Source organism: Oncorhynchus mykiss, chromosome 24 (genome assembly GCF_013265735.2).
Source record: "Oncorhynchus mykiss isolate Arlee chromosome 24, USDA_OmykA_1.1, whole genome shotgun sequence".
NCBI lineage: Eukaryota > Metazoa > Chordata > Actinopteri > Salmoniformes > Salmonidae > Oncorhynchus > Oncorhynchus mykiss.
Genome location: NC_048588.1, coordinates 309,298 through 430,232, shown reverse-complemented (window position 1 = coordinate 430,232; position 120,935 = coordinate 309,298). Strand labels below are relative to the sequence as shown.

The 120,935-nt window shown below is 42.0% G+C and overlaps 3 protein-coding genes across 8 annotated transcripts; all 3 read right to left on the bottom strand.

The window, feature by feature from the left end:
• Nucleotides 1-23,883: 23,883 nt before the first annotated feature.
• Nucleotides 23,884-39,192, bottom strand: taf15 (TAF15 RNA polymerase II, TATA box binding protein (TBP)-associated factor). 4 transcript variants are annotated; one of them, XM_021581868.2, is made up of 16 exons: nucleotides 39,052-39,192; nucleotides 38,263-38,293; nucleotides 36,901-36,937; nucleotides 36,732-36,798; nucleotides 36,555-36,639; nucleotides 36,292-36,401; nucleotides 35,828-35,975; nucleotides 32,528-32,562; nucleotides 31,935-31,967; nucleotides 31,614-31,759; nucleotides 28,639-28,768; nucleotides 28,446-28,556; nucleotides 25,031-25,130; nucleotides 24,793-24,872; nucleotides 24,513-24,651; nucleotides 23,884-24,305 (listed from the first exon to the last, which is right to left on the bottom strand). In XM_021581868.2, exons 1-16 carry the CDS (start codon nucleotides 39,059-39,061, stop codon nucleotides 24,266-24,268), a joined length of 1,302 nt encoding a protein of 433 aa, XP_021437543.2. In that variant the 5' UTR covers nucleotides 39,062-39,192; the 3' UTR covers nucleotides 23,884-24,265. The 4 variants fall into 4 exon arrangements, with proteins under 4 accessions (XP_021437543.2, XP_021437542.2, XP_021437547.2 ...); XM_021581867.2 differs by having other exon boundaries at nucleotides 36,555-36,642; nucleotides 39,052-39,191; XM_021581872.2 differs by lacking the exons at nucleotides 32,528-32,562; nucleotides 35,828-35,975.
• Nucleotides 39,193-43,105: 3,913 nt separating this feature from the next.
• porb (P450 (cytochrome) oxidoreductase b) lies at nucleotides 43,106-98,918 on the bottom strand. 3 transcript variants are annotated; one of them, XM_021581863.2, is made up of 16 exons: nucleotides 97,294-98,030; nucleotides 89,450-89,639; nucleotides 60,899-60,947; nucleotides 54,096-54,224; nucleotides 53,116-53,265; nucleotides 50,814-50,938; nucleotides 50,405-50,494; nucleotides 50,193-50,291; nucleotides 49,823-49,939; nucleotides 49,542-49,660; nucleotides 49,005-49,186; nucleotides 48,417-48,566; nucleotides 45,847-46,114; nucleotides 45,507-45,652; nucleotides 44,940-45,025; nucleotides 43,106-44,782 (listed from the first exon to the last, which is right to left on the bottom strand). In XM_021581863.2, exons 1-16 carry the CDS (start codon nucleotides 97,346-97,348, stop codon nucleotides 44,638-44,640), a joined length of 2,100 nt encoding a protein of 699 aa, XP_021437538.1. In that variant the 5' UTR covers nucleotides 97,349-98,030; the 3' UTR covers nucleotides 43,106-44,637. The 3 variants fall into 3 exon arrangements, with proteins under 3 accessions (XP_021437538.1, XP_021437540.1, XP_021437539.1); XM_021581864.2 differs by lacking the exon at nucleotides 97,294-98,030 and adding an exon at nucleotides 98,252-98,918 and having other exon boundaries at nucleotides 43,108-44,782; XM_021581865.2 differs by lacking the exons at nucleotides 89,450-89,639; nucleotides 97,294-98,030 and adding an exon at nucleotides 75,162-76,727.
• Nucleotides 98,919-99,057: 139 nt separating this feature from the next.
• Nucleotides 99,058-115,843, bottom strand: LOC110503517 (ion channel TACAN). The gene is made up of 12 exons (XM_021581866.2): nucleotides 115,563-115,843; nucleotides 115,224-115,342; nucleotides 114,994-115,113; nucleotides 114,782-114,841; nucleotides 114,478-114,573; nucleotides 113,525-113,614; nucleotides 111,293-111,358; nucleotides 106,657-106,718; nucleotides 106,364-106,456; nucleotides 106,189-106,253; nucleotides 99,826-99,894; nucleotides 99,058-99,525 (listed from the first exon to the last, which is right to left on the bottom strand). The coding sequence occupies exons 1-12, from the start codon at nucleotides 115,629-115,631 to the stop codon at nucleotides 99,409-99,411; spliced, it is 1,026 nt and encodes a 341-aa protein (XP_021437541.1). The 5' UTR covers nucleotides 115,632-115,843; the 3' UTR covers nucleotides 99,058-99,408.
• Nucleotides 115,844-120,935: the final 5,092 nt, after the last annotated feature.

Here is a 120,935-nt window from a genome sequence, read left to right as displayed (position 1 = left end):
TAAAAATTGCCCCCCAACTCTGTTTGCCTCCAGTCTACTTGCTGTTGTCAGTTATTGTCAGGTATGTAGGTCATCAGGGCTTTATCAACGTTTCTTAGGCTACTTTGATGTGTCAAGTGGGCGAGATGCACAGTCTTTGTTTAACTTCATGGACAAACGTGTTATTCAAACCTACGATGGCGCAGCTGTAATGGAATGTATCAGCTATTTGTAGTTCTAAGTCTCTTCCTGTTCCCTGATTTAAGAAGTGACCACTCCACTCCACTGCGATTGTCAACTCTCTCCTGACATCTCATGTTCCCACTAATCCACTGTTACATTTAATGATTCTTCTCCAACCACTGTGAATACCCCTATCAATTTTCTCTCATTACTGTATGTATACTCAATCACATTACACATAAATGATTTTACTCCTTGCTTGAACTAACTCATTCTTAGCTCGTTTGTCTTAACTGTGTAGTGTGTTGTGTTATTGTTTTTTGTCTTCCCAGTCAAATCCTGTCTCGCACAGAAGTCAAGTCACTGAAAACCTCAATTCATGCCTTATACCCTCATTCAATCACTGCTGTGATCCCTTCCCAAAACGGTGTATGTAGCCCTCTCATTCTCATTCCCCATAACATTGTACAATAAATGTCTTTACTAAATTCTTTAGGTTAAAACAATTACTCTGGCGATTTTTGAAACACGCTTTGACGTCTCCGTGTGTCTATAACGTGGGTTTCCTCAGTTTTTCAAGTCTCCAGCCTCCACTGATCACAGTGCTAGCTGTGCCACTAGAGATCCTTGTTCGAGTCCAGGCTCAGTCGAAAAAGGAATAAGAAAATACAATAGTTTCCAGAGGGGTGGGGTTGATTCTCCTCCACAAATCAAACAGAGAAAGGCATCTAGAATTAGCATGCCAACAAGACTACATTTTGTTGGATCCAGGTAGGACTGTATCATAGCCACAGAGACATTCCTGCATAAATGCCTGCAGGAGGATGGATGGGACTCCTCATACAACAGCAACATCAACCTGTGGAAACCTATCTTACACATGCCAGGAGGGAGCGAAAACCTCCAGTGCAAACAGCTACTCAATTTGTTCTACATAAAAACATGCACTGTTAGGCTATGCATGCAGAGTAGGGTTGATTATTTTTCCCGGTATTTTACAAATGTTCCATCCCGAGAATAAATCACTTTTTAACCAGGGAACCTGGTGTAATTCAAAAGCATATAATTAGGCCTATGTCTGGATTTGATTAGAGCTTTGATCTAAAATTCAAGCCTGATGCTACCTGAGCCTGATACATTAAATACATTTTATGACCACAACATTAAAGACATTTAATGAGCCCAAGCCCAAAGAAGCCCAAATTATTGTGCCATTATTCAATACATACAGTGCATTCGGAAAGTATTCAGACTCTTTGACTTTTAACACATTTTGTTAAGTTACAGCCTTATTCTAAAATGGATTAAATCATTTTTTTCCCCTCATCAAGCTACACACAAAACCCCATAATGACAAAGCGAAAACTGGTTTTTAGAAATGTTTGCTGATATGACAGTGTTGGTATTGCTGCTGTAAAATAATATATATTGTAATGTCAATCTACGTAACATAATAAAAAAGTCTGCATCAAAATCCTTAAATTTAAGCCAGTTTAATATTTTTGCATATTTGCCTACGGGGAAGGATGGCCAGCCACACAGGAGGGTGATTTTTTACTAAGGAGGAAAAGGAGGCCGTGCTAACCGAGATGCATGTTGGCCATTTCGGAGTGAAGAGCATGATTGCCAAAATCAATCTACGCTTCTTCTGACGGGGAATTGTCAAGGAGGTGGACAGCTGTGCAAGTGAAATAACCTTTTGTTTATCAATCACATTCTATTATATCTGAAATTATTATGATTTCAATGAATGTCATATCAGAGAGCACACAATGTTTAAATTAGTTACTTTTAGCTTTAAAAAGGTCGGTATCCTGTCTAGCCTGACAGAAGTTTGAGGGGGCAGACTGTGGCGCCGGAGTTGAAGCCCATCAAAGTAGTTTCACCATGGCACATGATCAGTAAGTGTCCCAATTCAAATTTAGCAGATTTCAGTCAAATCAAAGTTTATTTGTCCCGCACGCCGAAAACAACAGGTTACGGGTTACAGTTCACCTTACAGTGAAATGCTTACTTACAGGCTCTAACCAATAGTGCAATTAAAATAAAAAAAGGTGTTAGGTAAAGAGATAAAAACGACTGAAAAATAACAGTAGCGATGCTATATACAGGCACCGGTTAGTCGAGCTGATTGAGGTAGTATGTACATGTAGATATGGTTAAAGTGACTATGCATATATGATAAACAGAGAGTAGCAGCAGCGTAAAAGAGGGGCACACAATGCAAATAGTCCGGGCTATATTAATATAGTGTGTGTGTGTGTGTGTGTCATTGTCCTAACAAATATGAAAATCTGCATACTTTTAGCCCTTTCCAGCTTTATGCAAGTCAACAATTCTTAATCTTAGGTCTTCTGAGATCTTTGGTCGAAGAGTGGTTCACATCAGGCTTCTTGTGAATAGCAAACTCAAATTTTGAGTGTTTTTTTTATAGGGCAAGGCAGCTCTAACCAACATCTCTAATCTTGTCTCATTGATTGGACTCCAGGTTAGTCATTAGCCTGGGGGTTAATACTTTTTCCAACCTGCACTGAATGTTTCAATTATGTATTCAATGTAGAGAAGAAAAATACAATAATTTGTGTGTTATTAGTGTAAGCAGACTGTTTGAACCCCCCAGGCTAATGACTAACCTGTCTCTGTCTCCTACCCTGTTTCCTTTAACTCTGCTCCTGTTCACCAGGACCTAGAGGTTCTGCCCAACACCCAGACGTGGATCCACCTGATGTCTGTCCTCCATTACCAACCACCCTCCAACTTTTCATTACATCATCTACAGCTACTGTTGTTCTCATGTTGTCATTATCTGCTAAGAAAGTTTTCTTTCTCGATCATACCAGGCACATAATGTGAGATACACAGATTAACTTAACAAGAGCACTGCAAACACTCAGAACACCTTCTTTGCCCGCTTTGAGGAGAATACAGTGCCACCGACGCGGCCCACTACCAAGAACTGTGTTGCTCCCCCTCTCCTTCTCTGTGGCCGATGTGAGTAAGACATTTTAAATGTGTTTACGGGCATATTCAATCTCTCCCTATCCCAGTCTGCTGTCCCCACATGCTTCAAGATGGCCACCATTGTTCTTGTACCCAAGAAGGCAAAGATAACTGAACTAAATGTACTATCGTCCCATAGCACTCACTTCTGTCATCATCAAGTGCTTTGAGAGACTAGTCAAGGATCATATCACCTCCACCTTACCTGCCTCCCTAGACCCACTTCAATTTGCATACCGCCTCAATAGGTCCAAAGACGATGCAATCACACTGCCCTATCCCATCTGTACAAGTGGATGTACAGCATGTAAGAATGCTGTTCATTGACTACAGCTCATTATTCAACACCATAGTTCCCTCCAAGCTCATCATTAAGTTTGAGGCCCTGGGTCTCAACCCCATCCTTTGCAATTGGGTCCTGGACTTTCTGATGGGCCGCCCCCAGGTGGTGAAGGTAGGAAACAACATCTCCACTTCGCTGATCCTCAACAACGGGGCCCCACAAGGGTACGTGCTCAGCCCCCTCCTGTACTCCCTGTTCACCCATGACTGCGTGGCCATGCACGCCTCCATCTCAATCATCAAGTTTGCAGACAACACAACAGTAGTGGGCTTGATTACCAACAACGACAAGACATCCTACAGGGAGAAGGTGAGGGCACTCTAAGTGTGGTGTCAGCAAAAAAAACTCACTCAACGTCAACAAAACAAAGGAAATTATTGTGGACTTCAGGAAACATCAGAGGGAGCACTCCCCCTATCCACATTGACGGGACAGCAGTGGAGAAGGTTCCTCTGCGTACACATCACGGACAAACTGAAATTATCCACACAGGCAGTGTGGTAAAAAAGGCACAACAGCTCTTCTTCAACCTCAGGAGGCTGACGAAATTTAGCTTTCGCCACCTAAAATCCTCAAACTTTTACAGATGCACAATTGAGAGGATCCTGTCGGGCTGTATCACCACCTGGTAAGGCAACTGCACCGCACACAACCGCAAGGCTCTCCAGAGGGTGGTGCGGTCTGCACAACGCATCACCAGGGGCAAACCATCTGACCTACAGCAACCGATGTCACAGGAAGGCCAACAACAAAAAAAGCGAGGTCAGTACAGGTGCATCAAAGCTGGGACCGAGAAGCTGTTTTTCAGTCTATCTAAAGGCCATCAGACTGTTAAACAGCCATCACTAACAGAGAGGCTGCTGCCTACATACAGACTCGAAATCATTGGCCACTTTAATAAATTAATCAGTCACTTTAATAATGGCACTTTAATAATGTTTACATATCTGACATTACTCATCTCATATGTGTATATACTGTATTTTATGCCATCTATTGCATCTTGCCTATGCCGCTAAGTCATCGGTCATCCATATACAGTTGAAGTCGGAAGTTTACATACACCTTAGCCAAATACATTTAAACTCAGTTTTTCACAATTCCTGACATTTAATCCAAGTAAATAATTCCCTGTCTTATGTCAGTTAGGATCACCACTTTATTTTAAGAATGTGAAATGTCAGAATAGTAGTAGAGAGAATGATTTATTTCAGTTTTATTTTTTTCATCACATTCACAGTGGGTCAGAAGATTACATACACTCAATTAGTATTTGGTAGCATTGCCTTTAAATTGTTTAACTTGGGTCAAACATTTTGGGTAGCCTTCCACAAGCTTCCCACAATAAGTTGGGTGAATCTTGGCCCATTCCTCCTGACAGAGCTGCTGTAACTGAGTCAGGTTTGTAGGCCTCCTTGTTCGCACACGCTTTTTCAGTTCTGCCCACACATTTTCTATAGGATTGAGGTCAGGGCTTTGTGATGGCCACTCCAATAACTTGACTTTGTTGTCCTGAAGCCATTTTGCCAAAACTCTGGAAGTATGCTTGGGGTCATTGTCCATTTGGATGACCCATTTGCGACCAAGCTTTAACTTACTGACGTCTTGATGTTGCTTCAATGTTCCTCGGCTTGCAAGCCTCCCCCTTTTTCATCGATCTTTGTCCCAATGTGCAGTTGCAAACTGTAGTCTTGCTTTTTTAATGGTTGTTTTGGAGCAGTGGCTTCTTCCTTGCTGAGCGGCCTTTCAGGTTATGTCGATATAGGACTTGTTTTACTGTGGCTATATATACTTTTGTACCTGTTTCCTCCAGCATCTTCACAAGGTCCTTTGCTGTTGTTCTGAGATTGATTGGCACTTTTTGCACCATAGTACATTCATCGCTAGTAGACAGAACACGTCTCCTTCCTGAGTGGTAGGATGGCTGCGTCGTCCCATGGTGTTTATACTTGCGTACTATTGTTTGTACAGGTGAACATGGTACCTTCAGGCATTTGGAAATTGCTCCCAAGGATGAACCAGACTTGTGGGGGTCTACAATTTCTTTTCTGAGGTCTTGGCTGATTTATTTTGATTTTCCCATGATGTCAAGCAAAGAGACACTGAGTTTGAAGGTAGGCCTTGAAATACATCCACAGGTACACCTCCAATTGACTCAAATGATGTGAATTAGCCTATCAGAAGCTTCTAAGCCATGACATCATTTTATGGAATTTTCCAAGCTGTTTAAAGGCACAGTCAACTTAGTGTATGTAAACTTCTGACCCACTGGAATTGTGATACAGTGTGAAATAATCTGTCTGTAAACAATTGTTTGAAAAATGACTTGTGTCATGCACAAATTAGATGTCCTAACTGACTTGCCAAAACTATAGTTTGTTAACAAGACATTTGTGGAGTAAATTAGCTGACTTCGTGATCTGTCAAGCAGATTACACGTTATTTGCCTTTTCTGAAACGTAGCAATGTTGAAGTCATAGAACATGAAATCTAATGTTAACAAGGTACCCAAAAGTAGTTCGAATTATTTTTTTCATTATATTAGTTTACAGCTTGTTAAAACAGCGAAATTGTCGCGGAAATCAGGCTTGTTTGCATAGCGACGTTGAAAATTATGTCATTTAGGCCTTAATGATCATCACAGCGTTGATAATATTTGGCATGACAGAGCCTAAAGGAGTGTAAAATTGGGATGGAGCCTGTCAAAGAGCAGCCACAGAGATGTGACTGGGAGGTCTCGCCAGAGCTGTAGTGAATGCAGTGCACACTTGATTAATCTCGATCATGGACACAGATTTCTTGGTAATCTGTAAATTAAGATGAATTAAAAACTAAAACTGGTGAATTTGTAATTGTTTTCAAGAGTGCGATCTAGCAGGCGTATTCTTTAAATCTGTATCCTTGAAATACGCGAGCATGGTTTTACGCGCAGCAAGCAATTATAACACACTGACCTGAGCTAAATTACATAAAGATGAACCACATTCGTGGCAGCCAGAATATAATGAGAGGAAATACAAGTATGTGGTTTTGTTCCTTGGGTTAGTACGAATCCGAATATTACGCAACATATTCTAGGACTATTATGGATTCCTAGTCATTATGACGCAGCTGTCACAAATCGTTGAAGAATCAGGAGGGATTCATTTCGTCAGTTGCTGTCAACTTCGAGCATTACCTGCGTCTGTATTTTACTTAATTGTTTCCTTATCCGTGTCTTCTCGTGATATTGAAAATTCATTAGCTAGGCTACTTGTTTCTTTTCAAGCAATTATTATTGAACAAGTGTCTTTCTTTTATTGGGTGAATAAAGAGATCTGCATCCATAAATTCAGCTTGTCATGGATGGAAGCTCAAGTTGTGGATGGCCATGTGCAGGCGATAGTTCACCACAGCCCCCCTCCCCTCCTGAGGCCCTCCTGGTGAAGATGCAAAAGCTCCGCCAAGAGCTTGGCGAGTTGACTGCATTAATGCAGCCTGTCCTGGACCAAAGCAGCAACGCTATGGAGGCTTCACCACAGTGCCCCCCCCCACACTTGGATCTTTCCTGCGCCAACAAGGGGTTGCCGACCTGATTGCATTAACTGAACCTGTCCTGCTGGATCAAAGCCCAGTGCACACTTCAACACAGATATGGACACGGCCCCTCTCCCCTGAAGCCCTCCTAACACAGATGCAGCTGCTCCGCCAAGAGGTTGTGGAGCTGAGTGCTTCAATCAGCCAAGTTTTGGATGAACCCGAGACAACCTATTTGGACGCACCGACCACCTCTCCCTAAAGCTGCCTGGGCCTCCAAGGGTGAGCCTCAGAGGGCCCTGAGCCGGTCCTCCATCTCCAAGAGTGGGGGCATGTCATGGCCGTACTCCATCTACCCTCACTGTGACCTCATCGGCAAACCAGTTCCTGAGGAGAAGCCTGTGGCAATGGTTGACAAGGCTTCCTCAAATCCCAATAAGATGTCTTTCTGGAGGAGGCTGGTATGTTGTTTTGGGAAGAGGAACAAGACTGGATCCACTAAGAACAACAAGGTCAAGAAGAAGACCAAGGCAAAGGGGGAGAAGACCAAGGTGGAGAAGGTGAGATCACCACTGGTTCATCAGTCATAAGTATTGTTATTATGTGCCAGTGTACCATGACATCTCCTCTAAAGTCTTGTTTCTGTTCTCTGCTTATAGGACACTGCCATGACCAGGGGATATTTCTCCACATATTTCAACCTCATAAAACTACTCACAAAGTAATACGACAAACGGGTGAAGAACTGAACTTGGATTTTTATCGAATTGTTTTTCCTATAGATTCAGCTGTTAAAACCTGGTTGCCTGATCCAAAGACAAACACATCGAATGGGAGAGATCATAACATACTTATCAAGGCTGGGATGGTTAATGTTGTTAATCATGTTTTCAATTAAGTTTTCTAAATGATCTACAGATTCTACGTGACTTTCATATGATGATCGCTTTAGGGTTCTGACATGAGAAAAAAGACTCAACATCAAACCCAATGTGGTGATCTGGTAATACACATGCAAGCTCATTTTTAAAACACTATCATTCAGCACCCTATGTTGATATGGGTTGCTAAGTCTTATCAATCAAAGAGAAGGCTGTTGATAAAATAAGACTTCCCACCACCAGACTCATTTAAAAGCAGTTTAATTAAAACAATGGTAAAACAGTACAAATGTAGGGTCAAAATACAGTAAGTATATTCAGGCAAATGATCTTGGAGGACAAATGATCTTGGAGGACAAATGATCTTGCAGTGGGCAGCAGCCTTGAGTCATTGCCTTGTGCAGCAATATCTAACAGGTGAACTAACAATTCCACAACAAATACCTAATACACACAAACCTTTACTTAGATTTGTGTTTATTAGGTAGTTGTTGTGGAATAGTTTATATATATATATATATATATATATATATATTGTATTGAATATTTAAAAAGTACAACATACTTGCTGTATCATGCTCAAGGGCACGTCGACAGATCTCCCACACGGTCAAAAACGGGGACCGAAACCAGCAATCCATCAGCCACCGGCCCAAGCTCCCAACCGCCAGGCCACCAGCCCTCCAAGACCCCCCCCCCCCCCCCCCCACAGTGCCCCAAGAGCTGCCCCTCAACCATCCGAGATGGTTAGTCAGCTAACCTGGAGTCCAGTCAATGAGACAATATTGGAGATGTTGGTTAGAACTGCCTTGCCCTATAAAAAAAAAACTCACAAAATTTTTGTTTGCTATTCACAAGAAGCATTGCCTGATGTGAACCATGCCTCGAACAAAAGAGTTCTCAGAAGACCTAAGATTAAGAATAGTTGACTTGCATAAAGCTGGAAAGGGTTACAAAAGTATCTCTAAATACCTTGATGTTCATCAGTCCACGTTAAGACAAATTGTCTATAAATGGAGAAAGTTCAGCACTGTTGCTACTCTCCCTTGGAGGGGCCGTCCTGCAAAGACGACTGCCAAGAGCACAGCGCAGAATGCTCAATGAGGTTAAGAAGAATCCTAGTTTCAGCTAAAGACTTACAGAACTCTCTGGAACATGCTAACATCTTTGTTGACGAGTCTACGATATGTAAAACACTAAACAAACAAAAAAACATTGGCATGTCTGAAGTTTGCAAAAGTGCAACTGGATGTTTTACAGCGCTACTGGCAAAATATTCTGTAGGCAGATGAAACTACAGTTGAGTTGTTTGGAAGAACACTGTGTGGAGAAAAAAAGGCACAGCACACCAGCATCAAAACCTCATCCCAACTGTAAAGTATGGTGGAGGGAGCATCATGGTTTGGGCTGCTTTGCTGCCTCAGGGCCTGGACAACTTGCTATCATCAACGGAAAAAATGAAGTTTATCAATACATTTTTCAGGAGAATGTAAGGCTATCTATACGCCAATTGAAGCGCAACAGAAGTTTTGTGATGCAAAAGGACAATGACCCAAAACACAGAAGTAAATCAACAACAGAAAGGCTTCAACAGAAGAAAATACACCTTCTGGAGTGGCCCAGTCAGTCCTGACCTCAACCCGATTGAGATTCTGTGGCATGACCTCAAGAGAGCAGTTCACACCGGACATCCCAAGAATATTGCTGAACTGAAACAGTTTTGTAAAGAGGAATGGTCCAAATTTCCTCCTGACCGTTGTGTGGGTCTGATCCACAACTACAGAAAACGTTTGGTTGAGGTTATTGCTGCCAAAGGAGGGTCAACCAGTTATTAAATCTAAGGGTTCACATACTTTTTCCACCCTGCACTGTGAATGTTTACACTAGAGGTCAACCGATTAATCGGAATGGCCGATTTAATTTGGGCCGATTTTTAAAGTTATAACAATCGGTAATCTGCATTTTTGGACACGATCATGGCCGATTACATTGCACTCCATGAGGAGACGGCGTGGCAGGCTGGCTACCTGTTATGCGAGTGCAGCAAGGAGCCAAGGTAAGGTGCTAGCTAGCATTAAACGTATCTTATTAAAAAAAAAAAAATAATCTTAACATAATCACTAGTTAACTACACATGCTTGATGATATTACTAGTTTATCTAGCTTGTCCTGCGTTGCATATAATCGATGCGGTGGCTGTTAATTTATCATTGAATCACAGCCTACTACGCCAAACGGGTGATTTAACAAGCGCAATCGCGAAAAAAGCACTGTCTTGGCTCCAATGTGTACCTAACCATAAACATCAACGCCTTTCTTAAAATCAATTCACTAGTATATATTTTTAAACCTGCATATTTAGTTAATATTGCCTGCTAACATTAATTTATTTTAACTAGGGAAATTGTGTAACTTCTCTTGCGTTCTGTGCAACAGAGTCAGGGTATATGCAGCAGTTTGGGCTGCCTGGCTCGTTGCGAACATTGTGAAGACCATTTCTTCCTAACAAAGACAGCCAACTTTGCCAAACGGGGGATGATTTAACAAGCGCATTTGCACTTAATCGTATAACATTTGCACATAATCGTTGCACAAATGTGTACCTAACCATAAACATCTGTTACTTTTATTTGGGCTGCAACTTTTGTTAACTCTAATGAACCTTTGCGTCAGAGGTCTTCCTTTCCTGTGGCGGTCCTCATGAGAGCCAATTTTATCATAGAGCTTGATGGTTTTTGTGACTGCCCTTGAAGAAACGTTCAAACTTCTTACATTTCTGTATTGACTGACCTTCATGTCTTAAAGTAATAATGGACTGTCAGTTCTCTTTGCTTATTTGAGCTGTTCTTGCCATAATATGGACTTGGTCTTTTACCAAATAGGTCTATCTTCTGTATACCAACCCTACTTTGTCACAACACAACTGAATGGCTCAAACGCATTAAGAAGGAAAGAAATTCCACCAATTAACTTTTAACATGTGTTAATTGAAATGCATTCCACATGACTACCTCATGAAGCTGGTTGAGAGAATGCCAAGAGTGTACAAAGCTGTCATCAAGGCAAAGGCTGGCTACTTGGAAGAATCTCAAAAAATATATATTTTGATTTGTTTAACACTTTTGGTTACTACATGATTCCATATGTGTTATTTCATATTTTTGATGTCTTCACTATTATTCTACAATGTAGAAAATAATAAAAAGAAAAACCCTGCAATGTGTAGGTGTGTCCAAACCTTTGACTGGTACTGTATGTGTAAAAAATGTGATACCCATTCACACCTCAAACCAGAGAGAAAGCATGTGGTCAGTCAGGGGCATGTAGCCTCTGAAATATCAGTGGGAACCTGCTTTAGATTCCCATAGCTAGTCTTCCTGGATAAGAGCTAGCTAGCTAGATGTGCTTGTTATTCCTGGGAGGCACAGTAGTAGCACCTCCTTTTCTCTGTGAAACAACAATGGAAAAATCTAAACAATTCGATCCAAGTAATTTATCAGTTTTATGTCATCAAAACCATGTACAAACTATGGTTTAAAACACGTACAGTGAGCTCCAAAAGTATTGGGACAGTGACACATTTGTTGTTTTGGATCTGTACTCCAGCACTTTGGATTTTAAATTATACAATGACTCGTTAAAGTGTAGACTGTCAGCTTTAATTTGAGGGTATTTTCATCCATATCGGGCAAACCGTTCAGATATTACAACGCTTTTTGTACATACTCCAATTTAGGAGATCGAAAGTATTGGAACAATTTCACTTGTGTGTATCAAAGTAGTAAAAAAAAAAAAGTAAAAAAAAGTAAAAAAAAGTATTTGGTCCCATATTCATAGCACGCAATGACTACATCAAGCTTGTGACTCTACAAATTTGTTGGATGCATTTGCTGTTTGTTTTGGCTGTGTATCAAATTATTTTGTGCCCAATAGAAATAATGTAGTGTCATTTTGGAGTGACTTTTATTGTAAATAAGAATAATGTTTCTAAACACTTATACATTCATGTGGATGCTTCCACAATTACAGGTAATCCTGAAAGAACTGTGAATAATGAATGAGAAAGTTAGATACAATAACAGTTAGCATTTTTGGGGTGTAAGAGAGGTTAAGAGATGTCTTGGGGGTATGATATTTGTGCGTCTAACCTTTTCACTAATCATTATTCACGATTCATTCAGGATTATCTGTAGTCATCCACATTAATTTAGATGTGTTCATTACATTATATAAAAAGGTAAAAGTTGAAACATCAGGGACGTGTTCATGAGGGCACATTCAAACGATTTGAAAAGAAAAACAAACATTTTTGTTTATTTTTGGAATCCAGGTAGTCCCTCTCCTTTTACGTTTTTCTTCTGTTTGATGCCCAATGAACCTGACCCTAGGCTTACCTGAGGGACACCTGACGCCTGTTGTAGTCGTAACTTTCACATGTTTCGCTTAATAACACTCCTGCTTGTCGTATGAGTCATTTTTCTGAGACGGTGATGACAAAGACAGTGGCTCAGGTCTCAAAACAACCGAGATCTGTTATTTACCCAGCTAGCGAACAGAGGACAGGCCTCATCAGGTACTGACTTGGAAGTGGGAGAGACTGTCCGATGCCATTACATTCCCAGAGTATTAGCCAATCCCCTCAGTGACAGGGAGGAATGCCGAATGTTCAAAGTTCAGGCTAGGGGGAGGAACACAAGAGGGAGGCTGTTAAGTTACTGTAAAGAGAGACCAGATACTGTAACAACCAGTAGACACAAGCAGAGGATCTGTGCAGGGTCAAAACATCTCAAGAGGCCAAGTATAAGACTCAACCGCTACATGAATTGGGAGTTGCACTGGTGTTGGTGTCAAATTGTAGTATGATTTGAACAATCAACCATACCTTCCTAGGAGGGAAAAAAAGGAGACGTTACTGCATTGACTGAAACGTTACCCTTATGGATAACCAAAATCCAGAATATGTGTTCTAATCCAGTAGGGTATGTATGGTACAATGAATGCACAGTGAATATGCTAATAAGACCCCTGTAGCAGAGGGGTTGTTCTGGCCGAATCGTGGGACATCAGACGCTCTTCTATGTCTTAATTACAGCCCTCGGTGCTATTAGTCATGGGCTTTATGATGGGAGACCCACCCAGACCAGTGTGCATGCTTTTTGAGCTCTGGAGCTACCACAGCCACAGACTCTACAAGCAAATCAAAACAAAATATAATTTTATGTCACCAAATACAGCAGGTATTCACCGTGAAATGCTTACTTACTCTGCATTGTTGGGAAAGGGATTATAAGAACATTTGAAAATACAAATAGAAAATAGTAACACAAATAACAAGAACGAGTGCTCAGTCCTGGACTGGGAACTGTCGCCGGAAGCTCTGGACTGTGGAGGCGCACTGGAGGCCTGATGCGTGGTGCCGGCACTGATGGTACCGGGCTGATGACATGCACCTCAGGGCGAGTGCGGGGAAGAGGCACAGGACGGACCTGACTGGGGACACGCACTTGAGGGAGAGTGCGAGGAGCAGGAACAGGACACACCTGACTGGGAAAGCGCACTTGGGTTGTGAAGGTACACTGGAGACCTGGTGTGTATAGCTGGCATCAATTGTTCCGGAACTTTAACACAGGTTTCAGGACGAGTACGGGGAGCTGACTCAGGTGGTACCAAACTGACAACACGTTCCTTTATCCAAATCCGTGCGTCCTCCACCAACTCAACAACTCCATTTCTCTCTCCTCCGAATTCTCCTTCTTCTCCCAGACAGGCTCTGGTTTACTCCTGGGCTCTGCCGACTGCTCCATGTGCCCACCCAAACATTTTCTTGGGGTTTCTGTGGCCTACCTCTCCGACTTAACTCCTCGTATCAACGCTGTTCCTCTCTCGCTGCCTCTCTCTCGCTGCCTCTATCGCCTCCTTCGGACGGCGATACTCCCCGGCGCAGCGTGAATAGAGTACCACATATTTTTTATGAACTGAAACTCACCAAAACAACAAACAACCAAACGAAACGTGAAGCTACTAGTGTGCACACAAGATCCCACACCTGAAAGTGGGGGAAAAAAGGGCTGCCTAAATATGATCCCCAATCAGAGACAACGATAAACAGCTGTCTTTGATGGGGAACCATATCAGGCCAACATAGAAATACAAATTATCACGTTCTTAAACCTCATTACTCAAAGAGTATATCTAATGATTATACAGTGCATTCAGAAAGTACACACATGACAAAGCAAATACAGGTTTTTCGAAATGTTTGCAATTTTATTATACTTTTTTTTAAAATACATTATTTACATAAGTATTCAGACCCTTTCCATTGAGACTCAAAATTGACCTCAGGTGCATCCTGTTTCCATTGATAATCTTTAAGATATTTCTACAACTTGATTGGAGTCCACCTGTGGTAAATTCAATTGACTGGACATGATTTGGAAAGGCACACACCTGTCTGTATAAGGTCCCACAAATGACAGTGCATTTCAGAGCAAAAACCAAGCCATGAGGTCAAAGGAATTGTCCGTAGAGCTCCGAGACAGAATTGTGTCAAGGCACAGATCTGGGAAAGGGTAGCAATCAATGTCTTCAGCATTGAAGGTCCCCAAGAACACAGTGGCCTCCATCATTATTTAATGGAAGAAGTTCGGAACCACCAAGACTCTTCCTAGAGCTGGCCACCCGGCCAAACTGAGCAATCGGGGAGAAGGGCCTTGGTCAGGAAGGTGACCAAGAACCCGATGGTGACTCTGACAGTGCTCCTCTGTGGAGATGGGCGAAAGGACAACCATCTCTGCAGCACCCAATCAGGCCTTTATGGTAGAGTGGTCAAATGGAAGCTACTCCTCAGTAAAAAGGCATATGACAGCCCGCTTGGAGTTTGCCAATAAGCACCTAAAGGACTATTAGACCATGAGTAACAAGATTCTCTGGTCTGATGAAACCAAGATTGAACTCGTTGGCCTGAATGCCAAGCGTCATGTCTGGAGGAAACCTGGCACCATCCCTACGGTGAAGCATGGTGGTTGAAGCATCATGCTGTGGGAATCTTTTTCAGCGGCATGGACATTAGTCAGGTTTGAGGTAAATATGAACGGAGCAAGTTACAGAGAGATCCTTGATGAAAACCTGCTCCAGAGCGCTCAGGACCTCAGACTGGGGCAAAGGTTCACCTATCAACAGGAAAACAACCCTAAGCACACAGCCAAGACAATGCAGGAGTGGCTTCAGGACAAGTCTGAATTTCCTTGAGCTGCGTCGCCAGAGCCCTGACTTGAGCCCGATCGAACATCTCTGGAGAGACCTGTAAATAGCTGTGCAGCGACGCTCCACATCCAACCTGACAGAGTTTGAGAGGATCTGAAGAGAATAATGGGATAAACTCCCCAAATACAGATGTGCCAAGCTTGTAGCATCATACCCTCGAGGATGTAATCGCTGTCTAAAATGCTTCAACAAAGTACTGAGTAAAGAGTCTGAATACTTATGTAAATGTTATGTTTTATTATTTTTTTATACATTTGCAAACAATTCTAAAAACATGTTTTTGCTTTGTCATTATGGGGTATTGTGTGTAGATTGATGAGGAAGAAAGGGGGAAGGGTAATGTAATGTAACAAAATGTGGAAAAGGTCAAGGGGTCGGAATACTTTCTGAATGCACTGTATTTTACACTCACCGGCCAGTTTAGTAGGTATACCCATCTAGTACCGGTTCGGTCCCCCCTTTGTCTCCAAAATAGCCTGATTTCTTCAGTACATTCTACAAGGTGTCGGGAATGTTCCACAGGGATGTTGGTCCATGCTGACACGATGTCATCAAGCAGTTGTTGCAGACTGGACAGCAGTACGTTCATGCTGCGAACAGCCTGTTTCAGCTCATCCCAAAGATGCTCTATTGGGTTGAAGTCTGGGGACTGTGCAGGCCATTGAAGTGAACTGAACTCGCTGTCATGTTTCAGGCAATGTTTTTTCACTCCTCAATTGTCCAGCATTGCCCAATGGAGCCACTTCTTGTTTTTAGATGATAGGAGTGGAACCCGGTGTGGTCGTCTGCTGCAATAGCCCAACCGTAATGAGGATCGCCGAGTTGTTCGTTCCGAGATGCCGTTCTGAACACCACTGTTGTACTGTGCCATCATTTGTCTTTTGTGGCCCACCTGTTAGCTTGCACAATTCTTGCCATTGTCCTTGGTCATTGTCCTGTTGTAATGTAAATCTTCGCCCTTTAGGTAGTTTGCACTCGGAAGCAGGTTCTCATCAAGGATGTGCCTGTATTTGGCTGGCTTCATTGTTCCCTCTATCCTTACCATCTCCCGGTCCCTTTCACTGAAAAGCATCTCCATTGCATGATGCTGCCAGCACCATACTTCATAGTATGCATTGTGTTAGACGGGCGATGAGCTGTGCCTGGTTTACTCCAGCCAAAACACTTTGCATTCAGACCAAATTTTTGTCTCATCAGACCACAGAATCTTTTGTCTTACGCTCTCAGAGTCTTTCACGTGCCATTTTGCAAACACCAGGCATGCTGTCATGTGCCTTTTTCTCAGGAGTCATGAAAAGTGAAGTGCTGTAGAGACTTGTCCTTCTGGCAGGTACTCCCATGTCAGCCGAGGAATCCTGTAGTTCTGTCAACGTGGTCATTGGGGTCTTGGTCACCTCTCTGACCATGGTCCTTCTTGCCCGGTTGCTCAGTTTGGTCGGACGGCCAGCTCTAGACAGTCTAGGTAGTTCCATATTTTGTCAATTTCCCAATGATGGAGACTACTGTGCTCTTGGAAGCTTTCAACACTCTATAAATTGTTTTATCCCCTTTATGCCTCATCACAATTCTATCTCAGCGATCTATGTCCAGTTCGTTGGACTTCATGGTATAGTTTCTGCTCTGACATGCACTGTCAACTGTGGGACCTTATATACAGTTGTGTTTCTTTCTAAATCATGTCCAAACAATTGAATTGGGCACAGGAGGACTCCAATCATGTTGAAGCGACGTGGCACAGATGATCAAATGAAATTGGATGCACCTGAGCTCAATTTGGAGTGTCATAACAAAGGGGTGTGTGAATACTTACAGTACCAGTCAAAAATTTGGACACCTACTCATTCAAGGATTTTTCTTTATTTGTACTATTTTCTACATTGTAGAATAATAGTGAAGATATCAAACTATGAAATAACACTTATGCTACTATACTACTATGTAGTAACCAAATGTGTTAAACAAATCAAAATATATTTTAGATTTTAGATTCTCCAAAGTAACCACCCTTTGCCTAGATGACAGCTTGGCACAAGCTTGGCATTCTCTCAACCAGCTTCACCTGGAATGCTTTTCCAACAGTCTTGAGGGAGTTCCCACATATGCTGAGCACTTGTTGGCTGCTTTTCCTTCACCCTGCGGTCTAATTCATCCCAAACCATCTCAATTGGGTTGAGGTTGGGTGATTGTGGAGGCCAGGATATCTGATGAAACACTCCATCACTCTCCTTCTTGGTCAAATAGCCCTATCAAATCAAATTTCAAAATCAAATCAAATTTATAAAGGCCTTCTTACATCAGCTGATATCTCAAAGTGCTATACAGAAACCCAGCTTAAAACCCCAAACAGCAAGCAATGCAGGTGTAGAAGCACAGTGGCTAGGAAAAACTCCCTAGAAAGTCCAGAACCTAGGAAGAAACCTAGAGAGGACCCAGGCTATAAGGGGTGGCCAGTCCTCTTCTGGCTGTGCCGGTTGGAGATTATAACAGAACAAGGCCAAGACGTTCAAATGTTCATATGACCAGCAGGGTCAAATAATAATAATCACAGTGGATGTCGAGGGTGCAACAGGTCAGCACCTCAGGAGTAAATGTCAGTTGGCTTTTCATAGCCGATCATTCAGAGTATCTCTACCGCTCCTGCTGTCTCTAGAGAGTTGAAAACAGCAGGTCTGGGACAGGTAGCACGTCCGGTGAACAGGTCAGGGTTCCATAGCTGCAGGCAGAACAGTTGAAACTGGACCAGCAGCACGGCCAGGTGGACTGGGGACAGCAAGGAGTCATCATGCCAGGTAGTCCTGAGGCATGGTCCTAGGGCTCAGGTCCTCCAAGAGAGAGAAAGAAAGAAAGAGAGAGAATTAGAGAAAGCATACTTAAATTCACACAGGACACCGGATAAGACAGGAGAAATACTCCAGATATAACAGACTGACCCTAGCCCCCTGACACATAAACTACTGCAGCATAAATACTGGAGGCTGAGACAGGAGGGGTTGGGAGACACAGCCTATCACAGCCTGGAGGTGTGTTGGGTCATTGGGTAGTCATGCTGGTTGAGTATGCCTCGAATTCTATATAAATCACTGACAGTGTCAGCAAAGCACACCCACACCTCCTCATACATGCTTCACAGTGGGAACCACACATGTGGAGATCATGCGTCTCACAAAGACACGGTGGTTGGAACCAAAAATCTCACATTTGGACTCATCAGACCAAAAGATAGATTTCCACCGGTATAATGTTCATTGCTCGTGTTTCTTGGCCGAAGCAAGTCTCTTCGTATTGGTGTCCTTTAGTATTGGTTTCTTTGCAGCAATTCAACCATGAAGCCCTAATTCACGCAGTCTCCTCTGAACAGTTGTTGTTGAGATGTGTCTGTTACTTGAACTATGTGAAGCATTTACAGTATCTGGGCTGCAATTTCTGAGGCTGGTAACTCTAATGAACTTATCCTCTGCAGCAGAGGTAACTCTGGGTCTTTCTTTCCTGTGGCGGTCCTCATGAGATCCACATTCATCATAGCGCTCTATGGTTTTTGTGACTACACTTGAAAAAACTTTCAAAGTTCTTGAAATGTTCCACGTTGACTGACCTTCATGTCTTAAAGTAAGGATGGACTGTCGTTTCTATTTGCTAATATAAGCTGTTCTTGCCATAATATGGAGTTGGTCTTTTAACAAATAGGGCCATCTTATATATACCACACCTGCCACACTGATTGGCTCAAACTCATTAAGGAAAGAAATTCAACAAATTAACTTTTAACAAGGCACACCTGTTAATTGAAACGCATTCCATGTGTACCTTATGAAGCTGCTTGAGAGATTGCCAAGAGTGTACAAATCTGTCATCAAGGGTGGCTACTTTGAAGAATCTGAAATCTAAAATATATTTTGATTTGTTTAACACTTTTTTTGGTTACTTACATGATTCCAAATGTGTGTTATTTTATAGTTTTGATGTCTTCACTAGTATTCTACAATGAAAATAGTAAGAAACAAGAAAATACAAGAAAATAGTAAAAATAAAGACAAACCCTTGAATAGGTGTGTCCAAACGTTTGACTGGTACTGTATGTAAATGAGATATTTCTTTATTTCATTTTTAATAAATGTGCAACATTTTCCATGTTTTATTTGATTCATTACGATCCCCTGTAGCCAACACCAATGGTGACAGCTAGTCTTACTGGGATTCAACACAAAATGAAAAATGCCAAATACTTTACAATTTACATAGATTTAAAAACATTAACATGTAGAGTGTGTGTGCATCTATCAGTTACACATTCAGTACATGTCAGTACATACAACAAGTAGGTCACATGGGGGAGAGGCATTGTGCCCCGAAACCAGGTTTGCTGTTCACTTGCGCAATGCACTCATGGCTCTGTATAATACTGTACATTTCCTTGAATTTGATCTGGACCTGGGGACTGTGAAAAGACCCCTGGTGGCATGTCTGGTGGGGTAAGCATGCGTGTCAGTGCCCTGTGTAATTCCCAACATGTTGTTTCTTATACAAACAAAAAAGGACATAGTCTTTCCTCAACTCTTAGCCAAGAGAGACTGGCATGCATAGTTATAATATTAGCCCTCTGATTACAATGAAGAGCAAGACGCTCTGCTCTGATCTGGGCCAGCGCCAGCTAGGTCTTTCTTTGCAGCACTTGACCATTTGACAGGACAATAATCAAGATAAGATACAACTAGAGCTGAAGGACTTACTTTGTGGAGTCAAAGAAGCAGAGCAACTCTTTATTACAGACAGACCTGTCCCCACCTTTACAACCATTGAATCTAAATGTTTTGACAATTGCAGTTTACCATCTAAGGTAACAGAGTAATTTAGTCTCCTCCACTTGTTCAACAGCCACACCATTCATTACCAGATTCAGCTGAGGTCTAGAACTTAGAGAATGATTTGTACCAAATAAAATGCTTTTAGTTTTAGAGATGTTCAGGACCAGTTTATTTCTGGCCACCCCTTCCAAAACAGACTGCGACTCTGTTAAGAGTTACAGTGACTTCATTAGCTGTGGTTGCTGATGTGTATATGGTTGAATCATCAGCATACATGGACACACATACTTTGTTTATTGCCAGATCATTGGTAAAAAATAGAAAAGAGTAGAGGGCCTAGAAAGCTGCCCTGTGGCACACCGCACTTAACATGTTTGACATTAGAGAAGCTTCCATTACAGAAAACCATCTGAGTTCTGTTAAATAGATACCTCTGAATCCACGATATGGCAGAGGTTGAAAAGCTATAACACATACGTTTTCTCAACAGGTTATGGTCAATGACATCAAAGGCTCCACTGAAATCTAACAGTACAGCTCCCACAATCTTCTTATTAATTTCAAAATTCTAACTTACAATGCTTTTCTTTCATTGTGTTTTTTTTAAGCACGAGTACATTGGCTCACTGTTCGTTATTGGCATTGTCTGCCTATGTTTTTCCACTTTGCCAATGAAGTAATCATTAAAATAATTGGCAACATCAACTGGTTGTGATGAATAAGCCATCTGATTTGATGAAAGAAAAAATTAACTTTCTGCCCAAACTTTCATTTAAAGTACTCAAGTTTTTTTTCATCATTCTTTACATCATTGATCTTGGCTTCATAATACAGTTTCTTCTTCCTTTTGTTGAGTTTAGTCACATAATTTCTCAATTTGCAGAAAGCCAGACTTATTAGCCACTCCTTTTGCCCCATCTCTTCCAACCATACAATTTTTCAATTCCTCATCAATCCATGGAGCCTTAACAGTTCTAACAGTCTATTTCTTAAAAGGTGCATGTTTATCAATAATTGGAATAAGCAATTTCATAAATGTATCAAGTGCAGTGTCTTGATACTCCTTATTAATCACATCAGACAAACAAATATTTTAAACATCATCCACATAAGTCACATCAAAATCTTTTGTATGATCTCTTATACACCATTTTAAGCCCAGCTTGTGGAACTTTGGCTTTCCTGGATATAGCCAATATATTGTGATATATATTGTGATCACAGCATCCAATGGAAACATGTTTGCACACTTTCGTTGTGGGGTATTATGTGTAGATGGCTGAGGAAAAAAATCAATCCATTTTGAATTCAACCTGACTCAGATACCAGGCTAATAGCCTAGAATTGACTCTTATCAGCCAACAGCGATCTTGATAAGTGTATATTCCAATGTAAGTGATTAGATTACGACTTGAGTCTTTGGGCCAACATAAATATTCTGCTCCACTGGGCAAACAGGCTCTCTGAGGAAAAAGACTACTCCATGCCCCCCTGGTCAAATTGAGATCAGAGGGTTAGGCTGTGAAGTACAGTGTGAGAGAGACAGAGTGGCAAAGTCAGCCAGTAGAGAATGTAAGGGGACACATGAAGGGGACATAGTGAAGGAGATGGAGACAATTCAAAAGAATTACAGAGTTATTTGAGTGACAGTAGTACCGTACCGGACTGCTGTTTTGACCTCTGCGGCATTGTGATTGTCCTGGTGCAGGTAGCCATATTTCTCCAGGAAGCCCTGCAATAAATGTCACATCATTTTTCATGAGACTCCCACACTTACTCGGTATTTAAACATTATGAAATCAGACACTAATTTAACTCATCCTTGTAAATGTGTAAACTTTTTCCTTAGGGCCCCTCTTCATGTCTTTAAAAAGCCATCTGGATATTATTATTATTTTTTGCATTTCATGTTATAGTCACTGTCAAGTAGTAGCATGGTAATTTCCCCCTCATCCTTCTGGGTGACTGAGGAGAGAGGTGCTTTTTTAATCAACAGATGACAACTCTGTTCAGAGGTGCTAAACACAGCTGGCGAACGGTAGGCAAACCTGTGTGTCCGACTTCTTACACACAGGGAATGTGGAGAGAAAAGTTCCATTGTCCTTAACATCTTGGAAGAATCAAACCACAATTTTTTATTATACTGGGATCCACTTTTAGCTTGCCTGTCTAATACAATATCAGTTGTCTTCTGAATCAATACTTCGCCTCGTTTAATTGCACAACACAGCAATTTAGCAGTTTATGAAACCAGTTACCACAGATTGTTTCATACACCTATTTTGCCTCAGTACTACGCAATTAAATTACAATGAGCAAAACTATAAAAAAGTGTTGGTCCCATGTTTCATCAGGTGAAATAAAAGACCCCAGAAATGTTCCATACTCACAAAAAGCTTATTTCTCTCAAATGTTGTGTACAAATTTCTTTACATCCCCGTTAGTGAGCATTTCTCCTTTGATAACAAATTATAAATGTGCAGTTTTGTCACACAGCACAATGCACCAGATATTTCAAGTTTAGGGAGAATGAAATTGGCATGTTGACTGCAGGAATGTCCACCAGAGCTGCTGCCAGAGATTGAATGTTAATTTCTCTACCATGTCACCAACATCCTTTCAGAGAATTTAGCGGTATGTCCAACCGTCTTCACAACCGCAGACCATGTGTAACCATACCAGCCCAGGACCCTCACATCCAGCTTCTTCACCTGCAGGAGTCTGAGACTTCACGTAGTCATTGAAGAGTGGAACACTCCTCCACAATCTACTATAAACAACTATATGCAGAGATGTGTTGCACTGCATGAGGCAAATGGTGGTCACACCAGATACAGACTGCTTTTCTGATCCCCACCCATGTCATTTTTTTATGGTATCTGTGACCAACCGATACATATCTGTATTCCCAGGCATGTGAAATCCATAGATTAGGGCCTAATTATTTTACTTCAATTGATTTGATTTCCTTTATGAACAAACTCAGTAAAATCTTTGAAATGGTTGCAATTATATTTTTTGTTCACTGTGTATAGAAACTCAAACAGTATAACAAATGGAGTTGGGTAAAATTTTAGGCTATAATACTGAACAAGAACTGTAATGAAGGTGTTGTGGGAAGTCAGTGTAACCACAGTAGAATAGGATGCTAATTTTCATTTGGGTAGCCTACCGATCCAGCAAAAAAACAACCACTCTAAATTGAGTTGCTGTGCACATATATCTAACTCAATTTAAAGTGAGTCAAATACAAAGACCAGAATTGGTCTGCCTGTATAAATGCAGCCAGTGTTAAAATATCTTACAAAAATAGGATAGTTCTAAAGTTGTAAACCTGAAAAGCTCATAATACAAAAACGTACCTCTGCCTCAGAGGTCTCGACCCGCCAGTCCGTTGACAGCTTTCAAACCGTTGACTTGGATTATAACTGTGCTGGTACTCGTGCCAATATTCCACAAGTTATTCTAGTCCGAAAAGTCAAACTCATTGTATGACACTTGTAATATTCTTAGACTAACCCCACAGACGTCACCATACATTTAAATCCAAATAAGTTATATCCAAGTACTGCTTGTCTAATGTGCAACAGCCAGGGCAATATCAATGTTTGTGATCTGAGTGTAAGCAACACCGACACACAAGCCACTCACGTCCTAGTCATTTTGCTCACATAGGGGAGGGACAGTACCACCCACAGCTCAAGGGCTAGAATGTCAAAACTTCCCTTCTCTTGGCAATTTGTATAGGCTACCTCAATATTGTTCAAATTAATTGACCTAAAGATATTTAGAAAGCTGACCACAAGTTTACTTAGTGCTGGAGTATTATGTTGCTTGTGTTTTGACTACTTAGCAATTACTACCGAAGCACTCAAATGATATAAATACTAACTAGAAATAAAACATACATGAAGACACTAAGATCAGAACAGTTTAATATCATTTGGAAAAAAGAGAAACCCAAATAAAACTGTTCATTTAAATTTGACAAAACAATGATACGAAGTCTACCTCACGATGCCTGGACCTAGTAGAATCAGGGAAATGAAAAAAAAAAAAAAGACATTTGACCCTGCCCCCTTCTACACCTACAACCCTGCTTATCAGCACAAAAGTCCTTTCACAGTAGTTGCACATATTTCCCCGACCTCTCGACAAGACAGATCAGAAGCAATACATGTGATGCATTGGTAATGAAAGGTATGCAAATTAAAGTGTAGATCAATCCCCCCCACTCCCTTCCCACTAACCCAACCCAACCCCTGGGCATTCTGGAATGGTGTCCATGTGAATCCTTAGTATGGCCGGTCTCTTCTGTCTTCTCTATGGTCACCTCTGAGGGAAAAGGGGAAATAGATCCATAGTAAATTATACTGTACCATGAAGCTAGCTTAATATAGAAGTATCTTACCATTGGAAAAAAATCTGACAAAAAAAGTAACCCTAATTCAATATTCTACAATTCTTTCATGTCTCAGGTATGCCCTCTCCTGGTCAAACATCTAACTGCATGGGAGGGAATTTAAGTCGTGATCAATTTACCTTCCTCCCATCTTGTAGCCCCTGTCACCACCATATCCACCTCCGCCATAACCACCGCGGTCACCTCCACGGAATCCCCCACGGCCTCTGTACCCGCCGCCCCTGTCACCACCATACCCTCGGCCTCCACCACCACGATCTGCAAACACAAACCAGCCATTAGAGCAAGTTTTCCAACGGACCAGTAATAGTTTATAGTATGTGGTTAAATTACTTAACTTCCCCAACAGTGTACCCGACACCAGTTCTCTACAACAAGCTCATAGCCAGTCTTACATACCTCCTCCGCTGTCCCCTGGTTTCGGTGTGCCACACTTGTTGCATTCGTACCTACGCGCAAAGTTCATGTTGCCACAAGAACTGGAAAAGGATAGGGGAACAATTGTCAATCACATTCAAAGATGTAGCCATTCCATATGAGAACAGAGTTCAGTGACACATGCAATGTGCGATGGATGACCATCAAATTGTTTTAACTGCATCTGTCATGCTTCAAATAAAATAATGCAAAAAAATACCTGTTAGGACATGGCCAGTCCCCTCCCTTGATGTCAAAGTTGGGTCCACCACCACCACCACCACCTCCAAACCCACGTCCACGACCACGACCGCCAAAACCTAGAGAGCGACAAACACCACTCAACTAAGTGCAAGGGACAAAGGACCTCTGAAGGCCTAGCTACAATAAAGGGGTTCCAAAAACATAAATTCATTGTTTAAAAAGTATAAGATATCAAAAGGTGTATACAAGCAACTCAATCCTGACCTGTCTACACGTTTTAAAGTTTGACCAGCGTTTGTAGCTTAAACAGTGTAAGAGTTGCATGCTAAAGACTAAAGGACCCTGTATTCCAAAGATAATTCATAAAAATCTAAATAACTACACGGATCTTCATTGCAAAAGGGTTTAAAACACTGTTTCCCATGCTTGTTCAATGAACCATAAACAATTAATGAACGTGCACCTGTGAAACAGTCATTAAGACACTAAGAGCTTAGACGGTAGGCAATTAAGGTCAGAGTTATGACAACTTAGGACACTAAAGAGGCCTTTCTACAGACTGAAAAACAAAAGAAAGATGCCCAGGGTCCCTGCTCAACTGCATGAGCGTGCCTTAGGCATGCTGCAAGGAGGCATGATGACTGCAGATGTGGCCAGGGAAATAAATTACAATGTCCGTACTGTGAGACGCCTAAGACAGCGCTACAGGGAGACAGGACGGACAGCTGATCGTCCTCGCAGTGGCAGAACATGTGTAACACATGCACAGGATTGGTACATCCGAATATCACACCTGTGGGACAGGTACAGGATGGCAACTGCCCGAGTTGCACCAGAAATGCAATCCCTCCATCGGTGCTCAGATTGTCGGCAATAGACAGAGAGGCTGGACTGAGGGCTTGTAGGCATGTTGTAAGGCAGGTCCTCACCAGACACCACCAGCAACAGCGTCGGCTACGGGCACAAACCCACCGTCGCTGGACCAGACAGGACTGGCAAAAAGTGCTCTTCACTGACGAGTTGCGGTTTTGTCTCAGATTCCCGTTTATCGTAGAAGGACTGAGCATTACACCGAGGCCTGTACTCTGGAGCTGAATGGATTGAGGTAGAGGGGCCGTCTTGGTCTGGGGCGGTGTGTAACAGCATCATCGGACTGAGCTTGTCATTGCAGGCGATCTCAACACTGTGTTACAGGGAAGACATCCTCCAAATCGATCCCACTCCAGACTACAGGCTCGGTGTAACGCTAATTTCTTCGACGATAAACGCGAATCCGACCATCACCCCTGGTGAGACAAAACCGCAACTCGTCAGTGTACTAGTCCTGCCTGGTCCAGCGACGGTGGGTTTGTGCCCTTAGGCGACGTTGTTGCCAGTGATGTCTGGTGAGGACCTGCCTTACAACAGGCCTACAAGCCCTCAGTCCAGCCTCTCTCACCCCATTGAGGACAGTCTGAGCACTATTGTGCATTCCTGGTGTAACATAGGAGGTTGTTGTTGCCACCCTGTACCTGCCCCACAGGTGTGATGTTCGGATGTACCGATCCTGTGCAGGTGTTGCTACACGTGGTCTGCCACTGCGAGGACGATCAGCTGTCCGTCCGGTCTCCCTGTAGCGCTGTCTTAGGCTTCTCACAGTACAGACATTGCAATTTATTGTCCTGGCCACATCTGCAGTCCTCATGCCTCCTTGCAGCATGCCAAAGGCACGTTCACGCAGATGAACAGGGGCCGTGGTCATTTCTTTTGGTGTTTTTCCAGTCAGTGGAAAGGCATCTTTAGTGTCCTAAATTTTACTAACTGACCTTAATTGCCTACCATTAATGTCTTAACGACCGTTCCACAGGTGCATGTTCATTAAATGTTTACGGTTCATTGAACAAGCATGGGAAACCGTGATTAAACCCTTTATAGTGAATATCTGAAGTTATTTGGATTTTTACGAATTCTCTTTGAAAGGGGTGTTTCTTTTTTTAATGAGTTTACATGCATACATACAGATATACACTGAGTATATCAAACATTAAGAACATATTCCTAATATTGAGTTGTGCGCACCCCCCAGTCGGGGCATGGACTCTACAAGGTGGCGAAAGCGTTCCACAGGGATGCTGGCCCTTGTTGACTCCAACAGCCATGTCAAGAAGGCTGGATATCCTTTGGGAGGTGGACCATCCTTGATTACACGGGAAACTTGAGCACCAACTGGTGCGCCCGGCACCTACCATACCCCGTTCAAAGGCACTTAAATATTTTGTCTTAACCCATCACCCTTGAATGGCACAAATAATGTCTCAAATCCTTATTTAACCAGCCCAGCCCCCCCCCCCCCCCCCCCCCTATTTATTTATTACATTTTCAAAAAATAAAAATAAAAAAATGTAAAAATAAAATTACAAAAAAAAATCGGCAGATTAATCGGTATATGCGTTGAGAAATCATATACCGTCGACCTCTAGACTCCAGGTTAGCCGACTCCTGGTCCAATTAGCTTTTTGAAATGTCATTGGCCTAGGGGTTCACGTACTTTTCCCAACCTACACTGAATGTTTAAATGTATTTTTCATGTCTATATTGAATACAATAATTTGTGCGTTATTAGTTTAAGCACACCGTTTGTCTATCGTTGTGAATAAGATGAAGATCAGATCAAATTTTATGACAAATTTATGCAGAAATCCAGGTAATTCCAAAGGGTGCACATACTTTTTCTTGCCACCGGAGCTGAGCGATAGCGGAGACTGGGCATCTACCACACCTCATAATGGGGTGGTGATAATGTATGCTTTTTGACCCCCCCCTATGATCTGCACTCACCGTCATCCACTAATTATCTTGTCATTTTTGCAAATAAGTGTTTGAGTTAGTTATGTATCAATATCTACATTTAAAATTGAGCTTTTTTCAGGGAGGTTCTCTTCTCCTCCAGGCCGAGTAAACCATGTTGTGCGGCTCACAAAAGTGATTTCTATACAAGGACAGCATTTATCAACTTTACTGTGTAAATCTAAAAAATGATTATGGTGACACTTATTTAAAGCAAAACATTATTTTATTTTTTTAAATACCAAAACTATTGCTGATGGGAAACCTGAACAAATGTCTGAGCACAGCCCTGGTTGTCACTCAACTAATAAAGCGCAATCTATTTCTACAAGCATTTAAAATACTGAAGATATGCAAAAATCTGGAATAGACCCATCACCCCTTGGAGTTTTACTGCCCGTTTCATGTTTACATTTGGGGTCCCTACGGACTGATGCACTCATATCGTAAACCAGAATCCGTTTTTTAAATTGGTGAATTGTTATACCCAATGGATTTAAAGGCCATTTTTTGCACAAAGATAATCTTGTGTTTTTGGCAAACTCACCCACAGGCAGTTGCAGCAACATTTGAATGCTTGTCAACCAAAAGTGAATGAAACATACCTCCTCCTCCTCTTCCTCCTCCTCCTCCTGCTGCACCGCCACCCCTCTGCGTGAACTCGGCTCTTCGGGTGGCAAAAGACACTTTGAGGGGTTTCCCTTGAAATTCTTTGCCTAGAAGAAAATTGACAGATTAGAATGGAACAGAAGAACTGTAGACAGCATACGTGCACAGGAAGAGAGAGTACATCCTTACCGTCAAACCACTCAATGGCCGCTTTGGCAGAAGGTGGATCATCAAATGAGACAGTGGCCTCTCCCTTCAGTCTTCCAGTAGCCTTGTCAGAGTACAGGTTGATCATGGGCAAGCCAGTCTTCTTGTTCAACTACCAAACAGGACACAAAGATTAACACAGTGACACAAATCTGGGAAGCCATTATGACTGGGAATTGCCAGGGACCTCACAATAAATTATCACGATACTTAGGAGCCAATACATTATGTATTGCAATTCTCACAATTCTATATGTACAGTGGGGCAAAAAAAGTATTTAGGTCAGCCACCAATTGTGCAAGCTCTCCCACTTAAAAAGATGAGGCCTGTATTGAGATAAACTTTTGTTATTGACCAAATACTTATTTTCCACCATAATTTGCAAATAAATTCATTAAAAAAATCCTACAATGTGATTTTCTCCCCTCATTTTGTCTGTCATAGTTGAAGTGTACCTATGATGAAAATTACAGGCCTCATCTTTTTAAGTGGGAGAGCTTGCACAATTGGTGGCTGACTAAATACTTTTTTGCCCCACTGTATTGCGATTTGATACTGTGATTTTATTACGAGTAAGGAAATGTATTGTTAAACTGATTGTTACAAAAACAACAACGAATGAGCCGATTACTCCTATTGACGAGATTATTTAATTACTTTATGAAGGGGAAACCATTGGAGCCGTTTCAAATTTGGATCACAATATCCTTAAAATGCTATTATCTTTAGGTAATCTTAGGAAGCCATGGCAGGTGCAATTACAGGTGCAGATATCAGGTCAGTTGGGGGAATGTATGGAAAGGACTATATAAAGCCACTACAAGTAACCGAACAAGGGAGTTTCAATTCAAAGTACTACATAGTTTTTTTATGAGCCCTGAAACTTAATAAAATGAAGAAAGGAATGTCCGCTACGTGTTGGAGGCAGTGGGGACAAATGGGTACTTCATCACATGTTTTGGCAATGTCCAAAAACCCAGCCCTTTTGGTTTGAAATTCCCCATGTTATACAGGACATCACAGGTATTATTCAACCAGACCCGTGTCATCTCCTAGGTATTGTTCCTGTGAACATACTCCAATCCTCTCCACGTAAATTGATAGATTATCTTTTAGTAGCAGAAAGGAAATGTGAAACAAAATGCTAGAAAAATTAACATGCACCCTCAAAAGATGTGGTTAGGTCTATGCGGGGAACTTGCTGACAGAGAATTACATCAATCTTGCAACATTGACAGCATAGGTATGAAGGTGTCTGGTCAGAGTTCCTGACATACTGCACTGATCTTATTCTGTCATTTCTGGGGGTTTTGTTTGTTGTTTTTCTGGGGCTTTAACCAAATTATATTCTTATTCAGACCCTTGAAATATGTGCTCTATACAGCAAAAATGTACCCGTAACATGTGAATGTAATTATGCTCCTTTATAAAGACCACAGAAATGCTGTGTTTGAATGGAACATGTTATTTATGTGCTCTTGAATAAAACATTTATTTTACAGTGCAGAAAACATGTTGGCTCACAATTTTTTATTTATCTGTTATTTTACCAGGTAAGTTGAGAACACATTCTCATTTGCAGCAAAGACCTGGGGAATAGTTACAGGGGAGAGGAGGGGGATGAATGAGCCAATTGCAAACTGGGGATTATTAGGTGACCATGATGGTTTGATGGCCAGATTGGGAATTTAGCCAGGACACTGGGGTTAACACCCCTACTCTTACGATAAGAGCCATGGGATCTTTACTGACCGCAGAGTCAGGACACCCGTTTAACGTCCCACCCGAAAGACAGCACCCTACACAGGGCAATGTCCCCAATCACTGCCCTCAGGCATTGGGATATTTTTTTAGACCTGAGGAAAGAGTGCCTCCTACTGGCCCTCCAACACCACTTCCAGCAGCATCTGGTCTCCCATCCAGGGACTGACCAGGACCAACCCTGCTTAGCTTCAGAAGCAAGCCAACAGTGATATGCAGGGTGGTATGCTGCTGGTATTTTTTTAATGATGAGAACAAGCTATAGGATGAAAAATACCAGTTTTGGCGCAGGTACAGCCGACTATTGCTAAGCTAAGGCTACCTAGCACCAACATAAACCAAAAGTTTGTCGATTTTTTTTTTGCAAATCGATACGAGTCAAAATATCAATATAACACTACAGACCTGTCAACCTTGAATTTGTATGAATACCAGGTCAGCGATGTAGCGCACATACGACACCCACACCGCTCAAATTATAGGCAAAAGCACTGCCTAATAATGATGTTGGCATTAGACTGCTTCAGTAGGAATTGTAAGCTTATGACTTATGGGTACTTGGTAATTGGCTGCTATTCAGTAGCTCACTAGCTCCCCCTCAAGAAACTTGGGGCATTTTTGAAAAACCTATAACTGCCATTTCCTGAAACCTGGTCTTAAACCATGTAGCCAACACTGAAGTCTTGTTCTGCCCTAAATGAAAGTGTTCTCAATTACACATTTTTCTAGATAAATGTAGATGTAACAACTGATTCACTAATATTACAGTAACAACTTTACGTAAAGGACGGTATTAGCAGAACAGCTCTCTGCCATGTCCGTTTACATTGACGCAGCGACGTGCACTACTGAACGTTTCCTTGCTCGTCAATGTGCTCACGTCTACTACCTTTGTTGACTAAAATCTGTCGCTAACTACCTTTGTCGTAATGACACCTTAACTAAGGAGCCAACTTCACACCGTTGAGTCAAAAACCACAATGTGCCAATAGTAGCCCATTTCAGGGGCGTTTTTATGTACCAGCGTACTTGTGTACATGGTACTCAAAATATCTGCAGGTTGGCAGGTCTGATACAGTCCAAAATAATAGTGTGATATTTAACTAAACATTTACACCCCCACCCCCCCACTAGTACCCATGCAAGTGAATAGGGAGAAGCAGTCCCCGTCCAGAAACAATCACTCAATCCATACCTTAATGATCCCAATCTGTTTGAAGTAGTTGCCCACTTCATCACTTGTGACATCTTCTCCCAGTCCCTGGACAAAGATGGTGTTGTTGTCAGAGTTGTCCTGTTCCCCACCGCTGCCGCTACCTTGGCTACCACCACTACCTCCAGCTGGGGACAAACATCGAGGTACTACTCAGCAGATGCATCACTTGAACCAGCCTGTTCTGTGGCATTTGCTTGTGAGAGACTGGAGGTCTGTGTTAGTCTGGCATGATTGCAGGAGGAGTCAAACCCTAGATTGAATTTCAGGGCAACAAGAAGCAAACAAGCATGTGCAACTCACTTGGTTCATCCCTTGAGCCGTAGTCTCGAGGACCTGAAACACAAATGGGAAAGGTGGGGAAAGCCATGAGAATCTGCACTTCGTACACAACACAAATGCATTCAACATCCATACAAACAAGAATTTGTCAACTCTCTACCAATAGTGTATGCATGAGGCTACTTTAAAACATTTTGAATAAGGCAGTTTACAGCTTTCTGCTGCAGTGTTGAGACAGTTGCATCATATATATCTCAACACCTTCCAACATGGGCAGAACTGTTTGAGTTTAGAAGAAATAAAACATCTCTCCCGTTTCTAGCCAGTTTCCTTCTTCGCCACAGCACACATCTCATCTTCTGTCATTTACATTCAACATTGTCCTCATGCAAAAATACCATTATGTATAAACTTCAGGTTTCATGTGCTAAAAGACCTAAAGAGCATATATGAGAAAACCCCATCCCTAAGAACAATAGGTGGAGGCCCTTGAGGTTTGGACAAGAAAATGGTGGCATTCAGTTTGTTTTGCTTTCTTTCTCACTCCCGTTTTTATCTTTGCTAATCAACCTTTTTCCTCCCCAACCGAGACAGTTCTGATGCTCGTCACTTACCACCGTAATTTTTGTAGCCACCACGGTCACCACCTCTGCAGAGGAAAAATTGTAGATATGATGGGTTTCCTTTGTCCCAACAGAGCTCAAAGCTCCCCTACATCCCCATCAGTATGCACTCCTGCCATGGTGTGCGACTATCGTGGAAATGTCTTCCCACTCACATGGGAAAGTGTTATTCTTGGACGTTTTAAAATCAAATGGACAAAACTTAGCAGAACTCCCACTATGTACAAGTAGGTTCTGATGAGTGAAGAGGCTCTAATGGCTAATGTGTAAATTTAGATTGCTACAAGACCAGATTAGTTCCAGCATTCAGTTGGCTAACATTTTTTTATAAAAGTTACTGATAGGTCAAAATGGTTTGAATAGTTGCGGCACTCGACAAGACGAGTGTTCTTCCATTGAGTGCTTATATGAGCTCCATTAGCTGAGGTCCAAGTTTTATTTCATTCACTGAAACCTGTAGTATAAAATGTAGATCCAAAGTTAACACAATACAAATGTCTCCATGTCAAATATACAACACTTAAATGAAACCTGTTGATGTACAGCAGCTTACAATGTTCCTTGGGTTTAACTTGTGAAAATCAGGTCACTTCAAGAACAGATCACTCTGGGGCATTGTTTAAACCGTTCATGAGGCGGTTCTCAAAGCAACATGGGGGGAGGGGGGCAAAAACAATCCTCATTCCTAGAGACCAGCTAGACTATAGTCTTAACTGTGCACAAAAACAGCCAATCAATGGTTTTAATTAGGAAATAGCGCTCATAACAGCCAGCAGGCATCGTAGCAGATAGATCTTAGATTGACGCCACATTTGATATACATGTATTGAAGCATTCCAACCTGCCTCTGATGTCTATTACTTGTCAGAAACCATGTAAAATGAAATCTAGATTGTCAGCAATTTTTAGAATGTGACAGTACTGTGGCAGACCTACTGTACGTGTTACTCAATGCCATTACTAAAATGGTTGTTAAAAGCTACCACTTACAAATAATGTCTCAATTTCAAATGATAGCCACAGAAAATATAAGTCTTCTTGCCAAAATACTGGGTTAGGCTAAAAGGTCCTCTACACTGAAAGCTACTTGGCCATCTATACTTGCTTGTTTTTTCAGAACTGATCCCTGTAGAGATTGCAAGGTGAACCGATTTCTGGCAGGCAAATGTCCTGACTATGCTCAACAGCCTTGTTAATGAAGATGTAAAAAAGCTGGGGTCTACAGGATCCTTGGATGGTGAAGTGACTTAATCCTCAAAAACCCTATGTAGTTCATAAAGGGGGTCAGGTGAACAGTGTCCACTTAACTCTGCACCACAGTTGTCAATAGCAGACACCCCACCATGTCACCTGTCCCACAAGCCTTTTGAGCTTCCCATTTGCTAGCAAGGCCATAATCAGCTAGAATATTGCATGCATATTTATGATTGAGAATGAATACAAGTAATTGCCTCACAGGTCATTGAAACCATAGAAATATAATTCAAATTGTATGAGTGAACCCTCAAGGTGAAACATAGCACATCTAGGGCTGGGCGATGTAGACTTAAGTTTTAACGCAACGTTCCAAATGCCTGTATAGCTAAATTCAAGGTTTACATTTTTTTTTTAGTTTTTGAGCTTTGTGTCTTTTTTTGTCTCGTCTCCGGTCATATAGACACCGGAAAACTTACATTAATTTTACTGTAATAGACAAGAAGTTATCATTTTATGTCTCAACTCCCAAAATGTAGAACAGACCCTATTAAAACGAGAGTATGAAATGAACATGTTGTGGAAAATAAATGCTCAGTTTGTCATGCATGGCATTGCGGTACCGCTAGCATTATTTTAGCCATAGTCATGTGTTGCTGTCTGGTCTGTTTCATAAATGTGCAATGAGCATAAAAATACATGTATAAAGGAATTGGCAACTTGTTCTAATTGAGAAATAAGCATCTTATTCAGGTAGGCCACTTGACATCAATATCTAAACATATTGAACAGACAGGGTGTTCCAACAGTTGGAGATGGACAGGCGGGTCGATTCATAACAGTGCAACTGCTGTGCCTTGTCAGCAAGAAAATAGATCTAAACTTGAAATATAAAATATCAGTTGGCTACTCACTAGCACTTGTGCTTGAGAGATTGAACCCTGTGCTTATTTTTTATAATGCCTGTTACAAGAAGTTGGTCATTATTAGTAGATGTGCGTGGTTATTGTTCAATTTGTAAAAGAAGTTGCATTTTTCATAGACAGTCTTTAAAGCCAGATCTGTGTTCATTGTGCAAAAAGCAGGTTCAACTATTTTAATAAAATAATTAAATGATTAGTGGGTCTTATGGTTATAGTGGGTCCAGGTCATCTATAAGTCTTGGCTAGGTAAAGCCCTGCCTTATCTCAGCTCACTGGTCACCTTAGCAACACCCACCCGTAGCACACGCTCCAGCAGGCATATTTCACTGGTCATCCCTTAAGCCAACACCTCATTTGGCCGCCTTTCCTTCTAGTTCTCTGCTGCCAATGACCAACGAATGGCAAAAATCAGTGAAGCTGGAGACATATCTCCCTCACTAACTTTAAGCATCAGCTGTCAGAGCAGCTTTCCGATCACTGTACACAACCCATCTGTAAATAGGACACCCAACTACCTCATCCCAATATTGTTACTTATTGTTGCTCTTTTGCACCCCAATATCTTTACTTGCACATATATCACTCCAGTGTTAATGCCACTATGGCCGTACCTCCCTAACCTTACTACATTTGCACATCAATTTTTCTACTGTGTTATTGACTGTACGTTTGTTTATTCCATGTTTAACTCTGTTTTAGTCACACTGCTTTGCTTTATCTCGGCCAGGTCGCAGTTGTAAATGAGAACTTGTTCTCAACTGGCCTACCTGGTTAAATAAAGGTGACAAATAAATAAAAATGGTTGTGGAAGGCTTATATTAAGCCTAGGTATAATTTTACAAGCCCCGAAATCATTAGATTGTTTGAAATGCAGTGTATTGCCCTTTAATTGCACAACAAAGCTTATTTAGACAACTTTTCAAAAATCAAGATGAAATATTGTTACTCAACCAGTTGGGAAAAATTATGATTTTTAGGCCATATCGCCCAGCCCTAAGCACATCCCAGGTGAAAATAGCAGGGTGGGGTGGGAGGTGGTATTAATCCATGTGGATGAGGTATGGGGTGATGGATCAGAATGGTGAGGAGGTATCATGCATTGCGTTGGAAGGAACATCTACCTGGCATGGGTGTTGCAGAAGTACCTTGCGGGTGGTCACGCTCTGGAACTTACCCCATACCAGATGGAGGGCCGCCTCTTCCACCCCTGTCGTATCCCCCACGCTCGTACCCACCACGCCCTCGGCCTCTATACCCGTCAGAAGAGCCCCTGTCTGAGCCCCCATCATCTCCACCATACCTCCTGCCCTGACCGCCTTCACCTGGGGCAAAACACAGGCACACAAGCCCTTTGAGTTGTGGTGTTGACTTTCTTTGAACATGTTTTATTTCCTGTTTTATATGGCACTTTGTTTTATATGTACGAGATCCTTCTGCAATGAAAAGTTATTTATTATTTTTATTAGAGGCATTCAGCCATAGTTAAACAGGCCAGTCTTGGCCAAAGATGGCTATGAATCGCTGATCCTCCATCTCAAATAAACAGGAAAAAAGGTATGCAGAGATTTGCAGGCCAACTGGACAATTGATCAATAAAAATCAGTGCCATGGAATATATAAATTAATAGAATAACTAACCTTCACTTCGACCTCTGTAGCCGCCTTGAGCTTGTCCATAAGAGCCGCCACCAGCGGCGCCACCGTAGGAACTCGGCTGACTGTATGATGACTTGTCAGCGCCACCATACCTTGAGAAGTTCTCACAACAATTATTCTCTTGACACCAACAAAGAGTTGAATAATTACCAAAAATGTAACATTTGCAATGATATTAGGCCACTAGAAAGGCAAAGTATGTAACTGCAAGCAATACTCGTTTAATATAGTGCCAGAGTCCTTACCCAGCAGCGGAATCAGAGCCTTGTTGCCCAAAGCCATCATAAGGCTGGCCATAACTTGCCGCCTGTGTTGTTTGGCCATAACTTTCTGCTAGAAAAACAAAAAAACCAAATGTATTACAATCAGCAACTTCTAGAATTCAAATAATTTCCATGACTCTATATAAAAGTTTTACATACCAGACTGTCCATAGCCAGTGTAACTCTGTCCACCATACGAGCCACTTCCATTTCCTTGACCGTAGGCCTGCAATAAGCATTGAACTGTTATATGAACAAAACTGTGATGAAATAACATAGAAAATAGTTTCAAACAATTCTCAGTGAGAAATTGAGGGGCCACACATACCTGCCCACTCTGCTGAGCAGGAGGATACGTTCCATAGCTGTGGGAGGGAGAGGTAAAGTTAGATATCTTAAAGACATTCTCCAGTACTTTTGTATACTTTTTAACCAGTAGTTTTGAAAGTAGCACTCACAAGTCAAAAGTGATGACCGAAAATGTACGTACTACGTCACATATGTGCCCCACGACATTGCTCCCCCCATTCTGCTGTCTCCAATGAGCCGCTGGGCCCGCCCGGCAACCTCATAGGAAACGCTGGGCAGGCCTCTTGCCAGCTGCCACTCAAATGACAAGGGCTGAAGCTCATTGGCTAGAACTAGAATTGCTAAGGGGCTGGCTCACTTGGGGGGGTGTAGGAAAATGGAGCAGCGTAGCTTCAAGAAAACACTGTTTCAAAACTAGGGATTTTGTGGCTAATTGAGGTAAGACAATTATTCTGCTCATAGATCATGCATGTATGAACTACACATTGACGCATCCATCCCAAAGCGGGAAATGTATATATAAAAAAATAATAATTAAAATGCTTTTAGTCACCGGAACATGTCTTGAATGTAACGTAAACACCCCCAACAACTGATTTGGAAGTTTATTTCTAAAGCACAACGTCGGAGATGCCAACTTATGGTTAAATTGATTAAACGTCCTAGCAACAAACTCAGCCATAACTTAACTTTGGGACACATCGTGAGTCTATTTGTTGGACTCCTGGAGTTGTGCATCGTTCTGGTGGCTGGCCATGGAAAATACCCCCCCCCACAATATAGCCAGGTTCACCAAAAAAAACATACCCAGTCAACCATGGCATATGTATAATCTCTAGGAACTCTACTTACCAGATGTCAAGTGAAATGTGTTCCTCGCTATCAAATAAAAGTCAATCCAACTACTGTCCGAACAGCACCATATTCCTGTAGATTTAGACAGCGGGCTGCCATTTGACCACACACTTCACCCAAAACTTCCTACCACTATCTAGACAGCAGGAATATGGTGGGGTTCATCTGGTAAGTAGAGTTCCTAGATATTATACATATGCCTTTGTTGACAGGAAACCGTTTTTTGTGTAGCTATATTTTGGTAGTCCCCCCACCAACACGATTCACAATTCCCGGAGTCCAACCAATACAGACTTCCGATGTGCGCTGAAGCCAGGATAACGGTGGATATGCCTACAATCTATTAGTTAACCCGTCAAAACCATAACAATACATTAGACATTTGAAGTGAATCAAGCATTGTGTGGCCAATTGGATAGTTTATAAATTGTATAATCGCTAGAGAGTGGTAGCTAAATAGATACGTTTCATGGCAACTTGAAAGCAATATTGAGTAGCTAACGTATTCATTGTGATGTCACGTTACCTTGGAGCGCCAGGCTGACCGTAACCCGAATCTGTGAACGAGAAGGATATGGGTGATTGGGTGGCAAAATTGCTACAACTAACGTTAGCTAGCTAGCCAATGAGCTATCTGTTAGTTAGCATTGAACAAGTCACATAATACGAATGTTAGCAAAGATGTTCGTATCAACCCGGACGTAAACCTGTAGTTAACTTATCTTGCTAGATTACTTTAGATTATATCGATAGCAAGTAAACTTAGCTAGCATGGTAAACTGTGACAACGTTGGATGGAAACAACATTACGTTATCATTAAGAACGCAGTGCAAGTCAATATGAAATGTATATAAATACACGGTGAAAATAGCAGGCCTTGGATAGCTAGCTAACGTTGCCTAGCTAGCTAACTACCGTAGCCAATAATATACATGTTTCTCGTTGACTAGCTAACAACGTTAGTACCGTGCTAACTAGCAAGCTAAAAAGGACCACGCTGCGCGACAAAAATGGCGGTCAATTCTCATCTACAAGACAAACGAAACAGTAAGAAATATGGTTGAGCGAGTCAAAATAACGAAGTACGTTTACAGAAAGCGGCATGCGTTATAATAATAAAAAAGGGAGGTAATAAACTCGCCAACAAACGATGGCTAGTGTTTATTCTGATGGTCGTCCCTGAAAGCTTGCTAAACTAACGTTAGCTCGCTGAGACCATCCGTCTCAGCGGTTTCATTTAACATTGTATAACAAATGTGACACAAAAACATGATATTGAACAAGTCACGTACACTTAGTTCACACTAAACTTACCGGAGGCCATTCTCTTTTCTAAAAAAAATCGATGAATCACTTTTCAACAAATTAAAATCCCAGTAACATCAGCGCACAGCCGCACACACTGCGGCAATTATGAACTCTGACCTGCCGCTGGGTTGAACCAACTTCTGTGTAATAAATAACTTGCGCATAATAATTTGAAACCAAGTAACTTTCAAAACATGTGAGTTGAATATAGCTATGTTCGTATTGAATACATGTGTCAAACATCTAGTGACACGGCACATTAACAGTAGTTTGATTGTATTTTTTAAAATACCCCTATTGTTAGATAATGGTATGTTTCATGTTGCTCCGTTTTCTTCTTTCGGTTTGATTTCATCTTTATCAGCCGATCGCATGGAAACGATCGACTTGGAAGGAGCTAGCCCAGAGGTGTATAAAATCAAGCAGGATCAAGGAGTTGGCTAGCTAACTTGGCAAAAGAATTCTGAAATAACTTTGTATTTAAAAAAAAAAAGATGAACTTCAAATGGCCATTGTCTTTTTGACTCAACTACCAAAAAGACATGAGTTTTGCTTGCTTAAACGGGAAGTTCAGCCATTTTTACATGTGGCCTTATTTTTACTCTTTATGTGCTTGTAGTTAGTTGATCCTCCAAACATGTCATTTTTTTGAGAGAACATTTGTCACATTTTGTCCAAAACAACTCCAATTACATCAGAATCTCATTCTTGAGGTTTCTGCACTCAACTATTTATTTATTTTCCCACTGTGCCATACAATTATTATTTTACAACAAAATTATGGATTTATGGGACAGTGGAACATTCTTTAAAAAATGTAGTACAGAGGCATTATCCAGAATGAGATTCTGATGTAATATGAGTTGGTTTGTAGTGTTTTATAACATGCTTAGACACATTTTCATAATGCATTGTAGTGTATGGCAAGGGATGCATCATTTTATCCATCACCCAACTGGTCACTCTGGGCTCCCGAGTGGCGCAGCGGTGTAAGGCACTGCATCTCAGTGCTAGAGGCGTCACTACAGACCCTGGCTCGATTCCAGGCTGTATCACAACCGGCCGTGATTGGGAGTCCCATTGGGCAGCACACAATTGGTCCAGCCGGCATTGTAAATAAGTAATTGTTCTTAACTGAATTGCCTAGTTAAATAAAGGTTAGGGTTGCAAAGGGTCGGAAAACTTTCTGGTACATTTCTAGAATTTTTACTTTAACTTCCAAGGAAAATGTAAGCCCGGGAATTTTGCTTAAATTCATCAAAAAGTTATCTTATAACAGGGAACCTTTTCTGTGGGATACACAAGGCAATTCTAGGTCTTGTGGCATATTTTGGTTAAACTATCCCCAATTCAATGGAATTGCAACCCTCTGCATGCACAGTGCATTCTTCAATCATATGTGCAGTGCACTCTTCCATCACATGTACAGCTGATTCTCAAGAACTTGCACACTAATGAGATGCTATTGAGCCCACACTACTACACTATCTGAGCCAAGGACTACATGCTTTCTGGTAAGTTTTGATTAAAATACTTGATGGGGTGAATAGATTTTATGACATACATTATTTTTTGTTAACTAGTAAATAGTAGCCTACAGCAAAGTGACGTTTAAATAATTTCTAACTTAACTATTTCTGCTAGTTAGTTTTTGCCACCATGTGGGTTTTAGCTTGCTTGAGCCTGCTAACTTAGGAGTGTTAATTCAAATGTTTCCATACATGTTTCATTTTAAAACACATCTTACAAAGGAGTTGTTTAATCTAACTGCTTATCTGTACATGGAATTATCTATATATATTTTAACTAATTGTCTTCCTAATCTTTACAGGAAAATGCCACGGGCACTATCTGACATGTGGAGACATTTCACTGTAGCTAATATAGAAGGAAAAGCTGTGTACATTTGCAAATATGGTGCCAAACCATATGTGGAGAATGCAACAAAGATGCAGAATCATCTGGCCAAGCGCATAAAGTTCCCTCAGCCCTCACAACCTCTAACAAAAGTCCCTCTGCTTCTATTCGAGGTGAAAATTATGAATCAGACATCTTATCGATAGCAACAGCTCATGGTCCTCCTGGAATCAGAAGTTTTCTTGACTCAATTGAGGAACGTAGTCAGAGAAATTACGATGAATGTCTTGCTCGAGCTGTATATGCAACTGGTTCACCTCTGTTGCTCACAGGCAATGTGTATTGGAAGAGATTTCTGAATGTTCTTCGCCGAGCATACACCCCTCCACCCAGCCATGCTTTATCTACTCATTTGCTGGATGCAGAGTTTAAGCAAATCATAGAGAAAGCAGACTGTATCGCAATCATCTCTGATGGGTGGTCGAAAGTGCGTGGGCAAGGAATAATTAACTACAGCACCACCCCTCAACCAGTATTCTATTCTGGTCTCTACATTGCAGATGAGCTGAAGGCAGTCATCAATGACCTTGGACCACAGAAGGTATTTGCACTGGTGACAGACAATGCTGCGAACATGAAGGCTGTTTGGTCTAAAGTGGAGGAGTTCTATCCTCACATCACACCCATTGGCTGTGCTGCTCATGCATTGAATCTGCTCCTCAAGGACATCATGTCACTGAAAACAATGGATACACTCTACAAGAGAGCCATTGAAATGGTTATGTATGTAAAGGGTCAAGTTGTAGATTGCTGTGCTGCTATCTCACCAAGCAAAGTGAGAAGAATAAGAGCAGCACATCCAACACCCGTTAGGGTGGTGTTGTCATCATGTTTGACAGTCTCCTGGAGGGGAAGGAGACCAAGAAATGGCTATATCACAGTATGCCGATATGGACAGCCCCATCAATAGGATCCTCCTGGATGATGTATTTTGGGAGAGTGGTTAGCAGCCTGAAACCTATAGTAGTAGCCATTGCATGGATTGAGGGAGACAATGCCATCCTGTCTGATGTTCAGACTCTGCTTGCAGATGTAAGAGAAGAAATACGTACTGCCCTGCTGCGCCAAGCAGAGGACACTGCAGTTCTGAAATACATCAAGTGTGAAGACCTCTGCCTGAAGCCCATACATGCCGCAGCGCACATGTTGGACCCCAAGTATGCTGGCAAGAGCATCCTGTCTCGTGCAGAGATCAACAAGGCCTATGGTGTCATCACTACTGTGTCTAGCCACCTTGGCCTGGACGAGGGCAGGGTTCTTGGCAGTCTGGCGAAGTACACTTCCAAGCAAGGGATGGCAGTCATGCCATCATATCTCATCAGCCACCTGGTGGAAGGGACTTTGTGGATCTGAGGTTCTTTCCCCTGTTGCCTCCATCATCCTCCAAATTCCACCAACATCAGCCACCTCAGAGCGCAACTGGTCCTTGTTTGCGAACACACACACCAAAGCACGCAACAGGCTGACCAATACAAGGGTTGAAAAATTGGTGGCCATCCGAGCCTGACAACGAGCCATCCTCAACAAGGTTGGAAAGTGACAGTGAAGATGAGGCCTAAGAGTCTGATGTTCAAGAGGTGGACATTGAGGTCAAGGAAGAAGACATGGAAGCCTGAGAGGAAGACAACCAAAGCTTTAGTTTCTAGACTATAATTTTAACAGATTTATGTTGAAAACGTTTTTGGGAGATGCAATGGATCATTGAGGATCATTCAATATTCCCTTTCTTTTGTCGTTCAGTGAAATCATCCCATGTGAAGAGTCAACTCATTTAAAGGTCAACTTGTAAAAAAAAATAATTTTATAATAGGATTTAATCATTTGCAATTATGTCTACTTATAAGGTTAAATATTTATGTTTTTGTCTCCATATGATATGGTAAATATATCCAATGCAAAAAACAATGACATTTAAATGGGGTTAATATTAATTTGCATATATTCCCATATATTCCTGTTAAATCCCACAGAAAGTTTCCTGAATATTCCCCAAAATGTGCAACGCTAATAAAGGTTAAATAAAAAATAAACTACATCATCTTGCATCCATCTAACAATTGAACATAACAATAATCTCATTTTCAAAAAATTTATCAGGTGGAAGAGGATGCATACCTCAGACATGAATAACAAACTCTCAATCTGTTAACAATATTTTATATGTTTTTTATTAATTTTAAAAGGATATGCTTAGATACATTCATTTAGTTGACACTTACTGTATTATAAAATGGAATGTGGACAAAAAAGTTACATGAATGTCTTCATAATATGGTTTTTCTCCAATATTTTTGAAAAATTGCCTTTACAGTAATGCATCCAAAAAACCTTCTACATTTAAGTCAGGCACCAATTTCAATAAGGCACACACTGAATTTACAAATTGATATGCTTTGCTTGGCTTACGGGCCAAAACGGGTTTACTATTTCCACAAGTTGACAACCTTGCCCTTAGTTTTCAGTGAAGTGAAGAAAGGATATGCCAAATTTCATAGATAAGTGTGATATCATCCAGTACTTACACTGATTAGTGTGCAATAGTACATAGAAAATAAAATAAAGTTGACACTCAAAGCCAACAAGCTGTAGAACTCTACATTCTCAGGGTACAGTGCGAGGTTTGCATGATAAAGAAACATGTACATTTGAATGCTTGCTACTAAGTGGTGTACGTGTTCAGTTTTTGTTTCATTGTAAACTGGATAATGCAGAGAATTTAAGTCGAAATATGCACATTATTTACCCATTCCCCTTTGATGCTTACTTGCATCATGTATACAAATACTACAGGGAACCTAAAAATATTTTTTCTTTGATATATTTAAAAGGCAGTCTTGTGGAAAATAAAAGCTAATAATTTCTCCTCAATAGAGGGCTTGACTACTGAATTGCAAAATTATACTTTTATCATGCCTTGCTAAGGGTTACTGTGATTGATTAGAAATGTACAGTAACATCATTGCATAAAAGGCTATATCGCTTATCCAAATGCAAAAGGTACTATAAACAAACACTAAGCTTTTCAGTTACTGATTTCGTAGACAAAAAGTTCTCACTTTTTATTTCTCAAATCTAAAATATTTATCATGTATTCGGAATACACTTGAGTACCCAGATTAGGTCAACTTCCTAAAGAAGAGACTTGCACTGTATGAGTTTTGTATTTAAACCCACCTCCTCACTTTGTACAATTATGTACAGCTACAGTATATCATTATCAAACGTTCTTTCTCCTGCAAAAGATAAACATCAACAAATGTGATACTACATTTGACACTACCAAACTGATGGCCGACTGACATAGAATATCAATAAATCATCTGAATGAGGATGACCGACTGTTATTGTGGTGCATTGTTGAGTGCTTGTGTTGCTCCATGGAATAAAAACAACCAGCGATATCCTTCCCCAGTGGTCACAAATCCTGGTCCCAATGTGTAGGCTTTTATTCTAGCCTGACACAAACACACCCATCTCAGCTAATCAAGGTCATGATAAGGCAATTAATAGAATCCGATGTTTTAGTGCTTGGCGGGAACAAAAGCCGGCACAACCGGTAGCTCTCCAGTACCAGGGTTGGTGACCCATTATAACCGTTGCTGATACAAACTGACACAAATAACAATGCAAGTCTAAAAACAAACAAACATAGGATGTGGTTGGATCCTAGGTGTTTTAGCTCCAGACGTCCTGCGAGTACCGTCCCTTGGTCATCAGTTTCTTGATGTAGTCGGTGGCCTGAGTGCGTGTCATGCCGCCCAGCTCCTCTGCTATCTCATAGAAAGCTGTCTGCACATCCCTGGCCATGTTCCGCGCATCCCTAAAAACAGGAGCATTTCTCTATAAGACATTTGTCTTTTAACCCTAGTTTGAGGATTTTTGTGAATTTGGGGAGTGCTTTCAAGAAATATGTCAATTCAATTTCAATCCATTTTATTGCCAAGGTGCAAATGTTACTGGCGAGGATCCTTCCTTACCCGCAGATGTATATGTGTGCATTGTCTGTGTGGATCTGCCTCCACAAGTCCACCTTGTTGGTCCTCAGGAGATGCTGCACGTACACCTGGCGGGACAGCGAGAGGAAACAGATCTATTACAACATCCTCTTGAGCTTCCAGTCTTCACACAAACAAAAAACGACCTTGCAAGGAAACGTGTTCCTCTTCCTTCATGAGATGAGGCAGCATAAAATCAATCCCTCAGGTATCCTCTGAGGTCTAGCCTAGGACTCTGTGTGGAGTATGTGTTGACCATCCCCACTAATAGTACACCCCCAGTGGTACAGAATCTGACAGATTTAGATACCGGTCTATGGTATCAACAACCATGATTGGCAACACTCAAGAACGCTATGGAAATATGATAAGGATTACAATCTTGTCTTGGTGTCCCAACTGCAGTGTGTGTAGGATCAGATAACATGGTCGTATATGGCTATCTATTTAATAAATGTCATATTCTAGCTAACAGAAAAGCATTGTTCACCCTTTTTAATAATAGTTTTTTAAGGTCCTCGTGCTGAATAACTAATAAAACAAGTATACCTTTTGCTCCTGGTCCCGAGAGAAAGCCACGTTGAGCTTCGTGATGACACCCGTCTTCTCAGCCTCCTCCAACTCCTCCTGGTACAGATAGTCCTCCTCCTTGTGCCTGCAGCCACAGTACAAGACCGTCTCCCCCACCTCCTTGCCTACAGGAAAAAGCAGACCAATTGGCTTACTTGTATCCATACAAGACAGTTAAGGTGCTTTATTTTAGTCAGTGTGACACAGAACATGACAACTCATAAAATAGTACTATGCAGCATATCAAAACAATCAGGAAACCAACACAAACATTTCCATGTGTCTATGGCAAGCTTCTATCATGGTGTCTACCATGTACCTTGCTCTTTGAGCCACCCACGCTCCTGGATGAAGCCCATGAAGGGAGCGATGCCGGTCCCAGGACCGACCATGATAACTGGGTTGCTGGCCTTGAAGGGCAGGCGGAACTGGGACTTGCGGATGTACATGGGGACCGTGGACTTGTGGGCGTTGTCCGCAACCAGTTTGTTCTTCAGCCAGGTGGTGGCCACTCCCTTTGTGAGGCGCCCGGTTTTAGTTGTGTATTCCACCAGCACAGCACAGATGTGGATGCTATTGGGGTGGACCTACAAAGAGAAGGCATCATTAACCACTCTTTTTAGATCACACTATTGCAGGTTGCCCGACAATGGACACTTAAAGGTCCATTGCAGCTGTAATCTCTGGGTATCAATTAAGTACCTGACTGTGATTTATGTTTCATTTTAATTGAAAACAAAAGCTTCTTAGCAAAGAGGAATTTCTCAAGCAATAATTTTGCTAGGACTGTCTGGGAGTGGAGTGATTGGGAAGGGGAAACTGAAAATGTTCCGTTATTGGCAGAGAGGTTTGGAACGCTTTCTTATTGGCCTATTAACTAATTTACCGGATGGTGACGTCACCATGGAAAGCACAAACTCCCATCCAAACAGGCAGACATTTTTGGCTGTTTTTTCAAACAGATTTTACACTGAAAGGGCATTATCTCAATTTCAAAGTATTACTCCAACCTCAGTGTGGAAATACACTACTGGTCAACAGTTTTAGAACACCTACTCATTCAAGGGTTCTTTATTTTTACTATTTTCAACATTGTAGAATAATAGTGAAGACATCAACTATGAATTAACACATATGGAATCATGTAGTAACCAAAAAAGTATATTTTGTATTTCAGATTCTTCAAATAGCCATCCTTTGAATTGATGACAGCTTTGCATACTCTTGGCATTCTCTCAACCAGCTTCATGAGGTAGTGACCTGGAATGCATTTCAATTAACACGTGTGCCTTGTTAAAAGTGCATTTATGGAATTTCTTTCCTTCTTAATGTGTTGAAGCCAATCAGTTGTGTTGTGACAAGGTAGCGGTGGTATACAGAAGATAGTCCTATTTGGTAAAAGCGCTATGATGAAACTGGCTCTCATGAGGACCGCCACAGGAATGGAAAACCCAGAGTTACCTCTGCTGCAGAAGATAAGTTCATTAGAGTTACCAGCCTCAGAAATTGCAGCCCAAATAGATTCAAGTAACAGACACATCGGAACATCAACTGTTCAGAGGAGGCTGTGTGAATCAGGCCTTCATGGTTGAATTGCTGCAAAGAAACCACTACTAAAAGACACCAATAAGAAGAAGAGACTTGCATGGGCCAAGAAACACGAGCAATGGCCATTAGACCAGTGGAAATTTGTCCTTTGGTCTGGAGTCCAAATTTGAGGTTTTTTGGTTCCATCCGCCGTGTCTTTCTGAGGCGCAGGTTTGGTGAACGGATGATCTCTGCATATGTATTTCCCACCATGAAGCAGGTGGTGTTGGACTAGTACCAAAAGGTTGCAAGATCGAATCCCAAGGTAAAAATGTAAAAATCAAGGTAAAAATCTGTCGTTCTCTGACCCTGAACAAGGCAGAAAACCCACTGTTCCTAGGCTGTCATTGAAAATAAGAATTTGTTCTTAACAGACTTGCCTAGTTAAATAAAGGTAAAATAAAAAATTTTACAATTATGGTGTGGGGGTGTTTTGCTGGTGACACTGTCTGATTTATTTAGAATTCAAGGCACATTTAACCAGCATGGCTATCACAGAATTTTGCAGCGATACACCATCCCACCTGGTTTGGGCTTAGTGGGACTATCATTTGTTTTTCAACAGGACAATGACCCAACACACCTTCAGGCTGTGCAAGGGCTATTTTACCAAGGAGGAGAGTGATGGAGTGCTGCATCAGATGACCTGGCCGCCACAATCCCCTGACCTCAACCAAAGTGAGATGGTTTGGGATGAGTTGGACTGTAGAGTGAAGGAAAAGCAGCCAACAAGTGCTCAGCATGTGTCAACTCCTTCAAGACTGTTGGGAAAGTATTCCAGGTGAAGCTGGTTGAGAGAATGCTAAGAGTGTGCAAAGCTGTCAACAAGGCAAAGGGTGGCCATTTGAAGAATCTCAAATATAAATATATTTGGAATTGTTTAAACCTTTTTTAGTTACTACATGACTCCCTGTGTATTGTTTCAAAGTTTGGTGTCTTCACTATTATTCTGCAATGTAGAAAATAGTAAAAAAAATAAAGAAAAACCCTTGAATGAGTAGGCATTCTAAACATTTTGACTGGTAGTGTATATTTCCCTAAACACAGGGAAATCATGTTTTTGACTGCACTGGGCCTATAATAAATAATACGTGGTCGTTTCACATTATCTCAATACAATTTATAGTGGATGACAGCGTCTGCTAAATAACTACTGTAAATGTAACAAGAAAAATACATTGAGAATTGAGTATTGAGAAGGAGTTAGGTTGTGGGGTCATTAGGGGTGATGTACTGGGGTATATTCACTAGAAACCATAGTTTTGGTACAATGCATGGATACACCCTTGTATATATCCTCACCTTGGAGGAGGAGGCAATGGAGTAGTAGCGAGCCTGCAAACGGGGCATGAGCTCACACAGGTGGTCGATGGGAGGCCGCAAGGAAGGCAGATCCTCCAAGATGGCCAGGATGTTCCTGTTGTCTTCCAGCACAAAACTCTGGTACAGAGCCTAGTAGAGACCACAACAACACTTAGCTGGGACAATATGGAGTAGGTAGAAGTTGCCCCTAACCACTGATCTGTAGTCAGGCATCTGGGTCAGATATATTTACCAGAGGGTCAGATATATTTTACCATCCTCCTACATTGGTTAAGGCTGGAGTTAGATCTGTGCTTAAGGGCAACTTTTCACATGTGTTATAGGCTTATCAGGGTTGTGGTCAATTCCATTTCAGTTCAGCCAGAAAGTACATTTAAATTCAAATTCAATTTTTTTTCAATGCTTTTCAAGATTTCTTCCTGAATTGACATCGAATTGACCCCAACCCTGAGGTTTAAGCGTACTTTCCCACTACCAATAACCCATCTTGAGTATGTTGAGGAAATCTTGACTACTTTTAGAATAGGAGTAGAGAGGTGATAAGTTAACAGTGTCACAGCCACACACCTTGCCCTCGGGAGCAGACGAGGCCATCTTGCGCATGTTCTCCTGGTCCTTGAGGTCAGTGGCGTACTGGGCCAGCTCATACAGGACGTTGGTGCGAGGCGGATGGATGATGTCCAGGTAGTGGGTCAGAGCCGTACGATAGGTGGTGGGGCAAGGGAATGGGTGCTTCTTATTGGACTCCTCTGATAAACGGCACCAGATAACATCACATTAACATTGGTTATACATTAAGGGACAGTTTCCACAGATTAAGCCCAATCTTGGACAAAAAAAATAAAATACTAAGTATTTTCAATAAAGCTTCTTTTTAGTCCAGGACTAAGCTTCACCTGGGTGAAGGACACCGACCCTAGGATTTAGAGTAATAAAGAACAGTTGGTGATTTCACAAAACCTTCTCCTTCAAAAAATGTTAATACAGGGAGAGTAACATTTCAAGAGATGTCCAAACAGAATGTGTGTTTAAGGATCTTCAAAAGACATTGACAGATTTTCGGAGGACTCCAATTCAAGGTGTTGCATCAGGTCAGTGCCGCACCATCAAGGTTGTTGAGAGAGATAACGGAATCAAGGTCCACGCCAAGGATCTGTCCCAGCCTGTTCACGATCACTGTGTCATTGGTAGGGTAGACGGCAACGTGGTCTCCCGACTCATATCTACAAAGACAGAATGACAAAGGGTTTTCAAGTCATCTTTCCACGATATAAAAAGGCACCAATTCATCCAAGAAGTGTAGCCTATTCCTTTTAAGGAAATACTGTCTGTGAGGTTGATAACTATACAAAGAAAGTTACGGCTCTCTTGGCTCTCTCATTTACCTAATCTTGGAGCCTGTAATGTCCACTTCAAGGTGCATGAGATGCCTGTCACCTGCTTTGTTGAGCTTGCGGTTAACAGTGACTGGAGCCAGGAAGGGGTTTTTTGCATCAAAAGGACTGGGGGGGAAAAGATCAATAGAATTTCATACCAGTGAACTGTACACATCTGTATGCAGAGATAACATGAGGTAAATCATAGAGGTGAACATCGACGGATAAAGCAGTGTCGCACTTCAGCGTTCCAACTAGGAAATCCCCTTTAGCTCCACTAGCGGGCAGTAATACTTGTTTAGAGAGAAATCTATAGAACACAAAACTCTGTAGCAAATATTGTAATGATAAGTGAAGAGGATGGGGTAGAATAACTCACGGTTTCTGGGTCTCAAAGCTCTTCAGACGGCCCAACTCTCCTGTGTACACCTTGTTCATGTTGATGTCATTATGCTCCTTGAGCTCATACTGACGAACGCTAATGGAGAGCGAGAAGGCCTACAGTTAATCTGCAAATCACTCCTTCCATACTCTGTGTGTGAATTGAGGGAAAATGAGAACGTGATAATTACAATAAATTGGAATAAATACCTGGAGTCCTCTCCTGAAGCCTCCACTCCAAAGTGCTCACACATGGCTGGCCAGAACTGCTCCCTCCATGTCACAAAGTCCTCCTCCAGGCTGACAAATGAAAAGAAGCAGAAACACCCTCTTATCAACCCCATTTCCATAATTTGGCCATCATTTTGATCTCAACATCGGTCACAATTTGATACGGGAGAGATCCAAGGTTATGTCCTTCCTCCCAAAGTGTGCAATCATTCACTTCCATTCACTGATTTTAAAGGACATGACTGGTATAAGAAATATGGTGTAAACTCCCATTAGTGCATGCCTCCACCAGTCCAACGCCTTTAGATTTGTGGGAAGTAGTAAACAAGTGCACTCTTCAGGAGAAAATAGATATTGGGACGCACCCCTCCAAAGCAGCCTCACTCACTTGCCGTCGTCGTCTCCCATGCCCAGGTCGAAGACCCTCTTGGCTCCCAGTTCCTCCAGCCTCTTGTCTACGTACGCCCCCATGGCATTGTAGTGTTCATATGTCTTGTTGCCCAATGCAAACACCTGCAGGGAGAGATGTCAACAGTTCTAGTTTATAAAAAACAAAATAAAATAAATGTAAAAAAACTAACGTTCAACATATTCAATATAAGATTGTATACTATATAAAACACACAGAGACATGCACATACCTTGAACGCAAGCTCCTACACTGTACACTGTGAACGTCTATCATCTTTCATTAACTGTAATTAATGCTGTCTTTCAAGTCTAGGACAGAAAGACACTGGAAGGGAGTGGAAGGAGCCCAAGTGATCATTCAGAGTGCCCGGCCAGATTGCCTCCAGTCAGAAGTGAAATTCTTCATCCCATTGAGGGCAGGAACGTTGGACCAACTCCGACAATGACCAACCAGCCAGGATGGCACGCATGTCAGCTATGGCCGAAGCAAGAACTCAACCATACACATAAAGCCTATTTTTTGGATGTTAGCATAACTCATCTCGGTCTCACACTAAAGTTAATCCATGTGAAATACACATTTGAAAGTGAACGCTTGGCTAATGTACAGTTGAAGTCAGAAGTTTACATATTTAAAACTAGTTTTTCAACCACTCCACACATTTCTTATTAACAAACTATAGTTTTAGCAAGTTGGTTAGGACATCTACTTTGTGTATGACAAGTAATTTTCCAACAATTGTTTACAGACAGATTATTTTACTTATAATTCACTGCATCACAATTCCAGTGGGTCAGAAGTTTACATACACTAAGTTGACTGTGCCTTTAAACAGCTTGGAAAACTCCAGAAAATTATGTCATGGCTTTAGAAGCTTCTGACATAATTTGAGTCAATTGGAGGTGTACCTGTGGATGTATTTCAAGGCCAACCTTCAAACTCAGTGCCTCTTTGCTTGACATCATGAGAAAATGAAAATAAATCAGCCAAGACCTCAGAAAACAAATTGTAGATCTCCACAAGTCTGGTTTATCCTTGGGAGCAATTTCCAAATGCCTGAAGGTACCATGTTCACCTGTACAAACAATAGTACGCAAGTATAAACACCATGGGGCCATGTAGCCGTCATACCGCTTCAGGAAGGAGACACGTTTTGTCTCCTAGAGATGAACGTACTTTGGTGCGAAAAGTACAAATCAATCCCGGAACAACAGCAAAGGACCTTGTGAAGATGCTGGAGGAAACAGGTACAAAAGTATCTTTATCCACAGTAAAACGAGTCCTATATTGACATAAGCTGAAAGGCCACTCAGCAAGAAAGAAGCCACTGCTCCAAAACTGCCATAAAAAGCCAGACTATGGTTTGCAACTGCACATGGGGACAAAGATAGTACTTTTTGGAGAAATGTCCTCTGATGAAACAAAAATAGAACTGTTCGGCCATAATGACCATTGTTATGTTTGGAGGAAAAAGAGAGGCTTGCAAGCCGAAGAACACCATCCCAACCGTGAAGCACGGGGGTGGCAGCATCATGTAGTGGAAGTTCTTTGCTGCAGGAGGGACTGGTCCCCTTCACAAAATAGATGGCATTATGAGGACGGAAAAATGTGTATATATTTAAGCAACATCTCAAAACATCAGTCAGGAAGATAAAGCTTGGTCGCAAATGGGTAATGACCCCAAGCATACTTCCAAAGTTGTGGCAAAATGGCTTAAGGACAAAAAAGTCAAGGTATTGGAGTGGCTATCACGAGGCCCTGACTTCAATCCTATAGAAAATGTGTGGGCAGAACTGAAAAGGTGTGTGTGAGCAAGGAGGCCTACAAACCTGACTCAGTTACACCAGCTCTGTAAGAAGGAATGGGCCAAAATTTACCCAACTTATTGTGGGAAGCTTGTGGAAGGCTACCTGAAACATTTGACCCAAGTTAAGCAATTTAAAGGCAATGCTACCAAATACTAATTGAGGGTATGTAAACGTCTGACCCACTGGGAATGTGATGAAAAAAATAAAAGCTGAAATAAATCACTCTACTATTATTCTGACATTTCACATTCTTAAAATAAAGTGGTGATCCTAACGGACCTAAAACAGGGAATATTTACTGGGATTAAATGTCAAGAACTGAGTTGAAATGTATTTGGCTAAGCTGTATGTAAACTTCTGACTTCAACTCTATGTGAATGGGGCCAACAGGAGTTTTTCTTGGGCAAACTCCTGGCCCTGATTATGAAAACACGGGGAGGAGAGAGCGAGAGAGAGAAAAAGATAGTCACAGTATAGTTGACTCCATCCAATTGCCCGTCGGTCTCCTGCAGCCAGTCATAGAAGTCCTGCGCGTTGTCTGTGGGGTCTCCCTCACCGTAAGTGGCCATGCAGAAGATGGCCAGGGAGTTGCCAATCTCAGCCAGACGGGACAGCTCAGACTGTGGATTAGAAGATGCCTGGACATTAGATATTTGCCATTACATGTGCTGTATGCCATTCAGGGCACTAATTAGCTTTTCAACTTTATGGAACAGGACCTTGGCTCAAGAGACTAATATTGTTAGCAGGGGTACAGTTAAGCCACCTTTGAGCTATACAGGTATGTTGGAGCTGCCGGGGTGGCAGTATAGAAGCCTTATTAGACAGGGTTGTCATAAATGGGTTATTAGAATCATTATTATACTAAGGTTGTTTTCACATTTTTATTTAACCTTTATTTAACTAGGCTAGTCAGTTTAGAACAAGTTCTTATTTACAATGACTTCCTACCGGGGAACAGTGGGTTAACTGCCTTGTTCAGGGGCAGAACGACAGATTGTTACTTTGTCAACTCTGGGTTTCGATCCAGGAACCTTTTGGCTAGTAGCCCAACGCTCTAACCACTAGGCTACATATTCCCTGTATGATTAGGATCTTGGAGCTTTTGGTACTCTGATCCATGCTATAAAGCCTGTGTGAAACACTAACAAACCCCGACTGAAGCGAATTCTGGACCTGTGTAAGTAGCGGATCCAAGACCCAGGAACAGAGTACCAGGTATTGTGATGTGGCAGCACGAATCGCATGGTACTTTTTGCCCATTGTAAACAAGCTAGCTTGCTAATGTCACGTAGAATTCAAATCGCACCCGAAATGATTATTTCCAGGTCTTGTGAAAGCAAAATCTATTTAGTAAAATTCTCAAATGATCCAGAAAAACGGAACCAGGATACCGAATTTCATATGTAACCATATAAACACTGATATAGGAATGTCGTTAATTAGTTACCATGTCGTATTCCTCGGGGTCGGCGGCCATACCCTTCATGCCGTAGCGCTGGGCGTCTTTGGACAGCCGGTTGGCAAACTCCTCGCCCGTGCCTGTCTGAGAGCCGTAGAATACCACGATGTTCCTACCCTGGAGAGGGAAATAGCAGCAACACTTGGAATGAGGGCAAGGAGTTTTTTCTGACCACATGACCTGGCGGCCAGGAAAAAACTCCAGGCCCTAGTTGTAACCAAATACCAACCCACCATGTTGCCATTTAACTTTTTGTTGTCCAATAACAACAAAACGAGGTAAAATATTATATTATACAGGTTAGAGCATTATGGTCTGTGATAGAATAATTAAATACACTGAGTATACCAAACATTAGGAACACCTTCCTAATATTGAGTTGCACCTCCTTTTGCCCTCAGAACAAGGTGTCGAAAACTTTTCCCTGGCCCATGTTGACTAACGCTTCCCACAGTTGCGTCAAGTTGGCTGGATGTCCTTTGGGTGGTGGATCATTCTTAATACATACAGGAAACAGTTGAGTGAAAACCCCAGCAGCATTGCAGTTCTTGACACAAACCGGTGCACCTGGCACCTACAACAACACTCCGTTCAAAGGCACTTAAATCTTTTGTCTTGCCCATTCACCCTCTGAATGGCACACATACACAATCCATGTCCCAATATAGTACCACAGTATGAGTCATAATACCCATAAAACCTAGCGGTCAAACAGGGAAATGGTTCCAATAGTTTTTCCAGCATAATCTTTTCCCACAGGGGATTTTAGAAACACTTAAAATATGGGCTGTGTTTTGTGTAGGATTACTCTGGCGTGACATTTTGATAACCATGTAAATCTCTACGACAATGTGACTATATTTACCCCCCCACAAAAAATGAATCGCTAATTAGCTGCTAATGTGGCTATCATAAAGAACTACAAATGCAATAATGATCTGGACGAGACTGCCAAATCGAGGCAAAGGTAAGCATCTCTGGATTAACTAATGTTTGCTAAATGAATGAATGAATCAATTGGCTACATTTCACAATACCGTTAGCAAAGGTGTCAGCTAGAGATTACATGCAGGAGCTTGCAGTGATTTGTAGTTTTGCATGATGTCTACATTGACGCTATTTAGCATTTCATAAATGAGAGTAAATAGAGCTGAACATATTGCTAAAAGTCACCTTGTGCGATAGAGACCTACATGGTTTTTTTTTATTTATTTTATTTTATTTTACCTTTATTTAACCAGGTAGGCAAGTTGAGAACAAGTTCTCATTTACAATTGCGACCTGGCCAAGATAAAGCAAAGCAGTTCGACAGATACAACAACACAGAGTTACACATGGAGTAAAACAAACATACAGTCAATAATAAAGTATAAACAAGTCTATATACAATGTGAGCAAATGAGGTGAGAAGGGAGGTAAAGGCAAAAAAAAGGCCTTGGTGGCAAGGTAAATACAATATAGCAAGTAAAACACTGGAATGGTAGTTTTGCAATGGAAGAATGTGCAAAGTAGAAATAAAAATAATGGGGTGCAAAGGAGCAAAATAAATAAATAAATTAAATACAGTTGGGAAAGAGGTAGTTGATAGGGCTAAATTATATGTGGGCTATGTACAGGTGCAGTAATCTGTGAGCTGCTCTGACAGTTGGTGCTTAAAGCTAGTGAGGGAGATAAGTGTTTCCAGTTTCAGAGATTTTTGTAGTTCGTTCCAGTCATTGGCAGCAGAGAACTGGAAAGAGAGGCGGCCAAAGAAAGAATTGGTTTTGGGGGTGACTAGAGAGATATACCTGCTGGAGCGTGTGCTACAGGTGGGAGATGCTATGGTGACCAGCGAGCTGAGATAAGGGGGGACTTTACCTAGCAGGGTCTTGTAGATGACATGGAGCCAGTGGGTTTGGCGACGAGTATGAAGCGAGGGCCAGCCAACGAGAGCGTACAGGTCGCAATGGTGGGTAGTGTATGGGGCTTTGGTGACAAAACGGATTGCACTGTGATAGACTGCATCCAGTTTGTTGAGTAGGGTATTGGAGGCTATTTTGTAAATTACATCGCCAAAGTCGAGGATTGGTAGGATGGTCAGTTTTACAAGGGTATGTTTGGCAGCATGAGTGAAGGATGCTTTGTTGCGAAATAGGAAGCCAATTCTAGATTTAACTTTGGATTGGAGATGTTTGATATGGGTCTGGAAGGAGAGTTTACAGTCTAACCAGACACCTAAGTATTTGTAGTTGTCCACGTATTCTAAGTCAGAGCCGTCCAGAGTAGTGATGTTGGACAGGCGGGTAGGTGCAGGTAGTGATCGGTTGAAGAGCATGCATTTAGTTTTACTTGTATTTAAGAGCAGTTGGAGGCCACGGAAGGAGAGTTGTATGGCATTGAAGCTTGCCTGGAGGGTTGTTAACACAGTGTCCAAAGAAGGGCCGGAAGTATACAGAATGGTGTCGTCTGCGTAGAGGTGGATCAGAGACTCACCAGCAGCAAGAGCGACCTCATTGATGTATACAGAGAAGAGTGTCGGTCCAAGAATTGAACCCTGTGGCACCCCCATAGAGACTGCCAGAGGTCCGGACAACAGACCCTCAGATTTGACACACTGAACTCTATCAGAGAAGTAGTTGGTGAACCAGGCGAGGCAATCATTTGAGAAACCAAGGCTGTTGAGTCTGCCGATGAGGATGTGGTGATTGACAGAGTCGAAAGCCTTGGCCAGATCAATGAATACGGCTGCACAGTAATGTTTCTTATCGATGGCGGTTAAGATATCGTTTAGGACCTTGAGCGTGGCTGAGGTGCACCCATGACCAGCTCTGAAACCAGATTGCATAGCAGAGAAGGTATGGTGAGATTCAAAATGGTCGGTAATCTGTTTGTTGACTTGGCTTTCGAAGACCTTAGAAAGGCATGGTAGGATAGATATAGGTCTGTAGCAGTTTGGGTCAAGAGTGTCCCCCCCTTTGAAGAGGGGGATGACCGCAGCTGCTTTCCAATCTTTGGGAATCTCAGACGACACGAAAGAGAGGTTGAACAGGCTAGTAATAGGGGTGGCAACAATTTCGGCAGATAATTTTAGAAAGGGTCCAGATTGTCTAGCCCGGCTGATTTGTAGGGGTCCAGATTTTGCAGCTCTTTCAGAACATCAGCTGAATGGATTTGGGAGAAGGAGAAATGGGGAAGGCTTGGGCGAGTTGCTGTTGGGGGTGCAGTGCTGTTGACAGGGGTAGGAGTAGCCAGGTGGAAAGCATGGCCAGCAGTAGAAAAATGCTTATTGAAATTTTCAATTATGGTGGATTTATCAGTGGTGACAGTGTTTCCTATCTTCAGTGCAGTGGGCAGCTGGGAGGAGGTGTTCTTATTCTCCATGGACTTTACAGTGTCCCAGAACTTTTTTGAGTTAGTGTTGCAAGAAGCAAATTTCTGCTTGAAAAAGCTAGCCTTGGCTTTTCTAACTGCCTGTGTATAATGGTTTCTAGCTTCCCTGAACAGCTGCATATCACGGGGGCTGTTCGATGCTAATGCAGAACGCCATAGGACGTTTTTGTGTTGATTAAGGGCAGTCAGGTCTGGGGAGAACCAAGGGCTATATCTGTTCCTGGTTCTAAATTTCTTGAATGGGGCATGTTTATTTAAGATGGTTAGGAAGGCATTTTTAAAAAATATCCAGGCATCCTCTACTGACGGGATGAGGTCAATATCCTTCCAGGATACCCCGGCCAGGTCGATTAGAAAGGCCTGCTCGCTGAAGTGTTTCAGGGAGCGTTTTACAGTGATGAGAGGAGGTCGTTTGACCGCTGACCCATTACGGATGCAGGCAATGAGGCAGTGATCGCTGAGATCTTGGTTGAAGACAGCAGAGGTGTATTTAGAGGGGAAGTTGGTTAGGATGATATCTATGAGGGTGCCCGTGTTTAAGGCTTTGGGGAGGTACCTGGTAGGTTCATTGATAATTTGTGTGAGATTGAGGGCATCAAGTTTAGATTGTAGGATGGCTGGGGTGTTAAGCATGTTCCAGTTTAGGTCGCCTAGCAGCACGAGCTCTGAAGATAGATGGGGGGCAATCAGTTCACATATGGTGTCCAGAGCACAGCTGGGGGCAGAGGGTGGTCTATAGCAGGCGGCAACGGTGAGAGACTTGTTTTTAGAAAGGTGGATTTTTAAAAGTAGAAGTTCAAATTGTTTGGGTACAGACCTGGATAGTAGGACAGAACTCTGCAGGCTATCTTTGCAGTAAATTGCAACACCGCCCCCTTTGGCAGTTCTATCTTGTCTGAAAATGTTGTAGTTTGGAATTAAAATGTCTGAATTTTTGGTGGTCTTCCTAAGCCAGGATTCAGACACAGCTAGAACATCCGGGTTGGCAGAGTGTGCTAAAGCAGTGAATAGAACAAACTTAGGGAGGAGGCTTCTAATGTTAACATGCATGAAACCAAGGCTATTACGGTTACAGAAGTCGTCAAAAGAGAGCGCCTGGGGAATAGGAGTGGAGCTAGGCACTGCAGGGCCTGGATTCACCTCTACATCGCCAGAGGAACATAGGAGGAGTAGAATAAGGGTGCGACTAAAAGCAATAAGAATTGGTCGTCTAGAACGTCTGGAACAGAGAGTAAAAGGAGGTTTCTGGGGGCGATAAAATAGCATCAAGGTATAATGTACAGACAAAGGTAAGGTAGGATGTGAATACAGTGGAGGTAAACCTAGGTATTGAGTGATGAAGAGAGAGATATTGTCTCTAGAAACATCATTGAAACCAGGAGATGTCATTGCATGTGTGGGTGGTGGAACTAATAGGTTGGATAAGGTATAGTGAGCAGAACTAGAGGCTCTACAGTGAAATAAGCCAATAAACACTAACCAGAACAGCAATGGACAAGACATATTGACATTAAGGAGAGGCATGCTTAGTCGAGTGATCAAAAGGGTCCAGTGAGTGGAGAGGTTGGTTTAGGGTCACGGCGATTTAGACAGCTAGCCAAGCCAACCGGTAGCAAGCTAGCATAGGATGGAGTCTGTTGTTAGCCACCTCTTGCGTTCGGTCAGTAGATTAGTGGGGTTCCGTGTGGTAGAGGGGATTAATCCAAATCACACAACAACAAAAATAAGAACAATAGATATAGTTATAGAGGCCTGAGAAGAAAACATAATAATTCAAATAAATAAATTGTCCGATTGTCTATTCAGATAGCAGCCGGAAAGACAGCTAACGGTTAGCGGGCCGCAGATGGGCGTTCCGGTAACGTCGCGACAGAGGAGCCAGCCGGATCTCCTTCAGGTAGATAACGTCGGCAGTCCGGTTGTGAAGGCCCGGTGGGGCTCCGCGTAGGCAGTGAAACGGGTCCGGATAGGTGACTGCAGCCCAGGAGTGAGTGATGGAACTCAGGCGTGATTGACGGAGCTGGCTAGCACCGGAACAATCGATGTTTGCTCCGGAATCGACGAAAGCCGACTGTCACACGGATAGCAGCTAGCTAGCTGTGGTTATCAAAACAAAACGCCAGGGTAAGCCCACACGAAGCATAGCCTTTATTTGAAGTGTTTCTAAAATCCCCTATGGGAAACATGAATGGTGAAAAAAACTATTGCTTTTGTGGGTATTATGAAACCTCCACTGTTGGGCTCTATGGTCTCAAGGTTGAAAAATCATTTTTTAACCTGACTCCTCCCCTTCATCTACTTATTGAAGTAGATTTAACAAGTGACATCAATAAAGGATCACCTGGTCAGTCTATGTCATGTAGACAGTGAGCAACAGAGACTAAACTACATGATGTCGTAAAATACCATAATTGTATTCATTTCACCTTCTGATATCTGGGTACTTTGCAGCCAAATCAACTATACACAAGTCCATGCTAGGTAAAGCTCCGCCTTATCTCAGCTCACTGGTCACGATGGCAACACCCATCCGTAGCACGCGCTCCAGCAGGTGTATCTCACTGATCATCCCTAAAGCCAACACCTCATTTGGCCGCCTTTCGTTCCAGTACTCTGCTGCCTGTGACTGGAACGAATTGCAAGTTGGAGACTTTTATCTCCCTCACCAACTAACTTCAAACATCAGCTATCTGAGCAGCTAACCGATCGCTGCAGCTGTACATAGTCTATTGGTAAATAGCCCACCCATTTTCACCTACCTCATCCCCATACTGTTTTTATTTATTTACTTTTCTGCTCTTTTGCACACCAATATCTCTACCTGTACATGACCATCTGATCATTTATCACTCCAGTGTTAATCTGCAAAATTGTAATTATTCGCCTACCTCCTCATGCCTTTTGCACACATTGTATATAGACTCCCCCTTTGTTTTCTACTGTGTTATTGACTTGTTAATTGTTTACTCCATGTGTAACTCTGTGTTGTCTGCTCACACTGCTATGCTTTATCTTGGCCAGGTCGCAGTTGCAAATGAGAACTTGTTCTCAACTAGCCTACCTGGTTAAATAAAGGTGAAATAAAATAAAAAAATGTTTAAAAAAATATATACATTTCTCAAGGTCAGCTAGTACGGCGCAGACGAAATGTTCAAATACTATTTTCTTCCTGGATTGCCAGATGGGCAGGGTTTTCACCTTTTTGACTATTCTATTGGTTCTATTGTACCAGACAAGCTCAATCAAGCCCAGAAAATATTTCAAAATTATTTTAAATAGTATTTGAACCCAAGTCTGGACTGAGGAGTCCGGAGGATCCACTGAAATCCGTCCTCTACCTAATAACCATTATGTAAAGTCAGTCTAGTAGCTAGACCATTATCCTTCCCACACCCAAAATACTAAAAAATAGAAAAACTCACTGTTTTCTTCATCTTTTCAATAAAACTAGTCTCTTGAGTAGAAGGTGCTCTGAAAGAAAAAGGAGACAAATGTTATGCACTTCCAAAGTCTATAAAGAAAATCTTGCACTGGAACAATTATTCTTTCACCACTATCTGCTGGGACATAAAACACAGCAAACCAATGATGCTTTTCACAAGCAAGAAAAGCACACATGCCTAGTACAGGGAACAAATGGTCACTTTTCACACTAATGGTTTATCACCACACTATGCAAAATAATGGGAATGTTACAAGCATGTCATTGGAGGACCCTCAAACTTTTCTATAGCCTCATTGCCAGATCTGTTTGTGTTTTAGCCAACATTGCTTGGTATGACAGTGAACAACACAACAGAGGAGTTGACTAAAAGAACGGCAGGGTATCTTGTTTAAAACCTCTTAAGGATCTCTACAGATAGGTGTCCCACCCACTGAACGGTTGAGCTAATGTGCGCTAATGCGATTAGCAGGAGGTTGTAAAGTAAACATATCTGATATTGTCAGAAAGCTTAAACTCTTGTTAATCTAACTGCACCTGTCCAATGTACAGTAGCTATTACAGTGAAAGAATACCATGCTATTGTTTGAGGAGTGCATAGTTCTGAACTTGAAAAATGATTGGCACATTTGGGCAGTCTTGACAAAATTTTGAACATATATGCAATGGTTCATTGGATCAGTCTAAAACTTTGCACATACACTGCTGCCATCAAGTGGCCAAAATCTAAATTGCGACTGGGCTGGAATAATACATTATGGCCTTTCTCTTGCATTTCAAAGATGGTACAAAAAAAGTTTCTCTTCTTTGTATTAACTTTTACTAGATCTAATGTGTTATATTCTCCTACATTAACTTCACATTTCCATAAACTTCAAAGTGTTTCCTTTCAAATGGTATCAATAATATGCATATCCTTGCTTCAGGTCCTGAGCTACAGGCAGTTAGATTTGGGTATGTCATTTTAGGCAAAAATTGAAAAAAAGGGGCAGATCCTTAAGAGGTTTTAAGAGCCTATTCTCACTACGAGAGATTGCTTAGAGATTGAGAAAATACCATCGGCTAGACCTTTTACTGTAATGTAAACTTGTTAACTTGTCACCTCTCAACCGTTACTTCTGGAGGAAGCACGTGTCACTGGCCCCACAGTTGCCCCCCTCCAAGCAAGGCAGTGTTAAAAAATTGTCTCACTGAGTCCAACACTCCTACAATAAACATCATAATAGCAGAGCAGTATTTTTAAAACAGCTGAAATGTTTAGACATTTTCCTAATATTTTATTACATTCTGAAAATGTAGGCGTAGCTTTAAAAAATAAATACAACTGTCAATGGTTCTTGGCTGGCTGCACTGAGCCAAGTAAAACAGCTATTCTCAACTCCCCAGTGAATTATCCACTTTTTTTTGTCACAATTAGCTTTTACCACATGTAATGATTTGCATTATATTGATAAAAATAACACCTGGTTTGTTCTAATTTTGTAAGGTAGGCCTACTCTACTTTTATAGGCTAACGTTACATGTTAGCTTTAGTAACTGTGCTTTTGTATTGAAGCTAAAAATGTAATGAGTGTACAGACGTGAAAATAAACCCCGTCTGCACATGCTTGTGAATTGTTGCATTATTCAAGAGTGCAATATGGTTAAGATGAAAAGTTGCTTGCATAGTTGAATAGTTTGTTAAGCATGCTTTACTGGCTAGTGACTATACTGGGATATTTACCGTAAATTTAAGCTGCAGAGCAAGACCGTTCATTGCCCCCGAACCCTCTCTTGGCACATTGCTAATGTAAATTTAAAAAGGTTATGTACATATTATGAAAATGTAAATCTCGTCACGGTCCTCTGCTACAACTCTTCAACGTGAATATGCCCCAAGCCTAGAGTTGACTGATGTCCTCTATCTCTTAAGTAAACACAGAGTATTGTAAAAGGTTAAGCGGGGTAAGGTGTTTGGCAAGGCCAATGATGAAACAGGGTCCAATACAGCATCCTCCCTGTCCTGGCATTCTTTTAAAAGGATATTTTCCTCAAAAAACATGAGTATTTCATGAATTAGTCCCCTTGATACAGTCCCCCCCAAAGTGTCCATGTCAGCAGTTAAGTTTTCAAAACAGAGCACTTTCAATAAAAATGGAAGTGTTTTTTTCATCATATGATGCATTTTGCATCATCATCACACTTTCTGCTGCAAAAATATCCCTGGCTGTAACATGACTCACATAATTTTGTTTCTCTATTTCTTCATTTCCTTTCCAATTTACTCAAGTGTTACTGTCAGGCTAGGGTGAGTAACTTTCAGTGAAGTATGACAGGCACGCAAGCTTGCAAAACAACCTTTTTAGCTCAAAAGGGTCGCTTTCGGTCTTGACTCTTTCCCATATGTCAAATTTTTTGTAAATGTAAATTGACATTTAATGTCAAGGATTAACCTTGAAAGTGTCCATAATGCAACATTTGACTATATGAGAATGTCCACAATGCATATTTCCTTTTGTATTCACATTTGAGTAAAGATGGTGTGAAGCTGACAACTTGCAAATACATAAAGATGTGAGAGCTATCCCATTTTGTACCATAATGACACAGTCTAAAAGGGGAACTGCACTTTAGACTGGCCTCATTTTAGATTTAGTTAATTAAGAAATGCTAGTGGCCATGACTGAACTCAAATGTGAGTTGGTTTCGGGTTTGATGTGGGTGTCCCGTGTGTGTGTTCGCAGTTGGGAAGATTTAGCTAAATTATTAGCTTCAGCCATATGGAATTGTTTTAGGATGGTCAAACTAATGATCCTTTAGCTATTTGATTTGATTTTTAGGACCCCTTAAGGTATCAAACAATCATTTTGATACTGCTATTAACCCATAGAAACGCATTGAATAACAGCTTCAAACATGGATAAACAGATCGTCCTTAAAATCTGAAGTGCCTGTCCTATATCTGAGAGATACGATTAGGAAACTATATGTTTTTGTTACATTTAACCCCTTATTTTAGGCACAACACTAACTCTTAAAAAAACTTAACCAGCTACCTTCAGACTGGTCTTGTACGTGTTTGTGAAAGACTCATCTTTCCACAGAGGGGTCAAATTAGTGTGTAGCACAAACCGTTCAGACTGAAGTTGGCAGATCGGATGTACCGACTTCAGAAGAGTCCTGTGATGTTTGTGGGAGCCGTAGAGCAAAACAGAGAACGCCATCGTGTTCCTCACATCTTTCCATTGAGGTGTTATAATAGCTTGGACGATACAGATGTTTGTGAGAAAAGATTTTCGGAACGTTGCATGGTTTGACAAACACCGCTCTAGCTCTGCCACCTTTCACTGCAGTGGATTGCGATACAGCCCATGCAACAACAACAAAAAAGATCTCTAGGTTAAACTGACGGATTTTGATGGGGATTTTTTTTTTAATGATGCTAATTTGATTAACGCGAGGCCGCGGACTCTAGGGGGTTAAAAGCAACTAACATATGTATCCTACTGTAAACCTCAGTATCTCTGAATTTAGTTTCATCATTGCATTCTGTTCATTTATAAAGCCCTTCTGTGAAAACTCCTACCCGACATCGTTACTAACCTATAGAAGCACGAGATTCCATACCCTGTCACAGGAATGGCTAATTCTTGAAATTACTTCTGTCACTACAGATTTAGGTCTCTGTCGCTACAGATCGCACCTCACTAATGGAAGAATCGTCAGAATACTATATCATCAGATTGTTGGTAGATGACCTCTTCACAGAGGAATTATTATTTTTCTATGACTGTGTTTTTTTGTGCATTTCCCATGCTCGTCTTGATTGTGTAATTGCTTGGTCTAGTCATGCAGAGCTCAGTCAAAAAAGAGACCTTGGCCTCAATGGGACTACCCCTGCCTAAACTAAGGTTAAATAAATACATCTGGGGTTTGAACAAATAATAATAAAAAAGACACCGTCTCATGCTGGGGGGGATGCAGCAGAACATGTAATCTAGAGTGGTCACACACACACACACACAGGGAATGCTGCACCTTTCCTCCAAACGTCAAATGAGTGGACAGCTGAAGTATTCTATGCGATGAAATGGGCACAGACAATCACCAACAGCAAACATGAATTACAAATTAGTAGGTATAGGCTAGTCTGAATGATTTTAGACAATTCAGTAGTGTGTAAACTGAAGCATCTTAAAATCAGTTGAGTGAGAGCCGAGTAAGGTTTTTGGTAAAGACTGGGAAATAAATGCTTGTTCTCAACTAAATGCCTTCTGGCCCTATCCCCCTCTTGTTCACGCTCTCTGTCAAAAGCCAACTGTTACAAGTACCCATGATATTCAATAGGTTGAAAATGGTGGAATGTAAGAATTTATAGGCTAATGCCTCTCGAATCCTTTTTTCTTTCCCTTCAAGCGTAACTTCTGTGGCGTCACTCTTTGTATGTAGATTCTTCCCTTTAAAAAAAGGCATGGATTAGTTACTGTTAGACGATGGTTTCAATGGTCTTGAAAGGTAAAATTCCCAAACACACACTGTACAGTGTTCTGCGAAGACATGTGCAGCTTCGCTGAGCAGCTCAAGCCCTTGGTTCACCTGGAGAAGATTGACCCCAAGAGACACATGTCAGAAGGGGTGTGTTATGACAGGCAACTTCCATTGGCTGTCATAGACAAAGTGGAGTTTTTATTACTGGGTTGGGTTTCGGGCTGTCCCCGACTAAATGTATTTTTCCATATAGAAACACACCCTATGTGTTTTAATGAAATCTACTACATCCACTCAACTACATCCACTGAGCTTGTCTGATGCTTTAAGCTTACGGTTTGATGAAATAACAAAAATTCCTTAAGAGGGCGCAAGAGTTCTAGATAACCAGGATAAAAATAAAAATGACCTTACCCAACTATTCTACTCCCGCTCTTGCAGATTCTGCCATTACTCCCCTGAAGTTGCCGGTAATAGGCTACTACACGAATCGGCTGCAACATTTCTCATGTGGAATGCCAATTTCTACCGATCGGCATGACCGAGTTATCGTTTTCATATGCACATTTTTGTGAAACAGCTTCATTTAATTTATAATAATTGTCTTCATATCTCAAAATCATTGTCATGTGGTTTATCAAAATTCTATCCAAATCTAAATTTAAAACAATACCCTGATAAAAATAAATATCCTATAAATCACATTGACTACATATGGCCTGTCTGCAACGAACTTGCTCTAGCAAACTTGGTCAAAATATTCTGCCCCAGTGAACTCGGGACAGACACAGCTGTAGGCTATTTGCGCAAGGGATCAAAAGCAGTGCTCGACTTGGGCAGGAGCTCACCAGAACAGAGTACCAGCACCTAAAATGTTTTACTGCTTAAGCTCCTGTTCCTCTTATAGAACATTAGCTCAAAAGTATTGTGGAGCTCCTGCACCTAAATAAAGAGTATCAGCACCCAAAATGAGTACCAGAAATGATTTCAGTCCAAGTCAAGCGCTGATAAGAAGTAATCAGGTTGGCATATATTTTATGTTTCCACTGGATCAGAGCATGACATTACTCCCTTTCACGCTAAGTGTGCAAAATATGTTTCAAATACACTGAGGAACTATTGTAATTGTCAAAGGATGTAAAAACAGAGTTTGTTCGCTTTGAGAAGCTCCACAGGTTATTAGTGGTGATGCGTTAAGCCAATTAGAAAAACTATCAGATCCCCAAGTGGGCATGTTTATATGCCTTCATTTGCGCACAGGCCAGGTAGCCTATATGCCTACTTCTATGCGTGTATGTCGTTACTCAACATTCACAAGTGTAGCATAAGTTGTGTACTCTGCAAACAATGTGTCCACTCCAACAATGAGAAAGGGAAGACTGGAATAACATTGAATTCATGAACAGAAACTACTGTAACAAACATTGTAGATTAGAAATTATAGGGAATTAACGTTAAATGTACTATTGGTGATATATGTAATGAGGAATTGATATACACTAACAATCAAACGCAAACAATTCACACAATGAAGTTATGAAACAATGAATGTGAACAAATTGGCAGGAGAGAGCAGTACATTGTGCATCTTGGCGCATAGTCAATACGACGTCTGCATTGGCCATGCAGCGCATGTACGGTGATATGGCCTCAGCAGAAATGAGGGGATTCATACTTCTTGCGCTTCATGGAGCAGTGCAGAGCTGTTGTCAAGGAAGTGAGTGTGTGTTTATATAGGATGCACCACCCCCACCTACAGTGAACCAATCATGTAAACGCAGAGCTATACAGATTGGGCTGGCCATGACAGGGTCTTCCAGGACAACCTTGTACGTGGCTTGATTCATGCGTTCTTCACAAAGTAAATCTGCCGATTCCAGCCTTGCTTAAGCACCCCAGATCTTCACCGACCCTCCACCAAACTTCACAGTGGGTGCAAAACACTGTGGCTTATAGGCCTCTCCAAGTCTCGCACCCACTGTGAAATTTGGTGGAGGATTGGTGATGATCTGGTGGTGCTTCAGCAAGGATGGAATCGGGAAGGTTTGTCTTCGTGAAGGACGCATCATCTTGTCCATGACACCAGTATTTTACGGTATCACAATTCCAGTGGGTCAGAAGTTTACATACACTAAGTTGACTGTGCCTTTAAACAGCTTGGAAAGTTCCAGAAAATCATGTCAAGGCTTTAGAAGCTTCTGATGGGCTAATTGACATAATTTGAGTCAATTGGAGGTGAGTCATCTGTACAAACAATAGTATGCAAGTACACACCATGGAACCACGCAGCCGTCATACCTCTCAGGAAGGAGACACGTTCGGTCTCCTAGAGATGAACGTACTTTGGTGCGAAAAGTGTAAATCAATCCCAGAACAACAAAGGACCTTTTGAAGATGCTGGAGGAAACAGGTACAAAAGTATCTATAGCCACAGTAAAACGAGTCCTATATTGACATAAGCTGAAAGGCCACTCAGCAAGGAAGAAGCCACTGCTCCAAAACTGTCATAAAAAGCCAGACTACGGTATGCAACTGCACATGGGAACAAACATCATACTTTTTGGAGAAATGTTCTCTGATGAAACAAAAATATATTACTGTTTGGCCTTAACGACCATTGTTTTGTTTGGAGGAAAAAGCCGAAGAACACCATCCCAACCGTGAAGCACGGGGGTGGCAGCATCATGTTGTGGGGGTGCTTTGCTGCAGGAGGGACTGGTGCACTTCACAAAATAGATGGAATCATGAGGACGGAAGATTATGTGGATATATTGAAGCAACATCAAGACAGTCAGAAAGTTAAAGCTTGGTCGCAAATGGGTCTTCCGAATGGACAATGACCCCAAGCATACTTCCAAAGTTGTGGCAAAATGGCTTAAGGACAACAAAGTCAAGGTATTGGAGTGGCCATCACAAAGCCCTGACCTCAATCTCATTAAACATTTTGTGGGCAGAACTGAAAAACCGTGTGCAAGCAAGGTCTACAAACCTGACTCAGTTACACCAGCTCTGTCAGGAGGAATGGGCCAAAATTCACCCAACTTATTGTGGGAAGCTTGTGGAAGGCTACCTGACAAGTTTGACCCAAGTTAAACAATATAAAGGCAATGCTACCAAATACTAATTGAGTGTATGTAAACTTCTGACCCACTGGGAATGTGATGAAATAAATAAAAGCTGAAATAAATCACTACTGGCACCTGTGGAACGGTCGTTAAGACACTAACAGCTTAAACGGTAGGCAATTAAGGTCACAGTTATTAAAACTTAGGACACTAGAGGCCTTTCTACTGACTGAAAAACACCAAAAGAAAGATGCCCAGGGTCCCTGCTCATCTGCATGAACGTACAAGGAGGCATGAGGACTGCAGATGTGGCCAGGGCAATACATTTCAATGTCCATACTGTGAGACGCCTAAGACAGCGCTACAGGGAGACAGGACGGACAGCTGATCGTCCTCGCAGTGGCAGACCACGATGTAACACCTGCACAGAATCCGAACATCACACCTGCGGGACAGGTACAGGATGGCAACAACAACTTCCCGAGTTACACCAGGAATGCACAATTCCTCCATCAGTGCTCAGACTGTCCACAATAGGCTGAGAGAGGCTGGACTGAGGGATTGTAGGCCTGTTGTAAGGCAAACCCACCGTCGCTGGACCAGACAGGACTGGCAAAAAGTGCTCTTCACTGACGAGTCGTGATTTTGTCTCACAAGGGGTTAAGGTCGGATTCGCGTTTTTCGTCAAAAGGAATGAGCGTTACACCGAGGCCTGTACTCTGGAGCAGGATCAATTTGGAGGTGGAGGGTCTGTCATGGTCTGGGGCGGTGTGCCACAACATCATCGGACTGAGCTTGTTGTCGTCGCAGGCAATCTCAACACTGTATGTTACAGTGAAGACATCCTCCTCCCTCATGTGGTACCCTTCCTGCAGGCTCATCCTGACATGACCCTCCAGCATGACAATGCCACCAGCCATACTGCTCGTTCTGTGCATGCTTTTCTACAGGACAGGAATGTCAGTGTTCTGCCATGACCAGTGAAGAGCCTGTATCTCAATCCCATTGAGCACGTCTGGGACCTGTTGGATCGGAGGGTGAGAGTTTGGTTGAAGCATTAGGTTGCAAAAAGGATAAACTGGGTTGCTTTCATGGAGGGCTGGCTTGAACTGTGAGGTTGACCACACAATTTATTTTCATAATGAGCCAAATCTATTGGTTTTCTCCCCAAAGTTCCAAAGGAAATGAGATCTATTTAATAAACACAAGAGACCAGCAAAATGGATCAAATAGTCGGGCAGTATAGCAGGAAAAGCGGCATCTAGTGGTCAAAACCTGGTACTGTCACTACTTTATGGTGAACTTAACGACTTAAACTACTAGTCTCAACTAAAAACTTGACCAGATTCACAGGGAATACTTTACATAGTAAGGAAAAGCAATACTCCAAGCCACAGCTTCATACTAATTGTCAAACAGAGAATTGATACTGGTTCTAGAGTTGGGATTGGGGGCCCGTGGGTGGCTTTTGTGAAAAAAATATTCAAACCTCTTACTCATTGGTAGCAAGAGGTTTGGTCCAAACTATTCCTACCAGAAAAGATACACTTTAAATAAAAATGTCCAATTTGGAGACGCAATCAATTAGCTCAATTTCTCAGCAATCATGTTTCATGACAAAATAATGTTTCATGACTTGGTAACAGGAATTGCATGTATTTCCATGACAGAATACAAAATACAATTTGGACTGAAGTTTCAAATACATACAACTTAAGGTTACATCACAAAATGTTGATATCTTTGACATCAGAGCAACCTTATTTGTGCCAGAAACAGACTTTCCTATGATATGCTCTCACCAAGGTTTTGTGTATTCAACTGAAAAAAATATTTTATAAACTATTGGAACCAAGACTTAAAAATAACTAATGTTGGCACAAGGAGGGAAAGTTGGAGCATAACTAACGAAATTACAGTTAACCAAATTTTACGCTTAATCCAGTATAAACGAATGTATAGAATTTATTACACAAGAGACCAGATGCAAAAATTCTAGAGCACAAAAGCAGAGTAATGTCTTAAGTGTAAAACTAATAACTCAATAATCCATGCTTTCTGAGAATGGTAAATACGTAAATTGTGGGCAGAGCTATAAAGTTGTCTGCCCAGAAGTATTACATTTTTTATTTAACATTTAACTAGGCAAGTTAGTTTACAATGCAGTGTACAATGTAAACTTACTTTTAATCCATCTGTGTGTATTTTTCAAGACATGGCATATGGGGGTGTAGTGGGATACCCGATGGGTTGGACGATTCTTTTATCACTCATCTTGAAAAAACGTATACTAAACTTGGAAAGCAATCAATTTGCCATCATCACCACAATGGAAAATTCGAGTTATTTAAATATTAAAAGTGCGTGGGCTACGGAGAGAAAAGAAAGTGGTGCAGTTTTAGGCCATAGGCGGAAAGTGATGCGGGCGCTGGAGATGGGGCTGTGTGTTAGTGGGTCTGGCAAGGTATCTGCAGGTTTCAGCAAGTTCAATTTAAAAGACTTAAGACCTTTAATGCCACTTGGAATGCAATTTAAAGACGAATTTCACAAAAAGTACTGAAGGACACCAATTACTTAGGGACATCATGTCCAAATGTGTTTATTAAAAAGGAAACAATTTATGTACAGGGTTGCATATAAACAAAAAAAATTGCTGGTGCCAATCCACTACCTTCCAGACCTGGGACAATTAAATTTCAACTATGCTCAAAATGGAGAGAGAATTTTTTTAAATACAAAATAGGGTCTCTGACTTGATCTCCTCTTTCTCCATTTAATCATGGCATGTGTCTGTTCTGTGGCATTACTCTCCAACTCTGCCTCGACTGGTTGTAATTCTCATAATTTTCTCCTTACATCTGCTCCTGAGGGTGTTGGACTTGGTGATGAGCTGAGCCATCAAGGTTTCAGATTTTCCCTCTGCTTGCTCTGCAAATTTGCCTGCATCCTTCTCCAGGCTGTCAACAGAGTAACATTTTTTTCAGAACATCCATGTGATCCTCTGCAGCTTTTCTCTTCTGCCCTTGCACAGCACTTTCCCTTTTCCTCTACTCCTAGTCCATGTGTGCTCTGTATTTTGACCTTGCTGATTCAGGTCAGCAGCTCCTTGGTGAGAGGAACCATGACACAACCCACAATCACACACCAGTCTCTGGGAAATGACTGTACCCTCCTGCATGTTACAGGTTGTTACACCTCCTTGTTGATGGAGAAGCCTCACGACATTCACCTGCCATGGGACAAAATAAGAAGCTTCTTACAGAAACCCCAAAGCTCAGGGTTAGATTGGCTGAGGAAACAATGCAAGAACACATCCAGCCTAGTCTCTATGGGCCAGAAAGAGAGGAGCGCTCACTTTTGACCTCAAGGGACAGGAAGTTCAAAAAACTGTTGGATAATCACATCACCTGTAACAAAAGATGAACGGATAAGTGAAAATGATTATTCAAATAAAATTTGTCACATGAACCAAATACAACAGGTGTAGTGAAACCTTAACCAACAATGGCGTATAGAAAACACCTAAAAAAAAAAGATTAAAAAAAACCAAATAATTAAAGAGCAGCAGTAAATAACAAAAGCGGGGCGATATACAGGAGGTACCAGTAGAGAGTCAATGTGCAGGGGCACCAGTGTAGAGGTAATTATTTACATGCAGGTAGGGTTATTAAAGTGGCTATGCATAGATAATAACAGAGTAGCAGCAGTGTGGGGGGTGCAAATTGTCTGGGAAGCCATAGTCTGGGTCGAGGTCCTGGATGGCAGGAAGCTTGACCCCAGTGATGTACTGGGCTGTACGCACTACCCTCTGTAGTGCCTTGTGGTTGGAGGCTGAGCAGTTGCCATACCAGGCAGTGATGCAACCAGTCAGTATGCTCTCGATGGTGCAGCTGTAGAACCTTTTGAGGATCTAAATTTTTTCAGTCTCCTGAGGGGGAATAGGTTTTGTCGTGCCCTCTTCACGACTGTCTTGGTGTGCTTGGACCATATTAGATTGTTGATGATGTGGACACCAAGGAACTTGAAGCTCTCAACCTGCTCCACTACAGCCCGGTCGACGAGAACGGGGGCGTGTTCGGTCCTCCTTCTCCTGTAGTCCACAATCATCTCCTTTGTCTTGATCACGTTGAGAGAGAGGTTGTTGTCCTTGCACCACATGGTCAGGTCTCTGACCTCCTCCCTATAGGCAGTCTCATCGTTGTCGGTGATCAGGCCTACCACTGTGTCATCAGCACACTTAATGGTATTGGAGTTGTGAACAGTGAGGTTTGGAGGGGACTGAGCACGCACCCAAGGGGCTCCCGTGTTGAGGATCAGCATGGCGGATGTGTTGTTACCTACCCTTACCACCTGGGGGTGGCCTGTCAGGAAGTCTAGAATCCAGTTGCAGAGGTAGGTGTTTAGTCCCAGGGTCCTAAGCTTAGTGATGAGTTTTGAGGACACTGTTGTTGAACGCTGAGCTGTAGTCAATGAATAGCACTCTCGCATAGGTGTTCCTTTTGTCCCTGTGGGAAAGGGCCTTGTGGAATGCAAGATATCGCATCATCTGTGGATCTGTTGGGGTGGTATGCAAATTGGAGTGGGTCTAAGGTTTCTGGGATAATGGTGTTGATATGAGTCATGACCAGCCTTTCGAAGCACTTCATGACTACAGACGTGAGTGCTACGGGTCGGTAGTCATTTAGTCATTTAGGCAGATTACCTTAGTCCATGTGCCCAAGAACACTATGGTGGTCTGCTTGAAACATGTTGGTGTTGACTCAGATAATGAGAGGTTGAAAATGTCAGTGAAGACACTTGCTAGTTGGTCAGCGCATGCACAGAGTATACATCCAGGTAATCAGTCTGGCACAGAGGCTATGTGAACGTTGACCTGGCTGTCAACACTCCTCATATTGGCTGTGGAGAGCGTGATCACACAGTCGTCCGGAACAGCTGATGCTCTCATGCATGTTTCAGTATAACTTGCCTCGAAGCAAGAATAGAAGTAATTTAGCTCATCTGGTAGGCTTGTGTCACTGGTCAGCTCTCGGCTGTGCTTCCCTTTGTAGTCTAATAGTTTGCAAGCCCTGCCACATCAGACGAGCGTCAGAGCCGGTGTATTAAGACTCGATCTTAGTCCTGTATTGACGCTTTGCCTTTGATGTTTTGTCAGAGGGCACAGAGGGATTTCTTATAAGCTTCCGGGTTAGAGTCCAGCACCTTGAAAGTGGCAGCTCTACCCTTTAGCTCAGTGCGAATGTTGTCTGTAATCCATGGCTTCTGGTTGGGGTATGTACATACAGTCACTGTGGGGATGACGTCGTCGATGAACTAATTAATAAAGCCAGTGACTGATGGTGTACTCAATGCCATCGGAAGAATCCCAAAACATATTCCAGTCTGTGCTAGCAAAACAGTCCTGTAGTTTAGCATCTGCTTCATCTGACCACTTTTTTATACCCAGTCACTCGTACTTCCTGCTTTCATTTTCGCTTGTAAGCAGTGTGTGTGGAGTAAAGGTGGTCCAGAGTTATTTTCCCTCTGGTTGCACATTTAACATGCTGATAGAAATTCAGTAAAACTGATTTAAGTTTCCCTGTATTTAAGTCACCAGCCACTAGCATTTTCCTGTTTGCTTATGGCAGAATACAGCTAATTTAGTGCAGTTTTAACCTCGCTCTGTGGTGGAATGTAGACAGCGATGAAAAATACAGATAAACTCTAGGTAGATAGTGTGGTCTACAGCTTATCATGAGTTCCTTAGATATCGTGCACCAGCTGTTTACATAAATGCATAGGCCCCTGCCCCGTGTCTTACCAGAGGCTGCTGTTCTGTCTTGCCGATAGTGTATAACTGTATGCTCTTAATGTCGTCGTTCGGCCACGACTCTTGGTAGGATATACACGTTTTCAGTTCGTCCCATTTATTTTCCAGCAATTGAATTCCAGCAGTTAGCTAGCAGGACGGAAGGCAAAGGCAGATCAGCCACTCAAGGCACCCTGATCTTTTGCCTCTAAATCTGTTTCCTTCTCCAGCAAATCACAGCGATCGGGCCTGGTCTGGTGTCTGCAGTATATCCCTCGCATCTGACTCATTGAAGAAGAACTCCGTCTAATTTGAGGTGAATAATCCCAGTTCTGATGTCCAGAAGCTCTTTTCGGTCATAAGAGACGATAGCAGCAACATTATTATTAACGCGAAAAAAATTTCAAAAATAGCATGATTGGTTGAGAGCCGATAAGACGGCGCCGGAGGGTAGGGCTGCCATCACTGACTAATCATTATATTACATCCGACAGGCTTCTGTCACTTATTACCAAATGTATACACAATTGTATAACTATTCTATTAAACTATTCCTACCAGCAGAGACACCTGACAACTTCTTGTCTAGCAGAAACGTATGCACAAGACTGCTCATTCTGCCCTGGCACCAGCCTGGGTCAGAACATGAGTGGGGTCCAAATATGCCATCTGTCTTATGGTGGGGTATTTCGGGGGGGCTCTTGTCCTGCACTTTCTTTAGAATGTTTGACAACCTTCATGAAGTCTCTCCTAAACTCTAGGACAGTGAGATCTCCTTCACTGTTTTTTCTCTCTGCAGTTTCTGACAGAGGGATAATGGGCCGTAAATAGTGATTAATGACTTCATACAATAGAAAACAATCTGCTGTCTGCATCCTCACCATAATTTGACAGAAAGTAATACTTCTAAATTCTCACACTACCTTGAGGACTGACTCGGCACCCAAGCCTATGTCAACTTCCTTCAGGCGGACCCCATTCTTTTGGGCAACATCATCCAGTCTGATCATCTGCAGTGGAGGAACTCCATCTTGACAGAACGCCTAAACAAACTCTGCAAACGGAAAACTCAAAATGTAGTGCAAATGCTGGTTTTAACCACATTATTCAAAAAAACCCATGTAGATTTCCAACTTATCTTTGTTGTCACCTCTATCATAGCGTCATATCATCAATATTACAATCAGTGATGAGAGTGGAAATCAAATGGGAATATCAAGTTGCGCAGTACTAGAATTTAAATCATTACCTTGATCAACTCAGCCAAGTCTTTGAGGAGGAATGGCATCATGGGCTCGTCAGTCTGGTACTTGGTCAAAAAGGGACTGAAAGTCCTGGAGACAGCCATGAAAAACAGCTGTTTGGCCAAGATGAGCTGATCTTGCTGGGTTCTATGGTGTCAAACGACCCTGTTCCAGGGGTTGGGAGCTTCTAGGGTCTCACCGCATCCACATACTGTACTTCACCAGTGATGGCTATACTTCTATAGCCCTCTCCACCACAGGCAAGTTCTCAATCCAATGAACTGCGACCCCAGGTACCTTGACTGAATGTGATTCCTTTCAATAGCATACGTGCAGGTCCAGTTTTTTACTTTGTCTTTTGGTTGAAGCTTTCGTCAAACCAAACGTGCCCTTGTTCACATTGGACATTGGTCCCTTAAATAAAAAAAAACAAGCTAATCTCAAATTGTGTGATGTAGGCGGTTTTGTCCTTCCTGCATTTACATGTCTTGGTGATTTCTGAGCCAGAGAACATCGCCTGAAAGACCACTTCAAGTCCCTAATTGGCATAGGACTGGTGCTCACACCTCCACTTTTAGTGTGGGCATAGAGCCAAACTTTGTTCGGAGATCGCTTGATGTGGTTCCCAGCAACGAAGTTGTTGGAGCAGTGGTAACGTTACTGGCTGTACTTGGACTGTCGTATGTGGTACTGAGACGGAGACAACTGAACAGAACTGAGAAATGCTGGCCGTTTGGTGGCTTTCCACAGCGGTTCTGTGTTTTTCACACAGCATATGGGATTCTACAGCTTTAATTCCCTTAGTGCCAAATTTGAAGGACTTCTTTCAAAAGACACAGCGGGCTTCGTGTTGATTCCCTTCAACTGATTTTAACCACAAAGCAAAGTGGCTGTTCTCCAACCAGTTCTTGTTGAATTTGCACTTTCCCTATGGTAGTTGCAGACTAACGTTAACTGTCTACCATAGTTTCAAGTCGACCTCCGTTACCACAGCCAATCTCTGGCTCAAGCTAAACTGTGTTCCTTCCATTGTAGTATATCACTATCCTTTCAACCATTCTTTACATCCCCTGTGCACAATGCAAACAGAAGATAATAAAAAGTAGTCCATCTCCCAGTCTACCTATTTTTAGTTAAGACCTTTGAAAAAATGTATTTAAGACAAAATAATTTATCCACATTAAGGCCTTAAGACTTAAGGACCTGTGGAAACCGTTTGTATGATGTTGTCGTTTGTATCGTTTCTAAAAGAAAAATAACCTTACAAAATATTGTAATGTTTCAGGAATGCTAATCGTATCGGTTACTAATTACAGAAAATATTTCAGAACAATCTGCCAATGGTGGGTGTCACATCCTCTTCTGCTTTTTGATGTGAAACGACCCTACACGGGTAGAATGACTTTGTAAAATCCACGGCTCAAGTTCATTTGACCAAATGACTAACACTAGGGACCATTCAAGAGCCATATCCACACAGTGCATATGAATTGCATTAACTACTAAGAGCAGTGTGAGTTGCCTATAGAAATGGGATACACATTTTTGTCCTCAAGCCAGGGCATCCCATAGAAACTTAACACACCACACAGAGTTAAGCTGCTATCAGCAGATCTAACCGCAAAATTATTGAATGGAGAAAAATCTGTTCACGTCATTGTGTGCCAGGGTGCGATCAGAGGTTCTCAGAAGACATGAAAAAAAAAAAAAGCACAAGCTGTAGACTTGGCTCACATGCGATGCTTGTGCGTTTTTTTGAAAGAAACTCACCGAAGTCCAGATTTCGTAGTACGAAGTTTCATACTGACCTTTCTGCGGCAGCGCTCCTATCCTCCGGCATGGAAAACACACAGCCCATAGCACTTGGCTCTGTGTCCACCAGCGAAGCCACACCACTGTCAAACTCCGAGCTAAGAGGTGCTGCAACACATTTCACAACAAGATGGAGCTGAGTAGTGTGTACACCAGCCTGAACCACAGCAGCACTCCGTCCACAATCCAAGCTACAGCCGCCCAAAGACACCTAGAACAACCAGCTGTGCCTGAACTCTGTTCTCCACCGAGTACTCTACACCACACACTTAATCCTTCGCTCTCACACACACACCCCAACCACGTCTGGCAAGCACAGAAGAGGCAATGGTGGGAAACAGACTTCCCATAAAACCCTGAAGCTTCACACACACACACAGAGAGAACATTCAAACTCAACACATGCCTCCCTCATCCCCACCGCTTTTCCTCTCCAATCTGAAAGGTGTTAGCTAGCTACGGCACACAAGTTGTGGTCCATTCAAGGGTGAGAAGCTCCGTCCCCCCCCCCCCCCCCCAACCACTGGAGTAGGGGGAATGTGATTGCTATAGCAACCTCTATCATAAAAGGATTCCATTTGTGGCAGACCCTACTTCATCAAGTGGAGAAGCCAGGCAAATAAGAGATGGCTTGCCCCAAAAATAAAGAACGTGAAGGGAAACAAAAACAACTAGAGCAGGGGGGAAAGTCTGCTCGTCTTTGCCTCAACTTTCCACCTTTGGGAGGGTTCAGAGAGGGCTTAACTTGCCTTTCTCACTAGCTCTCCAGGGAACTTTGGCTAGGGCCCCAAAAACACAGAGGCTGCTCAACTTGTACAGGAGAGATTGCAACGCCCCATTCATAACACAGTTAGGTACCCAGAATACCCATTCAAAAGAGATTATCCAGTACTTGTGTATACTTTTTAGCCACATTGACTCATCCAGCCCAAAGCAGGAACTTTCTTAGACGCCAGAGTACCGGAACATGTCTTTAAATGAGAATAAAGGGGGCTGGGTTATATTGTAGTTATCCTCTCCTTTCCTGTACCCCCACCCAGGGCTCTAAAATATTCTTTCATAAGATTGGAAGCACAATTTTTTATTTTACTAGCACCACATGAAATTTAGGAGGGCCAGGAAATATTTTAATTGATTTTGAGATATATATATATATACACACACACAGTGCCTTGCGAAAGTATTCGGCCCCCTTGAACTTTGCGACCTTTTGCCTAATTTCAGGCTTCAAACATAAAGATATAAAACTGTATTTTTTTTATGAAGAATCAACAACAAGTGGGACACAATCATGAAGTGGAACGACATTTATTGGATATTTCAAACTTTTTTAACAAATCAAAAACTGAAAAATTGGGCGTGCAAAATTATTCAGCCCCCTTAAGTTAATACTTTGTAGCGCCACCTTTTGCTGCGATTACAGCTGTAAGTCGCTTAGGGTATTACTCTATCAGTTTTGCACATCGAGAGACTGAAATCTTTTCCCATTCCTCCTTGCAAAACAGCTCGAGCTCAGTGAGGTTGGATGGAGAGCAGTTGTGAACAGCAGTTTTCAGTTCTTTCCACAGATTCTCGATTGGATTCAGGTCTGGACTTTGACTTGGCCATTCTAACACCTGGATATGTTTATTTTTGAACCATTCCATTGTAGATTTTGCCTTATGTTTTGGATCATTGTCTTGTTGGAAGACAAATCTCCGTCCCAGTCTCAGGTCTTTTGCAGACTCCATCAGGTTCTCTTCCAGAATGGTCCTGTATTTGGCTCCATCCATCTTCCCATCAATTTTAACCATCTTCCCTATCCCTGCTGAAGAAAAGCAGGCCCAAACCATGATGCTGCCACCACCATGTTTGACAGTGGGGATGGTGTGTTCAGCTGTGTTGCTTTTACGCCAAACATAACGTTTTGCATTGTTGCCAAAAAGTTCAATTTTGGTTTCATCTGACCAGAGCACCTTCTTCCACATGTTTGGTGTGTCTCCCAGGTGGCTTGTGGCAAACCTTAAACAACACTTTTTATGGATATCTTTAAGAAATGGCTTTCTTCTTGCCACTCTTCCATAAAGGCCAGATTTGTGCAATATACGACTGATTGTTGTCCTATGGACAGAGTCTCCCACCTCAGCTGTAGATCTCTGCAGTTCATCCAGAGTGATCATGGGCCTCTTGGCTGCATCTCTGATCAGTCTTCTCCTTGTATGAGCTGAAAGTTGAGGGACGGCCAGGTCTTGGTAGATTTGCAGTGGTCTGATACTCCTTCCATTATTATCGCTTGCACAGTGCTCCTTGGGATGTTTAAAGCTTGGGAAATCTTTTCGTATCCAAATCCGGCTTTAAACTTCTTCACAACAGTATCTCGGACCTGCCTGGTGTGTTCCTTGTTCTTCATGATGCTCTCTGCGCTTTTAACGGACCTCTGAGACTATCACAGTGCAGGTGCATTTATACGGAGACTTGATTACACACAGGTGGATTGTATTTATCATCCTTAGTCATTTAGGTCAACATTGGATCATTCAGAGATCCTCACTGAACTTCTGGAGAGAGTTTGCTGCACTGAAAGTAAAGGGGCTGAATAATTTTGCACGCCCAATTTTTCAGTTTTTGATTTGTTAAAAAAGTTTGAAATATCCAATAAATGTTGTTCCACTTCATGATTGTGTCCCACTTGTTGTTGATTCTTCACAAAAAAAATACAGTTTTCTCTTTATGTTTGAAGCCTGAAATGTGGCAAAAGGTCGCAAAGTTCAAGGGGGCCGAATACTTTCGCAAGGCACTGTATATATGATGGGGGGGCCTATATGAATTCTAGCTACTTAGCACATGTGCCCTAGACAATAATATTTTGCACTGTAAAGACAGTTTATTATAAAATCTAAAATGTTGATACAAATACCTGTCATTGAAATTCCAAAATCATTTGTGGAATTGGGTTTCTACATTGTGTAAAAGCACTATTTTCCGATTGATTATATTGAACAATGTACACTTAAAAAAATGCAGGCTGGTGGTGACGACATGCAAGAGATCTGTCATTCAAATGATCATTGGTCTCCTGAAGAAGCAATCCCTTTCCCTTCTATACCCAAAATGTTTAGATATACTGGTAAAGTTACCAGGTTGTTAGCTAGCCAATGAAGTAACATGAAAGTGTAAACAAATGGTTAATGATGCAGTTTTAGTACAGCTTATGAATGTAAAAAAATGGGGTCCCGGCGATCCTCTACAGGAAGATAAAAATGTTGCGACGGTAATAATAGGTCAAATCTTTGACCTGGTTGGGCTAGAAGCAAGATGTTTTCGCTGTCGTTATGGTGCAACCATGACGCTAATCGAATCTACATTCACTTTTTTCTCTAGGGCAGTCGGAAACAGCACAGTGCTCCCAAAATAAAACTCCTGGTCACGCAAAAATTTTTGTCGCATACAGTGGGGCAAACAATTATTTAGTCAGCCACTAATTGTGCAAGTTCTCCCACTTAAAAAGATGAGGCATGTAATTTTCATCATAGGTACACTTCACCTATGACAAACAAAATGAGAAAAAAATTCCAGAAAATCACATTGTAGGATTTTTAATTAATTTATTTGCAAATTATGGTGGAAAATAAACTTTTGTTATTGACCAAATACTTCTCAATACTTTGTTATATACCCTTTGTTGGCAGAGGTCAAACGTTTTCTGTAAGTCTTTTTCACACACTGTTGCTGATATTTTGGCCCATTGCCCCATGCAGATCTCCTCTAGAGCAGTGATGTTTTGGGGCTGTTGCTGGGCAACACGGTCTTTCAACTCCCTCCAAAGATTTTCTATGGGGTTGAGATCTGGAGACTAACTAGGCCACTCCAGGACCTTGAAATGCTTCTTACGAAGCCACTCCTTCGTTGCCCGGGCAGTGTGTGTTTGGGATCATTGTCATGCTGAAAGACCCAGCCACGTTTCATCTTCAATGCCCTTGCTGATGGAAGGAGGTTTTCACTCAAAATCTCACGATACATGGCCCCATTCATTCTTTCCTTTACACGGATCAGTCGTCCTGGTCCCTTTGCAGAAAAAGAGCCCCAAAGCATGATGTTTCCACCCCCATGCTTCACAGTAGGTATGGTGTTCTTTGGATGCAACTCAGCATTCTTTGTCCTCCAAACACAACGAGTTGAGTTTTTACCAAAAAGTTATATTTTGGTTTCATCTGACATTCTCCCAATCTTCTTCTGGATCATCCAAATGCTCTCTAGCAAACTTCAGACGGGCCTGGACATGTACTGGCTAAAGCAGGGGGACACGTCTGGCACTGCAGGATTTGAGTCCCTGGCGGCATAGTATGTTACTAATGGTAGGCTTTGTTACGTTGGTCCCAGCTCTCTGCAGGTCATTCACTAGGTCCCCCCGTGTGGTTCTGGGATTTTTGCTCACCGTTCTTGTGATCATTTTGACCCTACGGGGGAGATCTTGCGTGGAGCCCCAGATCGAGGGAGATTATCAGTGGTCTTGTATGTCTTCCATTTCCTAATAATTGCTCCCACAGTTGATTTCTTCAAACCAAGCTGCTTACCTATTGCAGATTCAGTCTTCCCAGCCTGGTGCAAGTCTACAATTTTGTTTCTGGTGTCCTTTGACAGCTCTTTGGTCTTGGCCATAGTGGAGTTTGGAGTGTGACTGTTTGAGGTTGTGGACAGGTGTTTTTTATACTGATAAGTTCAAACAGGTGCCATTAATACAGGTAACAAGTGGAGGACAGAGGAGCCTCAGAGGAGCCAGAAATCTTGCTTGTTTGTAGGTGACCAAATACTTATTTTACACCATAATTTGCAAATAAATTCATAAAAAATCCGACAATGGGATTTTCTGGATTTTCTTTTCTCATTTTGTCTGTCATAGTTGAAGTGTACCTATGATGAAAATTACAGGCCTCATCTTTTTAAGTGGGAGAGCTTGCACAATTGGTGGCTGACTAAATACTTTTTTGCCCCACTGTATGTGACCAAGTTAGTCAGACTTTATAGCCCTGCCCCAACCCCGACAAAAAACAACAACATCCAGCCCGTTTTCACACATGTTCATGATCTCCCATACGCCGAGCAGCAGTGTCAGGAGCAGCCTAGCTGTGTTGTCTGCCTCTGCTCCTCGCAACACTGTCTCCATTCACTGAGCACAGCCCTGGGCCAGTGAGAAAGCAGGCCAGGACTATTCATAGACGGCTTTTCCCCACTGATTTAGAACAAATGGAAGGCAGCCTCTGCTGCTCTGGGGAATGGCTCAGGCTCCAGTCAGCTTGTGGTGGAAGAGCAGTGCACTGAGCAGGGAGCAAAGCACAGCCAAACCTCAAGTCACTGATAATATAAGTGATGAGGAGGGTGGGGCAAGCAGGACAGCACAGGGGAAGCTACTCAGAGGGGGGAGAGGAAGGAAAAAAATGAAAAAAATAAGTCACTACTGGGCCCAGCTGGAACATTTATAATATTTCCCAGGCACTTTAGGCAATAAAATGTGACTGCACTAACCTATTACCTGTAGGTAATATATATATATATGAACACATTCAGAAATTATTAATGTTCTCTTTTGTGAACATCAGTAACTAACTATACACTAAACTGCCATACAGCAGCTTAATCAATGAAAATAATAACTCCCATTACAGCGCCGTGTATTTAAATCCACATTATGGTATGGTAAGCTACATTATAGCCCCTCCCTCAGAAAATACACACCAGCACTGTAAACTGTAGGTCTTTGACAATTGCAGTATTGTGATTTTTTTGGGGGGGGCAGGGCAAAAATGAAAACAAGCAGAACAAACCCATTAGTCAGTCCTTTAAAACCTGTTACGGCTAGACATTCCGCTTGACGTCTAGTACTTTCATAAATTCACAAGTGCAATACACCAAAATAAAGCTTAACTTCTTGTTAAATCAGCCACCGTGTCAGATCTCATAAAGGCTTTTACGGCAAAAGCAAACCATGCGATTATCCGAGGACAGCGCCCCATCGTACAAACACATGAAAATCATATTTCAACCAAGCAGGTTCGACACGAAAGTCAGAAATAACGATATAATTCATGCCTTACCTTTGGAGATATTCTTCGGTTGGCACTCCAATATGTCCCAGAAACATAACAAATTGTCATTTTGTTCAATAAATTCCTTCTTTATATCCCCCAAAATGTCCAAAATGAAATACACTGGTTCCAACTCGCCCAACATGACTACAAATTATCTAATAAGTTAGCTGTAAACTTGGTCCAAACATCTCAAGCAACTTTCCTAATCCAACTTTAGGTATCCTAAAACGTAAATAAAATCGATGGAATATACTGTGTTCAATAGCGGATAAAATCAAAGTGGAGCGAGCTCCAGGTCGTGCGCACCAAACAAAAGAGTCCACTTGGCTTGACACTCAAAGTACAGCCGTACTTCATTTCTCAAAAGGAAAAACGTCAACCAATTTCTAGAGTATTGACATTAGTGGAAGACATAGGAACTGCAACCAGGTGCCTCAAATCTAGTTTCTCATAGAAAACCAATAGAAAACACAGTGAACTCAAATTTATTTTTTCCTGGATGGTTTGTCCTCGGGGTTTCGCCTGCCAAATAAATTTTGTAATACTCACAGACATTATTTTAACAGTTATAGAAACGTTAGTGTTTTCTATCCTAATCTACCAATTATATGGATATCCTAGCTTCTGGGCCTGAGTAGCAGGCAGTTTACTTTGGGCACGCTTTTCATCCGGACGTGAAAATACTGCCCCCTATCCCAGAGGTTTTAAAATACCTGCCGTCAGTAAAAGTGTGCTACAGCTTGGAAAATAAATAAAATATGACTCTGGATGACAACATATTTGTTTCCAACATTCGGGCTATTTTTCCTAAATAATTTAAATCCGCTTCTTGTTGCTTCCTTGCCACGATACTAATGAGTATCGCGATAACATCCTGGCCCTAGTAAACCGATCTCTAAACCATGATGCATTGTGTGCTTTCAACCCTAAACGCCAATGTAACAGTAGGCACAGTGTTCCCTGGAACAACAAGCAGATGAAAACTAGGATCTAGTCGGGCCCATAGAGATAATAGTAACATAGTCCTAACACCATACAGATCCTATTATATTTTAAAATCCATTAAAAAAAATGGGACAAAAGTTGCAGCCATCTTGAGTAGGGAAAAATCCAAAACCAGTCTAATTAGAATTGTGGTACTGGCATAGGTGACACATTTTCTGCTTTTACTAATGCAGGAAAAAAGGCATATGACAGATCAGAAATTGTGTAATGGAATCAACCTAAATTGTCAATTCTAAAAACAATTTATACAGGTTTAATACCAACTTTGTATAAATAGCCAAGCTTTCATTTGAAATCAGCTGTGTAGGGCAAAAAACAAAACGTGCACCCCTTGGGATCCAGAGTACCATGTTTGGGAAACGGCGCTCTAAAATATATACAGTATGTAAACGGAACATAAATGTCTGATTTTGTTTTCTTGGAAAGTTGTGGATGTTATTATATGATACAATATCAGTACTTGTTACATTTACAACAGTGTATAGGGGATGTTGGGGGATGTTGTTCCCACTGTGATGATTAAAACCTATTCAAACCAAAAACCATGGAAAGACGGCAGCAATCGTGCAAAAGTGAAAGCACGAACCAGCTCATTTAACCACGGCAAGGTGACTGGAATGGTACAAACAGTACAGTTATGCCTCCCGTAAGACAATCAAACAGGCAAAAAGTCAGTACAGAGACAAAGTGGAGTGGCACTTCAAAGGCTCAGACATGAGAAGTATGTGGCAGGGACTCCAGAAAATCAAAGATTATAAAGGGAAAACCAGCTCCCGGACAAGGTGAAACACCTCTCGCTTCGAGGGAAACAGTGCCGCCAACGCAGGCCACCACCACTCCCGTGGAATGCGAGCTCTCGTTTTCATGGCTGACACGAGAAACACATTTAACCATCGCAAGGTTGCCAGCCCAGATGGCATCCCTAGCCGCGTATTCAGAGCATGCGCAGACCAGCTGGCTGGAGTGTTTACAGGCATATTCAATCTCTCCCTATCCCAGCCTGTTGTCCCCACTTGCTTCAAGATGTACACCATTGTTCCTGTACCCAAGAAAGCGAAGGTAACTGAACTAAAGGTAACTAACCTAAATTGTCATATAATTATAAAAACAATTTATACAGGTTTTATACCAACTTAGTCATCACTTCTGTCATTAAGTGCTTTGAGAGGTTAGTGAAGGATCATATCACCACCACCTTACCAAACACTAGACACTAGACACACTTCAATTTGCATACCGCCCCAATAGATCCATGGATGATGCAATCGTACTCCACACTTCCCCATCTCATCTGGACAAGAGGAATACCTATGTAAGAATACTGTTCATTGACAATAGCTCAGCCTTGAACACCATAGTACCCTCCAAGCTCATCATTAAGCTCGGGGCCCTGCGTCTCAATCACGCCCTGTGCAACTTGGTTGGACCTGGACCTCGGGATGGGCCGCCCCAAGTGTTGAAGGTAGGCAACACCTCCACTTGGCTGATCCTTAGCTTAGGGGCCCCCACAAGGGTGCGTGCTCAGCTGTGTACTCCCTGTTCACCCATGACTGCGTGGCCACGCACATCTCCAACTCAATCAAGTTTGCAGACCATACAACAGTGGTAGGCCTGAAAACGACGAGACAGCCTACAGGGAAGAGGTGAAGGCCGTGGCAACAAAACGAAGGAGCTGATCGTGGACTTCAGGAGCATGCGCCCATCCACCAACAGGGCCAGAGTAGAGAAGGTGAATAGCTTCAAGTTCCTTGGCATACACGTCACTGACAATCTGAAATGGTCCACCCACACAATGTGGTGAAGGCGCAACAGCGCATCTCGGCCCCTAAGACCCTCACAAACTTTTACAGATGCATCATTGAGAGCATCCTGTTGGGCTGGATCGCCACCTGATACAGCAACTGCACCGTACGCCACCACAGGGCTCTCCAAAAGGGTGGTGAGGTCTGCCCAACGCGTCACAATGCCTGCTATCCAGGACATCTACAGCACCCGGTATAACAGGAAGGTCAAGATCATCAAGGAACTCAGCCACCGAGTCCGTATTGTCTATACATCCCATTACATACAGTACCAGTCAAAAGTTGACACACCTACACATTCCAGGGTTTCTTAATTTGCACTATTATCTAAATGACAGACAGACACACCCCAGATTCCGACATTGCTTGTTCTAACATTTCTTAATTTCACATGCGCCGAATACAAAAAGTGATGGATGACCTTACAGTGAAATGCTTACTTACTAGCCCCTGACCAACGGTGCAGTTTTAAAAAAGTATTATTAAGAATAAGAGATAAAAGTAATTAAATAATATACAGGTCAAGATGCTCTCGATGGTGCAGCTGTAAAACCTTTTGAGGATCTCAGGACCCATGCCAAATCTTTTCAATCTCCTGAAGGGGAATAGGTTTTGTTGTGCACGCTCCACAACTGTCTTGGTGTGCTTGGACGATGATAGTTTGTTGGTGATGTGGACACCAAGGAACTTGAAGCTCTCAACCTGCTCCACTGCAGCCCCATCGATGAGAATGGGGGCGTGCTCGATCATCTTTTTCCTGTAGTCCACAATCATCTCCTTTGTCTTGATTACGTTGAGGGAGAGGTTGTTGTCCTGGCACCACACGGCCAGATCTCTGACCTCCTCCCTATAGGCCATCTTGTTGTTGTCGGTGATCAGGCCTCCCACTGTTGTCATCGGCAAATGTATGTTGTTGGAGTTGTGCCTGGCCGTGCAGTCATGAGTAAAGGAAGGGGCTGTGCACACACCCCTGAGGGGTCCCTGTGTTGAGGATTAGTGTGGTGGATGTTTTGTTACCTACCCTTACCACCTGGGGGTGGCCTGTCAGGAAGTCCAGGATCCAGTTGTAGAGGGAGGTGTTAAGTCCCAGGGTCCTTAGCTTAATGATGTGCATTGAGGGCAGTATGGTGTTGAACGCTGAGCTGTAGTCAATGAATAGCATTCTCACATAGGTGTTCCTTTTCTCCAAGAGGGAATGCTTCAAGCAGACCACCATAGTCCCTGTGCCCAAGAACAAAGGCTACCTGCCTAAATGATTACAGACCCGTAGCACTCACGTCCGTAGACATGAAGTGCTTTGAAAGGCTGGTAATGGCTCACAACACCATTATCCCAGAAATCCTAGACCCACTCCAATTTGCATACCACCCAAACAGATCCACAGATGATGCAATCTCTATTGCACTCCACACTGCCCTTTCCCACCTGGACAAAAGGAACATTATTTGAGAATGCTGTTCATTGACGACAGCTCTGCGTTCCACACCATAGTACCCTCAAAGCTCATCACCAAGCTAAGGATCCTGGGACTAAACACCTCCCTCTGCAACTGGATCCTGGACTTCCTGACAGGCCACCCCCAGGTGGCGAGGGTAGGTAGCAACACATCTGCCATGCTGATCCTCAACACTGAAGCTCCCCAGGGGTGCGTGCTCAGTCCTCTCCTATACTCCCCGTTCACCCACGACTGCATGGCCAGGCACAACTCCAACACCATCATAAAGTTTGCTGACGACACAACAGTGGTAGGCCTGATCACCGTCAACGATGAGACAGCCTATAGGGAAGAGGTCAGAGACCTGGTCGGGTGGTGCCAGAATAACAACCTATCCCTCAACTTAACCAAGACTAAAGAAGATGATTGTGGACTACAGGAAAAGGAGCACCGAGCACGTCCCTATTCTCATCGACAGGGCTGTAGTGGAACAGGTTGAGAGCGTCAAATTCCTTGGTGTCCACATCAACAACAAACTAGAATGGCCCAAACACACCAAGACAGTCGTGAAGAGGGCACGACAAAGCTTATTCCCCATCAGGAAACTAAAAAGATTTGGCATGGGTCCTGAGATCCTCAAAAGGTTCTACAGCTGCAACATCGAGAGCATCTTGACCGGTTGCATCACAGCCTGGTACGGCAATTGCTCGGCCTCCGACCGCAAGGCACTTCAGAGGGTAGTGCATTCGGCCCGGTATATCACTGGGGCAAAGCTGCCTGCCATCCAGGACCTCTACACCAGGCGGTGTCAGAGGAAGGCACTAAAAATGGTCAAAGACCCCAGCCACCCCAGTCATAGATTGTTCTCTCTACTACCGCATGGCAAGCGGTACCGGAGTGCCAAGTCTAGGACAAAAAGGCTTCACAACAGTTTTTACCCCCAAGCAATAAGACTGACTATTTGCATTGTGTGCCGTTTTTTTTTTCTTCGCACCACTGGTTAGAGCCTGTAAGTATTCGGCGCACGTGACAAATAAACGTTGATTTGATAGGGCAGTGTGGAGTGCAATAGAGACTGCATCATCTGTGGATCTGTTGGGGCGGTATGCAAATTGGAGTGGGTCTAGGGATTCTAGGGTTTCTGGGATAATGGTGTTGATGTGAACTACTACCAACCTTTCAAAGCATTTTATGGCTACAGATGTGAGTGCTACAAGTCAGTAGTCATTTAGGCAGGTTACCTTAGTGTTCTTGGGCACAGGGACTATGGTGGTATGCTTGAAACATGTTGGTATTACAGACTCAAAGTTAAACTAAAAAAGAAAAAAAAACAATCGGTTGGTGGCACGTAAAACGTCTGCCTTATGCTTAGGAGCAATTTTACATGTGTTTGTCTGTGTTACTGCACTGTTGGAGATAGCGAAATGCTTGTGTACACAAGCATACCTACACCCGCAATATCTGCTAAATATGTGTATGCGACCAATAAAATGAGATTTCATCATCTTATCAAGTCTTATCATCAACTGATTTGAGTCAGTGTATGGCTGGGGTTTGACTACATTGCTTGAACAGAATATTGGCATATGCAATTTCAGAAGAATTGTTCTGGCTAGCTAGCTAGCTAACACAATGCAGATAAATACTGCACATTGTTTTACACAATAGCTTATCACAGCACTGGCAAACCATGGTTGACTAACTCCCTGTCCAACATGGCTGATCTTTGGACCATCATATGGTTTATGTCAATTCTAGTACTTTGTGATTAGGCCCTTGTGACTTATTTGTTGAGAGATGTACAGCAAGCGCCTGGTGTGCATTAAGCACACAACGAGCAGTACTCACGGTTGGTCGAGCTTCTTGAACTCAGGGATGGGCTCGGCCTTCTTGCGGGACATGAACCAGTAGATGATGAGGCCGGCGATGAGGGTGAAGAGGAAGAGGTCCAGGTTACTGAAGAGAGGATTCTCCTCCTCCATGGCCTCCGGCTGGGTGCTGCTCTCTGCTTCCACATCCGCCATTGTCACACACAGGGCTGCCAGGGCAACCAGACAGGGCAGAGGTTAAAAATCACGAGTAGGGCTGTCCCTGACAAAAAAAAAGATCTGTTGACCGAAAGTAGTCTGTTCTTTAGACCAATCGATTGGTCTAAAGAATGTGTATTTTTCCAAATATTAGGACACACCCTACGTGTTTTAATTAGGTCAACTACAACTTTAAGCATACGGTTTGATGAAATAAGACACAAATGACTCAAGAGCAGAGATCAAGATACCCAGAAGAAAACATTTAATTTGACCCAACTACTCTCCTCCCGCTCCTACGGGCTTTCGCAGATTCTGCCATTACTCTGCCGAAGTTACCGGCTACACAAGGAATCGGCAGACTTGCGGAATGCCAATTTATCTTACCATTTCTACTGATCATGCCAGTTATGGTTTTCATGGAACAGTAATTTAACTTAGAATAAACGTCTTCATATCGCAAAATCATTATCATATGGTTAATTAAAATTATATCCAAATGAAAATGAGAAACCTGAAATTAACTTATATTGCCAACAATGTACAAATAGCCTATTAAATCCAACAAAGAAAAACATTGCAGCCTGCAGGTAGAAAATATCCTGATGAAAATAAATACCCTATAAATGACATTTGCAGGCAGGCCATGGGTAGCCACGAACTTAAAACACTGTATCAACTATTAATTTGGGTCCTGCTGGAAGCTCAACTTGCAACATTGTATAAAATATTCTGGGCCCTCTGACACAGCTGTAGGCTATTTGTACAAGGGATAAGAAGTAATCAGGCAGGTTTATTTTTTTACATTTCCACTGGATCACAGCATGACATTTTCCCCTTTCACGCTGAGTAGTTATCAAAAGGGAGAGAGCTGGAAAGATTAAAATACATTAAGGAACTATTGTCATTCTCAACAGACCTAAAAACAGTGCTTGCTGTTTGAGTTGAAGAAAACATTACTTTGGAAAACTCCACAGCTCATTAGTGGTGGTGCGTTAATCCAATCAGAAAAACTACCAGATCACTTATTCCACATTTTGATACGTTAGTTACAGCCTTATTCTAAAATGTATTAAATTGTATTTTTCCCATCAAATCTACACAGAATACCCCATAATGACAAAGCAAAAACGGGGTTGCAGCATTTTTTTTGCAAACGTATTAAACTGAAACATAACATTTACATAAGTATTCAGACCCTTTACTCAGTACTTTGTTCAAGCATTTTAGACAGCGATTACATCCTCGAGTACGACACTACAAGCTTGGCACACCTGTATTTGGGGAGTTTCTCACATTATTCTCTGCAGATCATCTCAAGCTGTCAGGTTTGATGGGAGCATCGCTGCACAGCATTTTTCAGGTCTCTCCAGAGATGTTCGATCAGACATTCAGAGACTTATCCCAAAGCCACTCCTGCATTGTCTTGGCTGTGTAGAAGGTGAACCTTCGCCCCAGTCTGAGGTAGTGAGCACTCTGGAGTAGGTTTTCGTCAATGAGCTCACTGTACTTTGCTCCATTCATCTTCCCCTTGATCCCAGTCCCTGACGCTATAAAAACACCCCCAGAGCATGATGCTGCCACTGCAATACTTCACCGTAGGGATGGTGGCAGGTTTCCTCCAGACGTGACACTTGGCATTCAATCTTGGTTTCATCAGACCAGATAATCTTGTTTCTCATGGTCTGAGTCTCTTTAGGTGCCTTTTGACAAACTCCAAGCGGGCTGTCATGTGCCTTTTACTGAGGAGTGGCTTGTGTCTGCCCACTCTACCATAAATGCCTGATTGGTGGAGTGCTTCAGAGGTGGTCTTTCTGGAAGGTTCTCCCATCTGAACAGTGGAGCTCTGTCACCATCGGGTTCTTGTTCACCTCCCTGATCAAGGCCCTTCTCCCCCAATTGCTCAGTTTGGCCAGGCAGCCAGCCAGCTCTAGGAAGAGTCTTAGTGGTTCTAAACTTCTTCCATTTAAGAATCATGGAGGCTACTGTGTTCTGGGGAAGGGTACCAAAAATGTCAGCAGCATTGAAGATATGTGCCGACACAATCCTGTCGTCTCGGGAGCGCTACGGACAATTCCTTCGACCTCATGGCTTGGTTTTTGTTCTGACATGCACTGTCAACTGTGGGACCTTATGGTGTGTGCCTTTCCAATCAATTCAATTTACCACAGGTGGACTCCAATCAAGTTGGCAAAACATTTGTTAAAACTTAAAAAAAAAAATAAGGATTGAGGATTATATTTTTTTATTACCCCTTTTTCTCCCCAATTTCATGGTATCCAATTGTTTTTAGTAGTTACTGAGTTGCTGAGTACACAACTCCCGTACGGGCTCGGGAGAGACAAAGGTTGAAATACACAACCCAACCAAGCCGCACTGCTTCTTAACATAGCGCGGATCCAACCCGGAAGCCAGCCGCACCAATGTGTCGGAGGAAACACCTAGCAACCTTGGTCGGGCGCACTGCGCCCGGCCCGCCACAGGAGTCGCTGGTGCGCGATGAGACAAGGACTTCCCTACCGGCCAAACCCTCCTTAACCCGGACGACGCTAGGCCAATTGTGCATTGCCCCATGGACCTCCCGGTCGCGGCCAGTTACGACAGAGCCTGGGCGCGAACCCAGAGTCTCTGGTGGCACAGCTTAACCACTGCGCTACCCGGGAGGCCTTAGATTGAGGATTTTTTAAATGTATTATTTTAGATTAAGGTTGTAACGTCACAAAATGTGGAAAAAGTGAAGGGGTCTGAATACTTTCCGAATTGAAAACGACACAGACTTGTCAATAGTTTGTGGCGCTGGGGGTTGCCTCGTCACCCCGGCAGGCAAATCAAACGTTCTGCACCTTGGTGACATGTTATTGATATAACTACCTATTGAAATAGGGATTCTAAATAATTATATGATTACGCCCTTAAAAAAAAATTTGCACGTTGTAGGCGACCCAGTACTAGGAAGAAAATAAATTTACATTCACCCAGATAATGTTTAAGTGCTTCGCTCATTCCAAGTCAAACAAATTAGCAGTGCAAGCTGACACACAGCAACCACCATCTCAACTTGTGCCATTTCATAAGGAGGAAGGCAATAATGATTTGTAATGACTAACCACCGGAGCATTGACAAAAGGGAAAATAAACTGCTGAACAAGCATTCAGAAAGTGTGCTTTGTCAGCCATGGTGCACTGGCCAAGTGGCACGTTCTGGCTGTTAGGAGACATACAGTGGCAAGAAAACTACGTGAACCCTTTGGAAAATTTGATCTGATCTTCATCTAGGTCACAATAATAGACAAACACAGTCTGCTTAAACTAATAAGCAATTACATGTTTTCATGTCTTTACTGACCACATCATGTAAACATTCACATTGCAGGATGGAAAAAGTATGTGAACCTTGGATTTAATAACTGGTTGACCATCCTTTGGAAGCAACAAACTCAACCAAACATTTTCTGTCAGGAGGAATTTTGGACCATTCCTCTTTACAAAACTGTTCCAGTTCAGCAATATTCTTGATGTCTGGTGTGAACTGCTCTCGAGGTCATGCCACAGCATCTCAAATCGGGTTGAGGTCAGGACTGACTGGGCCACTCCAGAAGGTGTATTTTCCTTCTATTGAAGCCATTCTGTTGTTGATTTACTTCTGTGTTTTGGGTCGTTGTCCTGTTGCGTCACCCACCTTACATTCTCCTGCAAAATGTCTAAATAAAAAAAAATGGGAATTAATTTCCTGTCGATGATAAACAAGCTGTCCAGGCCCTGAGGCAGAAAATCAGTCCCAAACCATGATGCTCCCTCCACCATACTTTACAGTTGGGATGAGGTTGATGTTGGCATGCTGCGCCTTTTTTTCTCCACACATTGTTTGTTCCTTCCAAACAACTCAACTGTCCACAGAATATTTTGCCAGATGCACTGTGGAACATCCAGGTGCTCTTTTGCGAACTTCCGACATGCAGCAATGGTTTTTTTTGGACAGTAGTGTCTTCTTTTGTGGTGTCCTCCCATGAACACTATTCTTGTTTAGTGTTTTACATATCATAGACTCGTCAGAGATGTTAGCACGTTCCAGAGATTTCTGTAAGTCGTTAGCTGACACTCTAGGATTCTTAACCTCATTGGGCATTCTGCTCTGTGCTCTTGCAGTCATCTTTGCAGGACGGCCACTCCTAGGAAGAATACCAACAGTGCTGAACTTTCTCCATTTATAGACAATTTGTCTTAACGTGGACTGATGAACATCAAGGCTCTTAAAGATACTTTTTTGAACCCTTTCCAGCTTTATGCAAGTCCACAATACTTAATCTTAGGTTTTCTGAGATCTCTTTTATTTGAGGCATGGTTCACATCAGGCAATGCATCTTGTGAATAGCAAGAAAAAAATAGTTTTTTTTATAGGGCAAGGCAGCTCTAACCAACATCTCCAATCTCATCTCATTGATTGGACTCCAGGTTAGTCATTAGCCTAGGGGTTCACATAATTTTATCATTCAGTTTAGGTTGGAAAAGGTATGTATTTCTCTTGTCTAAATTGAACACAACAATTTGTGTGTTATTAGTTTAAGCACACTATGTTTGTCTACTGTTTTGACCTAGATGAAGATCAGATCAAATTTGATGACCAATATAATCCAGGTAATTCCAAAGAGTTCACATATGTTCTCTTGCCACTGTGCAACAATTCTGCTGATTTATACAGTTGAAGTCGTAAGTTTACATACACCTTAGCCATATACATTTACAATTTATACATTTACCGTTTTTCACAATTCCTGACATTTAATCCCAGTAAATATTCCCTGTTTTAGGTCAGTTAGGATCACCACTTTATTTTAAGAATGTGAAATGTCAGAATAATAGAAAGAGTACGATCTTTGTCCCCATGTGCAGTTGCAAACCGTAGTGTGGATTTGTTAATGGCGATTTTGGAGCAGTGGCTTCTTCCTTGAAGAGAGGACTTTCAGTTTATGTCGATATTGGACTTGTTTTACTGTGGATATAGATACTTTTGTACCTGTTTCCTCCAGCATCTTCACAAGGTCCTTTGCTGCTGTTCTGGGATTGATTTGTACTTTTCGCACCAAAGTATATTAATCTCTAGGACACAGAGACACCTTCCTGAGCGGTATGACGGCTGCGTGGTCCCATGGTGTTTATACTTGCATACTATTGTTTGTACAGATGAACGTGGTACCTTCAGGCATTTGGAAATTGCTCCCAAGGATGAACCAGACTTGTGGAGGTCTACAATTTGTTTTCTGAGGTCTTGGCTGATTTCTTTAGATTTTCCTATGATGTCAAGCAAAGAGGCACTGAGTTTGAAGGTAGGCCTTGAAATACATCCACAGGTACACCTCCAATTGACTCAAATTATGTTAATTAGCCTATCAGACGCTTCTAAAGCCATAGCATAATTTTCTGGACATTCCCAAGCTATTTAAAGGCACAGTCAACTTAGTGTATGTAAACTTCTGACCCACTGGAATTGTGATACAGTGAATTATCAGTGAAATAATGTCTGTAAACAAAAGTTGGAAAAATTACTTGTTTCATGGACAAAGTAGATATCCTAACCGACTTGCCAAAACTATAGTATTTAAAAATACATTTGTGGAGTGTTTGAAAAACAAGTTTTAATGACTCCAACCTAAGCGTATGTAAACCTCTGACTTCAACTGTTGCTAGTTTTTATAAAGTGTATAAAGTTTAAACATGGCTCTGGATAATGGCCTGTAGATATTTCTAATTTATGAAACATGAAGACTAAATGCTAAGTTGTAAGAGCTAGGTTATTGTTGTTGACAGCTTATGCCGATTCATGTTTAGCAATTCACATGTAATATCCACGTCTGCCAGAGTGCAACAGGTCACAAGAGTTCATCTCATGCCTCTTTCCTTATCTCTCGTGGTTCATGACATCATATCGCTAATTTATTAACTTTGGACAAAATAGACTAATTAAAAACAGCCATCAAACAATATACCTAACATATAAACAATGTATTATTACACTAATAACAAGAAACAGATATGCAATTCTGTGACATGAACTAAATTCAGACTCTAGCCCAAGTTGTACACAAGGAGCCTACCATTACTCCCTATGGTCCAAGGACCATATATGCCATATTCAGAGGTAAACTGGCTCTGGCTGACAAAAAAGTCAAATACTCAACCTACACGCAAATCGATTCTCAAATTATAATATCTGTTATAATCTCCACCCGGCACAGCCAGAAGAGGACTGGCCACCCCTCATAGCCTGGTTCCTCTAGGTTTCTTCCTAGGTGCTGGCCTTTCTAGGGAGTTGTTCCTAGCCACTGTGCTTCTACACCTGCATCGCTTGCTGTTTGGGGTTTTAGGCTGGGTTTCTGTACAGCACTTTGTGACATCAGCTGATGTAATGAGGGCTATATAAATACATTTGATTCATTGATTGAAATTGCAATACAGTTCTGGAAACATGAAGCCCTTCACTTTCATATGACATCAAAATGATTTCACAAATCAAAATATACACTGTTTTAACCGGCTTTAATCACAGTTACAGCTTTCAGTATTTTTCAATGACAACACGTTTCTGGCGGCCTTCTTCTGTTACACACAAGTTTTAGTTCCGAGCATGCTAGACAGCTAATTGGCACTGTATTCTGTCTGTCTTCCGTAAACACGCAGAGTAACATGGAGATATGGACATGTGGGAACACTAACCATATAAAAAGGTGTAACAATTTTACCTTTTTTCCCCCATTATTATTATTATTATTTCATGATGGTATGAAAGATATGCTTCCAAAACCATACCACAAGTAGTGTGTTAATGTTCAGAGAGCGTCGTGCCCTTAACAAAACTCCCCCACACAAAAGACGCCTTCACCCAATGAGTCATGATCAAGGGCTACATTCAGTCAAGCAATGCCCAGAGATCAAACAAAGCTTGAAAATGTTTAGCTAGCTATAGGTCGTCATCAACAATACGTCACAATATGGTGCAGAGCGTTCGATTTGGCTACTGGGGGCCAAGGAGCCTCCCAGCTCATCTAAAACCATTGACAACCAATTTAAACGCTGTTCTCAGGGGGATTATTAAATACATGTTTATAACCATTTGGTTTTAATACCATGACCTCCGGAAGAGCATACTCGGAACTACACATTTCCGATTATTCCAAATGTAGCCATATCAGAGTTATACAGCAAGTAACGTTTACTGCCTGCTGTTCATGATGAGTAAACGCAAATGTATCATGTAACTTCAGATAAATTAGAGTAGCCTATCCATTTGCCATGTAGCTAACTAATCAAACAACATGTGTCATTTAGCGTGCTTCATCATAAGGCTTTTGGAAAGAGCTTGACATAAGCAAGTCCTTGTCCTGGTAAAGTGGTCAGTTAAACTTATGTTATCACCACTAGAGATGGCAAGCAAATCAAACAATATTTGGATATAGCCATCTAGCTTAACCCCTGAAAGTTAGCCAACTAGGCATATTGACGTGATCTGTTATTAGCTAGCTAGCCGATTTGACGTGGTCCATCAAAGTAGCCTAGCTATCATGTCTGTCATCCGCAATCGTGATTAAACACTTAAACCATGTTGAAATTGGGATAATGTTCGGTAACTTCGCTAGGTTGGAGAAAAATATACATAAAACGTCTACTTACCACTATGTTTAGGCGACTGTACAACGTTTCTACCGGTAGCTTTAAAAGTAAACATGATCAGCTAATAGTACATCAGCAAATGGTCCCTTCTGCTGCTTGGCTTGCAGAGTGCACAAATAATTGGACATTTACCTAAACCACTCATCCTTGTCAGGTATAGTTCACTTGTATTTTATATCACTCAAATATCCAGTTAATGGTGGCCAATAGAGAGCTACCGTCAGGCTACTCTCGCGTATCTGAAATTACATTATCAATTGACGTTTACTTATCATGAAAAGCATCCAGTTACTTGCTGTATAACTGACGCTAGAGCTATGCGAAATTGTTTTGGAATAATCGGACATTTGTAGTTCTGACTATGCTCTTCAAGAATTGATGATTACAACCAAATCGTTAACATTTAACAATCCTTTGAACGGCACGCAGTTGTCAATTGTTTTAACGGTCTCCTTGCCCAGTTGCCCCTGGAGGCGGCAAATGTAACGCTCTGCACCTTATTGTGACCTTTAATTGATAACGACCTATATAAATTGGAATGTTGCTTGACCACGACATTAGCAATCAAACAAACTACTAACGTTAGCTGCTACTAGCTGACTCTACAAAGTGAAAAGTGGCAAAGCTGTTAACTAAAACACTAAAAACAGTGTTTTGTAAACTTATAAACTAAATAGCAAAATATATATAACTATTTATCCATTAGCTAGATAGCTACGGTTAGCTATACTTGCTGAAAACTGTGTTAGTTCTAACGTTAACGTTATACAGTAGTAAGGTTACTTGCTTGACAGTTGGTTAGTTAGCTAAACTGGCCTTGTCGAGCTACTTGGCTATCTAAATTTGAAATAAACTTAACATGAATTACAATCCATTCTCAGGACAATAATATTCAATGCTGTCAAGGAAACGGCACTTTACTATATGAAACATAGCTGACTTTCAGCTAGCTACTTACCTTCTCGTCTTCACCGTCATGCAAAACCACAGTGTGCAACACAATGGGGAAACTTTACCGTGCCGTCACTCAGTAGGACGAAACCAAAACAGTTTTCTCAAGGGGTGTAGTACTTACTACTCAAGAGTGAAAAAATTGATGTACAAGTCGCGACATGCTATCGGTTGAAAAGGTCAGATCACGTGTACAAAAAGACACCATAGAATCACCCATTATTTTTTGTCTAACAATTAAATTAACTATACTTATTTGCTTATTCACGATATTTTCTGAGTATCTCACTTTGAAGAATACACATTTTAAGAAATGGACTAGTCCATAAAGACATTACCTAATAACGTGCACATATAACTGGAATAGTACAACACAGATCACAGTGCAGTGGGCCAGGAGTCAAGGTTATGTAATCCACCCAATAGTACAAACTGTCTGCACATCCCTGAAACAAGTTACCTTCAGTCATATTGAAGGTATCCTCGCATAATGAAAGATTAAGGCGGGTAGCCTAGTGGTTAGAGCATTGGACTAGTAACTGAAAGGTTGCAAGCTCGAATCCCTAAACTGGGTTATACTGCCACTGAACAAGGAAGTTAACCCACTGTTCCCCAGGTAGGCAGTCATTGTAAATATGAATTTGTTCTTAACTGTCTTGCCTAGTTAAATAAAGTGTATTTTGATTGTTGATAGTACCAAGAACAGATAGCAGTGTAGCACAGACCTGTACCTTATGGGATGATATCCATGGAATCAATAAATCTGTCAAGCCTTGTGGTATCTCTCACACACACACACACCTGAAGATGGGGTATGAGATAGGTCCACAGTATATAATTTATTATTTTAGCAATAAGAGGCCATGTTATTGCACAATCACACTGACTATTCTGCTGTCCTTTTAATTTAGTAGAAATTCTTCTGAAATGTCTAAGTCACACCCTAAACTGCTGTGCCATTATTATATTGAGCAGAAACTATCTTTATATTTATCCAAATCACAAATCTATACAGTAGCAACCCCAAAGCAACCAAAGTTGGGGATCATTGAATACTGCCCATGATCCTCTGTCACTAGTAAATGAGCCATGATTATAGAAAGTTTCCCGAGAAGCTCCTATAGGATGAACCAGCGGATGCAGTTTCTGTGTATCCTCTTCATCTCACTGACCCTTGGATTTTGCCTGGTCCTTGCTCTTGAGCTTGGTGCGGACTACTGCAACAGTAGTGAGGAAGTTGCCCATGAACAGAATGAGGAAAGAGATTCCACACATTGAGACCTAGAATGACACCAGAAATTGTGAATACTGGCATAAGATGGGGAAGACAACTTTTCTATAATTATATAATAGAAAACTGGATGGCTTGTTGTCTGCTTTTATGGATGGGAGACTATAATCTAAAGGGCGTAATACTTTTAACAAATAAATCAACATTTTATGTACAAGCCCCATGCCCTGTTCACACATTAACATTGCTAAGACATGAGGCCCTCTTTATCATTATAAACTGAATCACTTTAGGGGGTGAATGGAGCAAAGAATGTGTCTATCAGGAAAGCTGTCTGGGGGCACACTGACCTGCCACTCTTGACAGTCTGGGAGCCGAGCCATCCTGAACAGAGAGAGTCCGTTGTAGAGTTGCCAAAACTGCAACACAAAACATCACGTTTCACACACACACACACATACATTAAGTAATACACACGTATGCACGCAGACACACACACACACACACACAATACCAAGTGCTAGGTCAACAAAATGTTCAGGGCAGACCTGGGTTCAAATATTTGAAAAATACTTGATAAAAATAGTTTAAACACATGCTTGAGCCTGCCTGGAGTTCCCGATGGGCAGGGTTAGCAGTTTTAGGACTTTTCTATTTGTTTATTAAGCCAGGCAAGTTAACAGGCACAGATAAAGTATTTGAAATAATTATTTCAAGTTTGAAACCCAGGTCTGGTTCAGGAGCCACTAAAACATGATAAAGCATAATTCTACAATATGACTGAAGATTTACAGTGCCTTCAGAAAGTATTCACACCCCTTGACTTTTTCCAAATGTTGTTGTGTTGCAGCCTGAATTTAAAATGGATTAAATTGAGACTTTGTGTCACTGGCCTACATACAATACCCCATAATGTCAAAGTGGAATTTTGTTTGAAGAAAATGTTAAAATCATGAGTAAATTCAACTGAAATGTTTTGAGTTAATAAGTATTGAACCCCTTTCTTATGGCAAGCCTAAATAAGTTCAGGAGTTTAACTGTGCTTAACAAATCACAGAATAAGTTGCATGGACTTATTCTGCGTTAAAGAAAATCATGAAAACCACTATTAATGAATAACTACCCCATCTCTGTACCACACACATACAAATATCTAATTCGAGCAGTGAATTTCAAGCACAGATTCCGCCACAAAGACCAGGGAGGTTTTTCAATGCCTTGCAAAGAAGGGCACCAATTGGTAGATGTGTAAAAAAAAAAAAAGAAAAAAAAGAAGCCCTTTGAGCATTGTGAAGTTATTAATTAGGCTTGGGATGGTGAATCAATACACCCAGTCACTACAAAGATACCTTCCTAACTCAATTGCCGGAGAGGAAGGAAACTGCTCAAGGATTTCACCATGCCAATGGTTGTGATATGAGAAAACTGAGGATGGAACAACAACATTGTAGTTACTCCACCAATACTAACCTAAATGACAGAGTGAAAAGTCTGTACATAATAAACATTTTCAAAAACATGCATCCTGTTTGCAACAAGGAACTTAAGTAATGCTGCAAAAAAATGAGACGAAGAAATGAACTTTTTGTCCTGAATACAAAGCGTTATGTTTGGGCAAATCCAACACAAAACATCACTGAGTACCATTCTTCATATTTTCAAGCATGGTGGTGGCTGCTAAGCACAGGCAAAATCTTAGAAGAAAACCTGCTTCAGTCTTCTTTACAACAGACACTGGGAGACGAATAATCACCTTTCAGCAGGACAATAACCTAAAACACAAGGCCAAATCTACACTGGATGACGTTAAATGTTAAAAATTGTAAAAAAATCTTACCAAGATGACTTTAAAGTTTCCTGAGTGGCCTAGTTACAGTTGTAACTAAAAATCAGCTTGAAAATCTATGGCAAACCTTAAACATGTCTTTGTTTAGCAATGATCAACAACCAACTTAACAGAGCTTGAAGAATTTTCTAAAGAATAATGGGCAAATATTGTACAATCCTGGTGTGCAAAGCTCTTAGACACTTACCTGTCACACCCTGATCTGTTTCACCTGTCTTTGTGCTTATCTCCACCCCCTCCAGGTGTTGCCCATCTTCCCCATTATCCCCAGTGTATTTACACCCATGTTCCCTGTTCTGTTGCCAGTTCGTCTTGTCTTGGCAAGCTTACAAGTGTGTTTTTCCTAGTCCTCCTAGTTCTGACCTCTTGCCTGCCCTGCGACTAAGCCCGCCTGCCCTGACCTCGAGCCTGCCTGCCGGCCTGTACCATTTGGAACTCTGACCTGGTTTATTAACTTTTGCCTGTCCTCAACCTGCCTTTTGCCTGCCCCTTGTTGTTCAATAAATATCAGAGACTCGAACTGTCAGCCTCCTGTGTCTGCATCTGGGTCTGTGTCACTATACTTACCCAAAAAGAGCCACAGTTGTAATTACTGCCAAATATGTTTCTAATGCATTGTCTTAGGGGGGTGAATACTTGCTGCCCTATGTACATAGTCATTGAACACTGGTAACTTTAATAATGTTGGCACACAGTTTTACCCTCTTCATATGTACAGTGGGGCAAAAAAGTATTTAGTCAGCCACCAATTGTGCAAGTTCTCCCACTTAAAGATGAGAGGCCTGTAATTTTCATCATAGGTACACTTCAACTATGACAGGCAAAATGAGAAAGAAAATCCAGAAAATCACAGTGTAGGATTTTTAATGAATTTATTTGCAAATTATGGTGGAAAATAAGTATTTGGTCACCTACAAACAAGCAAGATTTCTGGCTCTCACAGACCTGTAACTTCTTCTTTAAGAGGCTCCTTTGTCCTCCACTCGTTACCTGTATTAATGGCACCTGTTTGAACTTGTTATCAGTATAAAAGACACCTGTCCACAACCTCAAACAGTCACACTCCAAACTCCACTATGGCCAAGACCAAAGAGCTGTCAAAGAACACCAGAAACAAATTCGTAGACCTGCACCAGGCTGGGAAGACTGAATCTGCAATAGGTAAGCAGCTTGGTTTGAAGAAATCAACTGTGGGAGCAATTATTAGGAAATGGAAGACATATAAGACCACTGATAATCTCAATCGATCTGGGGCTCCATGCAAGATCTCACCCAAAAATCCCAGAACCACACAGGGGACCTAGTGAATGACCTGCAGAGAGCTGGGACCAAAGTTACAAAGCCTACCATCAGCAAGGGCATTGAAGATGAAACATGGCTGGGTCTTTCAGCATGACAATGATCCCAAACACACCGCCCGGGCAACGAAGGAGTGGCTTCGTAAGAGGCATTTCAAGGACCTCGTGTGGTCTAGCCAGTCTCCAGATCTCAACTCCATAGAAAATCTTTGGAGGGAGTTGAAAGTTTGTGTTGTCCAGCAACAGCCCCAAAACATCACTGCTCTAGAGGAGATCTGCATGGAGGAATGGGCCAAAATACCAGCAACAGTGTGTGAAAACCTTGTGAAGACTTACAGAAAACATTTGACCTTTGTCATTGCCAACAAAGGGTATATAACAAAGTATTGAGATAAACTTTTGTTATTGACCAAATACTTATTTTCCACCATAATTTGCAAATAAATTCATAAAAAATCCTACAATGTGATTTTCTGGATTTTTTTTTCTTCTCATTTTGTCTGTCATAGTTGAAGTGTACCTATGATAAATTACAGGCCTCATCTTTTTAAGTGGGAGAACTTGCACAATTGGTGGCTGACTAAATACTTTTTTGACCCACTGTATATACTGTAAAGGTTTTCCTCCTCTTCATCTGAAGAGGAGGTGTAGCAAGGATCGGACCAAGCTGCGGCATGGTAAGTGTCCATGGTTGTTTATTTAAAAACATGAACTGAAAACTCAATGAATACAAAACATTAAACGTGAACGTGAACGAAACAGTACCATGTGGAGAACAGACACAGAAACAATCACCCACAAAACAACATTGAAACCCAGGCTACCTAAGTATGATTCTCAATCAGAGACAACTAACGACACCTGCCTCTGAGAACCATACTAGGCCGAACACAGAAAACCAACCTAGAAACACAAAACATAGAATGCCCACCGAACTCACGTCCTGACCAACTAAAAAAACAAATAACACAAGAACTAGGGTCAGAACATGACATATACTATATTTTAGTCAAGGTTCATCCTATATAACTACTGCTGTACACATTTTTTCCATTCATATATTGCCCGTAATGTCTATACATACACATCATACACATACAATTGAAGTCGGAAGTTTACATACACTTAGTCATTAAAACTCGTTTTTCAACCACTCCACAAATTTCTTGTCAACAAACTATAGTTTTGGCAAGTCGGTTAGGACATCTACTTTGAGCATGACACCAGTAAATTTTCCAACAATTGTTTACAGTGTCACGACTCCGACCTAAGGTGGCTCCCCTTCCCGTTCGGGTGGCGCTCGGTGGTCGTCGTCGCCGGCCTACTAGCCGCCACTGATTATTTCCTCCCCCTCCTTATGTGTTTATTGAGTGCACCTGTTTTGAGTTGGGTATAATTAGTGAGGCTTTATTAGTCAGCCGGCCCGCCTGGTTCCTTGTGCGGGATTAATTATTGTGACCTTCTGTTTTGTGTAAACTTGTGTGCAAGTCTGTGGGTTACGTGTTTTGCTGGACAGTTTAAGTCCCCCTGTTTGGGGCGTTTGTTTTGTTTTGTTATACGTTATATTGTGTTTTCATGGGGTTGACTTATGTTCGCTGTTTTTGTGCATTAAAGTAGCACTCCCCTGAACTCTCTGCTTCCTGCGCCTGACTTCTCACCCACTACACTCAGAACGTTACATACAGACAGATTATTTAACTTATAACTCACTGTATCACAATTCCAGGGGGTCAGAAGTTTACATACACTTAGTTGACTGTGCCTTTAAACAGCTTGGAAAATTCCAGAAAATTATGTCATTGCTTTAGAAGCTTCTGATTGGCTAATTAACATAATTTGAGTCAATTGGAGGTGTACCTGTGGATGTATTTCAAGGCCTACCTTCAAACTCAGTGCCTCTATGCTTGACATCATGGGAAAATCAAAATAAATCAACCAAGACCTCAGAAAAAATATTGTAGACCTCCACAACTCACAACGCCTGAAGGTACCATGTTCACCTGTACAAACAATAGTACACAAGTATAAACACCATGGGACCACGCAGCCGTCATACCGCTCAGGAAGGAGACGTGTTCTGTCTCCTAGAGATGAACGCACTTTGGTGGGAAAGTACAAATCAATCCCAGAACAACAGCAAAGGACCTTGTGAAGATGCTGGAGGAAACAGGTACAAAAGTATCTTTATCCACAGTAAAACGAGTCCAATATTGACATAAGCTGAAAGGCCACTCAGCAAGGAAGAAGCCACTGCTCCAAAATCGCCATAAAAAGCCAGACTACGGTTTGCAACTGCACATGGGGGCAAAGATTGAACTTTTTGGAGAAGTGTCCTCTGGTCTTATGAAACAAAAATAGAACTGTTAATGACCATCGTTATGTTTGTAGGAAAAAGGGGGAGGCTTGCAAGCCGAAGAACACCATCCCAACCATGAAGCACGGGGGTGACAGCATCATGTTATGGGGGAGCTTTGCTGCAGGAGGGACTGGTGCACTTCACAAAATAGATGGCATCATGAGGCAGGAAAATTACTTGGATATATTGAAGCAACATCTCAAGACATCAGTCAGGAAGTTAAAGCTTGGTCACAAATGGGTCTTCCAAATGGACAATGACCCCAAGCATACTTCCAAAGTTGTGGCAAAATAGCTGAAAGACAACCAAGTCAAGGTATTGGAGTGCCATCACAAAGCCCCGACCTCAATCCTATAGACAATTTGTGGGCAGAACTGTAAAAGCGTGTGCGAGTAAGGAGGCCTACAAACCTGACTCAGTTACACCAGCTCTGTCAGGAGGAATTGGCCAAAATTCACCCAACTTAATTGCGGGAAGCTTGTGGAAGGCTACCCGACACGTTTCACCCAAGTTAAAAGGCAATGCTACCAAACACTAATTGAATGTATGTAAACTTCTGATCCACTTAGAATGTGATGAAAGAAATAAAAGCTTAAGTAAATCACTCTCAACTATTATTCTGACATTTCACATTCTTAAAATGAAGTGGTGATCTTTACTAGGATTAAATGTCAGGAATTGTGAAAAACAATGTATTTGGCTAAGGTGTATGTAAACTTCCGACTTCAACTGTATATATTTATATTCTGGACTCTAACATTGCTCATCCTCATCCTCATAATTTTTCCTTTTTTATTTTGGGGATTTGTGCATATTGTATTGTTTGGTATTACTGCACTGTTGGAGCTAGAAACACAATTTTGCTGCACCTGCGATAACATCTGCAAAATATGTGTACGTGACCAATAACATTTGATTTATATAATCAATATGTGTTTTATTTTACATTTTTATAAATGTTCACATTTTTGTGTGTAGATTTACCAAAAATGACAATGAAATCCATTTTAATCCCACTTTGTAAAACAACAAAATGTTGAGAAAAGTCAAGGGGTGTGATTACATTTTGTAGGCACTGTATGTGTGATTTATTATGCAATCCCTATGCAACAACAAAGTAGCCTCAGTGTGACTCAGCATTACATAAGCAAACTAACTCCAGATCAACTAATGCTGAGCTGAGAGGAATCACACAGCCAGATCGCATACTCACATGACCAAAAAACAGGAAGGGCAGAAGAAATGTCAGCCCTTGCCACATCCAGGACTGAAATCCTTCTAAAAGATAGATGGACACAGCGTAGACGTAAACAAATGTATCTCAAATGTATCTGTAACTATGTAGCTATAACATGGAGGGTCATTGTAATTATTACATTGTGTCTCACCCACAGTCAGGTCCATGTTGTGTCTTTCTCCCAGGGTTCTTAGTCTGTACAGACAGCCGCTCTGATAGTAGTACTGCATACAGTGAACAATGCCTGTGATGCACACACACACACACACACACACACACACACACACACACACACACACACACACACACACACACACACACACACACACACACACACACACACACACACACAAAGAAGTGGTTGACATATTTTTTTAACTAGACATTTACTTGTAATTGTTGTAACACTAATGTATTCCTTGTTTTTTAAGTACGAAAGCTTACTTTGATACAAAGAGTAGGCGAGGAATTGGTTCCTGAAATTCTGGTACAGGTATCCATCAGGCCTAAGAGACATCAGACAATGACTTTTACAAACAGTGTACTATATTATATACTGTATACTGTTGAACTTCACCTCCTAACAGTTTAATACAGGATCATCTTTATATTGCTAATTCTCACCTACAAAGCACTCAATGGACTGGCGCCCACATACCTTACTGTCCTCCTGCATCCCTACACTCCCACCAGTTCACTGCACTCCTCGGACGCTGGCCTCCTCACCATCCTTCACACCAAGCTCCTCTCCATGGGAGACCAGGCTTTTAGAACTGTAGTTCCCCAACTCTGGAACTCCCTCGCCACGTCAGGACCCCACAATCCATACACCTATTCATACCTTCACACAGGCTTACTCAGATTCTCTGTTGTCTTAGCTTTTATCTTCTGTCTAGTTCACTTCCCTGGTCAGTCTGTCCTTGTGTTTAGTGCACTTTTATATACAGTACCAGTCAAAAGTTTGGACACAACTATTCATTCAAGGGTTTTTCTTCATTTTTACTATTTTCTACATTGTAGAATAATAGTGAAGACATCAAAACTATGAAATAACACATACAGTGGGGCAAAAAAGTATTTAGTCAGCCACCAATTGTGCAAGTTCTCCCACTTAAAAAGATGAGAGAGGCCTGTAATTTTCATCATAGGTACACTTCAACTATGACAGGCAAAATTATTTTTTTAAATCCTGAAAATCACATTGTAGGACTTTTAATAAATTTATTAGCAAATTATGGTGGAAAATAAGTATTTGGTCACTGTGGCAAAGAAGGGGGTCGAGTGATAAATGGCAGATATGTGAGAGCAGAACTAATAAACGGGCTCTGCCCGATCACTAAAATGGCCACCCCTGTCAGAACTACAGATCACAAAATGGCCGACCGCCAAAACTACATGTCCCAGAAGCAAGGGGAACCATCAGAAGGTGGAGCCGACACACAGATAAAGGGTCAAGAAAAACCAGGAAGAGGGAGAGAGAGTGCTGGAAGGATCTACGAACAATAGAGAAAGAGACAATAGAGATTGGCTGGATTTACCGTGTATGAGCTGGATTGTTTTGGACTTACCTGTTGGCGTTTGGACCTGGACCTACCGAGAACCCGATTCGTGTACCGAACCCTGCTATCCTTGACCTCGCCTACGGCCTGGGTGGACCAGGACGGAGAAACAAACACACAGGTACTGTCCTGTTCGAAAGAACTCTCATTCTTGGGTGATTTGGTGACAGTTTACCACTTAATTTGCCACAGTCACCTACAAACAAGCAAGATTTCTGGCTCTCACAGACCTTCTTTAAGAGGCTCCTCTGTCCTCCACTCGTTACCTGTATTAATGGCACCTGTTTGAACTTGTTATCAGTATAAAAGTCCACAACCTCAAACAGTCACACTCCAAACTCCACTATGGCCAAGACCAAAGAGCTGTCAAAGGACACCAGAAACAAAATTGTAGCCCTGCACCAGGCTGGGAAGACTGAATCTGCAATAGGTAAGCAGCTTGGTTTGAAGAAATCAACTGTGGGAGCAATTATTAGGAAATGGAAGACATACAAGACCACTGATAATCTCCCTCGATCTGGGGCTCCACGCAAGATCTGACCCCGTGGGGTCAAAATGATCACAAGAACGGTGAGCAAAAATCCCAGAACCACACGGGGGGACCTAGTGAATGACCTGCAGAGAGCTGGGACCAAAGTAACAAAACCTACCATCAGTAACACACTACGCCGCCAGGGACTCAAATCCTGCAGTGCCAGACGTGTCCCCCTGCTTAAGCCAGTACATGTCCAGGCCCGTCTGAAGTTTGCTAGAGAGCATTTGGATGATCCAGAAGAAGATTGGGAGAATGTCATATGGTCAGATGAAACCAAAATATAACTTTTTGGTAAAAAAAGGACAAAGAATGCTGAGTTGCATCCAAAGAACACCATACCTATTGTGAAGCATGGGGGTGGAAACATCATGCTTTGGGGTGGTTTTTCTGCAAAGGGACCAGGACGACTGATCCGTGTAAAGGAAAGAATGAATGGGGCCATGTATCGTGAGATTTTGAGTGAAAACCTCCTTCCATCAGCAAGGGCATTGAAGATGAAACGTGGCTGGGTCTTTCAGCATGACACACCGCCCGGGCAACGAAGGAGTGGCTTCATAAGAAGCATTTCAAGGTCCTGGAGTGGCCTAGCCAGTCTCCAGATCTCAACCCCATAGAAAATCTTTGGAGGGAGTTGAAAGTCCGCGTTGCCCAGCAACAGCCCCAAAACATCACTGCTCTAGAGGAGATCTGCATGGAGGAATGGGCCAAAATACCAACAACAGTGTGTGAAAACCTTGTGAAGACTTACAGAAAACGTTTGACTTCTGTCATTGCCAACAATGAGAAACTTTTGTTATTGACCAAATACTTATTTACCACCATATTTTGCAAATAAATTCATAAAAAATCCTACAATGTGATTTTCTGGATTTTTTTTCTAATTTTGTCTGTCATAGTTGAAGTGTACCTATGATGGACATTACAGGCCTCTCTCATCTTTTTAAGTGGAAGAACTTGCTCAATTGGTGGCTGACTAAATACCTTTTTGCCCCACTGTATGCAATCATGTAGTAGCCAAAAAAGTGTTAAACAAATCAAAATATATTTTATAATTGAGATTCTTCAAAGTAGCCACCCTTTGCCTTGATGACAGCTTTGCACACTCTTGGCATTCTATCAACCAGCTTCCTGAGTCACCTGGAATGCATTTCATTTAACAGGTGTGCCTTGTTAAAAGTTCATTTGTGGCAAGGTAGTGGTGGTATACAGAAGATAACCCTATTTGGTAAAAGACCAAGTCCATATTATGGCAAGAACAGCTCAAATAAGCAAAGAGAAAAAACAGTCCATCATTACTTTAAGACATGAAGGTCAGTCAATCTTTTTCAAGTGCAGTCGCAAAAACGATCAAGCGCTATGATGAAACTGGCTCTTATGAGGCCCGCCACAGGAAAGGAAGACCTAGACTTACCTCTGCTGAAGAGGAAAAGTTCATTAGAGTTAACTGCACCTCAGATTGCAGCTCAGAGTTCAAGTAACAGAAACATCTCAACATCAACTATTCAGAGGAGACTGCGTGAATCAGGCCTTCATGGTCGAATTACTGCAAATAAACCACTACTAAAGGACACCAATAAGAAGAAACTTGTTTGGGCCAAGAAACACGAGCAATGGATATTAGGCCGGTGGAAATCTGTCCTTTGGTCTGATGAGTCCAAATTTGATATTTTTGGTTCTAACCGCCATGTCTTTGTGAGATGCAGAGTAGGTGAATGGATGATCTCTGCATGTGTGGTTCCCACCCTGAAGCATGGAGGAGGAGGTGTGATGGTGTGGGGATGCTTGCTGGTGACACTGTCAGTGATTTATATAGAATTCAAGGCACACTTAACCAGCATGGCTACCACAGCATTCTGCAGCGATAAGCCGTCCCATCTGGTTTGCACTTAGTGGGACGATTATTTGTTTTTCCACAGGACAATGACCCAACACACCTCCAGGGTGTTTAAGGGCTATTTGACCAAGAAGGACAGTGATTGAGTGCTGCATCAGATGACCTGGCCTCCACAATCACCTGACCTCAATCCAATAGAGATGGTTTGGAATGAGTTGGACCGCAGATTGAAGGAAAAGCAGCATATGTGGGAACTCCTTCAAGACTGTTGGAAAAACATTCCATGTGAAGCTTGTTGAGAAAATGCTACTTTTGAAGTATCTAAAGTATCTCAAATCTAAAATATATTTAGATTTGTTTAACACTTTTTTGTAATCTGTTACTCCCCAGCCCTGCACTTTTTTGGTTACTACATGATTACATATGTGTTATTTCATAGTTTTGATGCCTTCACTATTATTCTACAATGTAGAAAATAGTCAAAATAAAGAAAAACTCTTGAATGAGTAGGTGTGTCCAAACTTTTGACTGGTACTGTACTTACTTATGTAATATGTGATTTTATTGCTTTATTTCCTGCTGATTTTCTTGTGTATGTTAAGTGACTTTTGGGTGTTGTGAAAAGTGCGTACCCCTTTCCTGCAGTCAAATGACTAGATCGTCCTCGAGTGGCCTCATGGGTGGAATGTTAGTAATATTTTTCATAATTTCGTAATTAATAAACATCATTTAAATCAATTCGGTGTTTCTATGTCAAACGGTTTTGTTATATTTCAATCTTCTGTGATGTATAGAAAGTGTAATATTGGGATGCAAACTCAAAATTGAATACACTTCAACTCTATATCTGACATGGTACAGGTGTCTTCTTTTTTTAAACCCATAGCCATGTGTGTGAGGTGTATACTAAAAAGTCGAAAAGTCAAAGTCGATTTGTTTAAGACTACCAAGAAACACTAAGTGTGATCCTGATTTAGCCCACTGCAGTAAATTAACTTAAAATATTGACAAGGAATAGAAAATGCTAACTGGATTCTATTGTTTGCCATCTATCATACCATTGCTTGAAATGGAAACTGCCTATGAAAAAACCTACGGTGTGGTTGGTGTGTGATCAACTATTGGCAACAAGCGCTTCCTGAGTTTGCTCACCATGTCAGCATGACTCCAGACAGAAAGGCTGAGACGTAATGATGGAAAACCCACCAGCCTTTGATCCTGAAACATTAACCAAATACAACAAGAAAATAATCAGAATAGGCAAATATGAAGAGGGAGTACTTATATAAATGCATCATACTGTAGTAGTTACTGTTTTATATATATACAGTGCCTTGCGAAAGTATTCGGCCCCCTTGAACTTTGCGACCTTTTGCCACATTTCAGGCTACAAACATAAAGATATAAAACTGTATTTTTTTGTGAAGAATCAACAACAAGTGGGACACAATCATGAAGTGGAACGACATTTATTGGATATTTCAAACTTTTTTAACAAATCAAAAACTGAAAAATTGGGCGTGCAAAATTATTCAGCCCCCTTACTTTCAGTGCAGCAAACTCTCTCCAGAAGTTCAGTGAGGATCTCTGAATGATCCAATGTTGACCTAAATGACTAATGATGATAAATACAATCCACCTGTGTGTAATCAAGTCTCCGTATAAATGCACCTGCACTGTGATAGTCTCAGAGGTCCGTCAAAAGCGCAGAGAGCATCATGAAGAACAAGGAACACACCAGGCAGGCCCGAGATACTGTTGTGAAGAAGTTTAAAGCTGGATTTGGATACAAAAAGATTTCCCAAGCTTTAAACATCCCAAGGAGCACTGTGCAAGCGATAATATTGAAATGGAAGGAGTATCAGACCACTGCAAATCTACCAAGACCTGGCCGTCCCTCTAAACTTTCAGCTCATACAAGGAGAAGACTGATCAGAGATGCAGCCAAGAGGCCCATGATCACTCTGGATGAACTGCAGAGATCTACAGCTGAGGTGGGAGACTCTGTCCATAGGACAACAATCAGTCGTATATTGCACAAATCTGGCCTTTATGGAAGAGTGGCAAGAAGAAAGCCATTTCTTAAAGATATCCATAAAAAGTGTTGTTTAAGGTTTGCCACAAGCCACCTGGGAGACACACCAAACATGTGGAAGAAGGTGCTCTGGTCAGATGAAACCAAAATTGAACTTTTTGGCAACAATGCAAAACGTTATGTTTGGCGTAAAAGCAACACAGCTGAACACACCATCCCCACTGTCAAACATGGTGGTGGCAGCATCATGGTTTGGGCCTGCTTTTCTTCAGCAGGGACAGGGAAGATGGTTAAAATTGATGGGAAGATGGATGGAGCCAAATACAGGACCATTCTGGAAGAAAACCTGATGGAGTCTGCAAAAGACCTGAGACTGGGACGGAGATTTGTCTTCCAACAAGACAATGATCCAAAACATAAAGCAAAATCTACAATGGAATGGTTCAAAAATAAACATATCCAGGTGTTAGAATGGCCAAGTCAAAGTCCAGACCTGAATCCAATCGAGAATCTGTGGAAAGAACTGAAAACTGCTGTTCACAAATGCTCTCCATCCAACCTCACTGAGCTCGAGCTGTTTTGCAAGGAGGAATGGGAAAAAATGTCAGTCTCTCGACGTGCAAAACTGATAGAGACATACCCCAAGCGACTTACAGCTGTAATCGCAGCAAAAGGTGGCGCTACAAAGTATTAACTTAAGGGGGCTGAATAATTTTGCACGCCCAATTTTTAAGTTTTTGATTTGTTAAAAAAGTTTGAAATATCCAATAAATGTCGTTCCACTTTATGATTGTGTCCCACTTGTTGTTGATTCTTCACAAAAAAATACAGTTTTATATCTTTATGTTTGAAGCCTGAAATGTGGCAAAAGGTCGCAAAGTTCAAGGGGGCCGAATACTTTCGCAAGGCACTGTATATATTTTTAACTTCTCCCCAATTGGTAGTTACAGTCTTATCCCATCGCTGCAACTCCCGTACTGACTCAGGAGAGGTGAAGCCACACTGCTTCTTGAGACACTGCCCACTTAACCCGGAAGCCGGCCGCACCAATGTGTCAGAGGAAACACAGTACAACTGGCTTCCATGACAGCGTGCATGCTCCTGGTCCGCAACAGGAGTCCCTAGAGCGTTATGGGACAAGGACATCCCGGCCGGCCAAACCCTCCCCTAACCCGGACGACGCTGGGCCAATTGTGCGCCGCCTCATGGGTCTCGAACCCGGGTCTGTAGTGACCGCTGGGCCACTCGGGAGGCAGTAGTTACTATTTTGCCAAAGTAATTTGTTGTTGAGCAGTGTAAGAATGTATCATCTCTAGCCAGGGATTAGGTCTGAAGACTGACGGGCCTACCTGGACCCGTTGCTGATGAGGATGCTCTCCCGTACGGTGAGGGTGCAGTAGTACCACACCAGCAAGAAATTGAGGATTGCGTCAACAAATCTAGACAGGGTACAGACACACAAACAAACATACGCGCACACAAACACACGCACGCACGCACGCACGCTCACACAGAGAGAGAGATTCAGACACTAGACAGGGTTGAATGACATGATTGCTTATGGGTACCTTCATGTGTGTGCAAAGTATTACTGTTCTCAGATTTTTTTATGAATAGATTTTAGATGTGTATTAAAATGGGTTTTGTTGCAAATCGCTATATAGCCATTGTTAAGGTGAAATGGAATGGTTGTATCTTGTATATTTGACTGTGATATGTGGTTGTCTCACCTAGCTATCTTAAGATAAATGCACTAATTGTAAGTCGCTCATTTTGGATAAGAGCATCTGCTAAATGACTAAAATGTCAAATGTAAGTATTGATAATTTTTTTTTACATTTAAAAAAGATATATTGATGTCACAAATGTATCATTTGTATTTGTTCTTTATAAAAAAATGTTGTTCTTTGTCACATTTGACTGTGTAAAACCTAGCATCACTAGTTATTTCTCAGTATGAGGCAGATACAGTATATAGCGTTTTGCAACAAAACCATCAAGTGTGTCACGCCCTGGCCATAGAGAGGCTTTTTATTCTCTATTTTGGTTAGGCCAGGGTGTGACTAGGGTGGGTATTCTATGTTCTTTTTTCTGTTTTTGAATTTCTTTGTTTTTGGCCGGGTATGGTTCTCAATCAGGGATAGCTTTCTGTCGTTGTCTCTGATTGAGAACTATACTTAGGTAGCCTTTTCCCACCTGTGTTTTGTGGGTAATTATTTTTTCCGTGTGTGTTTGTGTGCACCTCGGTTGCGTCACGGTCTTTGCTGTTTACCTGTTTGTGTTCATAGCTATTCAAGCTTACCTGTAGCTCACAAAGCAATAACACATGAAGGCGAATAGGAGCAGTATAACTGTGAGGTACAGCTTGAATTTCTCATACTCATCTTTGTAGGCAAATCTGAGGAGGAAGAAACATTTTTCGAATCATGCAAAGTCACACTGTTGCCATCTGTTGAAAGATGATTTATGATTTGTTAATTATCAGCTCCATCTGATGGGGACATTTGGAATAGAATGACAAATGGGTTTATGGTTCACTAGATAAGAAGTACAGTATGTTCAAATTTCTAAGAGTTAGCAAATCCATTGAAGTGGAAGCTACTTACTTTGACTGTTTGCTCAGAAGAGTCACGCTTACATTGCCCAGAACAAGATTGAGATACAACCTGTAGTTTGTGAGATGTGAATGAGAATTGTTTTATTTAACTGGCATTTGAAATGTATAAATCCTCAGAATAGGAAAACAGCCAACAACTCTTTCACATGTCCCTCCCCTGAGACCTGTGAAATAATGTTTTTAATGTAGTGACACTCGTACCCATTTTTCTTTGGAAGGAAAGCCTCCATTTCAAAGAAAGTGTTGGGTCTTGCTTTGATGTGCTCCTTGATTTCATCCAAGGTTTTTACATCCTCCTCTGTCAGTCTCTCCTTATTGCATCTGTTTATAAAGGATGGATAGAGGGCCTTGAAAAACAGTGTTAGGGTGCATGAAACCGTTTAGAGAAGGAGAGCGAAGGTGAGAGCATGTATGCGTGTGCATTAACTTACTTCTTCATTAACTGAGACATGTCCTTAAGTCTACTCCGCTGGCGGGCGATAGACGAAGAGCAATTACTCTGCAGCTTGGAAACTTCCTCTAGTTTCTGCAAGTATAGCCGGTGGCTCTCCTAGTAACGAAATTTTAAATATCATCATATCAGTATAGAAGATACTGACAATAATGTATAGCCTATTACATCTATTCTAATGATTCTTCCTTGATGAACCACTGTGATTACTGTATGTAACACTATGTAACTAAGTAAGCGTTTCAAGGTAGTCTACACCCGTTGTATTCGGCGCATGTGACAAATAACATTTGTATTAGAATAGGATCTGACATCTCACCTGAATCTGATGATACTCTTTCTCTAGACTTTCCCACTCTTGCAGTGCAGCTGTCAAACTTGGAGGCATATTTTCTAACTTTTGTGAGTTTCTCAATTGCTGAAATCTTAGTGTCCTCCTGGAATTGTGTCCTCTGGCTGGTAGAGAGGCCTTCTGCTTAAAATCACAGGCAATGTCAATAGGGTCTTGCTGTTAAGTCTACCAGAGAGCAGCTAGAGTCTATATGAACAAACTATGTTCCTGACAATGTAATGTGAAACGTTTTCAGGGAGTGTGTATTACGTGTCCACAGGCTGTTTATGGCAGGCAGTGAACTTTGACTTTGTTACAAATATGCTTGATTGACATGGACATTGTTCTCTCTTGCAATTATCTGTTTATCACATCTTTCATCACGTTCTCCCAATCCAACTCGTATTCTTCATTTATTACTTCTGCAACTAACACCAGTTTTGGACAACAGTCCTAGTGCAGTGTTGACTGTAGTATTATCTAAAATAAGGACGCATGACAACGAGGTTCTAGCTCCAGCATGTTTACTAACCTAACCCTCGCATGTCATACATAGGTACGGATACCCCCAAGGAACATCCTACTACATCTTCCCCTCTCCCATGAACAAGAACTCAACATGCATAACCACTGAACCATAACTGAAATGCAATTTGGAAACCAGTGTTATTCTCTAACACGCTACTTCACATCCTGAAACAGTATGAACATTAACTTAGGTACAGTCTCTTTTTGCTGGGTATGGTCCCCAGCAGTATGTTTTCTCTTCAAGTAACATAGTCTTTCAGCCACTCTGGTGGCTTCATATCCCTTTTTTGGCGCGCATGTGGCTCTGTGAGCATTATCTCTCCGTCACCCCCTCTTATGCATTTTCTGTGGCCTCAGTCTGTGTGGTTGGTAGATCTGGAAGAGCTCTGAGGTGTGTTCTGTTCCTTCCTACCTCTTCTGAGCCTGTGTCCACCACATAGGAGCGTGGGGCATCCTCTTTCCTCAGCACTATTACTGGTGTCTTTGAGTTTGTAATCCACACATGTTGACCTTCGGTCAGCTCTGGCCTCTCCGTAGCACGGTGTCTCCAAATAAAGTCTCCAGTTTGTGTTTTGTTTCAGTCGTTTGTCCCTCTCAGCGAAGGCCTTCCTGTTAGGCCATCGGGGTTTAAGCTGAGCCAGCGAGACAGGCAATGGGGAAGGCAGCCTCCTGCCCATCAGGAGCTCGGCAGGCGACGGCCTATGATACAGTGGTGTAACTCTGTAAGCTAACAGAGCCCTGTATGGATCATTGTTCTTTTTCAGCAGTTCCTTGACTGTTTTCACAGCTCTCTCTGCCTCACCATTACTCTGTGCATGGTAGGGGCTACTGGTCACGTGTGAAGTCATATTCTGCGGCAAAAACAGAAAAGGAGCTTGCAGAGAACTGGGGAGCGTTATCTGTAACCAGGACCTCAGCGACCCCTTGCCTGGAAAAAAATAGACTTTAATCCATTAACACCAGCTGATGTGGTTATGGGTGTCTTTGCTATTTCAATGTATCTTCAATAGTAATCTACCACTAGCAGATAAGTGTAATTTTTTCTAATAGAACATATCTGCCCCTACCTTTTGCCATGGCCGTTTTGACAGCTCCGTTGCCATCAGTGGCTCCGGATGACAAGGTTGACATTTTGTACAGACCTCACACTGGGCCACCAACTTGGCAATCTGAGTACTCAGACCAAGCCACCACACCGACTGTTGAGCCCTCAGTCTGCATTTGGTTATCCCCATGTGTCGCTCATGCACTCTGTCTAGCATTTCTGGTTGAGTCTCTGGGATAACTATCCGTTGTCCTTTCATGAGAAGGTCTCCATTACAGTGGAAGTAACTTTGGTGCACCCAATAGGGCTTCAGCAGCTGAGGCAGTTCCTCCATCCCTTTTTGCACTGCTGCACTATCTGTCGGCAGATGGGGTCTCGTTGTTGCTCCTCTGCAATCTGCTGCAGTTTGGTCTGAGATGCAGGTAGGCTGTCCCTTATTGCATTAATGGACACCTGTACCTCACCCTCTAGACATTGCTCCTCCTCTGATAATGGACATTTAATTGGGGCCCTGGAGAGTGCATCTGCTGTGATCAGTGCCTTCCCTGGCACATACACCATCTTGTAGGTGAACCTCAGTAATCTGAGGCAGAAGCGTAGAACTCTGGGAGGCAAGTCGTCCAGTGCTTTTGTCCCTAACAGAGCCAACAGTGGTTTGTGGTCAGTCTCTGCTGTAAACTGCAGGCCAATAAGGTATTGGCTGAGCCTTTCACATGCCCATGTGATAGCCAACGCCTCCTTCTCCACTTGAGCATACCTTTGCTCTGTGTCGGATAAGCTTCGGGAGATGTATGCTATTGGACGCCACTCCATGTTGTCCTGCATCTGTGTGAGGACCGCCCCTAGCCCAAAGGATGATGCATCTGCTGATACCTTTGTCTTAGCGTGGGGACGATACTGGGACAGCACTCTCTGTGAGGCCAGGTCTCCTTTGATTTTGTCAAAAGCCACCTGTTGCATGTGACCCCATGACCAGTCATTCTCTTTGGCTAGTAAGTCTCTCAGGGGTTTGGTTGTATCTGAAAACTGTGGGAGGAACTTACCCACATATGTGGCCATGCCTAAGAAGGTCCTGACTTCAGCCACATTCTGGGGTCTGAGCATATCTGTGATGGCACTGATCTTTTCCGGGTCCGACTCTATTCCAGCTGCACTGATTTTGTGTCCCAAGAACAAGACCTCTGACTGTGCAAAAGTTCGTTTTTCATTTAGTGTCAGGCCAGTCTCCTGGAGTTGGGTCAGAACTGCTGTGAGCCTTACATCCTGTTCTGCTCTGTCGCTTCCGCACATGAGCACATTGTCCGCGTGGACTATGACGCCACTCAGCCCATCCAACAGCTGGGACATGCGTCTTTGGAAATTCTCAGGACCGGAAGCGATTCCAAATGGCAAAACATTAACACAGCAACAGCCAAACGGTGTCATAAACGTTGTGAGCTCTCTGATGACAGCGGTATCTGCCAGAAACCTGAGCGGGCATCCAGCTTTGTGAAGACTTGTGAGCCATCCAACTGAGCCAGTGACTGCTCCACTGATGGTATGATGTGTGTGTCTCTCTGCAGAGTGCCTCATTCAAGTTAGTCATGTCCACACAGATCCTTATGTCCCCATTGGCTTTTGGGACCACTACCATCCCTGCACACCAATTTGTGGGACTCTCTATTTTAGACACCGACCCAATTTCTTCCATCCTCCCCAACTCTTCCTTTACTCTGGCCAATAAAGGGATAGGCACAAGGTGGGTGGGGGGGGTGGGGAGGGGGGGGTGGTAAGGGCATAGGGGACAGCATCCTCTTTCAGGCAGATTTTGTAGTCACCTTCTATCCTTCCTAGACCAGAAAATACTTTTGGGAATTTATTTTTGAAAACCTCACCTGGGTCCTCCAGGTGGTGAAAATGGTGAAGTCAAAGAATGGAACAAAACAAACAAAAGTTATAGTGGAAGACAAGGATCGGTCCAATAGTGCATTTCTTGTTGGAGCGCGTTTTTTGGACAAGGGGGTTCATTTGGGAGATCCATTTGGACTGTGAAGAGAGCAGTGGGAAAGGTTTAGTCAATCAAGGTGACTAGAAGAGATCTTGTTTTGGTTAATTGTGCAAATGAAGAACAGAAGAAGGGTGCACTGGATCTGGCAAAAACTGCTCACGTTGGAAGTTACCTGCATCTTCTGGGCAGGTTACCTGCCAAAGGAGTTATAGTGTATCTGGAGTCTTGTTAGATTTACAGTACCAGTCAAAATATATTTAACATTTGAGATTCTTCAAAGTAGTTTGGCATTCTCTCAACCAGCTTCACCTGGAATGCTTTTCCAACAGATTTGAAGAAGTTCCCATATATGCTGAGCAAATGTTGTCTGCTTTTCTTTCACTCTGCGGTCCAACTAATCCCCCTACAATTTCCCGGCGGTATCCCCTTTGTGTGGCCGTAATGCACCCCAAAAAAATTCCATGCCTTTTGCGGCCAGTGGCCATTGTTTCCTTCTCCCTGAGTGCTGCACCTCTCACTCACATGGCTCTCCATCACATTATCGGGTCTTTCTCACAGGCTACAAGTGAAGACAGACACTTTGGGGACGCAACTGCGAGCGTCCTTATCCAATTCTGAGGTGCATATTGAAGATATTGGAAAAACAGTCCACATTTACTTTTCGTCAGCCAACAAGATGAGTAGGCCTAACGAACAGCAAAAGCAATAGCCTATGTCAATCTACTATTCCCCATTGTACAAAAGTCAACCTATTCTTTTTGAGAAATACATTTTCCAAAACATAGTCCGGGACAGTTGTGGGATGCAATAGATCCCAAATTAATACAACCACTAGCATGAAAAAAAAATAAGTTTTTACTCAATGCAACAGATCAGAACGTTTAGCTTAAAATGTGATAAACTATTAGGCTATTTCTTCACATTATAAGCACAGCAATGCGCACACGACAGTAGGCTATAAGCGTGAATGTTCCATTAGTGGGAAAACACCATTTATCAATAGTGACCATAAAAGCGATTATGCATGTGAAGCATTTATTATAAAGGTGCATTTTTATGGTGAGAATTATTTTCCGCAAACTTGAAAATCGTACTGCTTATGTATGCCAGTTAGGCTCTACACCCCTGGATTAATGTGCTTAATTTTAAGAAGTTATTTGGCCACTTTGATTATGATACAACCCATATCAAAACATATAGGCCCATGGGCTAGGCTTCATGAGGTGTGCGACTATGATTGACTATTTTAAAAAAAACATTGTTTCTTGCCTTACACTGGGTATAATTCATAAGTGATGGGCTAATATTGCCACCCATCAGACTATTCTTGATTTAATCTCGTCTTTACATATACAAAATACTATAAACTCAGTAAAAAAAGAAATGTTCTCTCACTGTCAACTGCATTTATTTTGAGCAAACTTAACATGTGTAAATATTTGTATGAACATAAGATTCAAGAACTGAGACATAAACTAAACAAGTTCCACAGACATGTGACTAACAGAAATTGAATGATGTGTCCCTGAACAAAGGGGGGGTCAAAATCAAAAGTAACAGACAGCTGGTGGCCACACACCAATACTGCATTAAGCACTACAGTGCATCTCCTCCTCATTGACTGCACCAGATTTGCCAGCTCTTGCTGTGAGATGTTACCCCACTCTTCCACCAAGGCACCTGCAAGTTCCCGGACATTTCTGGGGGGAATGGTAGCCCTCACCCTCTGATCCAACAGGTCCCAGACGTGCTCAGTGGGATTGAGATCCGGGCTCTTCGCTGGCCATGGCAGAACACTGAC

What these genes read in the sequence shown, in the direction of transcription:
- taf15 (XM_021581867.2), bottom strand. An exon ending in CACTGGCTATGGACAGTCTG is followed by an intron (nt 36,643 to 36,731) that starts GTATGTAAAACT and finishes TTGTTTTTCTAG; the next exon opens with CAGAAAGTTATGGCCAAACA. An exon ending in CTACAGAGGTCGAAGTGAAG is followed by an intron (nt 35,976 to 36,291) that starts GTTAGTTATTCT and finishes GTTTTGCCCCAG; the next exon opens with GTGAAGGCGGTCAGGGCAGG.
- porb (XM_021581863.2), bottom strand. Translation starts at nt 97,348, where the DNA reads ATGTTTACTTTTAAAGCTACCGGTAGAAACGTTGTACAGTCGCCTAAA. An exon ending in AGCTTTGAGACCCAGAAACC is followed by an intron (nt 49,940 to 50,192) that starts GTGAGTTATTCT and finishes TTTCCCCCCCAG; the next exon opens with TCCTTTTGATGCAAAAAACC. An exon ending in GCACACATATACATCTGCGG is followed by an intron (nt 44,783 to 44,939) that starts GTAAGGAAGGAT and finishes TCCTGTTTTTAG; the next exon opens with GGATGCGCGGAACATGGCCA.
- LOC110503517 (XM_021581866.2), bottom strand. Translation starts at nt 115,631, where the DNA reads ATGCCTCCAAGTTTGACAGCTGCACTGCAAGAGTGGGAAAGTCTAGAG. An exon ending in AAGAGTATCATCAGATTCAG is followed by an intron (nt 115,343 to 115,562) that starts GTGAGATGTCAG and finishes TTTCGTTACTAG; the next exon opens with GAGAGCCACCGGCTATACTT. An exon ending in ATGTCTCAGTTAATGAAGAA is followed by an intron (nt 115,114 to 115,223) that starts GTAAGTTAATGC and finishes CTTTATAAACAG; the next exon opens with ATGCAATAAGGAGAGACTGA.